Below are 139765 nucleotides of genomic sequence, written 5' to 3'. Positions count from 1 at the left end.
CGGGGGACCTGAGGCATTAAACCTGGTCATGTTCCACTTTGGAGTGGACAGGTTAGTTAGGCAATGGGCGAGAGGCAGTCTGGGTGAGGAGGTGGGGGTCAAGTGTGTGTTGGGGGGGGTACAGGTGGAAAGGGTACATGTTGCATCTCTGGTGCCCTTGGTGGTCTCTAAGGATGGTCCCTGAGACTCTGGCCATATGGGGCTGGCTTCTGGCTCTCCAGTCTCTCTTTCTGCCTCTCACTCCTGCGGGCCCGTGAGGTCCAGCAAAGGGACAGGTTAAGCAGTGTTTGGCCGACCTACAGAAAGGGATACTCAAAGGCCCCTGGGTCATGTATGGCATGTTAGTAGAATTAGGCCGTCTTGTGAGTGGACAGCGTGAGGACAGCCTGTGAAGTGGCTACTCTGAGGTGCCATGACCTGGCCCAGACTGGCAGCTTTCCCTCCCTGCTCCGGGACACTCTCCTGGAGCTGCACATGGCAGCTGTCTTCATGCAGGGAACACCCCCCGCCATCCTCCCCGCCCGACGCATGACCGCACAGGCCTTGTTCGAATCACCGATGTGGGCCAGCCCAAGCCCCCACCACTGCTAGAGAAGACAACCGCCAGCAGTGGGGGAATAACACCTTTGCTGGCACCTCAGACAGCCCAGGACCCTCTTGTGGACACTGAGTCATAGTCAGGGATCAGGGTACATCTCCCAGCCACCAAAGGGCCTGGAGCATTGAGTTTTTCTGGGCGGGGAGCTGGGGCAAAGACCCCAGCTGGGGATTAAGGGTCTCTGGGTGGGATGTGAACAGTGAGGGGCAGAAGAAGGAAGAGCTCCAGACCTGTGCCAGAGGAGCTGGCAGAGGCCCACGTGTCTGGAGGTGGAATGTGAGGGAGAGGGAGGAACCCTTCAGGACTGAACAGGGGGGGCTGAGGAGCAGATCCCAGGGGGAGGGGGAGCACACCCTGAGGGGAGGGCCATTTTTCAGTTGCTTTATCCTCAGACTGACAAGCCTAGAAGGCCCAAGTGAGAAATGGATGAAAGTAAGACAGGCATCATTTCTGAAATGCTCTCTCCATTTAAACTGGAAATGCGGGCCTGCAAAGATAGGACAAAGATTGCCCTCCCGGCTTTGCACACGGCTGACCCCAGCTCCATCCCTGGTGCCCTCAGCATAGCTGGGTGTTGTCCCCTGCTACAAAAAATGGGAAAAGATCACTTGTGTTTTTTTCTCTTGGGTGAGGTTAAAACTCGGGTTGTTTTCCCCAATAAGGACATGATTCAAGAGAGTCTGAAGAGCTGAATGCAGCTGGGTGCCAAGCAGGGGGCCGGACCCTGGACGAGTATGAAAAGGAAGCAGCTTAATGAGAGGTCACACATATCTGCTCATCTCTCCTCTAACTACTTTCTGGAACAATTATCCTAATGTACGGTTTTGAATCACACAAGGAATGATTACCCACCGGGCAGCTCCCAGCTTTGCCTGACCCCACTTCTACCCTTCCCTGGGGGACTCTTACATGCACCCTTTCATCCACACAGCGGCTGGCACTCCAGAGGACACAGCCTGAGATTCCACCGTTCTTTCTCTGCACAACCAGCACCGAGGTTGGCAAAGTGCAAGATTACGTTCATAGGAAGAAAAAAGTGGTTCCTAATTGTATACACTGTCAAGTTAATCCACTGAAATCTGAACCCTGAAATTATAGCTCAGACATCCCATGGTTGGTGGACCCACAGAAAGTCTTCGGGGCTCTGCTGCCTGTCAGAGCCCACGAGGGTCGCAGATAACACCCAGGGGTGAGTGGGGGGTGCCTGCGTGTGCTGTAGGGGAGCTGCATCTCAGCCCTGCTTTCCCAGATAGGAAAGAGCTGTGCAATTTGCTGGCACATTCCTTTGTGGCCTTAAATCAGCAGAACCCTGGCTTTAGCCGTGACTAGAACCAAATGTTGTTTTCTGAGAAGGGAAGCGTCAGGTAATTCATCAGCAGAAGGAGGACAAGATGCCAGACAAGCAGGGGCGGGAGGGCATCATCCCTCTTAACCCTTTCCTGAGCGTTCTTACTGGCCAGCCTCTCTCCCAAGGGAGCTCTGAGCATCCCCGCTATAACCTCACCACAAGAGCCACATCTTTGGGCCTTGTGGTGCAGCACATCTGGACTCACCTTGCATGAGGCCACCCAGGGCAGAGCTGGAAACATGAAGGGTCCAGGCTCCTCCCTGCCGCAGGAGGGATCATCCGGAACCTTCCAACAATCTGCAAGCCTCCAGCCACTGTGGATCTGTGCTCCTCAGGTATGGGCCCCTGAGGAAGACCCTTAGGAATCATGCTCAACATGGTCAAGTCCTGGAACTGAGATATAAACGGAACTCTTAGCTCTGCTGTCCAAACTTCCATCACTTCATCTGCTCTCTAAAATGAGAGCAATTGTTTCATGACTGACCCGTGTTTGTCTTGTGGGCATACAGGGTGGGTGTGGGGTACCAGAGGTGGCTTTTTTTTTTCTAGTAAGCTCCTCTGAAGGCTTAGGTCCCATCTAGAGAGGAGGGAGGCAAAGAGCTGAACATGGAAAGTTCCAAAAGTCTTCACCATCTCACAAGCAGCCAGTCAGCCAAGAGCTCAGTCTAGTGGGGTCAGGAGGGGATGGGGGTACAGTGCCTGGGAAGCAGCTGGCAAGAGCTCGTTCCCTGAAAGTGCACGTCTGCCCCAGCTCCACTTCCCCTCTCTTCTTACTGTGAGCGGACACCAGAGTTGGTGGGAACCTTGGCACCACAGAAACTAGCAAAGGCTTTAAAATCAGGGTCTTGGATAATTGATTGCTAAACTTCCCCACACAGCAGTGAAGAGAAAGCAACATGGAACAGGTTGGAGAGAGAGTACAGTGAGTCAGGAGCTTGTCATGTACATGGCTGAGCAGGTTCAGTCCCCAATACCCCAGGTGGTCCACCTAGCACTGCCAGGAGTGACTCCTGAGCACCATCAGACGTGACCCAGAAAACAAAAGGAAATGAGAGAAGGGAGCATGAGGAGGGTTTGATCGATGTATGGGAGTTGGGTGGAGACCCCTGAGAGAGGCCCACAGGGGAGGAAGAACTTTGGCATTTCCAGCCAACCTCCAACGAGGCAGTTGGAAATAGACGCCAGAACCCCCACCATCACCCCCTTCATACAAACCCCCAAGCTGGGTCTCCCCAATCTCTGGCCCCCTTTGGTGAGGTTGATGAGTGTGTCCAGGCAGAGGGCAAAGTGTGAATGATGACAGGGGCCCGTCCCAAGTCCAGACCCTTCACTGCTCCCTTTGTGGACAGAAGGCAGCCAAGCACGGCCACTCCAGGCTTGGCTCCCCAATACCACCAGGCCCAGGCCCTGTGGAGCTGTGGGTGTGAATGAGTGAGAGGGGCCTGGGCTAGGGGCAGTCTGAGTTCCCGGGGCGCTGTGGCCGGATGCTGGCCAGAGCACCTGCTGTGAGAGCTCAGAGGAGGCTCAGCATTAGTGGCCCCTTCGGGGACCCAGGACCCTGCCGACTCCCGCTGCCTGCGAGGCCCCTCCCTTGTCTTTCTCACTCCCCGAATGTCATGTGACATTAGTCAACACCGGATCCTGCTTTCGCACAAACAGCCCCCCAGGACCCAGGGCTCTAGCACAGGTCCACTCATCTGATGACAGGAAGAGGAGAGAGTTTACGAGCTCTTGTATTTACCTGGGACGTTGTCTGGCCTCCATCTGCCATGTAAAGCTGGGGAGGTGCAGACCACATTCTTCTCTCAGACACACCTTCCTGGATGCTCAGACACTGCCATGCTCAAAGCAGGGCCATCTACCCTGAAGTGGTGGACATGTGTGAATCCCAAAGGCACACGGAATGCATGCATATGTGTGTTTTTGTGTGAACACTGAGATCATGTAGAATGCATATGTGGGATCACGTGTGAATCCTGAGGGCATATGTGCACATACACATGTGACCACACATGAACCCTGAGTGTACACTGAAATCACGTGTGAATGCCAAGAGCATGTGAACGCCTCCATACACACCCCACCCGAGATCATGTAGCTTTCTGGAATCATGGATCTCTGCACACAGCGCTGCTGTCCACTGAAAGCCAGGGGCACAACACTCCAAGTGCATCAGGTAAGTGACCATGGAGCTCCTCTGGCGGTGCTTGGCGGAAACCCCCGGAACACACTGACCTTGATGGAGGCAGGTTCCTGGTCACTGGGGCTGCCAGGGAGACACTAACTGCAAAGCAACCCCAAGTTCTCTGGTTGCAAGTGTTGGTAGAAATCTTTCAAATTAGATTGCGGCTGTGAATACAAGCTTCTGTGAAAATATTTCACATCATTACAATGTGCTTGTAAATGGATTGGTTCCGCAGTAGGAAAATATTCTCAATAGTCATTGTAAGAATTAACAATGCACTGCTATTTCTCAACCTGAAAATAAGTATTTTCTCCTTGTCTTCTTCTAAGAATACACAGCCATGTGGAGGGAGCAAAAAAAAAAAAAAGTTCTGACCACAGTCAGAACTTATTCAGGGGAAATGAATTTGCATCACCTGTTTTCCTTAAAGCCCTGGTAGGCTAGGAGAGGCAAGAGGAAAAACAAAATGAAAAGCAACGTTTCAAAGGAAAAGCAGTTCTCTGTGCTTTTGAAAGTGCTTCCCAGCAGGCCTTGGAAGGTGGAGCTCGTTCGAAGGGTTAATCCCAGGAGCCCACATCTGGCGGGAGTGAGGACCTTGGCAGAGCCCACTGCAGGCGTACCAGGCCGCGCAGGGGAGCTGTCTCGCCTCTGATTTATCATTCCCCCATGTCCTGGGGATGGGATGTTGAAACTGTGGTGAGAATGTGAACTACGAGAAGCACGAAGATTATGATTCCGAGTCTGGGGAAGTTCTGAGGAGGGCTGGTTCCCGTTGGAGACGGTCCTGGCCCTGGCGGCCGTGATCAGGACACCCGCGCAGGGCTCCAGCGAGCTTTGGGGGAATGAGCCCAGAGGCTGGGGTGGAATGAACAAGCACAAAACCACTCCAGGGGCCAGGGAGAGGCACTGGCTCGCCTGCCCGAGGGCCAGAGTCAATCTTAATTAAGCAGAGCCCGGTGTTGAAGGGTAAATAAAGCAGCGTGGGGTGTAAACAGCTTCAATCAGGGGTTCCAAGGACACCTGTGGGTGTCTAGACATGAGTCCCCCCGCCCCCGACCTTTGCAGTCTGTAAGGAGGCAGATGAGTAAGAGACTGTGCCCTGGCTTTGCTCATTAGCTGAAATACCAGCCTGGATTCTTAGCAAGGCACTAATAAGGTGACTGAGCAGGGGTCCAGGTGGGGTTTGGAGGGGGAGCCACCACAGGGGTCAGAGCACGGGTCACCTGGCTCGGGGTGGGGGTGGGGGGTATGGGTATGGGGCGGGAGTTGTCGTGGAGCTGGACCCCAACAGCCTTCCCTCCCCACCACGCATTTGCTTTCACTCTCCCTGTCAGGCGTCCACAGCCAGAATCCCAAAACTGGCTTCAGGGAGGGGACGAGCATGCTGGTCCTTCCTGGGAAGGACCCCGAAACTCGGAAATCCACAGGCACCATCACAGGGGCTGGGCAGGGCCAGGACCATGGTACCAGCAGGCCACTCAAGTCCATGGGCAGGACACCTGCAGCCTCCTCAGCGCCAGGAGCTAGATTGATGTGCAAGAGACCCCAGTCTGCATCCACAAATGTGTTTCCAGCTGATCCAAGCCTCTGGCAAGGCACAACACCGCCTTCACTCACCTTTGCTCGTGCTGTGCCCTCACTTGGGACAACTGCCCCTTCCCTGTGGCCAGGACGGCCTTGGGCGATTGTGCAGGTTGCGCACCGCACAATTCTTTCTCCACTGTCCGCATAGAGGGCAGTGACACGCTTGGAACTGGGCAGCACACGGCTGGGGCTCTGGGTGGGGACACGCAGCTCCTCTCACACTTCTCCTGGGGTCTCCCACATCATCTGGGCCCAGTCATCCTGCTGCCCTTCCTTCCTCCTTCCCACCCTCCCTTCTTCCCTGGCTGAGCTCCTCAACTCGGCCATGTCCTGTGCCGGGAGCAGGGTTTGCATTTAGGCCACCTGGCATGTCCCTGACCACACCCAGCCTGGCGGCTGGCAGAGGGACTCAGGTGTATGGCATCTAGGAGGGCTGCAGAGATGCTCTGGAGGGCACGGAGCCTCCAGCTTCCTGTCCCCGGCTGCCCAGCAATCGGGGAGGCTCATTAGTGAGCAGAGATTAACTCGAGGCCCCACTCGGCCTCCCTGCCAGGGTCCCAGCGAGGAATGAGAGCCTCCCAGTCTGCCCCGGGCTGCCAGCCCAGCCCTAATGAGTGGTCTGGTGGGGTGGGGTCTGGGGGGTACAGTCACCTGGAGAGGCAGGAAGCCCCCAGGGGTTCTCCACAGGCTTTAAATAGCCGGGCCCTGCCACAAACATCTTCCCCACACTTCGGAGGGCGGTGGGTGCCAGGAAACTAATGAATCCCGGCCTGGGTGAATTAATTGTTGATGAAATAATGTGAAGAGCGCGCTTCCTGTTCATCAGTCTCTACAGAAATTAATGAGCCCCATTTGGCAGCAGAGCAGGATCAAGATTCTCGATTTAATTTATGGATCTGGCCCCATGGTCTGTGGGAAGCCTGGCCTGGAGCACTGTGCGTGGCGGCTTCGTGTCTCAACAGGCCAGGCCTGCTTAGAGGCGGCCGAGCCAGCTCGAGAGTCCTGAGGAGAACCGGGGGGTGCAGGGTTGAGGGTGAGGGGGCTGGTCCTGCCCTGCCACCACACCCCTCCACGGGGTTCTCAGGAGTCCTCTTGGCTGAGCAGGGTGGTGGCTGCTCAGGCTCTATAAACCCCAAGTACCCTGCCCACACAATGCCCCTGAGCGTGGTGACAAGAGGACTGCATGGGGGTGGGGGAGGCAGCCGTGGCTACAGGTGGAAGAGTCCCTTCTGCCCAGCCTCCCCCAGCTGACCCTGAGCCCTGGGGTCTGGAGTAATGTTCTCACAGCCCTGGGGCTCAGGCTGAGCCCCGCTGGGGATGCCCCTCTTTTTCGTATAGCAACTGTTGTGAGCCAGTGAGGTCGGGGCTTGGTGAGGGTCTGCTGGGGTCTCAGGGCCTGTGACCTAAGCCAGGGGGCCCCCACTCTCCCCGAAGGTGTCCTGTGGGGGGACAGGCCCTCCATTGGATCATCTGTGGATGCGGCCACCTGTGTCCCTTGTCACTAGAGCATCCTCATTCCTGAGGAAAACCCGCGTTGAGTGCCTGGGCCCGTATGCTGGGCGTCTGGGACCTCTTGCCCGAGAGAGACTCTGGAGGTGGGGTCTGCTCTGTCTGTAGCATGTGGAGGACTTCTGGGGAGGTCTCAGGGCCAGCCCCTGTGTCAAGACTCTGCCATCTTCTCACGCGTCCCTCAGTTGGGGGCTGGGGGTGGTGTGTGAGGTGGTGCTTGTCCCAACACAGGCACGGGGAACATGCGCTGTCTCACACCCCTCTTCCAGAGGCTCCTGAGGAAGAGGTGACACAAGGACTCAGGGGACCTGGCGACTCAGCAGTGCTTTCTGGTCAGTGGCAGGGATGAGCCATCATCCTGTGTGGCTCTCAGGGCTGCCTTCTGCCTGCCGTGACCATGGCACGGTGTCTCTGGAATGTTCTGGAACCCTTGTCATCATTCCCTATGCTCCAGTTCCCTTAGTCAGATGCCACAGGGCCGCCTCTCATCTTCCAGAAACCTGCCCTGGACAGCAATCTGGGGCCTCCCAATGGGAGCTGTCCACAGGCCCAGGGCGCTTCTCGCCCCCGCAGATGGTGTCTTGAGAATACAGAAGCTAGCACAGTGGGAAGAGGGCAGGGGTTAAGGCTCAGTCCTTGTTTGTGGGACCCCAGTTCCATCCTGGCACTGCCTGGAGCCCCCAAACACTGCCTGGTGGCCCTAGTGGGCCTCAGCCCCACAGGACACAGCAGCCAGCCAGCCCCAGGCCTCACATTGAACCACCCACTGACCCGGTGGACTGAAGCCCTTACACGAAGGAACGGATTAGAATGACACATTTGGATATGGAAGCGTTTGATTTCTATCTACTTTCAGCATCAGGAGAAAACTAAGCATTTATCAGGTTGATTTTTAAGGCACAATCTCATTTTATTTCTTCTCTCTGAGGATACAGACACACAAACATCCAGACCTTCTCAGAGGCTCATTGAGCAGTGATGGTCCATCAGAACAGGGGAGGGGGCGGATTTGCCTTTTATTATATATCCGTGGCTGTTCTTATGTTAGCATGTAGGTTTTGTAGCAAAAATGCAAACATCAGTGAGAAACTCCACACAGTCATCTGGGTTCCAGCTCTCTCCACCGTCATTTTGCTCTCCACATCTTTCAGGGGCCAGCCCAGCCACGACTCTTTTGGGGAAGGGGCAGATTCTTCACTCCTCATTTAGAATAAATCTCTCTCCCTGAATTTGGAAAAGGTCACCCATAGGCGAGTGTCTTTCATGGCACAAGAGCATGAGGGATGAGGTGGATATGGCCATCGGGGGTCGGGGGTCACCAAGGAAATTTGGGATTAAAGCATGATGCATCAAGGGTCAGAAGAGATGGAAGGATCCAGGGACAGTGCCAGGACGGAAGCGGGTTTCTGTCTCACAAGCACCTACAACCCAGCTATTTTGAGGATTGGGGTCTAGACTGTGGCTCATCTGGAATATCCCCGAGATGCCAAGTATGGATTAATGTATGTGCGTGTGTGTGTGTTGTGGTGTGTGTTGTGGTGTCTCTGTGTATGTCTGTGTGTTTGTGTGTCTGTGTGTGCGCATGCACTCCAGGAAGGATTCATGGTAGTAGCGTTCAGGGAAATGCAGTGAGCTCAGAGACATTCCCCCATCTTGACACCAGCTCAGAGTTCGTGACTGTAATTGGCAGGACTCAGAGGTCCTGCTCGGGCCACCTGATGGGGTGGGTGTGCAGACACTGGAACTCCCTGGATAGCCCTGAGCCACTGGAGAGCAGGATCTGGGCTGAGGCTTCAGTTCAGTCCTCCTCATAAAGAGTTATTCAGGAGTTCTCATTAACGGGCTGATGAAAATGTTCCTGGCTCTTCGTGCCAATTTAAGCAATAAATATTTATTTGCATAGAGTGCAAATTGCAAAAGGAAGGAAGGGATAGGAATAGTTTTCCCAGAAAGGTTATGGAGAAGGTTTTCTACAATAGTTCCCTACTCAAAATATATATATATATGTATATATACACTTACATACACACATATACATGCATAACATGTTTACACACACACATATATCTCTCAAAGTGTTTCCCATGGAGATGCACAGGGGTTAGTCTGTTTGGTCCCTGGTCCTGCATGGCTGATAATTGCAGGGTGAAGCCCTTATGGCCCCCAGCACAGCACCCCCAGAACTGCAGGCCCCAGCAGCACCACATCCCCGGGTGTTCATACTGAACCATCCAGCACACTTGGCACAGTTTATCAGTAGTGATCCGGATGTCTTAAGCACTTTTTAAAAGGCCCCAGAAAAGCATAAACAAGAACATCTTCCAGTGGTTGAGAACATGCCTACATGCCTGGTGCTTGCAAATCCCAGCACTTAAAAAAAAAGGATAATAAATAAACTACCAACATATGTCAAAGTTTCTAAATGATATAGAATCAGTCCTACAAGCATAAAAAGATTATTCACGCGTTTTTTACCCAAATAAAAATTATTTAAAATCTCCAAAAGTTTGGAAATTAATTCATAAACCTCCAAATAACCCAGGGATCTGAAAAGAAATCCTAACGGAAATCATGACTATCTGGAGTCAAAAGATAATAGATAGCAGTGCATGTGTAGGATGCAACAGCATGACTTCAGAAGGAAATGTAATGGTATATTAGACCTTAAATGTTATAGCAGAAAAACAGACCAATTATATGAGTATTTATCTTGGGAAGTTGGAAGAAGAACTAGATTAAACACAGGTAGGAAGACAAGTGATCAGAGCAGACTTAATAAAATGAAAAGCTCAGGGCAATGAAGAGAATCCACAACACCAAAAGTTGGGTCTGTGCAAAAAACAGTAAAATGAGTAAGTCTTTGGTAATATTAGTCAGGGAAAAAAAAGGTGTAAATAACCAATAACTAGAGATGAAAGATTCATCCCTCCAATTCCCACAGGCATGAAAATCCTCTGCTAGGGACCATGTTTGTCCAAGGTATAAGATTATAAAGCTACATTTCAAAACATTATCATAGCCATAAAAAAAATGGTACAATTACCTGATGATTTCAATCAGGTTTTTTTTCCTGCTTTCAGATGTGACCCCAACCCTATAAACTTTAATTATGTCTCATTAACTGTGGCTTGATAAAATACTCACCCGGTTCTCACAGCGGAGAACGTCTGGCGAACTTGGAATAGCAGCCACAGATGTTAGGACAGATAGAAATCCCCAGAGTCACGTGTTAGAGACTGCTTCTCCCCCGACTGCACCATCGGGACCGGTGATCCCCAAAAACTCGAGAAGAGGCAGGAGAACCCATCCCTTTCCCATGACCCACAACCCTCAGAACAGCCACTTTAGCCGGGTTGTGGACTGTGGCCAATGGCTAGTGTGTGGAGAAGCCTCTTTCCGCCAACTGGTGTTGGCGGAACCACATGCTGTGGAGCTCATTCCAAGGTGGTGCGTTGCATTTGGCTTGGCACAGGGTGGGTTTACGGAAGCTCTGAGTGTCTGGGTGGCGACATCAGGGCCTGAGTCTGCGCCTCTGGGCACAGTCTCTGCCGAGGCTTTGCGCCTGCCAGTCCCTCTGTCTGTGGGACTAACCATGTTTTCTTCACCTCAGGGTCCCTTCAAGGATCAAATCAGGGGATGGGAGGGGATGGTATCAGTGTGGAAGGGGCACATCCAGCACTGGAATCCCCCAGACCACGGTCTAACCTCGGCTTGTCTCTCTTCAATCCTTGAGCCGGCCTGTGGACATGAGCCTTGCGTTTCACTCACAAGAACCTGGAAGTCCCACCTTTTGAAGCCCGCAGGCCATAGGCCTTGTGGAAAGGCTCACATGGCGGTCAGTGTCCTTGTCTCCGACTGCTCCTGCCATGCCCATGGAGGTGTCCTGTGCAGCCTCTCTTCCCTTTGTCCACTCTCAAGGCCTCGTGTGCCCACGACTCAGCTTCCTTCCCTGTTCTGGTAAAATGTGGGCCATCTTCATGCTTGTGTCTGCCCCAGTACTCGGGGTGTTAAAATCAGGAAGCGTAAAAAGACCCCTTAAAGCAGGGTCTCGAGTCAAGAAGGAAGACTCAGACAAACACTGGGCTATTCAGTTTTATCTCTGTCCCTCGTACTCTGTCCAGTGCACACAGTGTGTGGGTCTGCTGTGTGAGGACAGAAACTGAGAAGCCATCATGAATATAGCTCAGCTCCTGGGCTGGACAACCAAGGAGTGCTCCTGGCTCTCTGCTCATGCTAATGTCAGTCTTGGCCCTAACCCTTTTCTGCCAGGCACCAGCAGCCTTTACCACATTCCCCCCATTTCGTCCTCCGTGACTTCTTGGCTACTTTGCAGTTTCTTCCCCTTTTGTTGTGGCCATTGCTGCACCTTGGAAGGATCTTGTTTTCGTGAGTCTATCTATGAAATGCAGGTATGATGTTTCCTCCCTCCAGGACTGTCCATCCCCCTGTAGCTGAGATGCAGGGAGCCGGCCCAGGGATGCCATCGAGGAAGTCAGGCGTGGGGTGAGCCCAGCCAGGTCACCATGATGATATCCAGCTCCAGGCAGCACCTCACTTTGTCTGTGCCCCAAGACCTCCCTCCCCAGAAGGACCCAGCGACTTCTCTGCTGCAGACAGTCTGTTCTCTTCTGGGTTTCCTGTGATGGGTGGTGTCGGGCAGGCAGACTGATGCCCTTTCCTGCAGAAATGGCTCCCTGAGAGGCCTGTATCCCAGCACCTTGTCCCCAGAATGTGAGTGCCTGACTCTCTGCAGGCACATGGACCCATGTCCCCCTGAATGGATGTTTATTCTTCTTTGAAAGGGAACTGCTCGGGGCCAGAGCGATAGTACAGCAGATAGGGCGTTAGCCTTGCACGTGGCCGACCCAGGTTCGATCCCCGGCATCCCATATGGTCCCCCAAGCACTGCCAGAAATAATTCTTGAGTCAGAGCCAGGAGTAACCCCTGAGCATCGCTGGGTGTGACCCAAAAAGCAAAAAGCAAAAAAAAAACAAAAACAAACAAACAAAAAAGGGAACTGCTCGCTTTCAGTCTGGGTAAGGGAGTGACAGCAAGGCCAAGGATCCTATGCACCATGATTGGTAACGTCGCAAGTGGACAATAGGTAGCTTATGGAGGAAATGTGAAAGGATCATAAGTATGATAATTTTAAAAAATGCTATTGAACACACTCATTTCCTTATTGTTAAACAAAATGGAAGGGGCCGTGGACTGCTACTGCTGTCACGGAGAACAGGCAAAGTTGGTGGTTTCCCCTGAGTGGGCCGTGTGCCGCTGACCTCTGCCTTGGGTCAAGTACTGTTTCCAAAGCTATGGAGCCTTCACAAACCCTCTCGGTGGGCCCAGAAGAAAAGAGTATTCTTGACAAGGCCAGCTAGAGCCAAGGCAATAAAGGCACAATCCCACACTCTGGAGACTCGTCGAGAGATGGCCCACAGCACTGAGCTCAGCTCTCGCTCAGGCGGCCTGGGGTCCCTCCCTGGCACAGAACCTCACAGCTGGAGTCCTCCTCAAGTACTACTAAGTGTGGCTCAAACCCACCCCAGAAAGAAAGGGAAAAAAACTTGAGTTTACATGGCCAGCAGGAATGCAGGTGTGAACCTGGGAAGTCTGAGCCTGGGTCCCCACACTGCTCTGCAGAGAAGCTGTGTCCTGAGCTTTCAGCCCTGCTGTGGGCCTTTGCTACCTGCAGCCAACTCTGGACCCCCACTCTGGAGGGCAGGGACAGAGTCCAGCAGGAAACTGACCTGGGCGTGGGGCAGGGGGAGGGGGAGCGGGGCAGGGCTGGGAACGTGCCACGGCAAACCCCAAGGCCGCCTTGCTCTCCCCAACAGGAGCGTGTGGCGGTGGGCGCGGGAGCCGTCAGCACCTCGTGGCCAGCTGCCCGGGCGGGGGTGCTGGCTCGGCCCGAGGCCCAGCTCTGCCGCCCTGGGCAGGAGGGGGGGCGCCCCGTCTTGTTGCAAGCGGACCTCCAGTGCAACTGTGTGTTTTCTTTCATCCAAATGACTGTGCTCATCAGAGGAGCAGCCTTTAATTTTCTTCTTGGAACCGAGGACCATCCTTATAGCAACAAAAGGTCCCCAGGACGGTGAGGTAAGATTTGAATTAAGATACCTTGGCAGATTCCACTGCCCGGCAATTAGCGGGCAACAGGTTTTTAGCAGCGCCTGCTCCTGTCATGGCTGTTTCTCTGTGTCTCGGCAACCCCGTCTAGCACCGCTGCAGCCTGTGGAGTGCATGGTCGGAGTACCCCCTGGCTACCAGCCTGCAAAGCAGAAGCCATGGGGTGGGGTCTTCCTTCCTTCGGGGCTTGTGTGACTCTCAGGCTCCAGCTGCAGTGCTGACGGCTGATGCAACCAACATCCAGACTGCAGGGTCTGCAAGCTCAGCCATCACTGAGTTTTTCTGCCATGCCCTGCGGCCTCGTTCACGGTCCCCTGCCGCTCATTAGCTCTCCAGGGAGAAGGAGGGAACAAAGCCAACCTCTGCCTGTCCGTTGGCTTCCTGTCAGCGATTCGGCAGTGTAATCTGATGGAGCCGTGGTCCAAGCCGGGATTTGGACTCCGTTTCTCCTGCCCCTTCCAGGCATGTGAACTCCTGCACAGACTTCAAGCACCAGCCTCCCCAAGAGCCCCCGGCAAAATCAGAAGTTCATCCCTCCCTCCTTGGCCGGGAGCCTCTCCCAGCCCAGAACACACCTCACATTGTGTGGCAGCCACTGGCCTATCTGTGGCCACTGGATGGGACTCCCAGTGGGGCCACGGGCTTGGGCACAGCATGGACAGTGGGCGAGAAACAGGCGTCCTTAGAGCTTTCTCAGGAAGTCAAAAGCTCCCAGTGTTCTGAGGGGCTTCCTCAGGGTGGAGTATGCTCTGAGTTTTTTGTGTTATTTGAGGGGGCGAGGGGGGCTGCACTAGACAGTACTCAGGGCTTTGTGCCCAGGGATCACTCCTAGCAGGGCTCGGGGAACATATGGTGGGGGTCGAACCCTAGTCAGCCACATGCAAGGCAAGCAGCGCCCTGCCTACCTCACTGTCACTCCAGCCCCTTCTTTGTGTTTTTGTCTTTCTGGTGCTGAGCTCGAATCATGGGGCCTTAAGTGTTCAAGGAACAAGCCCCATGGCCCAGCTCTGCCCAGGCCCTGCCGTGGGTTTGCTTGTTTACTCCCGTTGTTCTTGCTTGTTATTTTTAAGAAAGACATATCCCAGAATTTCTAGAAAATGGGGCAGCCTTTTTACATATTGGTTCAGCAATTCAGTGACAAGAGTGTCCGCGTCATCCCAGGATGGGGACTGTATGCCACGGTGGCCTGTCCACCTGGACCACAGTCAAGAGCTCCAGGGAGGGGGACCCTCTCAGACTATGACCGCAAACCCACAAGAGCTGTGTCCCACCACAGACCCAAGCTTCTGGCTTCTTCACCCTGGAACCAACACGCCCTGCTCCACAGAAGCCTCCAGTGAGGAGGGGAGGGGTCTCTGTCAGATGTCCCAGATAGATCACCCCACCTCATGCTGTGTGAACAGTTGACCTTGTAGCCACAGGTACCACTGGGAGAAAGGTCCCACCCGGTGACTGGGTAGAGGGGGCTGTGCATCTCCCACACACTCAGGACACTCAGCCTGACTCGTACACTTGGAAACAGCCCCGCAGGTTCCCCTGGTGGCCAGGCCAGTGCCTAGGAATGAGTTTTCACTCAGGAAGTCACTTCCCTTGGCCAGTCTCTGCAGGCCCCTGCCAGCCTGGGAAATGCTGAGCAGACACACTGCAGGGAAGGGTCTTGCTCTCCTTCCCCAGACTGGACACCCACAGCAGCCCCTGTGGCCCATGGAGTGGCCATGGCAAAGTGTCGACCTGTTGGGGATGAGCCAAGAGTGCTTTCCAGAGGAGCCCACACCACATCTGTCATTTCATCAACCAGAGGAATTACTAGAAAATTAATAAAAAAAAATTAACGAAGAGTGATAAGGATCCCAGTGATTCTCAGGGGCTCATGTGTGCTGTGAGGATTTCAATTCGCTGGTCAGAATGCATCCTGGAGTTGGCGTTTCTAAATGCTGCTGGGGTCACTGCTGCCGGGGGCCATGCGGAGACCACTCTCCACACACTGTGAGGGAATTGTGAATGCAGCAAGCACAGGTTCACACAGTGAAAACTATAAAAAAGAAACAAACTCTTGATCCACCCACAACACAGATGTGCCTTGGAGACATTCTGTGGCCCTAAAGGCCACATAGCAGTGATTTTGTTAGTGTGGAATCTCCAGAATCAGCAGTGGTGGTTTCAGAGGCTGGGACAGGAGATGGAGGAGGGAGATAATAATGAAAATGGAGATTCTGTGACTGCCACAGAGGTAGGGGGTGGGAGGGAGAGGGGTGGCAGGAGGGACACTGGGAACATTGGTGATGGAAAATGGGCACTGGTGGAGGGATGGGTACCTGAACATTGTTTGATTGAAACATGAAATCATGAAAATTTGTAAGTCTATAACTATCTCATGATGATTCATTAAAATAAAAAATAGGGGGCTGGAGCGATAGCACAGCGGGTAGGGCATTTGCCTTGCACACGGCCGACCCGGGTTCTAATCCCAGCATCCCATATGGTCCCCTGAGCACCGCCAGGGGTAATTCCTGAGTGAAGAGCCAGGAGTAACCCCTGTGCATCTCCGGGTGTGACCCAAAAACCAAAAATAATAATAATAAATAAAATAAAATAAAAAATAAGGAAAAAGAAAATGGGGATTCTTTGGCGGGGGAGGCTGTAATGTTTAGGGATTAGTGGTGGTAACTGCACAGCCCACTACTGAAGCCCACTGGAACCCATGTTTTAAAATGGCGAAAACCTGTCATACCTGCATGAAAATCAATTTTAAGATTTTTAAGATTAAGATTTTAAGATCAATTTTAATATTACCCAGAGAAAAATGTCAGTGGCTCTCTCTCTATTCTTAGTGACAAAATATTTATACTCAAAAGGAGATTATAGTTCTGATTCCAAGTTAAAAAATCTACAGGGGCTGGAGTGATAGCACAGCGGGTAGGGTTGTACTCGGCCAACCCAGGTTTGATTCCCAGCATCCCATATGGTTCCCTGAGCACCGCCAGGAGTAATTCCTGAGTGTAGAGCCAGGAGTAACCCCTGAGCATCTTGGGGTGTGACAAAAGAAAATAAATAAATAAACCTACAAACTTGAAAGGTAATTTGAAAAGTAAAATAAACTTGAAAAATAAAACAAACTTAAAAGGTAAATAGTAAGATGTGAATAGCTTTTGAAATTAATTTGGCAAGTCTGGCTGGGGATGTAGTGGTAGAACACAAAAGTCTGCAGGCTCGAGGCCCTGAGTTCAAGGCACTGCCTGGTCCCCCAACTTTGCTGGGTGTGGCTCCCATTGTTTGCTTTTTTGGGTTGGGGCTACACCTGGTGATGTTTAGGGATCATTTCTGGGGGAACTTATGTGTGCAGAGAATCAAACTCAAGTCACAGCAAGGCAAGTGCCTGAATCCTGTGCCACCTCTCTAGCCCCTAGTTATTTTTTTTTTTTTTGCTTTTTGGGTCACACCCAGCGATGCTCAGGGGTTACTCCTGGCTTTGCTCTCAGGAATTACTCCTGGCAGTGCTTGGGGGGCCATATGGGATGCCGGGGATCGAACCCGGGTCGAACCCGGATCGGCTGCGTGCAAGGCGAACGCCCTACCCGCTGTGCTTTCGCTCCGGCCCCTAGCCCCTAGTTCTTAGTTTTAAAATTCACAAAAGAGGGGCTGGAGCAATAGCACAGTGGGTAGGGCATTTGCCTTGCACGAGGCCGACCGGGGTTCAATTCCCAGCATCCCATATGGTCCCCTGAGCACCGCCAGGGGTAATTCCTGAGTGCAGAGCCAGGAGTAACCCCTGAGAATCGCCGGGTGTGACCCAAAAAGCAAAAAAAAAAAAAAAATTCACAAAAGATTTTTTAAATTAATGATTTGTAAGTGTGATCTCTGATCCATTCCTATAGGAAGCAAAATCTGGCAACCTGACTCCCAAATCTATGGACTCTTCAGAAGGAGGTACAATGGGGAATATGCAAACTTCAAGATCAACCTAAATGGGGGATCAGGAACCCCTCTCTACAGTGTCCCCACAGGACTACTCTCTTCACAGATTCACCACAGAATCCCCCTATCCACCGTGTCCCCACAGGATCCTCCTCTCCACGGTGTCCCCAGAAAATCCTCCTCCCACAGTGTTCCCACAGGACCCCCCCTTTCCACCATGTTCCTACAGGACTCCCCTCTCACAGTGTCCCCACAGGACCCCCCCTTTCCACCATGTTCCTACAGGACTCCCCTCTCACAGTGTCCCCACAGGACCCCCCCTTTCCACCATGTTCCTACAGGACTCCCCTCTCACAGTGTCCCCACAGGACCCCCCCTTTCCACCATGTTCCTACAGGACTCCCCTCTCACAGTGTCCCCACAGGACCCCCCCTTTCCACCATGTTCCTACAGGACTCCCCTCTCACAGTGTCCCCACAGGACCCCCCCTTTCCACCATGTTCCTACAGGACTCCCCTCTCACAATGTCCCCACAGGACCCCCCTTCCACAGGGTCCCCATAGGATTCCTCTCTCCACAGGGTCCCCACAAGACTCCTCTCTCCACAGTGGCTCCACAGGACTTCAGAGTATCCCCACAGGACCCACCTCTTCACAGAGTCCCCACAAGACCCTTTCTCCAGAGTGTCTCCACATTACCCCTCAGTATCACCACAGAACTCCCCTCTCCACAGTGTCGCCACAGGATCTCCCTCTTCACAGTGTCCCCATAGGAATCCCTCTCACAGTGACCCAGGGTCAGACTTGGTCTCACAGAGCCAGGAGTATTCCATGAGCACCTCCAATGTGGCCCCCAAACAAAACAAAACCGTGACATGACCAGGACAGGGCTGTCCCCACCATCACTGTCCTCACCCCCACCCATCAGCAGGCCCCAGAGGGCTGGGTTAAGGCACAGATGTCACCCGGGCCCCATCCTGGCACCATGTGTTCCCCAGGCTGGTCTGGGGCTCTCAGGCCCTGCAGACAACCCCACAGCCAGTGTCCTCAGCCGAGCACTCATTCACTGACCTGAAAGTTTCCAGATCCCCTGAGCTGCGCTCAGGACCCCAACCACGACCCCCACAAGCTCCTCACACTTCAGCTCTCTAGCTTTATCCCCATCTCTGGAGGTTCTCGGTGCCCTTCATGGGGGTCTCTGATGGTGGGAGTGTGGGGAGGCTTCCCTGGGGAAAGAAGTGGGGATCAACACCTGTTCCCGGCTGTGTCACCTCCTCTTCTGCCCCAACAGGGTCTCGGGCGTGCAGAGGTCGCTTTCCCCAAGGGCAGTCCCCATCTCCGGCCTGGCTCCGCCACCAGGCTCCTGCCCGGAACGGGCGTGCCCAGCCCTGCGCTCTGCTTCACTGGAGTTCCCTGTGCCCCACGGCACCTTACTCACTTCCTGCCCCTGCTCCCACAGCACCAGGAACACCCCACAGTCAGCGGTTCCAGACAAGGAGCCTCTTAGGTCACCCCACTCTCAGGGAGCTCCCCAGGGCAGGGACTTGCTTGTTCCTCTTTTCTCCCCAGTTCTGGCATCTAAGGCAGGGACTGACGCACAGCAAATGTTCAGAAATGTTCACCTCACCCCACTCCGTCTGGTCCCCCCCATCTGCTGGGGATCCCCAGGAGCAGAGTGAAGACCCCATTCTTCCTCCCTTATTGGGGGAGGCTCAGGGGTCCACTCTGTCACATCAAGTCACCATACGAGGTGCTTGTTCTGTGGCCCCTGAAGGGCATTTTCCTTCCTAAGGACACACTGAGCGAGGATGGGGACAGAGATGGGTCAGTGTGAGGTCAGAGGAGAATGGGGATGCTGCTCAGTGGCCCCAAGAGCAGGAGGGAATGGAGTCGGGGTCTCTCCCCAGGGCCAGGATGGATAGCACATGGGATGCCAGAAGGCAGGTGCTGGCTGGAACCAGGCGTGTGACAGGGACTCTTCAGCGAAGAGCACACTTACTAATAACGGGTGGGGACAGCAGGGACTCTGCAGCGAAGGAGGGACTTACTAATAACGGGTGGGGACGCGCCCAGAGGAAGATGTGACCCGACTTGCCTGGCCTCTCCTGGCCGCGCCCGGTTTACTCAGCGTCCGGATGCCCAGCACGAGTTGTACCTGCGGCTTAAAATAAAAGTGCCCATATGGTCAGGGGACCCAGGGGGCAGCAGCTGACGCCCATTTGCTCGTGGCCAGGGATCCCAGGCTGCTCCCCATGCTTCACACACCAGAATGTGACAGAGCCGCAGCCGAGCCTGGCAGCGTCATAGCTTGGTGCTGTGTTAGCGACCTGATTATGCCCGAGGGGCACAGAGAGAAACTCTAGCTTGGGACGGGCTGTGCCTGGAAAGAGAGCGGAAGTAGCCGCTCAGGGCGCCCCAGAGGATGGCGTGGGGCACGCAAATTTATCTCTGTGTCAGGATGGGAATCAGGCTGGGGGAGGGGCTCACAGCAGGGAAGGGGGCCAGCAGGGACACTTAGGGGGGTGGGGGGGCGGTCATTGAGTGCTGCTTCCCAGACACACACAGAAACTGCCAAAGCAAACACATTCATCTGTTCTGCCACCTGTCCCTTTGCAAACGGCACCCCAGAGTCCCGGGACGAGCATGTTTTCAGCGGAGAGTCACAAGACATGGCCCCTGCCTGGCCCCGACTGCCTGGTCCCGATTCCCTGTAGTCAGCTGATCACAGACACTTGCTGAAACCCAGTCCCAGACAGAAGGAGCCCAGCTGAAGACTTTGGCTGTTTGTTCGGGGTATCTTGGGATAGTCTTAACCTAAGACTCCCTGGTGCCTTAGCTCTGCCTCAAAGTGCAGACTTGGGCCCGGTGCAACAGCAGCTTCATGGCACACACTGGTCTTGCATGTGGCTGACCTGGTTCAATCCCCAGCACCAAATAGGGTCCTCTGAGCCCCGCCAGGAGTGACCTCTGAATTCAGAGTCGGCGTAAGCCCTGCATACCACAAAGGTGTGACCCCCAAAACTAAAAATAAATAAATAAGAATAAGAGCCAGATAAATAGTACAGTGGGTAAGGTGCTCGTCTTGTATGATCCTGACCCAGATTCAATCCCCAGCATCCCATATAATCCCCTGAGCACTACCAGGAGTGAGTCCTGAGCACAGAGACAGGAGTAACTCCTGAGCATTCAGTAGAATGTGACCCCCCCAAACTAGAAATAAATAAATAAATGTATAAATAAAATAAAATAAAAATGAAATGTATAAAAATGAATGTATGAATAAAATCCAAACTTGGTAGAGGAGAGATGGTTGAGTGAGCTCAGAGCAGGACTTGTACTTAGACCAAGATTCTATGTTCCCCAGGGTCCCCTGAGCCCCGCCAGATGCGATTCAAGCACCTAGACAGGAGTAGCCCCTAAACAGCACCAGGTGTGGACCCCAAATCAAAAAAAGTAGAATCTAAATTCAAGGGCCCTGGAAAGTACTGCCTGGAGAGCAGGGTAGATACTGGACGGCTCCAGATTCACCCCAGCCATGTGCCCCCAGGGCTGAGAGCAGAACCACCAGGCCACACAGCCTGATGTGCACAGCTGGCTGTGCCCCTCAGCCCCTGAGCACTGCGGCTGCCCTCTACCACAAAAAAAGGTTTTCTTCATTTTGTAATTAAATCTATTCTTGGTCCCTTCCTCTGGACCAAATCTTATCATGCAATCCAGGTCAGAAGTTCTGGGTTATTAGTATTCTGGCACTGTGACTGATGTCAAGCAAGGCTTTTAGTCTTCAAATCAAGATGGGTCATCCCTCCCAGAGAGAAGGCATGATTGGAAGTAGCATTGCTCAACATCAGGCAAACTGGGGCTGGTAGGGTGGGAGGTGTGCAGCCTGCAGGGGTCCTCATGTATGAGGGGAGCTCGTGGCAGCACAGTACCTGTTGGTAATCTTCATTATTCTCGAGCTTTCAGCTGTGGGTGCGTGGTTAATTACCCACAGGGCCTCGGCCCCTCATTGCCATTAGTGAGCCACCTCCTCTTCTCAAAGAGGCCTCTAATTGGCCTTCAGCCTTCCAGTAGGGGCTCATCTGAGAGGTTCGCTCTGCACCCCGCCTGGAGGAGTAGGCCCACCGTTCCTGCACCGGGCAGCTCCTGCCCGCCTCTCCCAGAGCCATTGTCTGTCCGCAGAAGCTGCCTCAATTATTCATGATAACAGCCCTTAATCCCCGGCCTGCTGCTGCCCACAGCGGCTCCGTAATGGACCTCTCGGGCCTCGCAGAACTTAGGACCCAACTCTGCCATTAAATCTTCTGGGGGGGCGGGAAGGGGCTGTGCAGGGTTTTCCTGGGAATGTGTGTTCCCAGCATCGTAATCAGCCTTTACTGCTCTGAAGAGACTTTCATCCCAAGGATCTCAAAGCGCTTTACAAGGCTTCATTAGTACCAGGAATGCCCCCGAGGCACTGGGCTTCTGCTCTGTTTTACAGGCCAAGAAGCAGACCAGGGCCGGGAAGTGACTTGCCAAGGTCACAGCACGCGTGGGGGACACCTCAGAGGGCTCAGGCAGGTCCAGGCAGGGACTGGCTTCCCTTAGCCCTTCAAGAAACCGTGTAAGTGCATGTAAGTGCATGAATACACACATGGATGCTTACCTGTGCATGCATATGTGTGCTCACGAGTGCATACATGTGCTTGCCCACACATGACTGTGTTTACACGTGCATGTATATGCTTACATGTGCACATGTGTTTATGTGCACATGCATTGTGCATGTGCCTACAGGTGTGTTTATAGATGCACATGTGTACTTTAATGTGTGTGTTGTGTTCACATACATGCACATGCATGTTCACAATTGCCTGCTGTGAGACTGCATTGTGCTCAGGTTTGCATGCATGTAAGTATACATGTATGCTCACATGTACTCACATATGTGCTTATAGTTGCATGTGTACAACTACATGTGCATGCATGTGTGTGTCTACATGTGCATGTGTGTATGCACATCTTTTTGTGTGTGCCATACGTGAGTTTACATGCATGTTGTGCATGTCTACATGTGTGTGTCGAGCTAGATGGCCATGGCCAGACCTTCCAGTGCTTGTTGTTCAATGCTCGGTACACAGACCAGACAGCAGGCCTGCTAAAGAACACTTTTGATTTCTGCAAGTTGGTGACTCAAACTTTCATTCTTGGCCCTGATTTTTTTGCACATCTAAGGGACTGGGGCCGCAATGCCCACCTTATAGCATCAGGCCTTTGCTATTAGCTCGGCTGTCTGGATGGAGAGTTCTAGGTAATTGTATGGCAGATTCTCCTTGTAAACTGGCCTTTCTTTCTGCACCCTCCAGCATCAAGAAAGCCAGCCAGGCTCTGCGGTTGGGAAGGGGGCCTTAACCCTGGGCTTCACGTCAGATGTGTGGGTTTGGTTCCAGCTCAGATTTATGTGGAAAGCATCTCACATGTATCCATGCTCCCCGAGGTGCAGATGCCAGGAAACGAGCTCATTCCTTGGAGGAGGGAGCTTTCAGCTCTGTCCTTTGTGACAGATTCCAGAGCGCGTCTCCCTGAAGGCAGGCGGGTCACCGGGCTGCTTGGTGACCCCCCCTAACCTGTACCAGGCTGCTGGCGAGCACTCCTGTCAGCTCTGTTTACTCTGCAAGACTGATGGCGTCCAGGTGGAGCTCCGCCGCCTCCCTCCGCTTCGCAATTCCAGGCCCACAGCCGCAGAGGAGCTGGCGTGGGGTGTACCAGGCCGGGAGCACCAGGCAGACAGCCCCCAGTCCCTCTCCCCCGCCCCCCGTGCCTGGAGGTGCCCCACTGCCCAGCAGAGCCCAGAGGGTCATTGTGCAGGGCGGGGCTGCTTGACTCCAGAGTGTCAGGATGATGGAGTGGGGCTGGCCACCGGTGCCTGGCACACAGCTGCTGTCTGCCCAGATGGAGGCCACAGCATGAGCTGCTGGTGAATAGTGGTGCCCGAGGACTTGGTTGGCGGGGGGTGGGGGTCAGCCCCTACATATCCATATGTCAATGAGCTCAGAACAACTTCTATTTGCCAGGGATCAAACCCAGGGCCTCACACACACCGGGCACTTTCTCTGTCACTAAGTGTGTCCCTGGTCCTGGGGCTTCTTCATGGGTGAGATGTGGGAATGTGGGAACTATGAGCATGATCTGGGGTGAAAGAAGAGAGCAGAGAAGTGGGAGCTGCAGGGACCAGAGACAGGGCTTCTCTCTGCCCCTCTCCATGGCAAGCTGGCCTCACATGCAGTTATTTTCACTTCACCCCTGATTTTTCGCTGTTCCCATGGGCAGAGACCAGAGGTTCCTAGGGGTGGGGTGGGGGGAGGCATCACCAGGAAACAGGAGGGAGAGCACCCACACGGCCAAACTCCTTGTCTGTTGTTTTGACTTGGGGGCCATACTTGGCGGTGCTCAGGCTTCTGTACTCAGGAATCACTCCCAGCAGCACTAGGGGGCTCTATGTTGTGGCCATGTGCAAAGCAAGCACCCCACCCACTGTGCTGTCTCTCCAGCCTGCGCGCCGAATGCTTCACAGTGCTGAACTATCTTTACAAGTGAGAAGAGGATCCAACCCTCTTCACATTGACTATCCCAGGCACCTGGTATCCTCTCCCAAAGGGTGAGAACGAGAGTCCAGAGGGATGGAATAGGGGCACAAATCAAGAAAGTCATCAGTGGGGAGCAGACATAGTTGTTGGCTGTGCCCTTTAGCAAAGAGGAAGAGAGGCAGGGCACAACACAGAGAAGGAATTTACTGGGTTGGTGGGTGCAGCCCTGGGGCTCTCTGCTCAGTCCCAGCAGAAGATGGGGAGACAGTGGCATCCTCTAACCCATGTCCCTCCAGTGACCATCTGATAAAGTCTGAAGACAGTAAACCTGTAGCTCTTCCTTCTCTCTCCACTTTCAGAGCCAGGAACATCCTGGGGTCTCATTGGCTACCTGTGCAGGGGCCCTTCATGAGACTCAATAATCCAGACAAGTCCAGCTGGACCCCTTGAAAACTCCACTTCAAAGCAGAGGGGAACGGGGCCTGAACCGGAGATGGGGCCCAGCAGCAGAGCTTGTGCCTCGCATGTGAGTGGCTGGGTAGGAGTCCCACCACCACAAAAAGAAAGTAGAGGCAGAAAGGAACATGAGGCCATGGGAAATATTCAGCATCACCAAAGCACACGTAAGACCCAGATCCTCCTCCGCGAGCAGGAGAGCTTGGAGATAAAGCTCACTTCTCCACCAGGGTTGGGGAATTCTTGACATCAGCCTAGCAACAGATCAGCACAAAAGGGAAAGACGACCAAATCGCCCATGGAATCATTGAAAATTGGGTCTCCACTAACAAATGCAGAATGAAAATGATATCAAAACTACTCATCCCAGAAGGCCGATCATGTCAAGGATGATGTACGAAATGCAGAACAAACCAACGGGAACTCTTGGAGCTGGAGCAGAAGAAGGCAGCCTGACAAACAGCCCGTGTGGTGGCTGGGAGCAGAGATGAGCTCGGCGCTGGTACTGGCACACACGTGTGTCTCCCCGAGCTCTCAGGTCTAGACTTGAGAGAATTGAGTTCACATCCAGCTCAAGAGCCTTCCTGCCTATCTTGTGGACAGAGGATGGCTCTCCCCAAGCCACCCCACCCCCCAGGCTCCCAGAAGACTGTTGTGGAATCCAATGGGCGGGGGTGGGTGGGTGAGGGGGACGCACTCCTTCTCCCCCTGGACCACAATTTCAAAGCTTCGAATGTGTGGTAAATCTAAGCAGAGATAAAGATTTGCAGGTGTTTCTGCATGAATGTGAAAAGGCAGCTGTATCTGAAACGTGCTTCTGACCAAACGGGACATCTGCAACCCATTAGGGGCATCCTGAGTCGGGGGAGAGAGGGATGTGGGGGTTCAGGGGAAAGCCAGCTCTGCAGGAAGGTCAGCCCCATGGTGGGGAACTGAGGGTGCCGAGGTCCTAGAGAAGTCACCTTCCCAGGGGTGCCCAGCATCCCTCTGTGCCCTTTTCCCTCCCTCTGCCCGTGTCTGGACTCTGGCCCCACCTTCTTCACTGGAGCACACCTGCACGTTTCCGATTTCCAGACCCATCTGCCTCTGCACCCCGTTCTTTCCGAGTTCTCATGAGACGTCCATGTCCCAACTCGGCTTCCTCCCCAGCAAGAAGGAACAAAGCAAAACTGTCACCACGGGCATTGCTGGCGGGTTACTCACAGGCCGTCATGCACCTTGTTGCAAACTCCCCAGCAAACCACCAGCTTTTATGAAAGCGTTTGTAGTGAGGTCGATTGCAAAACCCCCCACTGTGAAGGTGATGCCAAAGCATGTGATCACAAACCAGGCCCAGAGTGTCCCTGTGCCCCGGGCTTGCTCTCAGCCTCCCTATGAGAGTCACAGGTAGAACCTAAGGGACCAGTCCTGAAGCCAGCCCCATCACCAGAATCCCAAAGTTCCATTAAGGACTATACAGGTCTGCTTTATCTCCTCCTTGCTGGCTTGCCTCTTGATAAACCATTAATGCTGGAGCATTTTGTTCATTCCTAAACTTCTGGTGACAGACAGAACTAGCCTGTCAAAACCTGTGTTGTAATCTGAGGATTAAAAGCCACACCTCTAGGGAACACTGGTATCAGAACTGATTGGGAGCAGAGACATGGTGTCAGAAACCACAGTTTGACAAAGTGGATTCCCAAGTGCAGTCAGTAGTGGCATGTTTCAAGGGCTTCAATTATGCCACGTATAACAGGGGCCTTTAAGAAGTGACAAGCTGGAGGTTGTGTTAGTTTTTGCTCCTTCCTGTCCCAGGAAAATGCTTTAAAAGTTCTTCATACATACATTTATAGGTATAGTCCCTATCTCTGGAAACCTACTCTGGACAGAATTCGGTTCTGAGTTCCGTAGAAATCAAGACTCTATTTCCCACAACCCCATAAAGTCTTGAAAGTCAGTGAAGAACATTCTTCGCAAAATGAAAGAACGTATTTGGGCATTTCTGGAAAATACTCTAAGGGAACCGTGATGGCCACAGTCCTAAAGCCTCTGAGCTTGGTTCAGAGAGTCTGCTCTCATGGTCAGGACCAGGGCCATCCTCTGTCGCCAGGTCCCCTAGAAGGTGACCGAAAACTTGGTATTTCATTGACCCCTCACCCAGAATAACCTTCCAGTACAACTGCGTGGATGTCTCTATGTCAGTTGAGCTTTCTGTGGAAAATAAGACCATCTAAAACCAGCCTAAGTGGGAAAAGTGATTTAGTTGCTCACTGATCTAGAAAGGCTTCAGGTGTCTGCTTGGTTTGATGAGCACTTCAGGGGAATTTCCCAACAGTTTCTCAACACCACCCTCTCCCTGGCCACTCGGATCTGACCCACTCCCAGACTTCTTGGTTATTTGCGAGAAGGAGATCAGTGCTTCTCAGAGCTAGCCAACAAGTCCTGAGGGTGAGACTCAAACAGCATGGATCCTCCTCCGGAAGGGAAGAGCTGGAGCTGCCACGTGACCCAGGAATTCTGCTCTGGTCATCAGTCGGAAGGACAAGAGAGAGCACTCAGGCACTGCGTCCCCAGTGACCAAGACATGGACTTAAACTGTCGACCGATGGCTGTGTGTGTATGAGGAGATGAGTATGCAGCCACAAAGAGGTGTGAAATGTTGGGAATCTGCCATGACATGGATGACAGGATCATGCTAAGAAATAAATCAGACAGAGACAGATAGTTTCTTATGACCTCACTCACATGCAGAAGCTACAAGAGAACCCAGCACGCTCACAAAGAACCAGTTAGAGGTTGTGTGTGAAGTGAGGGGGAGGGAGAGACAGGGACAGAAGGTATGAGTTCAATCAGGATGCAGCACTCATGGGCTGCAGCCGTCACTGCAAAGGAGGACCGAGTCGGTCTCTCTGCTGCATGTGGGGAAAAGAAAGTCTGTGAATTATATCACAAAAGAAAAATCTGTACTGCGTATGGTAGCAACAGTATTGGCTGGACTATCTGTGGTGTTGATATTGCCGAATATATACAAAGTGAAAGTGATTAAGCACTATATCTGAAACAAATGCACTGACACAATATTTTTTAAAAACCCAAGCTTAGGACTTACTGGACCATCCTGAAAGTGATTGCTGGAGTCAGGAAAACACCTGGTGCTAACTCGTGGCATTGTGTTGGGTAGCCAAGAGGTAGACAGGGCAGTAGATATGAAGGGGAACCTTCAGGGAGTCACAGGAATTCATTTTTACTCCATAGCAGAGATAAGGTCTATGAAAAGGAATCTATTTCCTCTCGATTTAAGTCAGACATTTAAGGATCATTTTACTTTCTCAGAAACATAAAGAATATACTAACACCCCCTAAGAAGTATTTTTAAAGTCTGCTCTCAGCCACTGGAATGGCTTAAAGCCAGCAACATCCCATCTTTCCTATTTCCAACAGCCTCGTGCTCTGAAGAGGAATCCTCATTCAGACCAACCCAAGTATTTTCTACTTCAACAGTTAATCTTGCAGAAGATATTTTGTCCCAAAAACATTTTGGGTTTTTAAAAAATTTTGTCCCAAGGTCTAATGAACCTCCCATTTTTTCTTCTATGGCTTGTCTACCAACTCTACAAACCTATAAAGTGGTTCTTGCCCTGACCTAACACTCCCACTTTGGGATTCATCATCTCCATTCACAGCCTGCCGGCCTAAGGGATTTTCAGGGGCTCAGTCTCCCTGCACTTTAATTAGAGAAAGAACTTGGTTCAGAGATGTAATTGTGGGCCACCTGGGATATCTCCCTGCTGGGGGAGAGAGAATGAGCTGTTTGGAAGGAGGCTGTCTAGTCGTGGCTCAAAGCCATGGCGGACAGAGCCATGAGAGGTGAACGTCACCCCCACGGCACATGCCAGAGAGCAGGATGCAAACAAGCTGCCTTCTCCCACAGCGCTATGGTTCCGTGGCCCTGTAGTTCTGTGGTTCTGTGGTTTCGTGGCTTGTTCTTGTGCATACTCTTTGCCACCTGCAGAGATCCCACCTCTTGGGCTCCTCCCTGTCAGACACCCTCTGGGAGGAAAGTTAAGGGCCAGGTGAGCATGTCTGAAGTGTGGATGCTGCAGTGGTATCTGCCAGCGTCCTCACTGACATGTCCACCTCTACCTCCTCATGCTCCGGACATCCTGGCTAACCGAGTCCCATCTAAGATCCCCAGAGCCTCTCTCTGGGCAGCCCTTCATGGGGTGTTTCAGTTCTCTGACCCCAGAATGGCCTCCTGTCTCTCACTCGGCACAGCCCTGGGGCTTAAGACTAGGCGGCCACACCTGGGCCAGGTCTGTGGAGGGCTGGCCTGGCCCCCAGCAGACAGCCGTGTGGGGGGCCGGCTTGGCCCGAGCGCTGCTGAGTCAGGCACTCCTGCCGCTCGGCTACAGATTTGCCCGGACCTGCCCCCACCAGGTGTCTGTCTGGGCCGGGAGGTGACGCTGCAGATGAGGCTCCACCGCCCGCTCTTTCCCGACACTGTCCTCAGGAATGCGGACGACTTGGGCGAGGCCACCTCAGAAGGCCTGTGATATGCTTTGCAGGGTCCCAGCCTTCACTGTCCAAAGGCCAGGGAGCTCCTCTCACAGCTGCTGCCAGACATAGGGGGCGCTGGGGGACACTGGGGACAGGGGAACACTATCCCAGCTGCTCTCATCTGCCCATCAAAGTCTCCAGAGCTGAAATGCTGCTTTTCTTTCCGAGAAAATAAGCCTGTGGTTTAAAGTGCCCTGTTTTCTCTTTCAAGGAGAAAAGAACTTAAACTCTTCCTCCATCCTTGAGAGAATTCGTTTCACAGGTGCACTAGCATGTCACAGCGGCATGGACAGTTAGTGGAGCGCTGGGCGGGGGTGGGGGGGTTGGCTGTTATGCTCATCATCCCATCCCCAGGGAGGACCACGAGTCCCTGGGATGCAGTTCCTGTCATGGTAGCCTCCAGGCTGCTGGGACAGTGTTTGTGGCAGGTCGGGGCTCTGGGACATGGCACAGCCTCCAGAAGGCACTGCCAGAGCAGAGGGTGCAAACGAATGGCACGCGGGCCGGGCTTGCCTCTGACTCATGCCACATTTATCAAAAATGTGAATTAGCTGCCAACTCCTAAACATCATAATATTTCCAGCTTCTCTTAAAAACTCAGGATATCTGGCAAAACGAAGCCTGCATTCCCAGCTGATGACAAGCACACAACCATCACCCACCTCACACCAGTGCCGGCTGTAGGCTACCAAGCCCCCATCGCCCCTGTCCTTCACCTTGGGGGTGGGGGAGGGAGTCTAGTGGTGGCACAGACCTGTCCATCTGAGACAGAAGCCCAGTGGCACCCCTAGCTCAGCAGAGATTGTCTTCTCTAGTGTCTTTCCAAATGCCCGCCCCCCCCCCAATAAGCACACACGTACTTAAATTTAAGATTCTTTCCCTGCGCACCTGAGTAAAGGTGGAAACACTTTTACTGCATTCAGGATTTAGTGAGTTCAGCACTAAGATGGAGAACTTGAAGAGAAGGGAAATTGCAGGGCTGAAGCCTAGGGGGGAACTTAAAGAATGTGCGAGTTTCGTCCAGGATCCCCTCCCACACCCACACCCCTGCTGACAGCCACCCCCAGCTCCTCCACCCATGCTCAGATAGGGACACCTCATTTTTGCTCTCAAGACTGCGGGAAGCAGCAGCGAGGTACTCTCTGTTCAGGGAATGAACGTCAGGGCTCAATTCAGGAGCCACCGCCATCCCAGGAGGGGACTGGGACCCTACGGTGTCTGCATGTCTTCTGAGCAGGGTGACTTTGCCAGGATCCTCCCTCTGTATATCCCCTGGGAGAGTCAAATAGGTGGGGCTGAAAACTGCAAAACTCCCCAGAAGCAAACGTATCTCAGTCCCACAAACAAGCGTTGGAGGTGTTGCAGAGGGCAGTGGCTGGGATGCAGAGTCTCCATGTATTCAGGTGGCAATGGGGGCACGCCTGGCGATGCTCAGGCTCCTGACTCTGCATTCAGGATTTAGTCCTGGCAGTGCTTGGGGGATCATATGGGATGCCGGGGATCGAACCCAGGTCAACCACATGCCAGGCAGGCGCTCTATCTATCTATCCTGCTAAACTATCTCTCCAGCCTCATATTTTTAAGAAGCAAATATGGCCTTTTGGTAACTCTACTGCTGAGGACTCGGGTTTAAGTCCAGCCCAAATCTGCCTTCGGTGTAGCAGGAGGGGAATCAGTGTGCAGACCAGCTGCCTGACCTAGCAGTCTGCAGGGCCTTAGGTGGGGACAGGAAGGAGAGCACCACTCAGCCCTTTCTGATCACTACGAACAGGCCCCACCTAGGCCTCCTCTGCCCTTGCCATGCTCCTGAGCACAGTGATGGTCAGAGAAGCAAGGATAAGGACCTCCCAGGGGCTGAGTGGTGCTGAGCAGGGACTGAGCAGCCCAGAGCCGCCTAGTGAGGGCCAGGAAGGCTTCTGAGAAGCCTGTGAGGGTGACTCTGGGGAGCCACAAGGGGTTAAGCTACAAGGTGAAGCGTTAAAATCTGGAGTCAGGAGCCAGAACTTCATAATCATTAGCGGAGGGCTTTCCCAGGCCCTGGAGCAAGACCACCTCTCCCTGTGTGGAGACAGGTGGAGTCAGATGTTCACCTGGCCAGAGAGCCACCATGCAGAGGCCTGAGACCCCCACTTCCTACTGCACTGGGCCCACTGTGGGGCAGCAGTCCCCTTTCATCTCACATCTGTTCCCACCCTCCCCTCAGTCAGATTTCTGCCTGCGTTCAGGGGTCTCTGACAACAGACAGGGTGGTGAAACAGGCTGGGGAGGGTGGAGCTGGACCCCTCAAGTGCAGCCCCTAGGGTATCCCCTTGGGGAAGTGAGGAGGGAGGGTAGCCGGGTTTCACTCGGCTCTGTGGCTGCTGCCAGCTGCCCACACGGCAGCTCAGCCACCTTCCCTGGCCCCTTGATCACCCTTCATGCCCAGCACCGGTGGAAGGGCGGCTCTGGAACCCCAGGCACCTCCAAGGTTCGGAGGAACAGGCTCTGATCCTGGGACAGAATCAGGGGCACTGGGGTTGCCACGGGGTTGGGGTTGGGGTTGGGATAGGGGCGCAGAACCGTCCTGAGATGGAGCCAGAGAACATGAGAGCGTTTCGCCATCCCCGGGAGAGGCAGACACGGGCACGCCTGTGTCTCGGCCGACAAGTGCCTTCAAGCCCGGCGGGCCGACACCTCCGCGGCCGCCCGCGAGGTCCAGCTGTCTGCGACCCAGCCTCGTCCCAGCTGCCCCGGAGAGCGCGAGCGGCCGCGGGGCGGGGCGGGGCGTCCAGGTAGGGGGCGTGTTGGGGCGGGGCCTTACCAGGTTGGGCGTGATCGGTGGGTGGAGCCTGCGGGCCCCGCCCCCTGCGCCGCGCTGGGCCCCGACGGCCTCAACGTGGATGCGCCGGCGCCCGCCGAGCCCGGGCCGGGGACGAGCCGGGAGCCCCGGCTGCAGCGGCCGCAGGATGGCAGAGGTAAGCGATGCAGGGTTCCGTGCCTACCAGAGGGCCCCTGCCCCAGGACGCACCCGGAGCGCACGCGGAATGGGCTCCGGCTCCGTCCCGCTTCGGCCGGCCCCGCCGTGCGGATATTCCCGCATCGTCCGAGCTTCCCTCGGGTCGGCGCCGAGCGGCTCCTGGCGCGCTGGGCTGTGCGAGACCCACCTAGGAGCAGGAGCCGCGCGGGAAGCCGGGGACCGGGTTTCTTCCCCGTGCGCCGTGCGCCGCGCTGCCCGCGCGCCCCGAGTGCAGGGACCCGGGGTGTCCCCGCGCGCCCAAGAGAGCCGGGGGGCCCACGCGCGCCCCGAGTGCAGGGACTCTGAATGTCCCCGCGCTCCCGAGAGAGCCGGAGGGTTCCCGCGCGCCCCGAGTGCAGGGACCCGGGTGTCCCCGCGCGCCCGAAAGAGCCGAGGTGTCCCCGCGTGCCCCGAGTGCAGGGACCCAGGGTGTCCCCGCGCGCCCGAGAGAACCGGAGTGTCCCCGCGCGCCCCGAGTGCAGGGACTCGAGGTGTCCCCGCGAGCTCGAGAGAACCAGGGTGTCCCCGCGCGCCGAGTGCAGGGACCCAGGGTGTGCCCGCGCGCCCGAGAGAGCCAGGGTGGCCCCGCGCGCCCCGGGTTCAGAAACCCAGGTTGGCCCCGCTTCCTGAACGCCCAGATGTGGAATGATCCCGCGCCCCGCGCGCCCCAGTGCAGGGACCAGGAGTGTTCCCGCGTCCTGCGCACCCTTGAGTGCAGGGGGCCCAGGATTCCCCCGCGCGCCCGAGAGACCCGGGGTCTGCCCACAAGCAGCAGGCGCACGTATGGCCACTGCTGTGGGGACAGGTGTGGTGCCCGCGTCCATCGCCTCCGGCACCGGGATTTGCTCCTTGAATTTGTCAGGTGGATGTGACAAGACGCGGGCGGAGCCCGTCTGAGAGCCGTCTGCAGTCAGCTCCCGCAAACTTTCTCAGCAGTGCAGAAACGAGCCCTTTTTCCTCCATCTCCTATTTCTTTTCCGCTGCCTCCTTTTCTCTTCCTTCTCCTCCTTTTCTTCTTTTCCTCCTCCTCCTCCCCTTGCCTTCTCGTCTTCCTTCCCCATCTTTTCCTCCTTTTCCTCCTACTCCTCAACTCTTCTGCTTCTCCTCTTCCATCCTCTTCTCCTCCACCTCCCACAGTAACTTTTATTTTTCAAACTATTAAAATTGAGATACTGTGAGTTTCAGTAGTGTTCTGATTTCACCTGTGGTGAAAGCATCAGGACAGCCCTGCTCTGGTCAGCCTCGGCCCTGCTCTGTGAGGTTCAGCAGAGGCCAGGCCTTGCTTCTGCACTCCTGGAGGAAGAGCATTTGCATGGGACCAGGCCTTTGCTGTTAGCACTTAGTGGGGTAGAGAGGGGCCCTGGCAGCTGCAGCCTGTGTGCAGGCAACATGTGTTATCTCTGCGCCAAAGCAGCCAACTTTTTTTTTTTTGCACTGTAATTTGCAATACTGAGGGTACCATGCATATCGCTTTACTTTCTTTCAGCACTCAGTTTGTGTCCAGAGTGGTCATTTCTAAATATCATTGTTATAGTGGTCCCTCCTCTGTCCTAACTGCACTCCCCCTCCCATTTTGTGGCAGGCCTCCTCACCCTTTTCTTTGGATATTATTCACATACTCTGCTTCCTAAAAAAAAAGAAAAAAAAATAGCCGGCAGTCATTCTATGTCTGGCCCTCTCCCTCTGACTCATTTCAGTTAGCATGATACTCTCCATCTCAATCCATGTATAAGCAAATTTTATGACTTCATTTTTCCTAATAGCTGTGTAGTGTTCCATTATGTAGATGTACCATAGTTTCTTTATCCACTCATTTGTTCTTGGGCAGTTGCGTTGTTTCCAGACTCTGGCTATTGTGAATAGTATCACGATGAACACAGGAGTTGAGGTGGATTTTCTGCACTGTGTATTTTTGCCCCCTAGGGGATCTTCTCAGGAGTGGTATTACTGGGTTCTGTGGAAGCTCAGTTTCTAGTTTTTTGAAGAATGTCCATATTGTTTTCCAGAAAGGCTGGACCAATCAGCATTCCCACCAACAATGAAGGAGAGTCCCTTTCTCCGTGCATCCACTCCAGCACTGGTTGTTCTTTTTGATGTGTGCCATGAGATGATATCTCATTGTTGTTTTGATTTGCATGTACCTGATAATTAGTGATGTAGAGCACTTTTTCATGTGCCTTTCGGCCATTTGTATTTGTTCATTGAGGAAGTTTCTGTTCACCTTCTTCTCCCCATTTTTTGATGGGATTGTATGTTTTTTTTCTTGCAAAGTTCTACCAGTGCATTATATATCTTGAATATTAACCCCTTATCAGATGAATATTGAGTAAACAATTATTCCCATCCCATGGGCCATCTTTGTGTTCTGGTCATCATTTCCTTTGAAGTGCAGAAGTTTCTTAGTTTAATGTAGTCCCATTTGTTTACTTTCACTTCCACTTGCTTGGTCAGTGGTGTATCATCCTTGAAGATGCCTTTAACTTCAATATCAAGGAGAGTTCTGCCTATGTTTTCCTCTATTTATCTTATGGATTCAGGTCTAATATCAAGGTCTTTAATCCATTTTTGTTTGATTTTGGGGTGTATTACCATTTTGATATTAACCCTCCCAATCCATGAGCAGGAGATATGTTCCCATTCCTCAGGTCCTCTTATATTTCTTGGAAGTAGTGTTTTGTAATTTTACCCGTGCCAAAAACAGTAAGGATAGGTCTCATTCCCCTCACCCTGAAAGATCCTCCAATCGTTGGGAAAGACGAGTAAGGAGAGGCTGCTAGAATCTCAGGGCTGGGAGGAATACAGATGTTACTTGTGCCTGCTCGAGTAAATTGTTGAAGGATGGGATGACAGTGATACATACAGTGACAGTGATTGGTCTTTCACCTCTTTAGTTAAGCTGATTCCAAGGTACTTGATTTTCTTAGGCTACAATTGTTAATGGGATTGTTAGAGGCAGGCAGGGGTGGGGAGGGGGAGGTGGCAGAAGGGAAACTGGGGAAATTGGTGGTGGGAAATGAACACTGATGGAGGGATGGGTGTTGGAACATTATATGACTGAAATCCAGTCATGAAATTTTTATGACTGTATCACAGTGATTTAATTAAACTTTTAAATAAATAAATATGTTTCCCGTCTTTCACCATTTGTATGTAGGAAAGCCATGAACTTTTGCAGATTAATTTTGTAGACTGTCACTTTACAAATCTATTGTTTCTAAGAGCTTTTTGGTAGTTTTTAGGATTTTCTAAATATAATATCATGTCATCTGCAAATACTGAGAGCTTGACTTCTTCCTTTCCCATCTGGATGCCCTTGATATCTTGTTCTTACTTATTTGCTATGGCAAGTACGTCCAATACTATATTGAATAGAAGTGGTGAGAGTGGGCAACCTTGTCTTTTGCCTTATATTAAGGGAAGACATTTAGGTTTTTCCCCATTGACTATAACATTTCCTCTAAACTTATGGTAAATGGTTTTGACTATATTGAAGAAAGCTCCTTCAAATTACATTTTGTTGAGGGTTTTATCATCCAATAGGTGTTGGATCTTGTCAAATGCTTTCTCTGCATCTATTGATAAAATCATATGGTTTTAATTTGTCTTTTATGGATACAGTATTCTGTAAAAAACAGTATACTATGTTGATTGACTTGCATGTGTAAAACCATCCTTGTATTATCAGGATGAATTCTACTTGGTCATGGTGTATGATCTTTTTGATAAATTGTTAGATTCCATTTGCTAGTATTTTTTTAGAATCGTTGCATCTGTCTTCATCAAGAATATTGGCCTGTAATTATATTTTTTGTGGCGTCTCTGTTTTTGATATCATGTTTAAGATGATCGTTGATATGATTTTTATACTTTTGACTTTGTAGGGGTATGTTTTGTGTCCAAGCATGTGGTCTATCTTGGAGAATGCCCGTGTGCACTGGAGAAAAATGTTTATTCAGCCATTTGAGAATGAAGGGTCATAAGTATACCAAGTCCCTCTCTTCCGTTTCTTCCCCAAATAAAGTGAGGAGCTTTAGTTCAACTTTAGTTCTAGTTGATCTATCAAGAGGTGACAAAGCAGTCTTGAAATCTCCAACTACTATTGTGTTGCTATCAATATCTTTCTTCAAATCTGTTAGCAGGTCTTTTTTTTTTTTTAAGTATTTTGCTGGTCCCTCATTAGGTGCATATACATTTGGGAGTGTGAATTCTTCCTTATGTACAGATCTCTTGATATTAAGAACTTTGCTGTCTTTTAATACCTTTTTCAGCCTGAAGTCTATGTTGTCTGATACTTGTATGGCCACCCCTCCCTTTTTGAGGGGGTTGTTCGCTTGAAGAACTGTCTTATAACCTTTGACTTTGATCTTGTGTTTACTCTATTCATCTGAGTTTCTTGCAGGCAGCAGAGTGTTGAGTTCAATTTTCGAGTGCATCTACCACTGCATGTCTCTCGATTGGTACATTTAACCCATGGACATTGAGAGAGATTATTGTTATGAAGTTTTGTGCCATCTTTCTGCAGGAGTTTGGCATGTTTGTGGAGCTTTGGCATGTTTGTCTTGTCTTAAAGTAGCCTGTTTAATTATCCTTGTAATTGAGTCTATGAAGTTCCTAAGTTGTTTATCTGTGAAGTTGTGTATTGTTCTTTCCACTCTGAATGAGAATCTGACTGGGTAAAGTGTTCTTGGTGAGGCGTTCATTTCATTGAGTTTTACACTGTATCCCACCATTGTCTTCAGGCCGGGAGGTTTCATCTGATAAATCTGTATTTAACTTCCTTCTCTGATCTTGCTGCTTTCAGTATTCTGTCTCTATGGTTTTCATCATTCCGATTAGGATGTGTCTTAGGGTATTTTTATTTGAGTTTCTTTTAGCTGGTTCCTTTCGTGACTCCTAGATCTGGGTGCATACACTCTTCAGCAGTAACCACTTTGACGGTTGCTTCTTCATCAGGGTTTTCTTCCTGACCCTCTGGGCTCCCAATAATTCTTATATTGTCCTCTTGAATTCATCCCAGAGTTCTCTTGTCATCTGCTTGTTTGCTTTGAGGGTCTTTTCCATCTTCTGCTGTTGTCTGAAGGTTCTCTGCTCTTCATCTCGAAGCTCACTGATTCTGTCCTCAGAAGCTGTTACTCTGTTGCTGTGGCCTTCCACTGAGTTTTTCATTTCACCCACCAAGTTTTTCAGGTAGGTCATTTCTGTTTATAGTTTCTTCATTTCTGCTTGTGTTTTATTGGTGGTGCATTCTACTGTTTCTTTGAGCTCCTTAAAAACATCCTTAACAATTCCCTCTAAATCCCTTATCAGAGAGCTCATTATTACTGATTGAGTCTTCTGGACTAGCATCTTAACTCACGAAGCCTGGTGGGGTTCTGTGTTGCTTTACCATTGTGACCTTTGCAGCATGGAGATGTTTCTTGTGTGTTGTGGTGTGGTTGGGTGCCTACAGCGAGGATGTCTTTGTATGTTTATAGTGAGTTATGAAGAGATGAAGAAATGTGAACAGCGGAGGGCATTTAAGACAGTGCTTCCCCTCAGAGTGAAAGGGGTTACGCTACCATTGATAGATCTACTTGAATGTGAAACAAACAGTGTGCTTCACATTGGAAATATTAACCAGCCTGGAGAGATCACTGTGGACACAGAGTTTACATGGCACGGGGAAAGGGTTCTTTTCTTTTCTTTTCTTTTCTTTTCTTTTCTTTTCTTTTCTTTTCTTTTCTTTTCTTTTCTTTTCTTTTCTTTTCCTTTCTTTTCCTTTCCTTTCCTTTTCTTTTCTTTTCTTCTCTTTTCTTTTCCTTTCTTTTCTTTTCTTTTTTAATATGGTAAGGTCCAAGTTCTAACTAGTTACCAGGATTCTGAGAAGAGCCCCTCCAACCCATAGGGTAAGAAAAGCCACGGAGGTCTCCCTGGGGAACCAAAAATCATTGTCCCTGAATTCAGCATTTAGTGTGGGTGGACACTGAGGGTTCCACAGAAATTGGGCTCTCTGGAAAGGCGAGAGGGGCAGCTGGAAGAAATGGCCTGTGTAGATGCGGCAAGAGCCCCAGGCAGGGGCATCACACCCCTGTACCCCAAAGAGCAAGGGTCTGGGAGATACAATTTTTTAGCACCTTTTCCTTAGTTTTTCTATCACTTTTGCTGTTGCTGCTGTTGTTGTTTTTAATGTAGCGCTTTTCTTTTTGATGACTTATCTGAGAAATTCAAAAGATAATTCTTCCTTCGCAGAAGGGCCGTCCCAAAGGTGGGGTATAGGTGGTGTGTGTGTGTGTGTGTGTGTGTGTGTGTGTGTCTGTGTGCGTGTCTGTGTGTGTCTGTTTGTCTGTATGTCTGTGTGTGTGTGTGTGTGTGTGTGTGTCCCCTTTTAGATCAGAGTGTGCCTGGAAACTGGTTCCCTTTTATCTTGCATTTCTTTGAAGCTCTTCCTCCCCGTGGTGGAAATTCCGGGGTTGCTGTATGGCCCTGTCTCTCTGCTTCATGAAACAGTGGCCTGCCTCCCCGTTTCATCCACAAAGTGCCGGGGCTGCCGAGAGCTTAGCTCCCTCACCCCTAGGGGTCTGGTGGGAAGCAGTGAGGTCCTCAGGAGAGTGAGGCCCATGAGGAGAGGCAAGGCAGGCATGCAGGAGGCAAGTGGTGGGCTCAGGTGAGTTCTGATTCTGTGTGCGCGTCTTTCCTCCGTGCCCGACTGTCTTCTCTGTTTGTCTCCTTACTGTCTGTCTGTCTCCTTGGCAGGCTTCATAGCGGGGATCCCTGCAGGCCCACACCTGCCAGCTCCCTGCCTGCTTCCTCTCCTGCCACTGTCCTCACGAAGAGCCACCACCGGCCCTGCCTGGAGTGGGGCTGTATGGTCGAGCAGTCAGCAGGGCGGCAGCCCGATCTGAGTCCGACTTTTGCTTCCTAACAGCACCACTCGGAGCAGGAGTTGATTTGTTTTCCACTCTGAGTGTTTAAATCCAAATTCTCTTGTGATCCTAAAATGAAACATGGGTGGGCTTGCTTCATTTTGTCCACTGGCCCCTGATCCTTTGCACTGGCAGCCGTTGTGAAGCTGCCTTGCTTATTATTGACTGGCCCCTTGGGAAAAATGACACTCAAGTGTAAGTGTTTTAGGTTCGGTTTTGCTTTTGTTTTTGGCGTCCCAGCTCCGCACCCACTGACTCATCTGTGTCCCAAGGTTCCCCACCCGGGCAGTTTTTATCCTGTTTTTTTTTTTTTTAATCAAAGGTTTCTCAAGATTACTTCTGAGGTCTCTGAAACTTGAATTATAAAGGGTCAAGAATATGTTTGTTTATCCTATATTTTTGTATCATTTCACTGTTGTTACTAAAAGGAAGAAGATTTGGCTTGGTTTCTGAGGTGATATTTGCCTGTTTTTCTGCATTCTGCATTTTCAGTTTTCAGAATTAATAATTTTAAGGGTGGGGGAAGGCACAGCTGTCAAAAGATTTTGGCACCAAGTTTATACTTTGATTTTAAAAGATCAAAAGAATGAGTATTTTCCCCCTCACCCGCTTTGAACTGAGCAGGGAGAAAGTCCACGGCGCCTGATCTGCCCTCCTGGGGTGCCGAGCCCCCCACCTGTCCCATCCTGCCTCCCACCTGCCCTGGCTCTGCTGGCCCTTATGACCCTTATCCACGGCCTGACAGGACCGTGCCCCACCCGCTCAGCCTTCATCCCACAAGTCAGGGGGAAAAGCCAGTTTCAGTCTGTCCCGCAGACTGTCTGTCCCACAGATTGTGTGTGCAGCCAGCGCCCCGAGATTCTCCTACAGCCCCTCCTGGGTCCACAAAACCCTTGGAGGCTCCTGGCTGTCCACTCCGTTGGCCCGCATCTCTGCCCAGAACAGAAGTCCGTGCCCCGAGGCCACAGTGCTCCCTGCGCCTAGAGATTTCAGACAGCCTCAGGCCGTTCGGTGAAGCTGGGTGGGGATGTGCTGGGAGGTGGGAGAAGTCAGAGTGACAGTCTTTGGGTCAGTCACATATCCTTCCCCACCCCCTCCATTATCCACCCCAGATTATACAGAAGCCAGGCCTAGGAACCATATATTTTCACCCAGAAATATTTCAGCACATCTCTAACAGAGAAATCTTTATCATTACCCTGAAAACAGTGAACACCTTTGAGCATCTGATGAGGGTCCAGGTTTTCCTGCCTGTGTCATCAGCTTGCTCTGCCATGGATCCCTTCCTGTCAGGGCCCCACTCGTCCACTCTCTCTCTCCAGCACAGATTTCTCTTCTCATGTGTACGTCCCTGGCATAAGAGGGTAGCACGAGTGGCATTCAGCCAGTGAATGATGACATATCCTTTGTGGCAAAACCCGTCCTCCGTTCTTTCATTCCTGACGAATCCAGCTGTATGACTTAGTCCCCATAGCAGGCCCCGGGAGGATTTTGGTTTTGTATCTGCACTCCCGACCTCCACCTCGCCCCTAAGACCACACAGGCTGCCAGTACCTGGCTGATGCTTTCAAACCAGACTAGCCCAGATGGAGCAGGGAGACGGCGCTCAGAGGCTTGGCTAAGCCGACGTGAGTGTGCAGGCTCTAGCCGGGGGCTCCAGCAGCAGACACACTGCCCCGCAGGCCTCCTGGCTCTCTTCTATCCACTCTCCCAAGTTTCCGGAGGCAGAGCAGAGCTGTGGGCCGAGACCCCCAGCCCGAGTGACCCTTGGTGGTGACCGCACAGGCGGGGAGAGGCCCAGCCCTGTCCCCATGAGCTGGGGGTGAGCTGTTTCCTCTAGAAGTTGCTCCACCAGGCTGTTCTCAAATCTGTTCTGCCAGTTTCCAGAACCCGCTATGTACTACTGGGTTCATGTCCAACATCCAAAGGTGCAACTCGGAAAAGCCTGAAGCTCCTTGTCAGGAAGTTTAGTGGTCTTAAAGAAGTGGCTTGTGTTGGACTGCCGAGGTACTGCCGTGATTGAAACTCTTTCTGCGTAGGGGCCAGAGAGAAGGACAGTGGGGAGGGCACTGGCCTTGCACATGACCACCAACCTCTGTTCTATCCTTGGCATACCATATGGTCCCCAGAGCACCACCAGGAGTGATCTCTGAGCATAGAGTCAGGAATAAGCCTTGAGCACTACCCAGAACTCAAACAAAGGACACATGTCACATCAGAACCCTCTGGTAAGGGGAATAGCTTGGGGCCTTACTGACAGGCCCAGCCCCTGACCAGCCCTTGGCCAGCCAGCAGCATGGCTAAGGAGAGTTTCCTGTCCAGCCCTCTCTGGCCCTGGACCGTTTGTTTCTTCTCTCCAACATGAACTCCCTGAGTGCAGTATCTCCTACGTCTTGGTTAGCACCTTAGTCCCCAGAACCTAAGGCAGTGCCAAGCTCATAAACGCCAGGCCACCGTTTGTTCTGAAGAAGAGTTCTTGCCCTGCGGAGCTTAAATGTCCTTACCTGTAGGTGCTGGGTGAGAGTGCCTGATCCTCAGAGCCCGACCTTCTTCTCTCGTTTTTTTTTTTTTGTTCCCCTGTTCTCCTATCCTCCAAGAATCCCCCACCACCCACCCCACCCCCCAGAATTGACTTCTAGCAGCATGAAAGTACTTGTTTGTCCTGGAGATGAAGACAGCTTTGAAGTCGACAATGTTTGTTCTCAAGTTCTACCGCGCACATGAGTCACAAAGAGGCCAGAGCTGAGTTTTGGTGGCTCCACGCCACGGTGCTCCTGGTAGGGGCCCACCAGGTAGGGATGTCTGGGAGAGAAGGGGAGGCCCAAAAACCGCACCCCACCCTACCCCCAAACAAACCGAGCTCCAGCTTCTGATGCCAAGTGTGCGGGGAGTACCAACCCCACGAGCGTCCCTTGATTTCTGGACGAAGCAATGAGTGTGACATGCTCACTACAGAAAAGCAAGCCGAGTGCTGAATGATGACCAGCAGCCTAGCCAAGTGACTAGGAACAATTTGGAAAGGTCTAATTCACGTGAGAGAGGGGTGCCATAGGCACAAGTCCAGTTGTTGGGAACACCTGCATGTTTCCAATGACTGGGGCAGCTGTTGGGGGTTCCCGAGGAAAGGGGGTGCCTGGTAAGGGTTTCCATGCTCTTTCTGCATGGGAAAATTAAAAAATAATCAACTGGGGGGGGGTTGATGCCTGTGGAATCCCCAGATGACTTAAGTAAAGTGAGGAGGAGAGACGGCAGCCTGGAAGAGGGGTCTTCCACTTTCTCCCGATCTACCTTTGCCATCCCGGGACTGACTGGGAAATCTAGGATTGATAAAGTGTGCTGTGAGCCCCTGCGCCACACAGACCTCATGTTCTGCCAGAGCCCCTAGGCAGCCATCAAGCCACACCTCGTGTCCACTCGCTCTGCACTGCCTGGGAGATAATCCCACCAACCAATCTCAGAAAGCTGTGGAGTCCTGCTGGTGCAGGGAACTGCTCTTGGCAGGAAAAGAAAGTCAATCCTAGGCCTTTTGGATCCTTCACCTTTCTCACAGAAAAGAATTTCAGGAGAAGACAAGCAGTGACAAGAAAGAAAGAAAGAAAGAAAGAAAGAAAGAAAGAAAGAAAGAAAGAAAGAAAGAAAGAAAGAAAGAAAGAAAGAAAGAAAGAAAGAAAGAAAGAAAGAAAGAAAGAAAGAAAGAAAGAAAGAAAGAAAGAAAGAAAGAAAGAAAGAAGGAAAGAAGGAAAGAAGGAAAGAAGGAAAGAAGGAAAGAAGGAAAGAAGGAAAGAAAGAAGGAAAGAAGGCCCGGGCGGGGCGGGGGCAGTGTGCGGTCCGCGGGAGGGGGGCGAGGGGCGCGGTCCCCAGCTGCGGAGGGGCGTGAGGCGTGGGGGCGGGGGTCGGGGGAGAGGGGCACGGAGCTGCCGGGGCGGCGGGCGCTGCGGGCTGGGGCCGCTCGGGGGTCGCCGTTAACCCCGCGGGACTGCGCCGCAGCGGGCTGAGCGAGCGTCGGGGGTCTCCCCTGCAGCCCGCAGCCGCACACTCATGCCCCCCTGCCCAGCACCTGCCCCCCCCCAAAAAAAAAAGAAAGAAAGAAACCCACATTTTACTTGCAGGTTTGAAGAAGGGAAGGGAGGGGGAGAAAGAAAGAGTAATGTGCTCAAGAGAGAATGCAGGCTTCCCCAGAATGGAGAGGGAGCCCCAGTATACATCCCAGTGTTAGATAGGAAAGCATGAATGTACACATCTCAAGAGGGGAGATGCGGGCCACACATGTGCTTGGGTACAACACATGGGCACAGGCAGCACATGGGCTCAGGCAGCATATGTATGTTCTCTCTTTCTCCAAGTTGGCTTTTATAGGGTTTCTTCCAAGCTTCCCATCTGGGGCTTTCTACCTAGGTAAGAGTCCTTTGAAAGGTTGGTTGCCAGGGGGAAAAGTTGGGAGCAGTTGGTGGTCTACTTTAAAATTCCTTTCCTGGGGGCTCAGCAAGGAGGGCATTTGCCTTGCACACAGCCAACCCAGGTTCTATCCCAGGTATCCCATATGGTCCCCAGAGCACCACCAGGAGTGATTTCTGAGTGCAGAGCCACGAATAACTCCTGAGCATCACCAGGTGTGACCCAAAAGAAAAATTTTTTTAAAAAGAAATTCCTTTCTTGGCCCTTGTTCCAGACAGAGCTTCTCTCAGAGGGGGTCCAGCCTTCTCAGGGTCTATGCTAGTACCAGGCAAAGGTCTTCTCAGGCCTTAGTTCTTGTGTCCACAAGGTGGGCCCTGACAATATTAGAGCTAGTTGGTTTTATTACTTCCCAAGAACTCATTGCCATGGGGGTTGGGGGTTGCCTGCCTCATTTTTATTTCATCTTGGAAGTTTTGATCTGTCTTCAGGTAATGGTGCTATGATTTTAGTCCATCATGGATTCTGAAATGAGAAAATCCCAAGGGCCTTGCTATGGGAAGTCTTCTTAGATACTATAATTAGGTTGATTGTTTTTTTAGTTTAAAATAGTTTCTCTAGATTTATTTCTATAGCGCTTAATGAGGTTTATTAAGCCTTATTCAAAGAGGTTCATATAGAACCCCACAAATATTTCTTACAGAGAAACATTCATGTACATTGGATAATAGCTCAAACCTGCTTAAAATTGGAATCTACTAAAAATAAATCAGTCAATCAAAATAGCCAGACTGGAGGGCCTGCTGCAGACAGCCTATCCGGTGGGGGCCCCTGCAACAGCTTCAGGAGGCATCGACTTCCATTCTGCCCTTTGTGGGTGAGGCCCAGCCCCCAGCCACTACGTGCTACACACCACTTCCTGCCACGTCCTGCCTTGTCTCTCCCAGCAGGCCCAGGGCTAGCTGGAAAACGCCATGGTTAGGGGGTGGTCAGAAGACACCAGACAATAAGCACGTCAGCCTTGAGCAGTGCCACGGAATTGGAATGGTCACTTTGGTGCAGTGCAAAGCCAAGCCTAGTCTCTGCCTCCCCCAGCTCAGTCCTGAGTACACTGCAGAAGGGCCACCCTCTGGGAATCTCCAGGGCACAGAGACTGATGGACACAGAGCCTGGGCAGAGCAAGGAGGCCTTGTTTCCAGTGAGGAAGCAGCGTGTGCGCCCCCCCCCTCCCTTGGAACAGGAACTTCCTAGTGGCCTTCAGTGCTCGAGTGAGTGTGGCTTGGACGATGCCACTGTGTTCTCGTGCCAAAGGCAAAGCCGGCCAAAGTTGGTTCTCTGTGCATTCCTGTTCCAGAGCTGCAGGGCCCTGGGATACCTTTCTACAGTGGACAACAGAAAGTAAACCAGTTCTCTCCTAAGACTTTTTTTTTTGTCACACCTGGTGATGCACAGGGGTTACTCCTGGCTCATGCACTCAGGAATCACTCCTGGTGGTGCTCAGGGGGCCATATGGGATGCTGGGAATCGAACCCGGGTCGACCGCATACAAGGCAAACACCCTACCCGCTGTGCTATCGCTCCAGCCCCCTCTCCTAAGAGTCAGCTATCACTATGCAGATGAATCTGTGGCTGTTGCGTGTTGGTGCATTTGTGACTGCTGACTTTGTGGATCTCCTAAAAACAGTATAATTAAGCATGTTAAGCAGATCGAGCATCTTTTGAGTGAATTGTAGCTCAGTGTAAAACCATTCGCAAAGACAGAAACAGGCAAAGAACCTCCTTTGCACTCCTGCCTCGTAGCAGTTGCTCATCGTCAACCCCGACTCCCCTGTCCCTGGAGGCATATCAGCCTCTGTGGATTGGTGGTTTGTGATGGTCTGTGGACAAGGAGCTGTTGACCTGTCACTTCTGGCACGTGACTGGTGCCGCCCTTGTGTTTCTGGGCCTGTCCGTGTGACAGCCACTTCAGTACTGCAGCCTCTGACCTGCCAGTCCAGCCCTGCCCTGGTTCACCTGGTTGCTGATGCCAGGATTCCCGCTCTCCAGTTCTTGGAATTTGTGTTGCCATGAATGCCGAGTACAGGCTTTTGTTTGGACACATTCTTACTTCCCTGGAATACCCATGCATGTGAAATTGCCACATGAGTCTGTTTTGTCTTTCCATGAGCTTCCACAATCTTTCCAAAACGGACACTGCAAGTCACCGCAAGTCATGGTCCTCGGAGCAGTGTACCCTCAAGTGAAAACCAGGGCTTGCTTTGGGGCCCCTTCCCAGGAGCCCCACTCATGGTCAGAGTCCTTAACTGGAGCAGGAGTTTAAGCTCCTCATTGCCCCTCATTGCCCCTCATTGCCAGGCTTTTTCATCACACATACACACACACACACACACACACACACACACTCATACACATGCACACACTCACCACTCCATGGATACCCTGAACTTTAGTAAATAATTATTATTACTGTCAAGCTTAGTATTACTTTTGGGATACTTCAATAAATACTTGTCAATACTTGCGCATTACTCTGAGGGACACATTGTTAAATACTTAGTGTTACTTGAGTATCGCTTTAAAATACTTTGTCAATACTCAAATACTTGTGTATTACTGTAGGGATACTTTAATAAGTACTAGGAAATGCATGGCTGGCTGACTGACAGCGCTGCTGTGTTCTCTTGCAGGCTATCGGCTGTACTCTCAACTGCACGTGCCTGAGCTTCAAACCGGCAAAAATAAACCACCGCCAGTGTGAGCAGTGCAGACACGGATGGGTGGCCCATGGTAATGAGTCTCCTCTTGGCTGGTGTGTCCTGCCCGGTAGCTGAGGGACATTCTAGCTAGCATGTAGATGCCACTGCGGCCTACCATCTCAGGCCAAGTTTCCGAGATGTTCTCTCTTAGGCTGGAAACGCCACGGTGGGCAGGCATTCCATCAGCCCATCCGAGGGTGTTGTAAGTGGTGCTTCCGTTCTGTCATCAGTACCAGAAGCTCCGTCTGCTACAGGACACAACAGCCTCCCCACTGGTTCTGTGACAGATTCTCCCTCAGAGGTGAATTTCAGATGAACTGCAGTGTCCCCCTAAGTCAGTTGACCCTGTTTAGCCACCGTGCACCTAAAGTGTCCATTCTGGCACATTGGCCCTCCTGTCCTTCTGCCCTGTGAGCCAGAGAACTTGAGTTGCCAAGTGCTGGCGGCTTTTCTGGTTTCCAAGTTCAGTCTAGACTGAAGGAGCCACGTGGGCAGAGACTGGTGCGCTGGCTAGAGTGGACATGGAAGGCTGCCCGTGCCAAGCCCAATGGAAAGGTGGCAGGCTCGGCTCAGAGCCACACCAGCTGGACTCCAGGGCCAGCTCCAGACTGTGTCCTGACACTCTGCCCTCCTCCCCCAACACTGCCCTCTTCCTATGCATGGGGTGGCATCATTCTCTGGAGGGGTGCCTCAGGATAGGGGAGCGAGGGGAATCTCAGGCTGGCACTCTGTCCCTGGCATCCCCGAGACCGTGTCCCACGCCAGGCAGTGGTGAGGTTCATCTGGCTTGCAGGCGGCGCGGTGTGAACACACTCCCCCCTCCTCCCCCTTTCAGCGCTCAGTAAGCTGAGGCTCCCCGCCAGCCAGGTGGAGATCGTCCAGTCCAATGTGGTGTTTGACATCAGCAGCCTGATGCTGTACGGGACCCAGGCCGTCCCTGTCCGCCTGAAGATCCTGCTGGACCGGCTCTTCAGTGTACTGAAGCAGGACGAAGTCCTTCGCATCCTGCACGCCCTGGACTGGACTCTGCAGGACTACATCCGGGGCTACGTCCTGCAGGTACGGGCCCCACAGATGTGCCTCTTCATCTCTCCACAACCACGTGTTGTTTATCCCCGATTTCACTGAGGGTTTGGGGATGAGGAAGGACCCCCTCCCCAGCCCGCTGGCTCCCCGCCACAGCTCTCCTGCCCAGCCGCCTTCTCCCCAGTGCCCGCCTCTGCCCATTCCCACTCTCCTCCCTTCTCTTCTCTCTGCTTTACAGCTGCCCAGGCTGGAGTCAGGCTGGCCTTTCAGAGCTGGAGGGAGGTGGAGGGTGTTTTCCCAGCAGCAAGAGCGTTCCCCGAAAGGGATCTCTCTCCTCACTGGCACAGACACCAGCTTTGCTCTTTCTTGCCTCTGCAATAGGTCATATTGATTCACTCTGGCTAAAAGGCCAGTGAAGGGGCGGGGGACATAGCTCAGGGATTGAGGCACACAGGTGGAGCCCCATTTAGAGCCTCCGTGCCATATGGCATCCCCCACTAGTGCCAGGTAAGGTCCCAGTGCCCCCACTGTCCACTGCTCTTGGCCCCAGTGGTCCTCAGCGTCCAGGGACCCAAGGTGCTCAGTCTAGAGTTTTGAACCAACCAACCCATTTAGCTGAGTATTGCTGGGTGTGGACCCGAGTCCTTTGAGCACTGCTAGGAGTGATCCCTGAGCACAGAGCCAGGAGTAAACCCTGAACACTGCCAGTTATGGCCCCAAAAACAAAGAAATAGAAGGCGATAAAATAGGGGAACAGACAAGTTCCCTTGAGTCTGTGACCGTCTGGCCTCAGCAGGACCACATCTTTCAGACAGACACTAATAACAACCATTTGTCGGCAGTAACCCTCTCTGAAACCAAGCGTCCAAGAGACCCGGGGGGTTGAGGCTGTGGGTGCATCTGCATCTTGCTGGTGGGACACAAAACTCAAACCCAGAGCTTGACTTCCTTGTTTGCTCAGCTCCTGTGCTGGCCTCTGGCCGGTCAGGCTCTAGCTCTTCTGTGGAGCAGTGTTATGATCTTACATTATGACATAGATCAATATTTAATGATCCTAATCATCTTGCTTTCTAGTGTTAGTATTAAAAATATGGAATCAATTACCTTGAACCTCCAGCGCATGAAAAATTTATGACGTTCCATTCCTCATCGTCTTCAGAACCCTTACATGCACCGTGAAAAATCTCAGTAGGCCATCAAATACATGTTCTGTGATAAAATATTTATTGTAGTTTTGGGAAAAGTTAGGCCTTGCTAGAGTTTGAAAGATTTCCAACACTCCAGTGTAATTACTGCCCCACTCTGTGCACAGGCCATAGATCAATACAGGTTCGTTGTTTTCTGATGCGAATAACTTGGGGAGATGATCATACTCGAAGTGAATAAATATTCTTTCCACCTCACCATTTGCACTCTTTAGCTAGAGAAACTACTATTGTTCATTTGATATTTATTTTCAGTTTGAAGGCCACATGGGTGGTGCTCAGGGATCACTCTTGATGGGGCTCAGGGGACCTCTCTTGGGGTTGATCCCATCCAAGGCAAGTGCCTCAAACCTGGACTGTCTCTCCTGCCCTGTATTTTTACCTTAACAAGGAAAATTACGGTACCTATTGCATCGCAGCTGGTGGAGTGGTAATAAGGTGGGAAATGGCCCCCGGTGTCCCTCTCTCTCTCCTGGACCCCCACCCCCACCTGTGCGATCGGTCCTTTACAGCCTGGCCCGGGACAGGAGGGTGGCCCTTGCTGACAGGTGGTATCTGGCCTCACTGCTCTTTTCCGTGCTGGACTTAGGATGCATCGGGAAAGGTGTTGGAGCACTGGAGCATCATGACAGGTGAGGAGGAGCTGGCCACGCTGCAGCAGTTTCTGCGCTTCGGAGAGACCAAGTCCATCGTGGAGCTCATGGCCATCCAGGAGAAGGAGGAGCAGGCCGTGGTCACACCCCCCTCTCCCGCCAGTGTGGACATCAGGGCCTTCATCGAGAGCGCCGGGCCCCGCAGCGCTGGCCTCCCCGGGCCCCTGGACCACGGCCACCCCAGCAGCATCCACCCTTTTGAGAACCTCCTGAATGGCATCACGTGGATGCTGCCCTTCCAATTCTTTAACCCAGTGCCACCAGCGCTCATCGGCTCCGTGCCTGACCACTTCACACTGCAGCAGCCAAAGGACACTGCCCAGGAGCCCCAGCGGGAGCCGCGCGCCTCCTTCCCCGACGGCAGCCGCCTCCTGTCCTCCCCATCCGCACCATGCCAGGAGAAGAAGCCATGTATCAGCTGTCCGGATGCCACCCCTAAGAAGGAGGACGTCGCCCAGCTAGGTGGCTCAGGCTCCTTCCCCGTCATCATGAAGCTCGAGCGGGTGCCCGCGTCCCCCGAGGCCAAGGTGAGGCCCGAGCAGAACGGGCTGGGCCACAAAAAGGGCCGCGTGTTCTGCTCAGCGTGCGAGAAGACCTTCTATGACAAGGGCACACTCAAGATCCACTACAACGCCGTGCACCTGAAGATCAAGCACCGGTGCACCGTGCAGGGCTGCAACATGGTATTTAGTTCTCTGAGGAGCCGCAACCGCCACAGCGCCAACCCCAACCCCCGCCTGCACATGCCCATGAACAGGAACAACAGGGACAAGGACCTCAAGAACGGCCTGAGCCTGGTCGCCCTAGACAGCCGCCCACGCCCGGGCCTTGCCGATGACCCCAGGGGCCAGCCTGCCTTCCCGGGCCCCCAGCCCAATGGCGACCTCTTCCCGCACCTCAAATCCGTGCGGCCTGTCCTACCATTCTACCATAGCCCCGCAGCCCCGGACGAGCTGGCCAACACCCCCGGTGGGCTGCCCTCACTGCCCCTGCTGTCCTCCGCGGTCCCTGAGCAGCCGGCTGCTAACGAGGTGCTGCCCAAAAAGAAGTCACGCAAGTCCAGTGTGCCCATCAAAATCGAGCCTGAGGCCGCAGACCGTGCCCGGGACAAACGGCTCAGCTCGGACGAGGACGGTGAGTATCAGCCCAAGGGCTGCAGGCCGGACTCACACCGCTCCCCAGAGGAGCAGTGCCCGCCCCCAGGGGGCCTGGGGATGCCCCCCTCCCTAGGAGACCAGCCCTACCCTGCTGACTCGGGGCCTGGGCCCAGTGCAACTCCTGGCCACTCAGAGAGTGATGCAGAACCGCAGCCGGCGCTGACAGTCGCAGCAGGGGAGGTGGAGGCAGGAGGCCGAGAGCTGCACCTGCCCCCTGCTCTGGAGACCTGCACCCCCTTCCCCAGCTACGTGCAGCTACAGCAGCACCTGCTGCCTGGCAGGCTCCTGGGCACTCTGGCCCACGGCGCCATGGCTTTTCCGTGCTTCCAGGGCTCTGCAGAGCCCGAGCCACCGAACCCGCAGGCTCTGGGGAGGCGGGAGGAGCCTCGCTTCCAGTGTGGCGTCTGCAAGAAGAGCTTCAAGAACGCCTGCGGTGTGAAGATACACCAGAAGCACATGCATGCACGGGAGCCTCACACCTGCACAGAGGCCAGCTGTGGGGCCACCTTCCCATCCCCCAGGAGCAGACACAGGTGAGGCGGCCACATTTGAGTGACACTGGGGACTGTCCCAGGAGACATACTGCAGTGCATGTGTGAGGACCTAGAGGAGGCAGGGGACCACCGAGGCACAGCCGTGGGTGTCAAAAGGGCCACAAATGTGGCCCGGGAGGTGACTCACAAACCCCGAGTCTGATCCCTGACACCTCATAGCCCCTGAACCCCATCAGGTCGACCCTCTCAGCCACAGGTTTATAAGATTATATGATTAATGAATTCAAACGTCATGAGAAACAAGTTTTAATAGTACATTTTATTTCACTCAGCCTGTCCAAAATACCGTTTGCAAATGTCACAGCACCTTTGAACAGTTCCAAAACCAGTGTGTTTCACATGTCCCCGCATTCAACGGAATCAAGTCCCCGCCTGGTCCCCCATGCTTGTGACCGCTCTCCTGGGAGCACTCGCTTCTTGGGGATGGGGTCTGGCCATCCTGCTGGTGGAACGCAGGGACCCCTCCATACCATGGTGTGCTGGCACGGGAGCAATGGCCCAGACTGACCAACCCCCACTATCATGCTTCCCTGGGCTGGTGCCCATCCCCCAGCAGGACACTGAGGGCCAGCACCCACAAAATGCACTGGGTCCGGGCTGCACTGCCCTCCCTGAGTCTCACGCTGAATCCCATCTTCCTCAAGCAGCAACCCGTCGCTGACACTCTTTTTGCTCTTGTAGACATAATTCGAACATAAACCTGCACCAGAAGGCATGGACATGCGAAGCCCTGGACAGCAGTGCTGACCCCTTCCACGGGGACTGCCTTCTGAGAGGCTCAGCGCCAGAGGCCCACCAGAACGCGGTGGCCCCGAAGCCAGGTTCACAGCCCTCTGCCATCTTCCAGGGGGCCAGTAGAACGGGCAGCCTGGTGCACCCCCTGGAGGGACTGAGCTCGGGGGCACCCAGCGAGGCCACCGCCCTGGACCTAAGTACCACCTGGAGCACCAAATCGGGTAGCAGCCACTCATCCTGGGACTCGGACGGAGTGAGCGAGGAAGGGACAGTGCTCATGGAGGACAGCGATGGAGACGGCGAGGACACCCCGAGCCTGGTCCCTTCGGAGGATAGCTCCCTGCTCTGCGTGCCCCTGCCCAAGGCTGACTCGAGCCTGGGCATCACGTGCCACCTGTGCCAGAAAACCTATAGCAGCCAGGGCACCTTCCGGGCCCACCACAAGACTGTCCACCTCCGCCAGCTGCACCGTTGCAAGGTCCCAGGCTGCGGCACCATGTTCTCATCTGTTCGCAGCCGGAACCGGCACAGCCAGAACCCCAACCTGCACAGGGGCCTGGCCGCCTCCCCGGTGATGGGCCTCCCTCAATGATGAGCGGGGATTCCCCAACTGCCCATCTCGCCAGGGGCTCCTGCCAGACCCTTCAATGGCTAGCTTGTGGAGTCTCTGAGGGAGCCCATCTTTGTTCTGCCCACATCTGCAGTAACCAGAGGGCACAGTCCAGGCGATGCAGGACAGACAAGTGACTCTACTTAATTTAAAATGCTTTTCTGGGTTTTTTTGGGAGTCACACCCAGCAGTGCTCAGGACTTGCAGTTAGGCACTGCAGTTAGGAATTATGCGTGGTGACATGGGATGCTGGGGGTCAAACTCGGGTCTGCCATGTGCAAGGCAAAGGCCTGCCCCGCTGTGCTATGTCTCTGGCCCTAATTTAAAACTATTTGGATGGTATTTAGTTTGTGTTTATGTTTGAATGTGGGGTGACCCCTGGGTGTCTGTAGCAGGATGGGGGTTGGCTTCACCTCCAGACCACAGCCAGTGGGTGTGGGCAATGTGGAGGAGCTCAGACACACAGGGAGAGGAGTCTGTGTGCTCAGTATTCACCCTTTCACAAGCGTCCACCTCTGGATGGACTTTCAGACTCACATGGTAGAAGAGAAGGGAGGACATCGTGCCCTCACCCTGTGTCTTAATACTTAATTTGTTGGAAGGCTGTTCCAGCAACTGCATGCTCCTCAGGGCTGAAAGCCGCAAGACTTTTGTCCTCCACACATTTGGTTGATTTAAGTAACGAAGAACATCATCAAAAGCACAGGATTCTGAGAGAGCTGGTTGCTGGTGCCTACAGGCAGAGGAAATCCTGCCTGTGAATGTTTCTGTATTCTAGAGAAGGTTGTCAGGCCCTGCGAAATTGGTCCTGCCTGAAATGAGAGCTTTTTTTCCACTGCTCTGTGACGAGGCAGCTGGGGAATATGGTTTTCCCAAAGTCCAAAGATTTGTATGCAAATGAATTTTCTATGATTTAATAAAAGCACGACACACATTTCATTGAAAGAGATAGTTGTCGCAAAGCTGGTTTTGACTACACACCTCTAACACATGCATCCTGCAGAGCACTCATACATGCACACACAGGCACATATGTGATGTGTGTATATGCTCATGCACAACCATTCATACACAGATATGCACACATGCAAACACACACATGCACGTGTCTGCATACATGTGTGTGCACACAACTGTACATGTGTGTGCACGCTAGCGATCGTGCAGGACTGGAAAGCCAGAGGTGTGCAGGTGGGGAGAGGAGCTGAGCCCTGTGGCTCTGCAGCAGCCTGAAGAATGAGGTGGTGGCTGCTCCCTGGAAGATGATTCACAGATGTTGGCTAAACCAGGTACTGAGCACTTGCCTTGCATGTGGCCAACCCCAGTGTGAGTCTGGTACAAAACTGAAGCCCCACCAGGACACCTCCTGAACACCACATGATGTGACCCAAAAACAAAAAGGAGGAAGTAAAACAGCTGAACTGTCAAAGCTGTGCCTGGGGCTGCAGCTTGCTGGGATGCGGGTGAGGCCCCGCCTCTTGCTGGAGTTTGAAGTGAGTTTTCCTAGCTTTAAGCTGCTTCATTTTGAGACCTTCCATGCTGCCTGGCCTCCCTTCCAGCCCTTTTTCTTCTTATGGGGAACCCCCTGGAGGGCTAAAGGGTCACTGGCCAATCTCAGCCTGGCACAATGGGCCTGATGGGTCTTTCTGGGATGTGGTGATGCAGTATGGGGCCACACTCAGCAGGTCCAGGGCAGACACAAGGCCCCTTTGGAAGCTCTTGCTCTGGCTGGCCTGTGTCTGTTCTGGCTGGGCAGTCCTGAGCCATGAGCCAGCCCATGCGCCCAATGCCAGGGACTGTCCATCTCCTGCAGCCATGTGTTGCCTGACTGGTTCCCTCCCTCTGTCCTTACTGCTTTGTCAGCCCCTTCCCCTATGGGAGCCTACCTGTACCCCCCTCTTCACAGAGGGGAGCCCGGATCCTTTCCCAGAAAACAGGGGATAACCTTCCCATTCACCCTTGTCCTGATACCCTCCTGTGGTATCATATGGGCCACTGTCCTGCACACACCTCTGCAGCACACCCATCGCTTGGCTGCCGTGTCTGGCCATGATGGGCTGGTAGCCCCAGCTGCATGAGGCTGCAAAGAGACACTCTGAGAGCTAATTGGAAGGCTGAGAGCCCACAGTGTGAGGGTAGAGGAAACACTTCTAATCTGCCCCCAACTATGGTTCCCCACTCCTCTCCCCCTCCCCAGACCTGCAGCCTGGGTTGTTCATCAGAACCAGGGGGCCTAAAGAAATTTGCAAAGCAGAGGACAGAGCAATAGTTTAGCAGGTAGGGTGTTTGCCCTGAACGTGGCTAACCCAGGTTCAGTCCCTGGAACCCCATATGAGCCCCCGAGCCCCACCGGGAGTGATCCCTGATCACATAAGTAGGAATAAGTCCTGAGCACTGCTGAGTGTGCCCCCTTCTCAAAAGAAAAAGGAACTAAGAAACTTGCAAAGTGGCTGCAGAGCTCGTCATCAGATGCTTTCCAAGCAACACCCTCTAAATCTGTGTCTTTGATGCTTTCCTGTCTCTCAACTGCTCTCCAGGAAGCTGTCAATAGGCGGTTCCTGGACCCTGACTGGTGGCTCAAATGTGCATGGTGCCCTCTGCAGGAATTTTATGGGTATTGCAATCCATCTTGTTCTTTGGGCTCCAGTTCCTTCAAACCTAAAAAATGGGTTTAGAAATAGCCCTCCTGAAGGATGTTTCCTACATGTTATTTTCTTTTTTATGATCTTTGTGTCATACCTAGAGTCCTGGGTCTGTGCTCAGGTTTCTCTTCCCTCCTTGCCCAGGGGGCCACACAACGCCAGGGATCATCTCCAGGTCTTGAATGTACCGAACCCTGCCACCCCAGTCCTGCACCTGCGTTCCCTTCCAGCCCCGCTATAGCAGTCCTGCGTGATCTCAGACACTCTCCAAATCAAGGAAGTATCACACCTGCTGCAGAATTCATCACATTCTTTTTTTTTCTTTTTGGCCCGGAAATGGTCAGGGGTTACTCCTGGTTCTGCACTCAGGAATTATTCCTGGAGGTGCTCAGGAGACCATATGGGATTCCGGGGATTGAACCCAGGCCAGCCGTATGCAAGGCAAACACCCTGCCCACTGGACTGTCACTCTGGCTCCTCATCACATTCTTTCTTATTGTTTTTGGAGAGTTTGGAGAAGCAGAGTAGAAGGAGGGAAAATACCTTTATTTTGCCAATTTTAAAAATAATTCTCCAACCTTGCTTGCTGAAATGTTTTCTTTCTTTCTCGATCAATCTGACCAGAAATGTTATTTTTTTTCTTCAATTTGCTTGTGTCTCACCCAGTTCTTTTCCTATTTACCAATATGCTGTTCCTAGTCCCTTACACCTGCTTTTCTAGTACTTGTTTTGTTTTCATGAGTTGAATTGTTCCATTCATTTTTTTTTCACAAGAATGAGGAGTTGGTGCTGAGAATGACTTTTATTATAAAAAGCTTCAGATTGTAATTTCATTGTTTTTGCTCTCTGTAGACTAACATTTTAACTTTTATTTCCTCTTTGACTCAAGTTAATGAAAGCATTTGGAGATTTTGTTTATTTGACCTTGGTTTTAGTTTGGGTGGGGAGGTATGTTTGGGTTTTTTTGGGTTTTTTTTGTTTGTTTGTTTGTTTGGCTTTTAGTGCAATGATGTTTGGATTTGTTGGGTTTTTTTCCAAAAAAATTTACCAATTTGGTTGTTTAATCTTGGGGTTTTTACTTTTTGTTTTTAATGCATCGTGATAAGATAGTATCAAGTTGGAATTAGTTGCAATTTTTTGTTCGCCTCATATACCAAATTAGTTATAATAGATGTTTCCTAAAATTAGGGAAAGTAGGTCTCATGGAAGCTTCTTTAAGCTCTAACTGGAATGACCTTTTAAAATGTTTTGTAGATCATTTCTAGTTTCATTCCTTGTGGTCAGAGGGTGGTATCAGTAACATTCTTTCTGAAAAGCCATGTTTTTTTCCTGAACTATATGAGATCAGTTTTGGGTTTTGATCTTTATGGGCTCGAGACCCTCCTGAGCACAATTGCCTCCTCCTTTGTCACTGATGGGCATGCGAAGGTCCCTCAGCAGAGGCGGTAAGTAGGGACATGTATGTGAAAGACACAAAGGAGCTCTCCCCACTATTCCTGCACTCACAGAGACACACCCATGGAGCTGTGAGGCCTCACAACTCCTCCCACCACTCGCTCTAGTTCTGGCAGAAACAGAACCCTGATATCATGTGAATACATCCCATTGTCATGGAGGAAACACCCCAGATCTGCAGGACAGGGGTCCTTAAACTTCTCTTATTCATGACCCCTCTTCACCGGAGACATTTTTACATGACCCCAGGTACACAGTATTGTTAACCAATCATAAAAAGTTCATTTTAAAACCAATGTTTAGATGATTTTTCTTGACCCCATATTCACTTATATGGCCCCAAATGGCATATGGCCCCAATTTTGGAAGTGATGATGTCAGCTCTACCCCTAGTCACAGAGTGTTTGCCAGAGGGGTGGGGTGCAGTTGGGAAACTCTTCCTACTTGTTTCCTTAAATAATACAGATTTCCTGGTGGTTTCAAGTGACTTTTCAATCTGAGAAAGGAGGTGGTAGGCCAGGAAAGTCTGGGACTTTCTTTAGGGAGGTTTCCTCTAACCCAGCTGTCTTCAGCAGGCTATGCCCTGCCCTCTCAGATCCATAACTGGTGTCCGGATGTGGACACTTCCTTCTAGCCCCACTATCTGATGTCTCAGCATTGGTGTTGGCCCCAGACTCCCTTGACTCCCCGTTTGCTCATAGAGTGTGTCTCCATGAAAGCCTCATGTAGCTGTGGCTGCTAGCCTGTGATGGTAATTAGTGTCCATTTTTTAAAAAGTGATCATGAGGGCTGGAGAGATAGCACAGCGGGTAGGGCGTTTGCCTTGCACGCGGCCGACCCGGGTTCGATTCCCAGCATCCCATATGGTCCCCTGAGCACGGCCAGGGGTGATTCCTGAGTGCAGAGCCAGGAGTAACCCCTGTGCATCGCCAGGTGTGACCCAAAAAGAAAAAAAAAAAGTGATCATGATATGTAGTTATTTTTAAAGATTTTTTTATTTCCCTGAGACACAATGAAATGTTTTCAAGTAAAAACTTTGCGGGGGCCGGCGGGGTGGGGGCTGGGGCTGGAGTGATAGCACAGTGGGTAGGGCATTTGCCCAGGTTCATTTCCCAGCATCCCATATGGTCCCCGGAGCACTGCCAGGAGTAATTCCTGAGAGCAAAGCCAGGAGTAACCCCTGTGCATCAATGAGTGTGACCCAAAAAGCAAAAAAAAAAAAAAGTGGAGGGGAGAGGCTGGGGGGATTGGTTTTTAGGTCACACCCAGTGCTGCTCAGGGCATACTCCTGACTATGCTCAGGGATCAATCCTGGTGGAGCTCAAGGTACTGTATGTGGTGCCAGGGATCAAACCTGTGTTGGCTGTGTGCAAGGCAAGTGCCCTACCAGCTGTTCTGTCTTGCTCCAGCCCCAATTGGTGAAAATCTTTCATACTGAGGGTTTACTTCAAATAGGGAGTATTCCAAGCACAGACAAGATGGACTCTACATTGATCATAGATGAACTGGATAATATAGAATAGATTCTTACATTGTTCCCTCTTACTTTTACCTATGTTTACAAATTTCCATAATCACAGAAAGATAGTAGAGGATAATTAAGGCACTTGTCAACCCTGGTTCAAATCTCTCAGACTACACTTGGTGCCCCAAGCACCACCAGGGATAGCCCTGAGCTATACCAGTGCGTTCCCAAAACAACAATAAATCTTCATAATAATATTGAAAGACTTAGTAAAAAATATTTCAGATCAAGTTAGATTAAATTCAATGAAAAAGTATTTTACAAAACAGAGACTTTATAATGCTAAAAGAAACAATCCACATTACAGTTATAGCAGTCATGACTCTTTTTTGCAATAAATTTCATAAGACAAAACTGCAGAAAATAATAAGAAATTGGCAGAAACATAATAACAATAAGAGACTGTAATTCATTTCTCTGAACACATGACAACTACAATAGACAAAAAACAAGGTCTATAAAAGCTCTGAATCATATAATCAATAAGGTTGAATTCTATATCCTGAGAACAGCAAACAGTTTCTTCTCAAGTACCAATACATTTTTATAAAAATTCATCTTTTAGGGCTGGAGCGATAGCACAGCGGGTAGGGCATTTGCCTTGCATGCGGCCGACCCGGGTTCGAATCCCAGCATCCCATATGGTCCCCTGAGCACGGCCAGGGGAAATTCCTGAGTGCAGAGCCAGGAGTAACCCCTGTGCATCGCCAGGTGTGACCCAAAAAGAAAAAAAAAATCATCTTTTATAAGGCCATAAAGAAAATCTACGTAAATTCCAAATAGGAGGGGAAAAAAATTAAACCTGGTGCTGGAGAGGCAATACTGTGGGTAGGGCATTTGACTTGCATGCAGCCAACCCAGGTGCGATCCCCAGCATCCCATATGGTGCCCTGAGCACCGCCAAGAGAAATTTCTGAGTGTAATGCCAGGAATAACCCCGGAGCACTGCCCGTATGACCCAAAAAAAGAAAAAATAACAATAAAATCAGACCCCATTCTGGTTATAATAATGCAATAAAGCTAGAAACTAATTAACAAAAATGGTCTCTAAAACATTTATCCTTGTTGTTATTGGGAATTTCAAATGGTAGGTATCTTGTGGTATAGTAAGATTTGTTTTGTATTTTGGATCACACCCGGCAGTGCTCAGGGCTTACTCTTGGCTCTGCACTCAGGGGTCACTCCTGGTGGTCTCGGGGAACCATATGGAATGCCAGGCATCAAACCTGGATGGGCCATGTACAAGACAAATATCCTACCCTCTATACTCTTTAGCCCAGGATCAGTGTGTATGTGTGCATATATGTGTGTGTTGGAGTGCAGGAGTGTTCTGTAGGGTGGTCTAGGCCTTAGAAGCACATCTCCTCTGTGCCCACAGAAGTCAGTAGACTTAGCCCCATTTATGGCATAAAAAATGTCTCCATATATTTTCAAATGGCCATTGAGAGTCAAAGTTGCCCCTGACTGAGAGGTCTTATCTATCAGCCTTGCTATAAACTCTGACAACTTACTTACTTCTGACTCCCTCCCCATAATCTGTCTGCACAGAGACCCATACTACCAAGTCTCATTTAATGAGAGCTGCTATGGCCAGGCACATGTTCCATGCCTCTATATTGTATCATAAAGATGGGCCAGAGACATATAGTACATCATGTTAGGCATTTGCTTTGCATGTGGCCAACCCTGTTTCAATCTCTGGCATCCCATATGGTCCCCTGAGCACCACCAGGAGTGATCCCTGAGTGCAGAGCCAGGAGTAATTCCTGAGAATTCCTTGCTGTGCTCACCCCCCAAAAAAAATAATAAATTTTTCAGAGGAGGGCTAATTCTCAGATAACTGAAGCATTGTGGAAATGGTTGAGTCAAGGGAGATTGATTGACTTATATTTTCTAGGAAGCTGTAAAGAAGCTATGAAAGGAGAAGGTGAAAATAGGACAGGACAACAAAATGTGTGTGAGGAGGAGCTGTAAAAACAGATCAAAGAGCAGAGAGAAGTCATGGTGACCATGAAGTCATCAAAGGCAGTCAGGCTCACCATTCGTGGATGGAGTTCTTTCACAACTTTGGAATCCAAATAAATATGATCTATTTTGACACAGCAGATAGTCCAGCTCTTGGGGCCACAGTGGCTAAAATAAATCAGACTCTTTTAATAGTCTAGTGGTACCTTATTATCTGTTAAGTATTTCAATAGTGCATTTTTCTGAGCAAGTCACAGTGATAGAGCTAACCTAAAAGTGGAGGAACAAGTCAAAAGCTCTGCAGTGAAAGCCACAGGGGCAATACTTAATCCCTGGCAAAATTGTATTAACAAGGTGGTATTTATCCAACCTGGCTGCGGAGACTGGTGGGCACATGGCCAGATCGTATGGTATTCCTAATGCCCAGTCAAGGGGCACCTCTCAGGGGATCCTGTGTGGGTATGCCAGTCTGACATGGTAGCCAACACATGGACTGAGCTGGGACAGGTCAACCAGGCTCAGCTAAAAATCTGACACCAAAGCATAGACTTGAAGAAATCTCCATATTCTCAAAGTCCCAACACTTTGGTCTGTGACTGCTGATTCCTTCTCTCCCCAACTCAGATTTCTCCCAGGTGGAAAAAGCAGCCAAACAACAACAGAAGAACCCTCCACAATTTCTGCTGCCCTTTCTCCACCATTGGTATGTGACTGTCTAGATCATGGCTTCTTAACCCTTTCCACTCATGACCCCTTTTTTCACCAGAAATTCTTCTGCAATGTTGGCATTACCCTGATGTGTTGGTCATCTTCTGCTCATTCCACAGTCTCCTGGTTTGGGCCACCACTGGCATACCAGTATCACTCAGGTCTCTTCTCTCTGCCTTGACCTCTGTGTCTAAGCTGTATATGACATCAGTCCACTTACCATTCTTCTGGAAGGCCCTGGACACCTCAATATACAAAGCCACTCATGATCTCATCCCCAAGTGGCCCATTCTTCCTAAATTTTCTCACCGCAGTGAGTGTCAAAATAAATCATCTGCTGCTTATACCAGAAACCAACTTGTCACCCACTGAGTCACTCAGTTCTGTCTCGACCCTTGTCTTCTCTCTCCCTCTTTGAGCATCTGACTCTCACCTTTAGCTCTTCCAGTCATTGGTCTCAACCCAAAGCATGACTATATCCCTCCATGGCTTCCATCTCTACTTCCAGCCTTTGGACATCAGACCACAGTGAGCAAGTAGCTAGCAGCTAGTGCTAAGTGAGGCTACACTCAGTGAGAGGAATTAGTTTTTGATTGGATGAGGTTATACGAACAGGTTCATGAGCAGGGCAGATGATGACAGGAACATGACAGGCCCTACCAGTGGGAGAGATGGTTTTTGTCCTCTCCAAATTGGCATCAAACATGTCAGCACATGCTGAATCCTGACGTCCAATGTATCTAGTAGCCTTTGAAGGTGATTATGTCACAAGCATGGTCATGAATGGGAGACCCCTCAGGGCCCTCAGCATTCACCTCCCCAATAAGGACACAGAAAAAAGCCTGTCTGCTGTGGTACAGGAAGTGGTTCCCAACAGACCAAAGAATCACTCCTTTGATCGCCTAATCCTGGAATTTGCAACTTCTAGAGCAGCAGAAACATATGAAAGTATGTGTGAAAATCCCTGCGCTATGTGGTCACACAGCCCAAAGAGACACGGACTTTACAATAAAAGCCAAAGGACTAGACAAGTATCCCAAAGTGAAAAAAGCAAGGGAGGCCAGGAGAAGCGGTGAGGAAGGGTAAATCTATGAAGGAGGAATCAGGGAATAGGTGGTAGGGAAGTGCCTCAGTAGGAGACATTCAGCACTGGACAAAGGGAATAAATGAGTCTGGGAGACAAACTCAAAGGCCCTATTACTAGAGGCCCAGGAACCCAGGGTCAAAGCAGGGACACTGGCAGGTGTGTGCATAAACACACACACTACTACCACCACTACTACCACACCAGACACCCCCTCTACGCACCACATACCTCAACACACAGCCACAACCCACAAGACATACCACAACCCCACACAACATACCCCACACTAAGCACCCCCACTATGTACCACAAATATACCCCAACACACACAGAAATACCACACACCCCATAGGAGACATCCTTACTACATCCACATCTCACAGACTTATCATACCCACACCAGGCACTCCACACTATACATAAGACATACCTCGGCACACACATACTCTACACCAGATACCCTAACACATACACTCTACGGTATACCACCCCCACACCAGACACCCTAAAGTTGCACACACCCATCACAGAGACACAGGGCAGTTGGGAAGTGGTTTGGGAGAGCTGCAAGCAGGAAGGAGCAGGCAGAGAGGTCGTCTGGGATGGGGTCCCACTGTGTCAAGAGGCTTCTGGGATTGGGATGGGAACAATTGCCCTGGACTGCCTCTGTTCCTTGGGCAAAAGTTGCACGTGGAACAAGGTACAAGCCCAAGGGCAGCAGGAGTGGTGTAGGCACCCTGGACTGAGGTGCTGAGGTAGGGGGTGGAACTGAGGTGAGGGACGTGGTTGTGACCAGCAGTGGGCGAGGGGCTGGTGGGACAGAGGAGGCTGAGGTGCCTGGTCTGGGTTCATGGGGTGTGAGACATGGGGGGATCAGGGGTGGGACGAGGGGTCTGAGGCCGGTCATAGCAGAATCTGAGGCACCATGGGGTGGGGTTGGAGGGCCGAGGGGCGTGGGTCTGACAGGAACGTGGGGATCTGACAGGGTCGTGGGAATCTGAAAGGGACGTGGGGAGCTGACGGAACCCAGGCTCCGGGAGCTGACAGGGACGCGCGGAGCCACGGGGGCCGAGGCGCGGGGAGCTAACAGGGACGCGGGGAGCCGAAGGGACTCGCGCGGAGCCGCGGGGGCCGGGGCGCGTGGGACTGACAGGGACCCGCGGAGCCGCCGGGGCCGAGGCGCGAGGAGCTGACAGGGACGCGGGGAGCCACAGAGACCGGCGCGGAGCCGCCAAGGCCGGCGCGCGGGGAGCTGACAGGGACGCGCGGGGCTCGGGGCTCGGGGCCGGGCGCGTGGCTGACAGGGACGCGCGAGGCCGGGCGCGGGGCTGACAGGGACGCGCGGGGCGCGGGGCAGGGCGCGGGGCTGACGGGCGCGCGAGGCTGGCAGAGGCGCGGGGCCGGGCGCGGGGCTGACAGGGACGCGCGGGGCCGGAGCCGAGGCCGGGGCGGCGGCTGAGGCGCGTGCGAGCGGGGCCGGGACCCTCCCCCGCGCCGGCCGCTGATTTGCCGCCGCGCCCCCCGCCCCGCCCGCCGCCCGCGCTCCGCCGCCGCCGCGTCCCTCGTCGGAGCGGCCGCCCGCCCGGCCGGCTCGAGGCCCGGGAGCGGCTGGTGCGCGGCGGCGACGACGAGCGGGCAGGGCGGCGGCCGGGATGGCGCGGCCGCGGCCCCGCGAGTACAAGGCGGGCGACCTGGTGTTCGCCAAGATGAAGGGCTACCCGCACTGGCCGGCCCGGGTGAGTACGCGGCGCCGCCGCTCCGCCATGATGGCGCCGCGCCCGCCGCAGGCCCGTTTCCCTCCATGTTGGGCCCGGCCGGGCCCCGCCGCCCGCGCCCCCGCCGGGGGGACCCCCGACCCGGGCCCGCCGCCGCGGGGCTCTGTGCGGGCACAGCCGTGGCCGTGCGCGTTCCCGGGCGGGCGGAGCAGGCCGGGGGGCCGGCGGCTCGGACCCGGGGCCGGGAGGGGCCTGCATCCGGAGGTGGGCCCGGCACCGGGGCCCGCGTCCCCGGCGCCCCCGCTCGCGCCCGCACCCCCCGTTTCCAGGAGGAACCCCGCATTTCAGGGCCCATTTCCCCGGCGGTGCGGAGAAGTTTCTGCACCTCTGAACCGCGGTGGCCGTTAAGTTAAGGCGAAGTTTCGGTGCTGGAATAACTGGGTATTTTCAGACCATCGACCCCCGGGGTTCAGAAAGGCCCGGGCTGGGACTCCGGGGAACCCTCGGTTGTGGTTGTCCATTCAGAAGTGACCAGCTGGACCGGAACACATGGTCCAGGGATGAAGGCGCTGTCCTCGCGCGCAGCCAACCCCTGTTCCATCCCGCCCCCCCAGGAGCGATCCCTGAGCACTGCCGGGCGTGGCCCAAACACAGGACTGTGGGGTTGGGGTGTCCCCCCCCCCCCGTGGCATAGCACATGCCTCTGGTGTGTGAAGCCCGGGATCCACCCACTGCACCCCAAAACCCTGCACCGAGCCAGCAGTGAGTTAAAGATGATGATGACCTTACGGTCATACCCTTGTGACACTGTGACATCAAACCTTGGGGCGGGTGGGGGGGTGGGAATATACCTTCCTAGAGTCAAAAAAAAAAAAGAGAGAGTCTAAAAATGTCACTGATATGTTGTTTACATGGATGAACCGTCTGAGGTCATTCTAGCAAAACCAGCTGTGCCTCTCAATAGACGTAAAATTCCTCCAAAGTCAAAATTCCACACGGAGGCAAAATAGAAAATCAAATGAGAACATAAACTCTATTAGGTTGTTCTTTAGATAAGGGTAGATAGAGGAAAGGAAATCTGTCTTCCTACTTCGCTTGATTCAGGAAATGACATGTCTCTTGTTTTTCTAAGTGTTATCTTATAGTGAGTGGCCTGGAGCAGCTTCTGAGGGGAGAAGGTAGGGAAAGACTGCAGTCCCTCTTCTGGTGATGCCGTTTGCTTCATGCTTTTATTTCCCTCCAGTTCTTAGACATTGCCCCCATTTTACGCCTAAAGGTAAAGGGTGATGTGAGAAAATACTAGGAAAGAAATCCAGTTTGTTCACATTTCAAAAACACCATTTGCTGTGACTGTCAGAGGGTTCAGGTTGTGTGGAGGAGCTTCCCGACAGTGCTGGGCCCTCCAGAATGAAGATGCCAGTGGGGCCCAGAGCACTCTCTGGGAGCACCAAGCCCTGCTCCCAGGTATGTTCTTGCCACTTGAAGTTTTCAGTTTACTAACCTAAAACAGGGCCACTTTTCAGCCCACAGATTTCCACATCACATGTACTCTGCTATTGGAAAATGTTCCTCTTTGAATTTCTAATTTTTCCCCTTTATCAGGGACTCATCTTGGTTTTCAACCCTTGAGTAGGCTTCAGTATTTTTCCCAATATTTTATTACAAAAAAATCTCAATCTGAGAGAAACTTAACAGCAAACACCCTTCTAGCACCCACTTCCTACAAGTAGCATTTTACTGTGTTTATTCCAGCACATGTTTGCTCATGGTCCCCCCACCATTCTGCTTCTCAGGCATTTTGAAGTAATTTAGCAAACAAGAAAAATACAATGTAATCCCAGACAACATCTTCACATGCATGTCATTACATTAGGGTCAGGTTTTTGTTTTGTTTGGGGGGGGGGTGGCGAACAGCCACACCCAGTGGTACTCAGGGCTTACTCCTGGTCTGCACTCAGGAATCACTCCTGGTAGTTCTTAGGGATTATATGAAATGCCAGATATCAAACCAAGGTCAACCGCTTGCAAGACAAGCGCCCTATCCGCTATATTATCTCTCTAGGCCCAGGGTCAGTACTTTTTATTGATCCCTTTTTCCCCCTTCTGAGAGAAAATGCAGACTCAAATACAGATTCACCTGTTGGAAATAGGCATAGTGAATGGACAGTATGCATATGGAAATAGAAAGTTTAAATTGCTTGTTTGCTTCCAAGACTAAGTATAAGAAAATGGACCGGCCATCTGCCAGTTTCTTTGCAAAATAAAAGGGTGGGTGGGAGAAAACCCGTGCCACATTGCCTGGAGACTGGAGCCGTGACAGACCTTTAGATGGCCAAAGTCTTAAAGATTATAAACATCCTACTTTACATTCCAAATGGTCCTTGAAAATTATAGCCTGGTCTTTAGAAATATTCTGAGCCTCGAGGAGTTTATTGTTAAAGGCAGAATAGAGAAGAAGTGTTGTGGATTAGAATTTGAAGATTGCTTCCCAGTGTTTCCATTAACAAAGGGTGTAGAGACCCTTGCATTATTGTCATGTCTTTAAATTGCTGCACTTATGTTGAATAGGAAACTTAAGAGCTGCACCTCGTAGCTCTAGTGCCTCCTCTACTGAATGTGCTCAGTTATCATATTTTATCAGATTAAAGAACTAGATCAAAAGAACTAGATTAAAAAAATGTTTAGTTTAAAATTGTATATAATTTTGAATGTCTCTTCGATCTAGAAAAACACAGTATCAGAAGGCTAGTAAGTAAACATAACAGGAAAGATCTCTAATATTTTTATTTATTGAAGAAATTTATCTTCTTTTATAGAAAACTCCAGATGTCAGATTAGAATCTAGTCTACTTGAGGCAGTTATTTAGTCCACTGCTAAAAGCCTTCCTAGTCATTCCCAGGAGCTGCTGAAGGCAGGTTCAGTGGCCAGCCTGTCACTGATAGAGTGGTACAGAAATTAAGAGTTCAGGAACTATTTTCAGCAACTTAATAGAGTAACTTTATATTCCTGGTGTCATAAGAAAAAGCAGGACTTGCATTTTGTATGTCTGTTTGTTTTATTTCCTCTTTAGTGAATTTTGTAAAAGTGTCAGACTCCAACAAGTTGGAAGTCCCAACAAACTGGTTCTTAGCCACAGATAAAGTAGAAGGGCAAATTATACAGAACCTTAATGGAACGATATGCTAACAATGTAAACTAACCTTAAAATTATTTCCAATTGTTTGAAAGGGAAAACAATTTTACCTTTGTGTTATAAATATTAATTTCGCCTGTGTAAATTTTTATTATGCAAATAATGTTTATTTAACAGTAGGTAACATAATAACATAAGTAGTAATTAAGTCATTATTTCATAGTTTCGGAGTCCTAAATCAAGCCCCTCTCATTGTAGAAAGATTAATGTCCTTTTACCTAGCAGTAAGCATTGTGAATATGTACCTACACATGTGGCTTCGTGATTTTTATAATTATAGTTTTTCAGCTTTTCCTCATCCTCCCAGCTGTGCAAAGTATTACAATGTACATACTGCCAAATGCTTCTTCATACCTTTCACCTTAGCTGATAGTACCTTTCTTATGTGCTTGTGGCTGGGAGGATGGCAATCTTTTTTTTTGTTAAGTTATTTTAATTATTTATTGGGGAAAGTGGGGGACCACACCTAGCAGTATTGAGGGCTTATTCATGGCTCTGCACAAGGGATCCCTCCTGGCAAGGCTTGGGACCATCAAGGGTGACAGAAATAGAACTGGGTTGACTGTGTATAAAACAAGTGTCCTCCTTGCTCTCCTATCACCCAATTTAAGGCTGGCAATTTTAAATTGTAGAGTATCTGTGACAGCTGTCCTTGCCCTGCGTGTTTCCTTCAAAAGCCCTGTGAGAGGCTGTATAAAAATGAGACATTTGTTTTGCATGTGGAGAAAGCAGAGGTCCACTCAAATCAATTCTGAGTGTAGAGCATGATGTTGGCTTTGGTACAGATTCCAAAACCTTGTAGTGTGGGAGTGCCCATAGACTTGAGCATTAAGGAGGCAAGTAGGAGTTTCTGGTTCCGTAGCACTTAGAAGCTAAATCATGGGTACTACTGGCCTGTGCAGCTTTTTGCCCACTGTTGCATTCCCAGCCCCTAGAATTGTGTTTTCCTATGTTATGTCACCTCCATTCATGTGTGTAATCTCCTTTTAGCTGAATTAAACAGTGGTAAGGAAGCTAGGGATGTGGCTCAATGACAGAGCTCATGACTTGAATGTGTGAGCCCTGTGTTCTGTCCTTGACACCACCAATAAAAATTTTTTTTAATTTAAAAAATCAAGGTATTAATTGAATGGGGTTTTTTTTAACCATAATCAAATGATATCCTACCTAATAAGAATTTGCTGGAGTTAGGTTAAATAATCTCTATGGACACAGAGAGCCATGTAAAGGTAAAAGAGAAGCAGTCTAGTTATTGGTACACTCAAGCCTTCAGAATGACATTCTCCAGATTTCCAAGCAGCATTTCGTACAGCAGATGGAAAGAAAGCTGGACCTGTAGTTCAAAGACAAGCTGCCTCTTTATACCCCTCTCCTGGTTTGTAAGGGATTGTGTGTGTGTGTGTGTGTGTGTGTGTGTGTGTGTGTGTGTGTGTGTGTGTGTGTGTGTTTTGGGCTGCACTCATGGTGCTCAGGGATTACTCCTGGCTCTGTGCTTAGGGATCACAACTGTTGGGCTCAAGGAACCATATATGATGTTGGGGATAGAACCTGGGTCCATTGAATGCAAAGCAAGTACACCACCTGCTATACTTTTTCTCTATTCCCAAAAACATTAAAAAGTACAGCCCCTCTATAAAATAGTGATGATGATCAGTCTTAGCATTCTTCTTTCCCAACAAATGAATGTAAACCTGCATGTGAAAAGTGTGTTTGCTAATGAAGTACCTAGAAACCCTTTCCCAAGAACAGCCAGCTCTTCACTGTCCACTGCTCCAGAACTGGGGCAGCCACAGTTGTAGCCAAGACTCTTCCAGTGGTGAGCTTCCTTCGAGTTGACTCCAGGCTCTGGAACATACCGGACTTCCCATTGTTTCTCTAAATCTCCTGAGTGATATGGTCTATAGCTACAGGGTCCACGGGACTTGGGATTTGGAGGCAAATGAAGCTGCACCGTGTTGCACACCCAAAGTGGCTGTGAATAAAGTCCTTGTCCTACTTGATCCTGAGACTTACCCTCGAAGTGGGTTGATTTTTCGAGTATGATGGTCATCTCTAAGGCTACCCAGAAGTGGAGGTATCCATTCAGCTTTCAAAGTTTGGTGGGGGCAAGCAGTGTCACTGGTAATAGCAAGATTTTCCAAGAGAAGAAGGAGACCCTGGGAATGTACCGTGGCTTCTCCATCCGCTACAGAACATTTAAAATGAGCATTGTTAGGGGCTGGAGAGATAGCACAGCGGGTAGGGCGTTTGCCTTGCACGTGGCCGACCCGGGTTCAAATCCCAGCATCCCAGCATCCCATATGGTCCCCTGAGCACGGCCAGGGGTAATTCCTGAGTGCAGAGCCAGGAGTAACCCCTGTGCATCGCCGGGTGTGACCCAAAAAGCAAATAAATAAATAAATAAATAAATAGAATAAAATGAGCATTGTTAAACCTACAGTAACAGTCCAACTGTGGCCTGTCATGGTTAGTAAATATAGACATGAGGTGCAGACAATGCACAGAGATAGCGGGCAGGGTGCTTGCTTTGCATGTAGCCAACCCGAGTTTGGATCCCTGGCACCAGAAATGGTCCCCCTGCACATCACCAGGAGTAATTTCTGAGCACAGAGCCAGGAGTGATCGCTGGGCATTGCTGAGTATGACCTAAAAACAAGAACAAAAATGAGTTGTGGAACAGAGAAACAGTGCAGGAGATAAGGCTCTTGTCTTACATACAGATGACCTGGGTTTGATCCACAGTACTGCAGATGGTTTCCCTGAACCCTGCCCAGGAGTTACCCCTGAGCTCAGAAGTTAGAAGTCTAGAGTACTGCATAAGCCTGAAACAACCTAAAATATGAGTTGCATAGATTTTCAAGCATTTACAGAGAGAGGAACATCCAAAAAGATAACTCCTGAGATTGCTTCTCCTTCCTTGTCCCCACAGTAGGCGCTTTATGCTAATGGTATCTTTAGCTTTAGAGAAAGTGAATCATATCCAGTGGAGACGTGTCACAATTTCTCAGGTCATGTTATTTCAGCATAATTGGATGGGCATGCTAGTGCAAAGCTGCTGATGGGTGAGGAGACAGAGGACCTCCATGGCTCATTGTTACTCAGTTCTTGGGCCAGGGTAGAAACCTCACTGCAAGGGCTTGGGGGTGCCCTTTTCACCCAGGCTGGAGTGGCTGCTAGGCGTGTGCTGAGAATGGGTGCCACAGACTCCTCCTCTCTGCCCCTGAATTTGCTTTTCAGCCATTCTTCTCAAAAGCTCAGCCAGTCCTTGACCGCTCCTTTCTCCTGGGATCCCAACCACTCGCTTCCTCTCTGGTTGGCCCCACCACCACCCCCCATGGCCACTTGCACTGCTTTCCTTCCTCCACGTTCCCCCCCACCCCCACCCCCACTCACACACCACCCGGTTCCTTTTTACTGGGCTGCATCACACTCACAGCCCCGTCCTAGGCCTGCCTATCTCCCTGCCCCCATCCTACCAATCTCAACAAAATGACAAAATGTTTGATATTCAGATAGTACTCATGTTCCCGTATTCCTTTGCTTGGGTGAATTACCTGAGTGGATTTCCTGGCTGATCCCCTCCAGTTCCAATTTTGCTTTCTGTTTTTGTTTTTGTTTTTTGCTTTTTGGGTCACACCCAGCAATGCACAGGGGTTACTCCTGGCTCATGCACTCAGGAATCACCCCTGGTGGTGCTCAGGGGACCATATGGGATGCTGGGATTTGAACTCGGGTCGGCCGCGTGCAAGGCAAACGCCCTACCCGCTGTGCTATCACTCCAGCCCTGAAGGTCAGTTCTCAGCAACACTGGGGAGCTGTTGTCCTGAAAGGTGGAGCCGGCTTACCCAGCCCTTCCTCAACTGTTCACCTCAGAGACCTCAGGGACCTGGTTGTGCTTTACTCCGAAGTAGCTCCAGATCACTTAAAGTTGTGAATCAAATGTCACTTTCTTAATGAGAATGTTTAAGTCATCCTGTTTGAAGTTATGACCCATTTTATTCTTAGCTATTTTCATATCCTTTACCCCATAATCTTGCATGCTGGAGGATTTACATTTTTTTATGATGGTGGTTATTTACGGTTTTATTTTTCTTCCTCCTCGGAGCAAGGATGTTTGCCCCTGTTTTTTGGTGGCACCTCAGCATCTACACTAGTTCCGGGGACACAGAGAACATCCTATCTATGAATACTGGTTGACTCAAAATTCATCTGTCATATTTTCAACCTGGTCTTGGTGACACATTCCAGAGATTTTCATCTTACTCTGTCATCCTGCTCTACTTTGACATTGCTTTTCCTAAATTTGTATGCATCTAATTTCTTTTGTCGCTGGAGCATGTATATTTGTTGGAAATGATTGAGAATTCTTTCACTAGAACCCTGAAGAACACATGTTAAATGTGATCTTCTCTGCCCTGATTTTTAAGACAATATTTCACTTCCTTAGTGTATTTGGTATAGTTTTCACATCAGTATTCTTTATCTTGTTTTCCTAAGAATTATCTCAAGAATGAAAGTTGAAATTTGCAAATACTCTTTTACTATCCATTTTTATATATGTTTCCTCTTTTGGCCTTTGTATTATATAAATTATTTAAAGTATTAAATTCCACTTACCTACCCAAAAAAATGACTTGTCTTGGGGTATGTGTATATTAAGATAGAATTAAAATACCATAAAATTCATCCTTTCATACAACTCATGTTTACTATAAACAAGGTTGTGCAGCCATCAGTGCAAATCAGCCAAAATCTGTTTTCATCACCCTGATAGGAAATCCCATATCCATTAAACAGACCTTTTCTATCCACCCCTGCCTTCTAGCCCCGGCAGTCACTAATCTACTCATCTCTGTTGATGCACATATTCTGGAAATTTTCCTTCAGTGGGCTAAAACGTGGCCTTTTGTGTCTCGCTTCTTTCCCATGGCATAATGGGCATCCTTGGTTCATCCATGTTGTAGCAGGTATCAATATTCCCTTCCTTTCCATGAATATCTGTGTCTGGTTTTGATGTCAATAATGCTGGACTCAAAACTAGTTTTAATTTTTAGAAGTTTGTATAGTATTTGTAATCTGACTACTCATGAGAGAAAAAAAACTGCATCCAGCGTGGAGCTTCCTTGAAGTTTGGTTCTCTTGCTTCTTCCCTGCTGCAGACAATACTGAAGACTTTAATGAGAAGTGACATGATGTAACATCTAAGGTGATGTATAGTGTTGCTTCTCAGAGGTGAGGAGACATGGAGATGACACTATAGCACTCAAGTGCTTTGCTCTTTTTGATGCAGTGACAGTGACAGAGAAAGTCAGTGAGAGTTGCACTAAAATTCGTTGTCCTTGGGCTGGAGCAATAGCACAGCGGGTAGGGCGTTTGCCTTGCACGCGGCCGACCCGGGTTCGATTCCCAGCATCCCATATGGTCCCCTGAGCACCGCCAGGGGTGATTCCTGAGTGCAGAGCCAGGAGTGACCCCTGTGCATTGCTGGGTGTGACCCAAAAAGCAAAATAATGAAAATTTTAAAAAAATAAAATTTGTTGTCCTCTTTACTTACCTATATGGGATGAGAAGTCAAACATACACACATAACATTTGTACCAGAATCATTTTTAAAGTAGACGATTCAGAAATTAGGTTTGGTTTGAGGGCCACACCTGGCAGTACTCAGAAGCCACTCCTGGCTCAGTGCTTAGAGGTCATTTCTAGTAGTGTTTGGGGAACCATTTGGTACCTAGGACAAAACCGAGTCTCCTGCATGCAAAGCATGTCTCCAGCTCTATAGTTTTGTTTATTTTTTTTTTGAGGGGGGGCTACATGGTGTTGCTTGGAGTCTGTTCCTGGCATGGTGCTGGGAGCAGGTGTGGAGGTGGACAGTGGGGTGTGCATGGTCACTGATTAAACCTGAGACTCCGGGATGCAAGTCTTCATACTCCACCCCTTGGATCCCTCTCCTCAGCCCTTTTGTTGTTGCTGTTCTTCATCATTCTTTCATTGGTGCTTTTTGAAGGAAGGTAAAATCATCTTCAGATATTTGTCCTTAAAAGAGATGAGTTCTAATCATATGCACTAGACAGGTTTCATTCCTGCTGCTCTGGTGAGGTTCCTGAGGTGTTTCCCACCTGCTGTGTGCCTCACTGTCTCGGGCACCATCTCCATGTGCACACTGCTCTGGGCACTGCCTGCCATCTAGATGCCAGAGAAGCCACCAGCACATTCTTCTTTCTGCCCTTGCTTCCCTCTCCCACAGGTTGTGGAAAGTTCTCGGGGGCTGTGCCCTGGGAAATGTACAAGCCCTTCACTCCCTGGGCTCATCCCCACCGGTGTTCCTCAAATATTTTTTGCCCATTGAAGGAAAAAAAAAAGTGAATATGGTTTACTAGATACAGGAGGGAGTGTATGAATACCCAGGTCTCAAGTGGAATTAGGGGAATTAACATAAATTAGCCACATAAAAAACTTTCAGGAACAGTTAAAGTGGTTTAAAAAAATTTTAAAGATGTAATGAAAAAGATGATTAAATAGCAAGTTAATTTTAGAGAGTCAACTGCTAATAACATGAATTCTAAAGAAGAGGTAGTTCAAAATTGATTATCAAAAATATAATAAAAATTTCTAGACATTAATAAAAGATCTAACTGTGGGAATAGATAATAAGATTTATCACATCTGGGTTCCAAGACATAGTTTGATTAAAGCCTTTTTGAATCTCTGAGTGGGGTATGGGTAGCTGGTATCTCTCAGCTTGAGGAAAGTCACGGTAAACCACATTGGGATTTGATTAGACTTGAATTCCATGTGGATTAGCATTGGAATAACTGGCGTCAAAATATTGAAATGTCAGGGGCTCGGAGCAATTTCACATGACTGACCGAGTTCAATCCCTGGCATCCCATAGTGTCCCCCAAGCACCATTAGGAGTGATTCCTGAGTGTAGAGCCAGAATAAGCTCTGAGGACAGCCAGGTATGGCCCAAAAAACAAAAAACTATATGGAAGGACTCTGGAGAGATGGCCCAGTGGGCTGGATCACATACTCTACATCCAGCGGTTTCTGGTTTTTATTCCCAGCACCTCCTGGCGGGGCCCCCAAGAGCTGAGTTCAGAGTAACCCCTGAGCTACATCAAGCATGGCCGTCACACCCCAGTTAATAAATATATATGGATAGCAGATAGCCAAGAATATTTATGAATATGGATAATGTAGGACTTAACCCTACCATATATAAAATTATAGAATTATTCCAATGGTAATAGCAAAGTAAGCTAAACCTAATTTGGTTCAGATTTACTCTCCGTAGAACTGAAAGAAGATACTCCTAACCTGGTCCACAGATAGGTGAGGCCAAGACCTGTGAAGGGTGTCAATGTAATAGAAAGACTATATTTAACCCTAGCTAGCATGATTAGTTACCCATCTGAGTACAGAATCCATATGGGTTCACTACATAAAATCCATATGAAATCAGCCTGTTTCACACTATATGAAAAAACGCATATCTGCATAAATGAAAGTGTGAAAAGCTCTGAGGAGGGAATATATCATGTCCTGGAGTCAGAAAGACTTTCCATCAAAACAGCTAGACAAGGCTTGCTGTGATGGGAAGAGACTTAAATTTGACAACATTAAAACCAAGTCCTCTTGTCAATAAAGAAAAAGCTTGGGGCCAGAGCAGGTAAGATGTTGGCCTTGCACACGGCTGACCCATGTTTGATCCTTGGCATCCCACTGATGGTGGGTAGGCCAGCAGTGAGAGCCAGAGAAGTGACGGATGGCACAGTAGCCCCTTGAGGCACAGGCGATGGATGGAGATGCAGCAGGGCCAGAGGGGAGCATGCAATTGTGTGTGTGTTCAAAAGAGTAGACATTTGAGTAGGGTTGAACTTTCTGTGGGAGAAAATCATGTACAGCTTTTGTACATGGATGGACACCGGCCATCCCTGTAACCATGAGGGCTCCCTGGCGGAAACATGCTGTGTGTGAGATAGAGAAGTGGATGGGCTTTGCCCTTCTGGCCTCCAGTTGGAACAGCCCTCTGAGCATGAGGCCAGCTCCCCAGTGTGGAGCACAGGCTGAGCCATTGCACACTGGACCAGCGTGTCATTAGGACGCTTACACTGACCTCTGTGGCTCTGAGCAGAATGGTAGACTCATAAGCATGCTAGAAATCCTGGACTGTGGGGAGATTAGCAGGAAGGAAAGAAGGGGAGCTTTGGAGAATTCAGGCAAGAGCCTGGGAACCTCAGAGAAGGAAATGTTTTAGTGGATGGACCGGGTGGCAGAGAGATTTGCCAGGTTTATACACCCAAATGAGTAGGAAAGGACAGAGCCCTTGAGAGATGCAGAAATAATTTGAAAAAGCAGTTCACTGAAGGGCAAGTCCTGAAGTAAATTAGTAAATTAGTAAATTAGTGAGAGGATGTTGAACCTCGAGCAGAAAAATGCAGGTTTAAAAAGTAATAATACCTACTGCCGCCAGAGATAGGTGTCACTTCATTCTGAGGTGGAAGTGTGAATTACTGTAGCCCGTTTTTGGAAGTAGCCTAGTCATTCCCATTAAAATGAAAAAATACCTTCATCTATGATCTTAAAATATTATTCCCAGAAATCTCTCTCTGGCTATAGAAGCACCAGAGAGTGCATAAAAATTTCGTTTGCCGTTAAGTCCTTTTTTTTTTTTTTCTGAAAACGCTGTAGCACTGTCCTCCCGTTGTTCATCGATGCTCAAGCAGGCACCAGTAATGTCTCCATTGTGAGACTTGTTACTATTTTTGGCATATCGAATACATCACGGGGAGCTTGCCAGGCTCTGCCATGTGGACAGGATACTCTCAGTAGCTTGCTGGGCTCTCTGAGAGGGACAGAGGAATCGAACCCAGGTCTGCCGTGTGCAAGGCAAACACCCTACCCACTGTGCTATTGCTCCAGCCTATTCACATATACATATATGTAAATTCAGTCAGCACCTACCCTTCAGGGTGAAGCTGAAGAAATTATGGAAGATCCAGTCACTGTTCACTATGCTGCTATTCAGAATACACAAGTTACATCTATCCCAACTGAATTCAAGGATTTCCATAATGCAGATAATTTCATAGCATATTCTCAAAGCGTGTGTGAAGCATTGTAGTCTCCCTCCCTCCTAAAAACTCATGCTGTGTACACAGTTGTATCTATGAATGTGGAGGAAAAAAACGCAACCTGCTGTAAATGACTGGGCACAGTCAGGAGGGGAAGCCTCTGCTCACCTGCTTGCTCCGCCTAAAGGGCCAGGCTCTCCAGCCTCTGTCTCCCCACCCCCTCTCACTGTCTATGTTAGAGCTAGACTCAGTGTGTGTTCTCAGCGCACACTCCATCAGTGTGCCAGCATGCTGGGAACCCCTCCATTTGGGATATGTTCTTGGTGGTTCTGGATCTTCGCCTCAACCCACACTGGGGAAGTCCCGGGTTGAGCTCCTGTTCCATCTGCGGCTGCCACCTTCTTCCTCTTTCTTTTAACTGCTTATGCAGATTATTTTTGATCTGACTAGTCACCTTTAGTCACCATAACAGAAGTGGTCACCATACACCAAACAGTAGAACAAAATAGAAGTGAAACCAGAGAGATAGTACAGTGGGTGGGGGCACTTGCCTTGTACACAGCTTACCCGGATTCAATCTTCAGAGCCTATATGGTCTCCTCCTTCCTGAGCACAGTGCAAGGAGTAAGCCTTGAGCACAGCTGGATGTGGCCCAAAAATCAAAAAAATAATAGAAGGTGGGAGGAAAGTTGAATACAAAATGGAGAAAGGCAAGGAGAAGGCACTTAATTTTGTTTCTATACTAAAGACTGTTTTGTTTGTCTTAAATAATATCATAATATTATTGTATAAGTCTACTTTCATAGTGTTCTTGACGTATATGAAGTAATTACAGAGTTTAAAATGAGATGTTTGAGTTACAATTCATAGAATAAAGGGTGAACAATGAAAAAAGTATAGACACTGTAAGTACAGACATTGGATTGCTCCCCATTTTGGTCAGTAAGCAAAATTCAACTATATAATGTTTGTGAGAGTGACGAAATGTAAAGAGGTCGAAGACAAAAAAATTATTGGAAGAGCCATTTTTCAGACTTGAGTAAACTTAATGGAAAGATGGTAGTAATTCTATCAGATAAAACAGAAATTAAGGGATTGGAGAGGCAGTACAGCAAGTAGGCACTTTCCTTGCGCACAGCCAAACTGGGTTTGATCCCTAGCACCCTATATGGCCCCTGAACCCCGCCAGAAGTGATCCCTGAGCACAGACCCAGGAATAAGCCCTGAGCATCACCGGGGGTGGGGGGTCCCCAAAATATAAATACATAAATAAATAGTAGAACATTTTGACATCTCATACTGTTGTAAGCATTAGGAAAGCAAATGTGCACTGATGCTTTTTTTTTTCTGTCCCAGTGCAAAAATTCCCCATATTTTCTCCTGTGGAGGGCCACACCCAGCAGTGCTCAGGGCTTACTCATGGTTCTGAACTTAGGAATTACTCCTGGCAGTACTTGGAGGACTATATGGGATGCCGGAGATTGAACCTAGGTCAGCTGTAGTAAGACAAATGCCCTCTCTGCTGTATTATCTCTCTAGCACCTCCCTCCAAATACCCCAGATTTCTAAGGGAGCTTTGCACATTTCCTAACAGGAGGGTGTAGAGCTGCTGCAGGGGCACCTCAGGGGCAGCTGGAGGGAGGCTGCTGTGAATGTGGGCTCAGGGGCAAAGCTTTGAGGGCTGTAAGCCAAGAAATAATAGGAAGATTTGAAGCGAGCAATGGCATACAAAATCATATACTCATCCACGGAAGGTAGCTTAAATGAGTGGGAAAAAGGCTTGAAAGAGGAGTCTAGAAAAGAGATGACATTTCTTAGTAATTGACTATTTCATGTGTATGTGTGTGTGTGTTTGACAGTTCACTGTTAATAAAATACATATGAGAAGCTTGTTGTTCTTTTGAATCATTTCACAGGACAGACTCCTAGGAGTAATCCAATTGATAGCTTAGCTCCTGATTATATATTGTTGTAATAGTTGTAACCAATTTAGAGCACTATTTTACGTGTGGTAGTTTTTTTAAGTAGTAATACTTTTTTTAAATTTTTTATTTTATTTTTAATTAAAGTGAGATACTTACAAATTTGTTCATTATTGGGTTTCAGTCAGATAATGTTCCAACACCTGTCCCTTCACCAGTGTATATTTCCCACCACCAATGTCCCCAGTTTCCCACCTGCCCCCCTCCCGCCTAAGTAATACTTTTAGAATCATTTTGTCAGACCCGAGAATATAAAAATCTTTGGGGTTCTGATTAATGTTTTAGGGAGCAGGCTACACCCAGCAGTGCTCCTGCTTACTCCTGCCTCTGTCTGTGCTCAGGGATCACTCTTGATGGTGTTAGGGATGGAACCAGTCAGTCGCTTCCAAGGCAAGAGGTGCCTTTACTTTCGTATCTTTCCTGGAGTGATTGCATTTTGAAATTACCAAGAAATTCCCAGGAAATGTTCGAAGAATATACCCAGTAACTTCCCCACGAGCTCACTGAACATTTCCCAGCTGCATTTTCTCTTCTGCAGATCGATGAACTCCCAGAGGGCGCCGTGAAACCTCCAGCCAACAAGTACCCCATCTTCTTTTTTGGCACCCATGAAACGTAAGTCAGCAGCTCTGACCTGACCTCCAGGCAGCTCTACATCTGTAACATTGGGGGATTTTGGGGGGAGAAGGGGTAGGGAGGGTGGTTGGGACCACTCCTAGCAGGACTCAGGGCTCCCTGGTTCTGTGTTCAGGAATCACTCCTGGTTCTGTGCTCAGGGCTCACTCCTGATGGGGCACATGCTAGGCAAGAGCCTTCCCCGCTGTACTATCTCATTTGAAATGTTCAGATCCTTGCAACCACTTACCTAAAGTGACCCACCCAAATATTGCATTTCCCCTGCTGGAAAGACTCTGCTTCCTTTTGTTCTTGAATGCCATGTCTGTTTCCAGTTCAGTGTTAATGTCACCCAGCAGTCTTCTTTAGGGTACTTTTGAGACTGAGGGTGGTCTGCTCTGGGGGCCCAGATCCAATTACTGAGTGCAGAGCCAGGAGTTATCCTTGATGATCGCTTGTGTGGCCCAAAACCATCACCACCACCACCAACAAAAACCCACCATTTCGTTTGTTCTTAGGTAGCCCTTGTATGTTTCCCTTCCAGGACAATTTCTTCGGTTCACTTCTCTTTTTGGGGGGTGTGGGGGTGGGCTTTGGGCCACACCCAGTAGTACTTAGGGGCTACTCTCTTAGGCTCTTTACTGGAAACAGTGGAGTTGCTCCCAGTGGCGCTCAGGGAAGGTGCCAAGGACCGCACTAGGGTTGGCACATAAAAGGCAAGCACCTTACCTCTATACTGTCTGCCAGGCCCTTTTGACTTATTGGACCCTAGAGCAAAGATGCCACTTCTCTAATTATATTGGGAGGGTCCAGGCAGAACTGCTGAAATCCAGTGTCTCAGATAATGAATCAGATTCATTTCTTGAGACTGTCCAGAGAAAGGCAGATAGGACAGGCAGGCGAACTGCTCTGTTCTTGCGCCCAAACTTGCCACTCTCTATCATCCTGCAGTTCTTGTCTGCTTACTGGGGAGGGAGGGTGAGGCAGTACCTGTACCTCTTCCTGGGAGAGGGAAGAGAAGAGTAAGTAGCTTCCTAGTAAGGAAGTGGCAAGGACATTGTCCATATCCCTTATGCGAGTTTTCGTTCCAACGTGTGGCACCTCTTGCTCTAAGGCGATCTAGGGAGTTTCTAGCTAGGCAACTCAGCTGAGGGGGTGGGGATTTGGCAAGACCAATCCATCAACAAAATGGCAGTCTGGAGGCTTCCAGCAAGAACACATGTGTTTACTCACAAGGGCACCAGTGGAATCGGAGTGTCAGATGTGGGGGAAAGCAGGCCCACCGAAGGGTTGCAGTCTTCCAGCTCCTCGTCATCCTTTAGCTTCACTCATCAGCAGAGAGAGCCAGCCTTTCTTGTCTCGAAAGTGCTAGCCAGGAGAGGACTCTCAGAACATTTTCCTTCTTGTTTTTGTGTGAGAGTTCTGTTGCAGGAAATTTGTTTTGTTTTTATTTAATAAGCACTGTTGGTCATGCAGCTGATCATATTTCCCTCCTAAGATGGCTCAGAGCTTCAAAATAAATCTCTGAAGTCGGGTCATAGGATTTTGTGAGGTATCTTTTTTGCATTTGCCGCATTCCTGTTTCCATTTTATGTCTACATCCCCCACCCATGATGATTTGGTTGTAGTTCTGGGATGAGGCAGGATTAATAGATAATAAGATGATTATGTTTCTTTCTTCTGGACACCAGAATTTACCATTCACTGGCATCATAACCAGTGCTCTGACTCACTTGGTGACCATTCTCTAGGCACTCTCTGGGAATCCAAAGGTCCCCGAGAGAGCTTGTGACCTAACATGCTGCTGGGGGCCAGAGAATCATTCAGTGGGGAACACGTGGGGTCCCCCACAGCTGCTGCCAGCACACCTTCACTCGAGTATATGCTTTAAATTTGTCAAAAATATGCTCTGGTGCCTTATTCGATGCTGATAATAAAAATATCTTACATCTAAGGACACAGTGTCACTTGTGTTTCTGATCTATTTCTACAGTGCATTCCTAGGTCCCAAAGACCTTTTTCCTTATAAGGAATACAAAGACAAATTTGGAAAGTCCAATAAGCGGAAAGGCTTCAATGAAGGATTGTGGGAAATAGAAAATAACCCCGGAGTGAAGTTCACTGGATACCAGGTAATGGTTTCCTTCCTTCTCACCTGCCAATACTGTTTCTTTGATTTTAACTCTCTTTTAGATCTTTTGTATATGTCCTTCCTACTAATAGTTACTTCCCATCCATTCTAAATCAGTTGTGGGGTTTTTTTGCTGTCTGTTTTGTTTTGAGGAGGGAAGTGTTTTTGGCCCTAGTGCTCAGTGGCTGTTTCTGGTTCTGCGATGCAGCATTACTGTGGGTGGTGCTCTGGGGACCTGTGTGGTGCTGGGAACCAGGGCCAGGGCCCACCGTATGCAAGGGCAGCAAGGACTTTGCCTCCTGTACTATCTCCCTGACTCTGAAATCCAAGTTCTTTTCCATTCTGGGACCATTTTGGAATAAATGCAATTCTTTTCTTCTAATTTTTTTTTTATATAAATGTAATTCTGTTAGTCAAAGTGTTGAGGCCAAGTGTTCACTGGGAACTTTTCATGGACAGTACTTTATTTGGAAAATCAAAAGAGTAAGCTGAACACTTTTAAATTAAAATAGAATGATTTTTTTTTCACATTCTGCATTCTTTGCTATTTTTTCAGGAGTATAATTAGCTGGTATCTTATTTCTCAGGCAATTCAGCAGCAGAGCTCTTCAGAGACCGAGGGGGAAGGTGGAAACACGGCAGATGCAAGCAGTGAGGAAGAAGGCGACAGGGTGGAGGAGGACGGCAAAGGCAAGAGAAAGAACGAGAAGGCAGGCTCGAAGCGGAAAAAGTCATATGCGTCCAAGGTGACTGAGCTCACCTGTCCTTCGCTGTGTTTTGTGCTGGTGCGGGAATAGCTGCCTTGCGCATGTGGACCCCTGCCCTCCCTGGACGCTGCTGCTGTCCTGAACTTCTTGAAGCTGAGATTATTCCTTCGCTCATTGGGTGCATAGGGTTCTGCTCCACCTGTGAGGCCTTTTCCTTCATAGGCCCTAGTGTCTGTCACCCAACCTGGCACAGGCGGCCAGGATGACTGCGGACTCTTTAGAACGGATGTGGCCCTAAAATGCCCCCTTCTCAGTTGGGGCACTCTTCTTCACTCAGGGATCGATGGCGGGAGTATTTCCTACCATAACCCCCAGATGAGCTCTTAGGAGTCGAGAAATGAAGGGCCAGAGAGAGAGTTCGGGGGTTAAGGGTAAGGCGCCTGCTCGCCTCGGAAGCCACTGACCCTGCTTCCAGTTCATGTATAAAAAGCTATACTGACCTTCACTTTCAGGGGAGCCTGGTTGGCAGCTTTGTTAGCAAAATTGAAGCGAGTATAATTTATGTGATTATAAGTCCTATCACATAGCTGGAAGCTCTCTTTTCTTTTCAAGTTGCTTTTTTAAATATTGATTGAGGAAGTGCAAATTTACTGGTTCATTTCTGCAAGACTAAAAGGGACTTGCCTTAGCTCTCCTTTGCTAAAAACTGAAAGATTTCTAAAACTCCTCAGAGGAAATCTTAGCAAAACATAGCAGTTTGCTTTGTTGAAGACATACAGTGGGGCCGCCCGCTTGCGGATAATCTCACAGCTGTCAGCCAAGCAGCTCTGACTGTGAGCCATAGCTGCATTTTCAGCTTTAGACCTTCAGAGTTCATTTTTATTTCACTGCAAGATGATAAGGGAGGGACTGGAGTGATAGTACAGCGGGTAGGACATTTGCCTTGCAAGCACGGTCGACCTGGGTTCGATTCCCAGCATCTCATATGGTCCCCTGAGCACCGCCAGGAGTGATTCCTGAGTGCATGAGCCAGGAGTGACCCCTGTGCATTACCGGGTGTGAGAAAGAAAGAGAGAGAGAGAAGGGGGGAGGGAGGGAGGAAGAGAGAGAGAGAAATTTAAGAAAAAAAACAGATGATAATGGAATTAGACTGGTTTACCAGTATGCTCTTATATTTCTTAAGTAACTTTATCATTTAGATGATTAGTTTCCATCCCCTGGTGATAAAAACTTGTCCAAGGCTCACCATGTGTGCTCCTTGTCTTACTACCTGGGGTCATTCATCCCAATTCTCTAGACCTCAGTTTCTCTTACTGAAAAGTTATGGGGAGGAATGTGGCTGCCCCTGTTTTGATCTCAGGCACCTATATAGTCCCCCAAGCACCGCCATGGATCACTTCTGAACACTTTTGAACACAGAGTGTTCAAAACCCAAAATTATAAAAACTTCATTTTTTTGTTTGGTTTTTGAGCCACAACTGGCAGTGCTCACAGTTTGCTCCTGCAAGCCTCAGGGGGACTGTATGTGGTACAGGGAATCAAACCTGTGTCAACCGTGTGCAAAGAAGTGCCCTGTCCTATGTACTGTCACTCCGGCCCTTATAAAAACATTTTTTAAAAGATGGCAGCTATGGGGCACTTGAGACCATACTTCAGCATTCAGCTAGTGCTGCGGGTGCATGAGGCTTTACCTCTGCTTCTCACGTCACAGTGCTTGAAAGTGCTGGAAGCTCACGGAGCCCACCCCTCCTTTCTTTGCAACTGGTGAGTCTAAGGTATCTCAGGCCTGTCTTGGGTCACCTCCTGTGCTAGGAGCACGTGTCCAGAGACAGGAGGAGGGTGTGTTCATTGGCGTTCTTAATCATCTGCGTGCCTTTGAATCTCGGCTTTTGACACTCACTCTGAATTTGTCCCAACATTTAGAAATCCTCTAAACAATCCCGGAAGTCTCCGGGAGATGAAGATGACAAGGACTGCAAAGAGGAGGGCAACAAAAGCAGCTCTGAGGGCGGCGACGCAGGCAACGACATGCGAAACACTGCTTCAGACTTGCAGAAAAGCAGCGAAGGGGTAAGGGCTGCACAGGCACCTCCGCCTCAGTGTGAGGTCCCCAGTTCAGCACCGTCAGCCTTGTCCTCAGGGCCCCCAGGTCCTGACTGTGTGTCTCCAGACCCTATACATTTTTAACACCACTTTCAGTCAGAAAAATCATCGAAGGGAAATGGTCCATGGTGGAGGGTTTAATTTTCCCAACCTCCTGGAGATCACAGAAAACGTAGCTTTAGTCACTGACAACTAACACACTGTTCATTGTTGCTCTGAAAATGATGAGACTTGCTTGTTTCACCACATTCCAGATGCTCGACCGGGTCTGAGAGTGACTTATCCATCATGAGTTTTCAAGAACAAGTGTTACCCTGTGGAAGGAGCCTGGACGCCCACTGCTCTAGGCTGTTCAGGGTTTGGGAGAGAATCTACTGGACTCTCCATCCGGTGCCAAGCAGCCAGTGGCACAGCATGGCCATGAGAGTTTAAGAAACCCCTGAGTCCCTGGCACAGCAGAGAAGTCATTAGGGATTAGAGAGAGTTTCTGACACACAGACACAAGCAAGAATGTTTATGGCATGAGAAGGGAAAAAATTAGATGTAGCATATGCTTTATATAAGGGCACATTTTCTTTTTTTTTTTAATTTATGGCTTTTGGCCACACCCAGCAGTGCCCAGGGCTTATTCCTGGCTCTGCACTCAGGAATCACTCAAGGGACCATATGGTATGCCGGGGATCGAACCCAGGTCTGGTGTTTGTAAGGCAAGTGCCCTCTCTGCTGTACTGTCTCTCCAACCCCAATAGTCAGAGATTTTAAGTGTGATTTTATTTATTTATTTATTTATTTAAAGATTGATTCGTTTTGTTGGGAAGAGAAAAGGCTATGAATTGTATTTCTGGGCAGGAGCGGTGCTTTGCTTGCTGACCCCTGGGTTCAGTCTCAAGCACCACCTGGAGAGACCCCGAGCTTAACTAAACCAGGAATTAAGAGTATCCAAGTGCTGCTCAGTATTAACCTCTCAGCCCCCACCAAGAAAGGAAATAGAAATCTTGGCTTCCTTTCAGTACTTCCTGAGTTTGTCAACTTTCACTGCCCTTTGAGTGATTGCCACAAGTATCTAGATAGTAGAGAATGTGCAGATCAAATCACCTCCACTTCAGATGCTTCTGAAATGTTGAGCAGTTGCCCTTACCCCAAATACTCTGGCCATCTCTCCTGGTCAGCTGCATCCCAGGGCTGCCCTCTGCACCCTGCCCAACAGCACCACCCTGTGGCTGGTTCTTTCAGGGGGAAGAGGGGAGACCAGGAGAGGCTGTTCTGGCTGCCGTGCAGAACCCACAGAAGGGCCTGTCACAGACCCATCTAGGGGTGGGCAGCACTGATGATTAGCACCCTAAAAAGCCTTGTTGACTTTTTTTTTTAACAGACCTAACTACTGTAATGACTGCTGCGTGTTCAGAGAAACCACGGGAAAGTTCTTCGCTGGTTGTCTGACATTCTTGGATTTGATATGAACCGACACCTAGTCTTGTTATCACCGACTGAACCCCAGTGTGTGTACGTTCTTCACATTCCTTTCTGTTGTGTTTGGGAGAAAAAGACTTCTCCGACTTTTCGAAGGTTCTCGATTTAATTCCATGTTGTTTGGTTGCATGAAGTTGCCCTTAACCACTAAGGATTGTCAAGATTTTTGCACAAACTCATCCTCATCTAGGATCCCTTTGATCAAGGCAGTTATTATGGCTCATCATTCTCCTGCCTTTCCTCCAGGGCCACCAAACACTAAGTTCAGTATAAATTCTCATTTGTTTAATGACCACTCAACGTAATGCTGAAGAGATTTCCTCTCTGTGGCAGAGCCCAGGAACCAATTCCTAGATACATAATGCCGGCATATTGAAGATGGGAGTAAAATTGCTCTTCAGTTTTGAGGCCATGTGTAAAAGTTTAATCATGTTGTAAAATATCTATTCCATATTAGAACTAGCTAGTTGACAGCTGATACTTCTCCAGGTCCACGTTGTTATGTATGCAAACTCAGTTTCTGTATGTGAGGTTAGTGAGTCTCTGTGTTACGTAAAAATAAAGGCGATGATTTATTTTTTCCCAATGCCAATTTGAGCTCGTCTCTCAAGGTAGATACTTTACACGTGACAGTGGGGGCAGCAGCAGCCCTGTGAGGAGCCGAGAGCACACTGATTTCAAACCTAGACTGAAAATGAACTCTTGTTTTCCTTTGGAACTAGAATTAGCATAGTTACTATCCATCCACAAGCCATGATTATGTGTACATTATTGTTGCTCTTGTGATAATAGAGACTTTTATTTATTTTTATGCCGGCTTCAATTGTGAAACACACGTAGTCGGTTTGGGTTTTATTGATCCTGTTATGCTTGTCCTTAGAGCCTCTTTCGCGTACTCGAGGTTTGTAGTTGAAAAGTTTACTGTAAAAAAAAAAAAAAATCAAAAAAACAAAACAAAAAAAAAGTATTGTTTTTACAAAATAAATTTATTGGAATGTGTACTTGGGAGTAAGATTTGAGGTTGTAAAGTCGGTGTAACTTGGCTTCATATATGTAATGTGAGGTATTCATGTAATTCGTATATTAAAGCAGAAGTGGTAAACAGCAAGTTAACATTAGAATCTAGTGCAGGTGAGGGTTTCTTGTTCTTTTTCCCCAATACTCCGGGATCCAGGTTTTGTGAAGCATTGGTGGGAGGGAAGGGAATAGAAGGGAGAGGAATCACTTCCTGGTTGTCTGAGCTAGTATTTCCCAGGGACAGGACCCAACACTCAGACCCTGGCATTCCCCACACATCCATACGGCTCTGTGTCCTCCTCTCAGTGACAAGATAATAAAGCTATAAAACCTAGGACCATCTGCAGTGATGAGAGTAGAGTGAAGGCGTGTGGGATGAGGCAGCCCCAGTGTGCTCCCCCACCCTGGGGTGCAGGCACTGGCCTTGCGCCTGGTCCCTCCCATTCGGCAGAGACTGATTTTCCTCATGATATGAACTCTCTATTCCAGGAGAACTGGTCACATAGGAACTGGTCACTGAGCTGAAAAAGGGTGCCATGCCAGTTCTTTTTTTCCAAAAAAAAAAAAGGCACTTTAAAATTTTTAAGTATATTGGTTTGAATTAAAACTTGTGGGAAAAAAAAAATGAAGGGGGAGTGGTATACTTTCTGAGCAGTGCTCAGAGGGCCTGGGACCTCCCAGTGACACTCAGCCAACGAGGTCAGCTAGGGCAGTGCTAGGGCCTGAGGACGAGGTGCTTATCTGGCCCTGCCCTGTTCAGGGCTGGACCTAGGTCACCCCTGACCCTACCCTATCTCCCCAGCTCCTAAAAATGGTGAAATGTAATTAACTCATCAAAATATCTCTTGAATTCTCACACTAAAGTGAATGTATATGACATTTTGAATTGGAACATATAACTGACAGATTTTTTAAATAAAAAAGCCTAAAGACTACGAAACTTTCTGAAAGTATTTATCTTCCTCAAAAGCAAAAAAGAATTTTATTAAAAATGTATACAGAAATATTTTCAGTTATCAATAAAACAAGAATTTGTATCAGCCACAAAAATATTTTGTAGTAAAAGCAGTTTTTAAAACAACAGTAAATAGTATGCTTTCCTCGGAACATTTTCAAACAAGATTTTTAAATAATTCTGGTGATTTGCCTTGTAAGTTGAGGTTGGTAATGAAGCATACATCTATCTTTGCAAACACTATTGCTCCAATCTGTATTTGCAGTTTTGAATTTGTTCCTAGGTATACGCCATGTTTACTTTGGACAGTTTTGGTTTGGGGTTGTAGGAACTAAATTGTAACTTTTCGTGTGTATTATACTGTGTGGAAATAGAATATTGATATGATCATCAGGTCCGTTCACAAGTAATTTTGAATTCGTTTCTTGAAACAGTCAACAGTTTTCCTACAGAAAAAGAGGCTTTGCCCTCCCAGTCCCACCTGCGGGTCCACACAGGTAGTGCAGAGCAGGAATCAGCTGTTCCCAAGCCCCTGGACCTGAGGAGGGAGGGCTCAGCATCACAGAGTCAGCGGAAGAACAGGAAGACATGTTTTCATTCTACTTTTTCATCCGCCTTTGTTGTTACGAAGAACTCTGGCTTGTGGATACAGCGGTAGGCCAGGAGCTGAGGAAGAAGTCCATGGGCTATGTTTAATGCTAGAAAAAGGATTTTTGAGTCCTCCGGGACTCTGTAGACATAAGCAGTTCTAGCATGTAGAGAAGCACCGATGTGAGAGAACTGTGCCTGTTGGATTTAAAAAGTAAGAGGGGTGGAGGAGTGTGACTTTTCTGTTCACTTGGATGCAAAGGGAGTTCTGAATGATTCCTTCACTCCTGCCCCTCAGAACCAGAACATCCAACCCCCTCCAGCGTCTGCGATATCCCACAGCCTGAGAACCTTCTTGAAGTGCTCAAGATCACCCCTCCTTAGCATGGCTTTGTTCTGCCAGTCGTTTTCAACCCGACATGCCCCAGACAAAACATCAGTGCCTCTGTTTAACAGGAAAACATGAATAAAATCTCAGTTCTGATCTTTGCATTATGGACACTCTGTAGGGGACTTAGCTGTAGCTTAACAAACGTGTTCCACTAAAAATGAACTGAGTGCAGAGTAGAGGGGCTGAGATACTTGCAGCTGATCTACAGCGGAGAAGCTCTGGGAAACTCCGCTTCACTGACCAAGGACTGGAAGCCTTTTCTAACATGCTTCTGTTCATTCATTCCCTTGACCTGTACATAACTCTGAAACTGCCAAGAGTTGGGGCAGGAGCGATAGTATAACAGGTAGGGCATTTGCCTTGCCCCTGGAAACCTGGGTTTGATCCTCAGCACCCCATATGGTCCCCTGGACCACTGGAAGTTGAGTCCTGAGCACAGAGCCAAGAGAAAGCCCTGAGTGCTGCCAGGTGTGGCCCCAAAACAAAAATAAGACTATCACGTGTTGTTTTATAAAACACGAATGTTGCTACCTGGGTGGGTGGAGGTTAGGGTATGGCTGCTTGTTATAAAGTGGTTTTTCGAATCAGGATCATTTGTTGAAAGGTCTGGCTCAAAGTTTGCCAAACACAGAGGCTAGAGCCTCCCATTTCTGCTATTATTTGCCCAGAACAAATATTCAAATGTGTCTGGTGGGTTGTTTGTTTTGGGGTTTTGGTTTTTTATGGTTTGGGGGGCCACACTGGGCAGTGCTCAGGGCTTACCCCTGGCTCTGCACTCAGGAATCGCTCCTGGCAGTGCTCAAGTGACCGTAGAGGTTGCTGAGGATTGAATCTGGGTTGACTGCGTCAGGGCAGGCTCCCTACGTGCTGAACTACCTTTCTGGCCCCTGGTGGTCTTTTCTTGATCCCCCTTTTTTTTCTTGAACTCTTGATCTTTTTTTTTGCATTGAATCACAGATTAGCTTTTTCTTTTACTTTTTTTTTTCTCTTGATCTTTCTTTTAAGCACAGAGAATCTCTCTTTTTAAAGGCTTCTGGTAGGGTTTTCTCAGGACCCTGTATCACTGCAACAAATCCTCACCTCTCTGTCTTAGTGAAATTCAAGATCTACGTGAGTAAGGGATTGGAAAACTCAATATAAGTGGCAAATTATTGATGAGGACCAAAGAGAAGAGACATAAACTAGAGACACAGAAGTAACAGGAAAAGCTCAATTTGCTCTCAATATATGTAAGTTCCTTCCATTTCCTTCTATCTAAAGTGAAGAAGAAAAAGAAAAGAAAAGCTTTCACAAGCTTCCCTGGATAGATCTAGATGACTGTCACAGACAACAAGTTTTGGGGGCCTCTGATATGGTTTTGCTACTCTTCAGACATAGAAATTAAATTGGGCTGGTGAGGTAGAACAGACAGTGGAAGGCACTTGCCTTGCATGAAGCAGCCTGGGTACCCTTTGCATGTAGTCCCTAGCATCATCAGGAGTTACTTTTGAGCACCACAGAAAGAAAGGAAGTTGGTGTGACATGCCGCTACGCCCAGTCCCTGCGACTCCAGCATTATGAGTTGAAAGACCCTGGCTGCCTAGTGTGTCTCCCACCAGCCTGCAGTAGTCTGAGTGCGCTTTGCAAAAAAACCCTTATTCGGCCCGTTTCCTCATGTGTACCAATGGATGGCATGTCTCCAAGATGGAGGCTGTGAGGTATTCTCTGTGCCATCCACACAGGGAGCTCATGGCCATGCACTGCCCTCACACAGGAGCATTTCCTGGCTCAGAGGCAGGCCCCAAGAGCGCCAACCCCACCCCACCCCCGACGCCACACCGTGCTTCCCTTCTGCTGCTGCTACCCAGTACCTGAGCTAGCCCTCCTGCGTGGACCAGCGTCATGTCGGGCATCCAGGAGCACCCAGGAACCACCAAGCCATAAAGTGCGAGCACATAGTAAGGGACAGAGTAAAACAGATATGCCAGCATCTGTAGTAAACAGAGAGATCAGCAAATGTGCCTCACAGAAGCACCAAAACAACCCCCAGAAAGTTCCTGCTTCCTATGCGGAACTACATTTCCCCATTAAAAAAAAAAAAACCTCCAGAAAATTCGGAACTCACTGACCTGGATCTTAGGGTACGCTGCGGGGTCCTTCAGGTAAGGCTCTTGAAACTGTGTGTAGAGCCGGCAGAGCTCAGCTGGGCAGTCCAGAGCAATCTGAGGACAAAGATGAATCCATGATGAAGAGACAGTTTCATTTGGCACTTAGCTTTGCCATAAGGCTCAGCTTCCAGGGTTCATCGCAACTGCCTCGCTGTTTAAGGAGGATATGTTCAGGGATGAAGGAACCTGCCTCCCACCAACCCCAGATGGATCCCCAGCACCACATCACCAGAAGTGACCCTGAGCACCACCAGTTGTGGTCCAAATATTTTATTTAAATTAAAAAGAAAAAAAGGAGTATGTGTTGTTGACTCTCAGGAGTAAAAGGGCAAGAACCCAAAGGTTTCCTCCGGAGAGCAGGGAATGGAAGCCAAGCAGGCATTTCAGGGACCTTCTGGGATTCGGCCAAGCATCTAGGTCGGGCTGGGTACAACTGTTCTGCTTGCCCTGGGAATGACGGACTCATCATCTTGTGCTTTGCAAGATTCAAAGCATCTTTCTCCCCAGGCACCCGGAGGTATCAGTCGGTACAATGGGCTCCAATCTTGTGACACACCTGGACTAGCCCCACGTCCCCACCTGCATCTCCTTGTATCTGTGGCTGGACCCAGCTGGGTGGGACATGGCAAGAAGGGGGGGGTAGGCCTGGCTATGTTCTAGGGAGGGGCCATGTCGGAGCTACACGCTTGCTTACCAGGCCTCGGAACAGGCAGAAGGCGGCCGCCAGCAGGAGACCCATCACCAGCAGAAGGTCCGGGGGTCTGCGCAGCAACGCCTGGGCTTGCACCTCCTGTACCACCTAGGCAAAACTTCGTGATGATGGAGCAGGCCCTGTCCGGGGCTCACCCAATATTAGAGCATCATCTGCCCGCCCATGTCACCTCACCCCTGAAGGGAGATAAAGCCAGGACAGCTCCACAGCTCCTTGAAACCACATTTTCGTAATTAAAATATGCAACCAGTTTTTCAAAAGGCCTAGCCCATCACATGTCCCTCAGTGACGCTGTTTTCCCAGTCATAACACACACGAGCACAGTCTGCACAGAATACAGTGAAGGCAGCATGTGGCCCACAGTCTGCTGGGGTTCCTTTGCTGGCCACATCACCCACCTACTTCTGGCCAGCCTGTGGCAGCTCTGCTCCTGCCCCAGGTGGACATGGAGGATGTCCACAGCTTTTTGCACTGCCCTTTCATGATGGGGAGCAACTGTCCATGTGTCTGGCAGCATCTAGACTCCCAGAGGAGCATGGAGCCAGGCCGCATGCAGCTCTACTGCCCTCAACTCTGAGATGGCCAGCTGCCCTGGGCACGTGCCATCTCAGCATGAAAACAAGGAAGTCTTTGTCACTTGTTAGTGACAGGAGTGCTGCTGGCAGGATGGAAATGACAGGCTGAAGTCCAGTTTACTCTTGCCTTTCCTTGTTCTCTTTTTCCTTTTTGGGTCACACCCAGCCCTACTCAGAGGCTACTCGCAGCTCAGTGCTCAGGAGTGACTCCTGGCAAGGCTCGGAGAACCATATGTGGTGCCTATGGCACTCAGCCTGTTCTGCCCTCCCTCTCTCTCTGGCCCTTTTCTTTTCCAACAGCCACCTTGTTACTTAAAGGATGGTGAAGGGACACCCTGGCTGGATCTACCTGTAGGGAGCTCTAGGCCATAGTCACGGATTCTATTGCAAATTTCTTTGTGAGATGAATAGTCAGGTCCACATGGTCTTACCTAGTAACTCATGTTTTCAAGTCAGTTCTACCAAAAGGTTCTTACTTAAAGCTCTGAACCCTATAAACCAGCAATGCTCCGAGTGGGCTGTATTGTGCCCCCAGAAGTAGGGGGGCAGGGCATGTTCTGTTCTCTTAAAGAAGGCAGAGTTTCAGAGAGTGCTGAGAAAGTCTCTTTCCGCCGGGGGAGGTCAGCCAAATCTGCTGTGAACTGAGGACCTGAATGAAGTGCCTCCCAGGGCCCCCTGTGCCAGGTTGTGTGCTCAAGACGCTCAGATGCCTTGACTCAGGCCCCACCACTCTGAGTTCTGTGAAGAACTCAGTGGGTGGAGCTCGGGAGTCATTGGCATGGGCACCTTGAAAGGGATGTCCTGAGGCCGCCATGTTTGACAAACAGGTTCCTGAGCCCCTTACCAGGGCGTGGCCAGCACTTCAGGTCAGTCCAGTCGTGCTGAGCACTGGACCTGTGAGTGTGAGGACAGGTTCTGTAGAACCGAGCAGAATCACCTTGGAGGAGTAACTGCAGTTTTCAGGGGGCTGGTGATAGATTCTGAAAGCGGCCCAGACAGAAAGGCAGGTATACGGCACACTCAAGAAAACCGCTGGGCAGAAGCGGGCCCCATACTTCCCTGGAGAGAGAGAGAGAGAGAGAGATTTCCAGGCACATCCATGCGCCATGAGACAGGCACCCTACCAACCCAGGGACTCTCCTAGTGATGCTCGGCCCAGCTGTGCCTGCCCGGGGCTCAGTGCTCAGGCCCAACGGTGCTGAAGGCCTCCAAGGCCACACCTGGCAGTAAGCACAGGGGTGACATGGTGGTGCCAGGGATCAAAATCGGCCTCCAGCGTGCAATTCACATGGTCTGCACTTCCCTCCCTGGCCCGAGACAGGAAGTTTTGATTTTGAGGTATTAATTTTTCAGGGAAGGGAGTTGGGGGGCATCTTGCATGGTGGGGTGGGGGAGAGAAGGGGAATGCTCAGGCCAATCCTGGTGACACTGGCCCAGCCAGACCAGCTGACTGATGTGGTATCTTCACCCATGGTTCTGTGAGGGCCTGTAACACCAGCGACCACTACGGCGACCTTGCCAGTGTTTGGGGTCTCCAGGGCCACACTTGCTACCTGGTCACGTGCATGTGCTCAGAACCAAACCTGAACCTTCCACATGCAAAGCCCACTCTCTGACTTCAATAAAGTATTTTTAATAAGATGAAGTAAAAGCCAGTGTAGTGTATTAAATGTTTATTAATAAGCATGTCCTGCCTACTGTTTTCAAAAGTATATTTAATAATACTACAGCTCCTTGTGGGCTGGAGCAATAGCACAGCAGGTAGGGTGTTTGCCTTGCACGCAGCCAACCCGGGTTCGCTTCCTCCACCCCTCTCGGAGAGCCCGGCAAGATACCGAGAGTATCCCGCCCGCACAGCAAAGCCTGGCAAGCTACCCATGGTGTATTTGATATGCCAAAAACAGTAACAAGTCTCACAATGGAGACGTTACTGGTGCCCGCTCCAGCAAATCAATGAACAACAGGATGACAGTGCTACAGTGCTATGGCTCCTTGTATGCACCAGTCCCTCCTGCACATTAACTTTCCAAACTAAATTTTCAGGTCCCTTAATGGGGTTCCCATAGGGTGTCAGGAGCTATATGTATTATCTGTTTTGGGTTTTTATTTGTTTGTTTTGTCTTTTGGGGTCACACCTGGCGTGTTCAGAGTTACTCCTGGCTCTGTACTCAGGAATCTCCTGGCGGTGCTCAGGAGACCATCTGGGATGCCAGGGATCGAACCCGGGTCAGTTGCATGCAAGGCAAACGCCCTACCCACTGGATTACCGATCCAGCCCTTTCATGAAGTATAAATATATGATAAGTATAAATATACCACTAAATATACACAAAGTTCATAGACTTCCCCCTGCTACTTCCTCCTAAAAGGTGAGGAGTCTCCCTGCTACACTGTGTCGTGTGCTTTCAAAAACTCAAGATGTTTTTTCAGGACAGAGAGACCATGAAGGGGAAAGGAAGAATTCTACCAAGCAGCTTTCTGGTAGAGTTGAGAATTTCTTGTTTCTGTTACAACCAAAATACCTACTCTCTTTCAGAACAATCCCCATTGTTTCAGAAAAGAAAAGAAATCTTAAGAGAAAGGTTTCTTACCTACAATGTTTCCTGGCACGAAAACAATAATGCTCATTAAAACAGACCCGACCCAGTAGAGGCCGATGTTTCTGTAACTCTCCCTGGAACAGAGAAACCAGCCTGGATTTAGTGCTTGTGTCCAGGCGTCACTAGTGGACGTCCCGCCATCCCAGTCACCCGTGTCTGGCCAAGTCCATATTTCCCCAACAGACGGGCAGAGGAGTGCTGCTGCTGCAGAACCCATTCTACCTCTCTGCACAGGACCCTGGGGTTCCCCCTGCCATCTATAGATGCATCTCGTGGCCCCACGGGGGCCACAGGGCATGGCATTGGAGAACATGTTCACCAAGTTAGGTGTGAGTGGGACTCCACGTTCTCATCGGGCAGCGTGATCCAGGGACAGTGAGTGTCTCAGGCCCTCGGGCGGCTCTACCTCTAAGAGGCTCAGAAAGCCCCACAGGAGATTCCCAAAGGGGACCCCGTGTGGGGCAGCCTGTCCTGTTCTTGCCACGCTGCACCCTACTCCACCCATGGCAGATCCCAGAGCCTCCACATGGGTCCCCAACATTCCTGGAAATGTGGGGTGAGTCTCAGAGCTGGGGCATATCCACGGGCAGAAGCTGGTGCCTAGAGGCCCCCGGAGCTGCTAGTCAGGGAAGCTGGCAGAGTGATGGGCATGGACCTCACCAGCTACGCTGCGGCTCCAGGGTGGCCCAGGACCCCAGTGGACATCAGTGACAACACCCACCCCAGGACTCAGGAATGAAGCTCCTGGAGCCAGACACATGGTGCCAGGCTCTCCAGGTGTCCCTCGTGTCCTTGGAGGGGGAACCACAGCCAGTCCCCAGCCCCATGCACCCCAGCACATACACATGCTTCAGAGGCATGCCCCCCCACCCCGTGCCATGCCCACAGTTTCCCCAGCTAAAGCAAGACCCGAGGCTGACAGTGCTGGAACAGGACTGGGTGTGGGGTTCCCTCACTCACTCCCAGGCGATGGCGGCCACCATGACCAGGTACATGAGGTAGTGCGCCGAGCCGTCCCAGTAGCACAGCATGTGCCCATGCGCAGTGTTCAGGTGCGGCTCCCCCTGCGGAAGCAGGAAGCACAGCCAGGACAGTCCAGGGACAGGCGGGAGCAGGCTCTCGGTGCCCACACGCCCCGATGCCCACACAGGACAGGGTGGGCAGAGAAGCTGCGTTGCCCCAGCTGCACTGGGCAAGTGGCCTTAGGGACACTAAGTGACACTGGCATGTCAGCTAGACTCAAAGGTGCACAGAGGTGCTGTTCTCAGTGACTCACACCATGGGGCAGTGGGGGGCCAGCTGTGAGGGAGAGGCCAGAGACGGTTCTGTGCTCGCTCCCACCCTGACCTCTGCCTGTTCCAGTGACCCACAGGCCAGGCCACATCAGGGCCCTCCTGTTGGGCCGAGGCTGCGGCCAGCCCATACCTCTCTTAGGAAGTGGGTCATGAAGCCGTCCACCACCCCGTCCTGCTCCAGTCCCACGATGAGGTTCCCCACGCTGGTGAAGCCGAACACAGCATACACTGGAGCAGAGAGTGCAGCTCAGCAGATGGGGACGTGGTGAGCCAGGCCTCGACTGTCCCAGAGGGATCCCCAGGTCATACCCCTGTCCTGTACCCCACCCAGGCGTCTGAAAGTAGGGAGGCAAGTGCTGGACTCAAGAGTGGCTCCAAGGGGGCTGGAGCGATAGCACAGCGGGTAGGGCGTTTGCCTTGCACGCAGCCGACCCGGGTTCGAATCCCAGCATCCCATATGGTCCCCTGAGCACCGCCAGGAGTAATTCCTGAGTGCAAAGCCAGGAGTAACCCCTGTGCATCGCCAGGTGTGACCCAAAAAAAAAAAAAAAAAAAGAGTGGCTCCAAAAAGAGGAAATGACTCATGACAGCAATGCCACAGGGCCTGCGAAGCATGCCCAGGGGCCTGGCCACGCCTCCCTGGAGCTGGACAGCGGCTTCAGGAAGAGAGGCCAGTGACCTGACATGCGGGTACAGACTCCAGGCTCCCAGCAAGGAGGTGGTTGGGAAGGGGTCAGAGGTCAGGGGCCAGGGCAGCTAGGGTAGGGTGAGAGATCTGTGCGGTTTCTGGCCAGATGCCACCCTGGAAGAGGCGGCAGCTTGGACCCGAGCACACAGTAGCCCCGAAACTGTTTACACTTGCGGCCACTTTTATCAGTGGCTTCGGCACATGCTCAGAAGCCACAAACACCCGTGGACGTACCGTAGAAGAGAGGATCCCGCGGCGGCTTTCTCTTCACCAGGATCCGGGCCAGCAGGGCAACCAGGAGCAGGATGAGGCCAGCAACACCCACCACGATCCAGGAACTGCAGCGGCCCAGAACAGGGAGGCGGTGGCCCCGGCTGCTTATCGCCATGCACAGGCCGGGGCTGGAATTTCCTGTCTCTGCCCGCAGTGCCTGCCACGGTGCCAGGAGCACCCCTCAACCCTCCCGCCCTCCTCCTCCTGCTCACCCCTCTTTCAGACCAGACATGTTTCCCAGCTGAAAGAAGGGTCACAGGTCATGAGTAGACTCATAGGGCAGAGGGCCAGAGGACAAGACCATGGCATGAGGGATGGATGGATGGGTGGATGGGTGGATGGATGGATGGAGAGTGGGAAGTGGGTAGGTGACATACTTATGAGGGATGGTGGATAGTGGCTGTAGGCTGTAGACAGAGATGGTGGGGTGACAGGGGAGTGGACAGTTCTGTAAGCACGGGGCTAATGGATTCATTCCCTGCAGTGGGCATCAGTAGGGGCTCAGAGTGCTCCCACTGAATGAGCTGGAGGAAGGGCGGCAGGAGAGAACACTTGTGTGCTGGGCCCTCATGAGGGACAGAGGGAGCAAGTTGAGGCTGCCGTCAAGCAGTGAACTCAGCCGGGGGCATCTGAGGCCCACCGTAGGGGAGGCGCAAAGAAGGCCACGAAACTGGGGCAGCATCAGCAGGTCCCCTGGCACCAGCAAGTGCAGGAGGAGCTGCTGCAAACAGGGCAGGGGGCTGGGAAGAGCGACTAGCTAGAGAGAGGCCACCAGAGAGGGAGCAGCATGTGCGCGTGCGTGCGTGTGTGTGTGTGTGTGTGTGTGTGTGTGTGTGTGTGTTACTGAGTATGTGAGCATGTGTGATTGTGTGTGTGAATGTGTGACTAGTGTGAATGTATGAATGTGTGGGGGGGGTGAATGTGATGGGTGTGTGATTATGTGAGTGTGTGCATGAGTGTGTGACTGAGAGTGTGTTGGAGGGAGGGAGGAAGGGAGGGAGAGAGGGAGGGCAATCAGAATCTCAACGTTTTCCTAACCCTTCAACCTAAGGGTTGCTTTTTTAAACCTTTTTTAGTTTGGGGACCACAGTCGGCGGTGCTCAGGGTACACTGGGTCTGTGCTCAGAAATCACTCCTGGTAGAGCTCGGGGTGCTGGAGATGGAACTACCTACAAGCGCTACCTGCTATCCTGTCGCTCCGGCCCCTGCTTTCGCTTCCGTTCAGACTTTCCTGAGAGGTCTTATGGAAAGAAAGATTCAGCACCTCTCCCGCCTTCCCCCAGCCCCAACAACCCCATGCTGGTGGGAGCACCCCAGAGGGTGCTGTGGCCTGAGGCAAGTCTGATCCCCAGAGAGACAGTCCTGGGTTCAGCATCGTGCTGGGCCCCCCTCAGGAACAGCCACGTGCTGACGGTCCCAGTCTGGAGCAAGCACAGGTGGGTCTGGCCTAGGGCTGGGGGACCAGGAGCCCCCGAGGGGGCTCTGTGGAGGACAGCAGAGGGAGGGGTGAGCGACCACTGCTGTGCAGAGGGACACAGAGGTGACCCAACTGTCCTCTCTGGAGCTCCGTGCCACCGGCGCCCCCACCTGCAGCCGCTCTGCTGCCACCCTGACAGAGACCCGCATCTGTCTCTCCACGTCCCTCCAGCTCTGCACCCTGGAGACCCCTCAGGGCCACTTCATCCAAGAGGCCCTCCCTGACCACCAGCCTCCTCCTCCTTGGCATCACCCCACTCCCCCTGTGGGCACCTGTCTTCACATGTCCTCCCACCCCTCTCCTGGCGATGCCCACTGCAAGTAGTGCTGGGCAGGAATGGGGAGGAGAAGCAGGGACAGGCCCTTGTCTCCAGCCCCAGGCCACTGCTGGCCAAAGTGGTCCAGAGTAAAGAGTATGCAGGGGGCAGGCCAGGTCCCTGGGCAAGGCACAGTGCTGGTGGCCACCGCAGGGGGCAGGAGGAAGTCCCCTCCCCAGGGCAGCCGCTTTTCTGGCCTGGAGGGTGCTGATGCAATTTCCTTAGCACCAAGTGCTGAGAGAATCAGGTTCCTTCCCCCTCGCCAGGGCCACAGCCAAAGGCCTGGAAGCTCTCCCACCCTGCCAGCCAGCAACTGGCATGGGCCACCCAGCCCATTGTGGACCCCACTGCCGCCCTGGGTCCTTCCACCGGGTCTCAGGCCCACTGGGGACAGAACAAGGGCCACCGGCTGGGTCAGGAAACTGAGGCCCGCCACACCCTTTTGCGCCTGGCCAGCCCCGGGTTCAGAGCTCGTCCTGCTGGCCCCGCTGCAGTTTCTAAAATGAATACGAAATTCGAAGTATGTGTGTGTCAGTGGAGCAGGTCCTGGAAGGCCAGAGCAACAGGGCGGCCCCGGCCCCAGGTCACCTCGCAGCCACACCGCCCCGGCATCCCGCACCCTCCCCCAACCGAGGCCGCCCGCACCCGCGTCGCCCCGCGCCCCACTCACTCGTGCTGGGCCACCAGGTGGTTGAAGACGTAGGTGACCGGGATGGCTGAAAGGGACAGCACGAAGACCCCGGTGGCCGCAGAGGCGCTCATCGTTGCGCCCGCGCCCGCCGCGCGCCCTTCACCGCATCCTGCCCGTGCCCAGCTCGGCGCCCCGCCCCGCCTTCCCAAGCGCCGCGCCCCCCGGCCGGCCGGCCCCGCCCCGCGCCCGCACCCCGCGCCCCGGCTGTCCTGCCCTGCCCCGCGCCCCGGCTGTCCTGCCCCGCGCCCCAACTGCCCTGCACCCAGCTGCCCTGCACCCGCACTCTAGCTGCCCTACTCCGCATGGCCCCGCACCCTCACCCCGCGCTGAGCCCAGCGCCCTGTGCCCTGTGCACGCCTGCCCACAGCGCCCTAGAGACAGCTGAGCAGTTAGGGGGCAGTCCGGGACCCGGGCAGGGGCACGCTCAGAGGAAGGCACCTGACCCTGCACACACAAAGGCACCGCGCCCTCCAGCCCTCCCACCCCCCCCCCACCATCCATGAGAAGGACAGATGCCACCTGGGTACCTCACCGCAGCCCAGGTGCTAGCAAGTTCCTGCAAAGAGCTGGCAACTCCACTGCTGTTGACCTTGAGCAAGGCACTTAACCTCTCTGTGCCTTTCCTGGTCTTGCCCCCAACACACAGAGACCCTGGGACCAGGTAGTAACTGTTAAAGTATCAGCCTGAAAGCTGAATCCCTTATGGGAAATATTTGGGTTGAAGGTGCCTTGGGACAAGCCTGGCTGGCAATTCAGCCCTAGACCACCCCCCTCCCCCGCCTGCCTTTCTCCCCAGGGTCTTCATCACTGGAAGTGGCTGGAATCTCTGGGCTATATTCCTGCTGGGGACAAGGGAAGGGACAGTAGAGAAGTGGTCAGGGACTTTCCCGAGAACATGGTGACCAGGAATCGTGGGGTGTGGGGAGGCCACACCCCCAGAAAGGGAACCTTGTCCACAGCTGTGCAGGACATTGCTGAAGCATGCTAAGCGACTCTCTGGGCAGCATCCCCTCGGTGCCCCCCAAGACTTCCTGCAGAATCTAAAGCCACTTCTGGATGAAGAACTGGGGTTCAGGGAGGCTGGGGCCTTGTCTGAGCTCAGAGGGGGAGGAGTTCAGTTAAGAATCTGCACTGTGGGGCTGGAGAGATAGCACAGCGGGTAGGGCGCTTGCCTTGCACGTGGCCGACCCAGGTTCAAATCCCAGCATCCCATATGGTCCCCTGAGCACGGCCAGGGGTAATTCCTGAGTGCAGAGCCAGGAGTAACCCCTGTGCATTGCCAGGTGTGACCCAAAAAGCAAAAAAAAAAATAAAAATAAAAAAAGAATCTGCACTGTGACACTCCTGAACTCAGTGCCTTAGAAATGAGACCCCAGAGGACCAGTGACTCAGTGCCAGAGGCCAAAGCCTGGGGCCCTATAGTCCCCAGCTGCCCATGCACGCCCAAGGGCTTGACGTGGTAGGGACTTGTGTTTGTCTCCGCAGTAATGGTCTCAGAAGTCGTGCACGCTGAGAGCATAGCTGGGAAATCTGACTCCACTGCGTGGAAGCAAAAATAGAAATGTGGAAGGCTCCATGCACCCCAGGACTAGAGCAAGGCAGTGCCCGGTGGCTGTGTGCTCAGTCACTGCATGGACCCCGGGACTGGAATGTGTGCTCAGTCACTGCCAGCATCCACCTGCTTCTGGCAGAAGTGGGGACGAGGTGGTCCATGGAGCAAGAACACCGCAGATGGGTGGGCCCCACCTGACAGTTCTCTCTTCCCACCGGCTGCATGCTCAGATGCGAAGTTGGCTTGTGTCTGACAAAGGCAGAACTGCCATAGCGGTGCTCTTGGGCTACTGGTCCAGGCACGGGCTGGAAACTGCCAGTCTGCTGTCGGCATGTGGGACATAGGTTCTAGTGGAGCACGCCAAGAGGATCTAACTGACCCACAGTTTCCACGCATAGGCCTGTGGGGGCCCAGGGGAAGCATGGTGCTTCATGAGGATCACAGTCTCCAGATCTGAGCTAGAGAAGGGACCAGAGAGTGGCCAGGCCAATCTAAGAATCACTAAGGTTCCCCCGACACCAGACTCCTCCGTGACATCAGCACCTCAACTGGGCCACAGTGACTAAGGTGGAAGTGGTTAGTAGTGGTGTCTGTGTTCTAACACCCCAGACAGAGCCAGGCCCCCCGCAGATGACTGATTTTTTTTTAAATATGGAAACCGGGGGCTGGAGAGGCAGTCAACAGTCCATGTGCTCACTTTGCACATGGCCCATCTGGGTTTGATCCCCAGCACCCCATATGGTATCCTGAGCACCACCAGGAGTGATTCCTGAGTGCAGAGGAGTAAACGCTGAGCATCACTGGATGTAGCCCAAAAATCCAAGGAGGAAGGGGCCTGAGGTGGGGGTGGCAGGGCAGGACAGGAAGAGTATACAGGATAAAGGAAGATAAGAATATACACAGGAGGAGTGGGGGAGCAGACAGGGCCAGTGTGGAGACAAGTTGGCCCGACTGCCTGAGTTTCCAAGCAACCAAGGCAAGGAGGGCAACAGAAGCAGCAGGGACAGCCCCAGTGTCCATACGACACAGCAGACCAGTTGTTCAGAGGAACTCTGCCCGATCGTGTAAAGGGACTCGGTGTCACTCGCTGTCACCGAGTAGGTATGTCCTCAGCAAGATTCCAGATCAAATATAGAAGCTCCCAACACTGTCCCAGCATCCTCAAGGCAGGTGCCTGGCTGCTTGCCAAGCTCAGGACCCAGGAAGAGACACTCCCCAGGGCTGGGCTGGGCTCCGGGAGAAATAACTCTCCCAGTACTGGGGAGAGAGTAGGGGTGGAAATCCCCAGCAAATGCTCTGGCTGGGAGGAAGCCTGGCCCTCCACCCTCCATTCAGCCATGACAGCTGACTGGGGGGCCCCCCTTCTCGCTACATCACAGTTTACAAAAAGAAAAGACCAACTTTGGTCAGTTTTGACCTGGTTGGTCCCACAGGATTGGCGGGCTAAAACAATGTGGGTGGCTGGACCCTCCCCGTGAGCAGCCCCCGAGAGAATGCTGCTGTTCCTCTCCTGGGACCTTTGGATTCACTCTATCAAGGGGATTTTCTTCTTTCTCTCCCGTCCCATGGACGTTCCCCGAAGCCTCCACTCTCCAACACTGAGGGATGATCCCATGGGCCTTTGTTATGGACAAGGCCACCACACACTCCCCTGTATGCTGTGGTATTTCTGTATTTGGTTTTTGGGCCCCACCCAGCAGTGCCCAGGGCTTACTCCTGGCTCTGCACTCAGAGTCACTTCTGGCGGACTTGGGGGACCCTGTGGGTAGGGGATGAAACCTGGGTAAATGCCTTAAACCCTGCAAAGTCCCTCCGTCCCCCAGTCTCATCTTCCTTTAACTACTCCCCACAACTGTAAAACCCTGGGCTGTGGGGCGGTGTGCAGTGGCAGGTGGTGACCTCGGGATGCCTTTTACCTAGGGCTGGGTGAGGTTTGCTCAGCGCAGAAGAGAGCACGGAGAGGGGGTTCAGAACAGGCCAGGAGAACTCTGTGAGCCCCCAGGACACAGTGAGGTCCCTAGAGTTCCTTGCTTGGCTCTGGGGACTTGGCTCTTGCCACCAGGAGTGGTGACCTGCTCATTACCTAGTGGGGGCTGGGAGGAAAGCTGTCCGGACATCCCCATCCAGGGGGTCCTGCACTCCTTCCACTTCTATAGTGAACCTGGGGTCTGGCCTGGTATCCGCCCAGAGAACTGGGGACTGTGGTACGTGAGACACAGGGTCATAGGTGGCAGCGCCTTGCCCCCAGGCCAGAAGCAGGAAGGCGCGCGCGCACGGCAGGGCAGGGGCGCGCACAGGCCGGGAGGCGGGGGCGCGCACGGGGCGGGGGCGCGACCGGGAAGGCAGAGGCGTGCCTGGGGCGGGGGCGGCCGCGCGGCCGCGGCGGCGGGGGCGCGCGGGCGGGGCGGGGCCGGGCGGGGCCGGGCGGGGCGCGCGGCCCCCGGAAGCGGCCTCCCGGAAGCGCGGCGCGGGCCGGGCCGTGATGGCGGCGGGGCGGCGGGGGCGGCGCTGTCGCTAGTCCGGCAGCCGCGGCGAACCATGGCCGCGCTGGGTCCGGCGGGCGCGGCGGAGCCGGGCTCGGGCGGCGAGGCGGAGGCGGGCGCGCTGCTGCCGCGGGAGCCGCTGTACAACTGGCAGGCGACCAAGGCGTCGCTCAAGGAGCGCTTCGCCTTCCTCTTCAACTCGGAGCTGCTGAGCGACGTGCGCTTCGTGCTGGGCAAGGGCCGGGGCGCGGCGGCGGCGGGGGCGCCCCCGCGCGTGCCCGCGCACCGCTTCGTGCTGGCGGCCGGCAGCGCCGTCTTCGACGCCATGTTCAACGGCGGGATGGCCACCACGTCCGCCGAGATCGAGCTGCCCGACGTGGAGCCCGCCGCCTTCCTGGCGCTGCTGCGGTGAGCGCGCGGCGCGGGTCTTCCGTGCGCCCCCCGGCCTTCCCCCGCGGCGGCCCCGCAGTTCCCGCGTCCCCAACGTCCGCCCGAACCCAGACTCCGCCTCCGCATCCCCCTGGCCGGGCGCGTGGGCGAGGACGGCCCGCGTCCCGGCCCTTAGCGTGGCCCGAGCTCTAGGTGGACCCCGGAGGCCTGGGTCACCCCTGTGTCCCGTTTGCTTTCTTTGAGGCAGGAACAGCGGGGCCAGGGAGGTCTCCCTCCGTTTACTCGGGGGCCCGGGGCCACCCTGACCTCTGGGCCTCATGGTGGGGTTCGGATGATTCCCCAGAAATAGGCGTCCAGGGGGGTCCCCTGTGATCGTGGTGCCGGGGCCTCAGCGCGCCCCCTGCCTCCTCCCTGTTCTCACTGATTAGTGAACTCTCCGTTCGGCCATAGAAACTGGCAGCGGTGGACACTGTTGCTTCCGAGGTGACGGTGTTTGTTCTGGGGGTCCATTCCACTCGCGGGTCAGTCGGGAGTGGCGCGAGGTGGTGGAGGCGTGAGAGCGCCCGTCGGGCGTTCGCTGGCTGGTGTTTGAGCGGACCCAGTCCGAGGCAGAGGAGGGGCTGTGCGCTGCCAAGGGAGGCCAAGAGGGAGCCGGGACCCGGATTCAGCCCTGGGATCCTGTGCCCCCGCGTTGCTGGGTCTGCTGGGCTCTGGGCACTGCCCGGTGTGGCCCAAAGAAATAAAGAGCGGGTGGGTGGCCAGGACCCCACAGGGTTTACACCCTATGGAGAACTTGGACTCCCCTCTGGCGTGTGACAGGCATCCTAAAGAGATTTAAAGACTAGCTGGGCGGTGGTTGGACCCCAGCACCAAACCCAAACACGGCCAAAATTCAATCCAAAGCCCCAAAAATGAAACTGTTGGCCACGATCCTCTGTATTTTAAAGCATCTGTCTCAGCTCTCGTGGACTGCTCCCGAGGACAGGAAAATAAATATGTCATCACAGTATTTCCACATTCCTTTGTCATTCTCACAAAGAAAGCTCAGGTTGCAGCCAGGCTAACTGAAAATGTAAATGACAAGGCCATGGCTTGGTTTTAAGTTTGAGAAACTGCAAACCCACATGTGAGTGAACTCATTCACTCCCAGGTGCTGATACTGGGTGCCACAGAGCCCAGAAATGCAAACATGGGGGCCGTGAAGGATTATAGCTTGGAAATGACATGACTGAAAATCAGTGTCATCATATGTTCAGGAAGCCATAGGTGGCCACAATAAATAAACTAGACCTGTTAATAATCCATGGAGTCAAGCGGATTCATCCCGAGATGATACCTGGGATGGTTGGACGTGGCACCCCGGAACCAGTAGAATGGACGGAAGCCTCGAGTCTGGGCCCGAACCTCAGGCCTCCTGGCAGCTCCTGCTGTGCTCTTGAAGCTGTATTGCTTCTCTGGGCCCAGTGCTCTGCTTGGGACCCTGCAGTGCTGAGGCTGACCCTGACCTGTGATGCCACCTGTGTTCCAGCCCATCATTTAGTTTACTTTTCATCCCCCCTCACCCCTGGCAGTGCTCAAGGACGAGCTGAGAGGTTACCTGGATGTGGCAGGGATCACCATGATCAGGAAGTGATGACTGACCCTGGGAGTGTGGACCCTTGTGAATGACCGCCCTGGGCACTGAGAAGCCTCTTGCCTGTGGCTCAGGCCACAGTGTCCGCCCCTATAAGTGGAATGGGCTTCCTGCCTCGGGACCAAATGAGGACGAGGCAAGGAGGCACAGGTGGGAGGGAGGTCTGGTCCCGGAGGGTCTAGTGCGGATTTCGGGGGGTGGGGGGTTGCATGGAGATTCCTCCGGTACGGATCGCAACCCTAACGCCATCCTGCCTGTGGCCTCCCGGTTGCTTTTCAGGTTTCTGTATTCAGATGAGGTTCAGATTGGCCCAGAGACGGTCATGACCACCCTCTACACTGCCAAGAAGTACGCAGTCCCTGCCCTGGAGGCACACTGTGTGGAATTTCTCACCAAACACCTCCGGGCGGACAACGCCTTCATGCTCCTGACCCAGGTGAGGAAGCATGCCAAGGCCCTTCTAGGGGCATGTGCAGGACACATCCTATCATGGAACTTGACACCTCAAGAGGGGACTCTGGGTCTTTGTTCTCTCCTCCGTGGAGTTGGATTTGACCAGCCAGCCTCAGTGGTTGGGTGACCCTTTGTATGCAGAACCAGTGGGAAGGGGTCCCCGCGGGTCAGACCTGTGCCATCCAGGCATCTCGGCCATCTCTTGTAGGGAAATGCATCAGGTCATGTGACCTTAGAATCCAGGCACCAAGAGGGCTGTGCAGTGCCAGCAAGGAAGGAGCTAAGGACTTAGAGGGCCTCGCCTCCCCGCATCTGCCATGAGGCTCTTCTTAGGGCTGGAGCGGAGCGTGTGGTTCCTGCTGTTCCCAGAGCCTGAAAGGGCCAAGTTCAGTTCCCAGCAGGGCAAATTTAACAAATAGGAAGTTGACGTTTGGGAGAATACTGGCCAAGGGGCTCTGATGAAAAGCTTGGGAGAGTCTGGGCTGCGTTAGGAGCCGGATGAGGGGTGGCTGGAGCGGGAACCTGGGATGCCCACACTCAGGGCCTGGAGTGGCAAGTTCAGGTCCCAGTAGAAAGGTCAATAGAGACCTCAGTACCAGTCCAAAGTTACTCTTGGTGAGTCATGTGAATCAGCCCTGGATGGACTCGTAAAACCTCTGCTCGCCCAGGGACTGGTTCCTGGAGAGGCCTCCCATCACCTCCTCTCAGACACCGGCCGTGTGTGGGGACAGACTGCTGGGAATCATCTCCAGAAGACAGACTCAACAGCCCTCACTTTACTGCCCATGTGGTATGCGCGTGACTGAGAAGTGGCTGCTCTGGATCAGGACTCTTGGAAGTGAATCATTTTTCCTAGTTTCAGTGGGAAATGGACTTCCGTATGGACACACAGATGAAATTGAGTTGGCTAGTGAAGAATGCTCTCACTGTTCTTATTTATAAAAAGCTCCCAGGGCTCGACATGGGCCCTCGCCCTGCCCTTGCATGCAGCCTCCCAACCCCCACCCAGTTCCCTGCCATTTAGGCCCAGGACAAACCTGAATGCTGGAGGGGAAAGTGTCCAGATGCTGGAGGGAGATGGAGCCAGTGGCTGCTGTGATGCCCAAGCTTCCGGAAGGCAAAGGCACTGCTGTCCCTTCCTCGGCTCAGACAGCTCCTCTGAAGCACTCGCGTGGGTGCTTGCACAGTCGACACTGGCTGTCTGTGCCTGTGACTTCACTGCATCCTCAGCGAACCCTCTGTGAGCTAAGACAGACACTGTTCCCCACTTCTGTAACTGTATGGAGAGTGTGTAAGTGAAGAGAAAAGGGTAGAACGAAAGAGACAATGGGTGAGAAGCTGGCAAATATTTGTTCTTTTCTGCAGATTTGAAATTCTTTATTTTTAATCCCCCGGTGTTTTTAGTTTTGTTTTAAGTTTTGGGGCTATACTTGGAGGTGCTCAGGGCTCACTCCTGGCCGTGTTCTCAGGGGTCACTCCTGGTGGATGCTCAGGGACCATATGAGATGCCGGGAAGGAATCCAGGTCAGCCATGTGCAAGACAAACACACCCTCCCCGCTGTACTGTCATTCCGGCCCCCTAGCCTGAAATCTAAGAAAATACTGAGGGCAAAGTAGATAAAGTTGAGCTTATATTTATTGTGTTGATGTGATTTTCTCCTTATGGCTAACATTTCTTTTTGAACTTGACCACATTCATTACTGTAAGCAAGCTCGGTGTATCATCTGGGCGTGTTCTCAGAGACATCAGAGTACCCTCTTATGTCGGGAAGGTCAGCTCCTGGCCAGGTGGGCAGCATAGCAGCCGGAGCACAGACTTTGCTGCAGAGCCAGCACCCAGTACCTCCTGGTTCCCTGAGCTCTTCGGGATGTTTCACATGGCCTAGACAGGCACCTGCAGCCTGTGGCTGTCTAAAGCCCCTGTGTCTGCTGCTCCCTCCCCTCTCCTCCCCACCACTGGTACCTATTCAGGGATGTTGGCCAGTTGTTGGCAGTATCTGAGCCACGGACCCTTAAGAGAGTTGGTCTTCAGAATGGAAGGGAGTGTCCAGCCATGGCAGTGGCTCGTGTCGGTTGGGCCGCTTACCCCTGTGTCAACCTCTACCTCATTGTCTGGGAGCAGCAGTGACCCCACCAGCAGGATGGTGCTTGGGGCATGCCCACCCTTTTCCCCTCGGGTGAGGGCTTCAAACATCAGGTTTGAGGGGCTGGAGCGATAGCACAGAGGGTAGGGCGTTTGCCTTGCACGCGGCCGACACGGGTTTGATTCCCAGCATCCCATATGGTCCCCCAGTACTGCCAGGAGTAATTCCTGAGTGTAGAGCCAGGAGTAAGCCCTGTGCATCGCTGGGTGTGACCCGAAAAGAAAAAAAAACACATCAGGTTTGAGCTTGGACCCCACCCTCTGCCTTTTTAACTTGGTTGTTTCTGTAAAATGCGCAGCCTGACTAAGCATGTAATACAAACTTCATTTCTGGCTCTTGGGAACCTGATCTGCCACTGGAATCCAACAATATGTGCTCTGGCTTCTTTGGCTCGTGGTCAAGTTTACAGAATCCCTGTTGTGTGTGGTCACAGACGATGTGTCCTCAAGTGTTATACACCATCACATGAACTTTCTATATTGTCCTCATTGTTAGATTTTTGCTTAGATATTTCAAAATGGAAAATGGGCCTGGGGTGATAGCATGGCGGGTAGGGCACTTGCTGGCCTTGCACATGACTGAGCAGGGTTCGTTCTCCAGCACCACATGATTCCTCTGACTACTGCTAGGTGTAGTCCCAAAAACAAACAAAAAGAAGGAAACAGGAAAAACATTTGCTGTTTGTGCTCGTATGCTCCTGAGATGTGGATGGTCTCAGGCAAGTCAGAGCATCTCTCCTCTGGAAACTGGGGTGTGGACCTTACCCAGCTGAGGGCCTGACCAGGGATGATTGTAAGGAAGGAGACCGTGGGTATGGGGGCCGTGAGGTAAGAATGACAGGTTGTTAGCGGTCGGTGGCTCCATTATCTCTGAGTATCTATGCTGGTAGCTTTCCACTTCTGCTGGTGGAATGGAATGTGGAGAAAGCAGAGCCTCAGTAATTGTTCTAAGTTGGCATCTTCCCGTAATTAGCCCTTATAACTGTTTACAGTCATTTGGATTTGTGCAGCCTAAAGGCAGCCTGGCTGGGACAGTAAAGGAGCGTCTGTGTGTATGTTTAGGCTCGGTTGTTTGATGAGCCTCAGTTGGCCAGTCTGTGTCTGGACACCATAGACAAGAGCACCGTGGACGCCATCAGTGCCGAGGGCTTCACGGACATCGACAGAGGTGAGTCCTGCATGGGGTTTGTGTCCTTAAAAGAGAAAGGGGTTCCTCCTGGGGGCTTGGGGCTGGCTCCTGGCTCTGCTCAGAGTCCCTCCTGGGGGCTCAGGGCTGGCTCCTGGCTCTGTGCTCAGAGTCCTCCCTGGGAGGCTCCAGGCTTGCTCCTCGCTCTGTGCAGAGTCTCGAGCTGGGTTTGGCCGCCTGTTAGTTCAGCACCTCAGCCCTTGTCCTAGCTCTCCAGCCCCTAGAACAATCTTAACTATGAATCAGGGCGTTGGGTGGGGCTGTGGCTCTGGGGGAGGGAACTCCCTAGGGTGCAAGGCCCTGGGCTTAATGCCCACCTAAAAAAAAACCATTTAAAGGGTTGGATTGTTGGGGCTGGAGCACAGTGGGTAGGTTGTTTGCCTTGCATGCGGCCAACCTGGGTTTGATTCCAAGCATCCCATATGGTCCCCTGAGCACCACCAGGAGTAATTCCTGAGTGCAGAGCCAGAAGTAACTCCTGTGCATTGCCAGGTGTGCCCAAAAAGAAAAAAAAAGGTTGGAATTTCAATCAAGGCATTTATCATGACTGTTTGCAAAAGACAAGTCACGTCTCGCTGCGCCCTGGGAGTGTGTTTGTCAGTGCTATGCTGTCACGCATCTGTTCCCCACAGACACGCTCTGTGCGGTTCTCGAGAGAGACACACTCAGCATCCGAGAAAGTCGCCTGTTTGGAGCCGTTGTGCGGTGGGCAGAGGCAGAATGCCAGCGACAACAGCTGCCAGTGACGTTCGGGAACAAGCAGAAGGTTCTGGGGAAGGCTCTTTCCTTGATCCGCTTCCCGTTGATGACCATCGAAGAGTTTGCGGCAGGTAAGCACTATTACCAGCCTGTGCCTGTCCTAAACACTTGCTGCACATTGATTTGATGTTCTTTTGTTTCGGTGTCATGTTTGGTGATCGTGGGTACAAGAGCGGGAATTCCACCCCAGCCAGTGGCAGTTGTGGCCCAAAGATTGATTGTGGCCTAATAACAATAATAATTTTTAAAGAGCATTTTTGTACAGACCCACCCCCACCGCTCACACCCCCAAACACACACCTGAGAGCCTGCCTGGTTAGTCCCAGACCACATAATAAAGCAAATACCACAGTAAAGTGAATTTCCCTGGGGCCAGAGCACAGCGGGTAGGGCCACTTGCCTTGATGCACCCAACTTGAGTTCGATCCCAGGCACCCCCTATGATCACCCCAAGTCCCACCAGGAGTGATCCCTGAGCACAGGGCCAAGGGTAAGCCCTGAGCACCAGCAGGTGTGGCTCAAAAAACAGAGTTAAGACTGCTCTCTGCTTTTCCTTCCTTGTAATGCAATGAGCAGATTTTGATAGCCATGATTTAGAGTGAGTAAAGAATTCCCAGTTGTGTGTTCAGGACTAGAGGGTTGGCTGTTTCCTCCCTCAGATGTTCTAGGGGGTTCACTGGTGACACTCTCCGAATCTCAAGCTTACTTTTCTTGTTTTATGTCCTCTTAAATTTAGGGTTATATCTGTGGTGCTGCTGGCAGGGTGGAGGACCTAGTGAGTGCCGGGATCAGCCTTGCCCCCAGCCCACTGTGCTGGGCTCTGAATAGAGAGTGTTCTTTGTTGTGGGGGGCGGGGGTTCAGTAGACAGCCAGAGTTTTTTAGTTTTTGTGAGGTTTTTTGCTTTTTTCGGGGGGGGGTCACACCCGGCGATATACAAGTGCTTTGCTTTCAAGAATTACTCCTGGCAGTGCTCGGGGGACCATATGGGATATTGGGAATTGAACCCAGGTTGGCCACATGCAAGGTAAATGTCCTATCCGCTGTACTGTTGCTCCAGCCCCAAGAGCCAGAGTTTCGTCTCAGTTAGATTTACTATGGCTTTTAGGCTTCAGTTACATCCTGCAGTTGTTTTTCTTTCTGCCTCGTTGGTGTGTGTTCCGGCCGGGCCCCTCACAGCGTACCGGAGTCAGGGATTGAGGTGGGCACTTGAACTGAACCACAGGCCTTCATTTTCCAGGCCCTGCGCAGTCGGGAATCTTGTCGGACCGAGAGGTGGTCAGCCTCTTCCTGCACTTCACTGTCAACCCCAAGCCACGCGTGGACTACATCGACCGGCCACGCTGCTGCCTTCGGGGCAAGGAATGCTGCATCAACCGCTTCCAGCAGGTGGAGAGCCGCTGGGGCTACAGTGGGACCAGTGACCGCATCAGGTATGGCCATGTGGGCCATCACACCTTTCACGGTCTCAGGACCAGGCTTTTGCATTTCATCTTGCTGTGCTCAGTCGGAGGGTTGTCTTAGTGTTGACACTGCCTGGGAAGCATCTCTGTCAATTCATAAAAACGTGGGAGACCAGCAGTAGTACAGTAGTGAGAGCATTTGCCTTGCATGTGGCCAACCCAGGGTCCATCCCTTGCACAAACATGTCCCCTGAGCACCATCAGGTGTGGCCCCAAAACAAATGAACAAAAACATTTATAAAATCTTTGGGGAAAAAGAGAGCCTTGAAAGATGCATGTTCCGTGTAGTGTAGTGATAGAAGAACTTCTCTTTGTTCCATTGTGTTTTCTTAGGTTCATTGTTAATATAGAAGAACGATGGGTTTTTGTAAATTATGCTTTTGGATTTTCACTATTTTAATTGCGCTTTTGTATGAAACTAGAAAAGTAAGTTTACTCAGGGCTGGAGAGATAGCACAGCGGGTAGGGCGTTTGCCTTGCACGCGGCCGACCCGGGTTCAAATCCCAGCATCCCATATGGTCCCCAGAGCACGGCCAGGGGTAATTCCTGAGTGCAGAGCCAGGAGTAACCCCTGTGCATCGCCAGGTGTGACCCAAAAAGAAAAAAAAAAAAAAAGAAAAGTAAGTTTACTCAGAAATGAAACACTTGAAGGACTGGGGGAAAGAGAACCCAAAGAAATACTGGATTCAAATGGAAATTTAAAATGCAGTTGTGAGCTCCTTCGTCATTTTTGCAGAGAGAATTCTAGATATGGAAATTGTCAGGATGAGGCCAAAACGCTGTAAGAGCAATATGCATGAGTCATTCACTCAACAAGTTAGAGTAGAAAGAATTGATTTAAGCATTCAGTCCCAACGGCTAGAAAATGAGTAGCAACGGAAAAAGAAATGAGAGAGGAAATAGATAAATAAAATAGTAGGACTAATAACATCCATAAGCTAGTTCATTAAAAAGACAACAAGGGGCTGGAGCAACAGCACAGCGGGTAGGGCATGTGCCTTGCATGCGGCCGACCTGGGTTCGATTCTCAGCATCCCATATGGTCCCCTGAGCAGCACCAGGGATAATTCCTGAGTGCAGAGCCAGGAATGACCCCTATACATTGCCGGGAGTGACCTAAAAGCAAAAAAACAAAGACGAACAAAATATATAAATATCTGGCAAGGTAATAAAAGAAGAACAGGAATATATAATATGTGAGGAAATTTTCATTTTCTTTCCGAATTTGCTCTGTGCTAATAAATTGAATCTGTTGATGGAATGGATCATTTTATAGGCAAAAGTAAATTATCAAAATTGACTGAAGAGGAAAACCTGAGTAGATCAGTCCCCATGGACGGAATTAAAAGGTATCAGAAATATCCACAAGGTGGTTTTCAACAGGTGAGTTTTACCAGAGTTCAAGGAATGGGCCATTTCCCCAAGCAGGGGCCAGAGTGATAGAACAGTGAGGAGGGCACTTGTCTTACAAGCGGCCCACCCGGCTTCAATCCCTGGCATCCCATGTTGTCCCCCAAGCACCACCAGAGTAATTTCTATGGATTAATTAACAATTCCTAACCCCTATGCACAGAACCAGGAGTAAGCCCTCCCTAAGCATCACCAGGTGTAGCCCCCAAAATAAAAGTCACCAAAATGCTGTAAGAAGTGAATATTGTGAGGGTGAGAAATGGCTTTCCCAACTTGTGCTGGAATAATCTGAGTACGGAAAATCCAACATCTCAGATAGTGAGAAAGCAAGGAGGAAGCTCAAATTTAAATTTGTTTTTGTTCTGGTGAGTATTATTGACAAAACGTGCCCATGCCATCACCTTGAAAATCCACATGAGCAAGACATCAGAAAAATAGTGAGGAGAGAGTCATTCATAAAAGAAAAGATGCAAGACAGTAAGTTTATAAACAAATGCTTCACTTCATTAATAATCAAGGAAAATAGACAGTCAATATCTAACAAGAAAATTGGGGCCAGAGCGATAGCACAGCGGGTAGGGCGTTTGCCTTGCACGCGGCCAACCCGGGTTCGATCCCTGGCATCCCATATGGTCCCCCGAGCACTGCCAGGAGTAATTCCTGAGTGCAAAGCCAGGAGTAGCCCCTGAGCATCGCTGGGTGTGACCCAAAAAGCAAAAAAAAGAAAGAAAGAAAATGAAGGAGAAATATTTATGGTTAATAAGAGTAAGAGAAATAGATCTTTATTTCTTGCTGGCATAAAATGTCTTCCCCAAAAACAACATGATCATTGACTATACCTCTCATTATCCCCATGACTTTTCTACTTCTGCAGATTTATTTTATGAAAATGCTGTGGTACTGCTAAATAGTTTAGCTGTAAGAATGTTCCTTGTGGCATTGTGACACAGCAGCTATAAATAGCCTTGATTAACCAACAACTAGGGCTTAGTAAAATATGGCAAATAGTAAAATATGGCAAATCACTATTAGTCTTTTACTTTTTAATTGTATTTGTGTTTATGTTCTGGTTTTGCTTTTTAGGGCCACGTGTGGCGATGCTCAGGGATTAGTCCTGGCTTTGCACTCAGGGTTCACTCCTGGTGGTGCTCAGGGGACCATTTGGGATATCAGGGATCGAACCTGGGTCAGCCATGTGCAAGGCAAATACCCTCCCCACTGTACTATCACTCTGGCCCCTCTTTTACCGTTTTCTATGGGGAAGTTACATTTATCTATATGTTCCTGTCAGATTTCTGTGATTTTATGTTAGTAGGAACCCTTCGCTCCTGACTAGAGAACACTCCCCTGGACAGGTCTCTGGTGACAGTCAGAAATGCCCAGCTTCCTTCCTGTTGGTTTTAGCTGCACTTTCTAATGCTTTCTTTTACAGAGAAGTCATGTTTCAGGGGCAGGGCTTGTGGGCCGTGCTGGAGGCCCACTGTTGACTCAGTGTGAGGGGCAGCTTCCAGATGCTCCAAATGCTTTGGAGTCAGTGTCAGGCCCAGTGGTGCGCTTCTCCCTAAAGGGGGCTGTAAGCAAAGCTACACCCACTCATCTTTTTCTGTGTGGGGGTCCTATCCCATCTTTACCACTACACCCCTCCACACTGCCTCTTTTCTCATTGGCACTGCCTCAGGCTGCACCTCAGCGCCAAGCTGGCCTCTGAGCTCCTCTCCTCCCCACGCCCACGGGCTGCCTGCCGGGTGCTGCCTCTTGAAGTCTCCAGGCAGCCTGGCTGTTTGTGGGGTCCCACAGGCATTTGGACTAGACTCACCAAGAAAATGATCATTACGGCCAAGTGAATATTGAGGTAAATAAACTTGTATTCTCAGTGAGTTAAGATGTAGAGGTTTTATATTTAAATAGACACTTCCAAAGATACCAGAAAGGGGTGCTTTTCCTTTTTCCAAGCCAGCTAGGTGTTCCAGGTAACATTTTCAAATAATTTGTTTGCCAGATGCGTTCTGCCTAGTCCATGAACCTCTAACAAGGCGAGCCAGAATGTTTGAGAAAGAGTGCTTAACTGCATTCTCCCCTTGATTTATATCTGCCTTCCACCTCCAGGTTCACAGTTAATAGAAGAATCTCTATAGTCGGATTTGGCTTATATGGATCTATTCACGGTCCCACGGATTATCAAGTGAATATCCAGGTACACCTTCCCCCACATGGTACACACGTCCTTCCACAGTGAGATACTGCTTCAAGGGAACCTGTGTTTTGTGTCATTATCAAAGGAGGCAGAAGACCTGTTGGTAATAATTTAAGTCTAGAGAGTTCTGTTCTGCAGTCAGTCTGGAAAGTAGTTTCAGGAAATTAGGGTCCTCACAGAATTGATATCCCACCTGGGCTGTCTTTGCTGTGGAAACCCAGCAGGGCCTCTGCGCCTTGTTCCGGGACTGGAGCTTGGGCCCAATGTCTGGTTCTCGCCAGCTACTCTGGTGTCCGCCCCCTGCCGTGTGTGGGCCCCAGCAGGCCTGATCCAGAGGTGGAATCGGGGCCTCCTTTTGCCTGGGATTGCTTTCTGCTCTAATAGTAAGGAGCAAAGGCTCAGTTCTCCTAGGGTCCCAGGAACCCCTCTCTGGCCACATCCCCACTTGGTCCTGTGGGGAAAGATCCTGAAAGACAGATGAGTGTTCTGCTCTGCTGTCCCTTGACCTTTCAGTATTGGCAGTGGGACTTGGTTTCAGTTGGTCTGACTTTACCTTCTGCCTTGAAACTCACAGATCATTGAGTATGAAAAAAAGCAGACCCTCGGGCAGAATGATACAGGATTCAGCTGTGATGGAACCGCAAACACTTTCCGGGTCATGTTCAAAGAGCCCATAGAGATCCTGCCCAATGCCTGCTACACCGCCTGCGCCACACTCAAGGTAAAAGACACCTAGAATATTCCATGGGTACTTGTGGGATCCATCCAGAGATGAAAGATAATCAGGCCTTTTAAGAACAGGTATTGCAGGGAGCTGGGGGCTGGGTACTTGGCCACGAAGAGGTGATTCTTCACTTGAAGAGACCTCTGCTTGAGATGGAATGCTTTTTTGTTTGCTTTGTTTTTGTGTTGTTTTGTTTGGTCAGTTTTTGGGCCACACCCAACTGTGTTCAGCGCTTACTATTGGCTCTGTGCTCAGGGATCACTCTGGTGTCTTGGAGTGATAAGGGGTGCCGGGGATTGAGACCCGTTCAACTACCTATTAAGCAAACACGTAACCTATTGTACTGTCTCTCTGACCTTATTTTTGTTCTTTTTATTTATTTATTTTTTTTTTGCTTTTTGGGTCACACCCGGCGATGCATAGGGGTCACTCCTTGCTCATGCACTCAGGAATCACCCTTGGCGGTGCTTAGGGGACCATATGGGATGCTGGGATTTGAACCTGGGTTGGCCGCGTGCAAGGCAAACGCCCTACCTGCTGTGCTATCGCTCCAGCCCCCTATTTTTGTTCTTTTTTGGTCCACTCCTGCCTGTGTGATTGGGGCACCCCATTCGGTGCAGAGGACTAAATCAGGGACATGGACGCCTTCATCTTGTTCTCTCTCCCAGCCCCTCTAAGTTCAGTAGTTTAGTCATTAATAGCTTTGAGCCAGAGGCTTTATTTTATTTATTTATTTATTTATTTTTTGTTAAGTTACAGTGTATGCAGCTTAGTAAGGAAATGTAACCATTAGGTGCTCCAATACCTCAGAATATACAAAGCACTAGTGAGCTCTGTTCTCCCTCAGGGTCCGGATTCCCACTATGGCACCAAAGGGCTGAAGAAAGTGGCGCACGAGACCCCGACTGCCGGCAAGACCATGTTTTTCTTTTTCAGCTCCCCTGGCAACAACAATGGCACTTCCATAGAAGATGGACAGATCCCAGAGATAATCTTTTATACCTAAGTTAGCATTAAAGTCCATCCTGGCTATATAGTATCTAGAGTCTGATCTCAAAGGCATAAAAATCCAGCCACAAAAAAAATAGTCCGAGTGTTGTGAATGTTTTTAATTGTAAGCTAAGAAACATTTTAGTTTCTTAGAGGAGATAGAATGCTAATTCAAAAATCTGCGTGATTTGCAGGCAGATTTTTCATTGTCTGGTAACCTTGTTGGGGGGAGGAGAGCAGGTTTGTTTGCCTGAGAGGGGCAGCACAGCTGTTTCCTACTGTCATCTGGCATCATTTCCTACAGCAGTTGGCTTACCATCCTGCAATGGTTTTGTCATGAAAAGAGTCTTCAGAGACATAGTTGGGTTTTTTTGCTTTTGTTTGGAAAGTTGGATGGCCTGGGCATAAACGCTTAATTTCAAAGTTTGTGAGAGGAGATGGGGAAGTATTCCTAAAGAATTCCCTGTCACTCAACATTTCAAAAGATAAGAAAAGTGACTTTCTATTCAGTCTTAGTGGAGTTTGTACACACTTTCACCATAATGTGATCTGTATAGACATGGGATCTAAAGGTGGAGCCTAAGATTGGATTCTTCCTTCTGGAATGGGATTCTTTATTCCTGCCCCTGTGCATGGGGAGGGATGTTGCTGGGACTTCCCAGACTCAGACTGGGATGGGGACGGGCCAGTCACAATCTGCCCAGTGCAGTGTGACGTTTCTGAAAAATCTACTTTGTCACCGAAAGAGGTCTAAGAAACATTGTGACCTCACTAAGGTAACAAGTATATTGGGACAGAGAAAAAGGGTATACTGCAGAATGGCATTTATATACTTTCTTACAAAGCGAATTTTTTATATAAGTGAAACAACATTCTTTTTTCCTCCCTTTAAAGCAGTTATATTAAAAACAAAAAGGTGATTAAGTGTAAGGTATAGCAACTAGCTGTGAAAAATTGTTTAAAATCACTGTTCCTTTCAGTATCAAAATAATTTTCCCTAATAATTAAGATGTAAGTCATCTAAAGTAAGTAAATCTCATTTTATATTTTCAAGAGGGTAGTGTGAAGTGTATTGGTGGCAGAAAGCTCCTGAAATCTCTGAAGAAAGGGGAAATTTTTCTCTCTGGTGCCACGACCTTAAGAATACAAATCTCAACTAACTGGAACAGCCATGGATATATGGGGTTCTGGTTAAGGAGACGCACCAGCACCCCGTGGGTAGTGACGATGGAAAGAATTTCTGCTGGACAGCATGGTGAGCCCAAGAGGGTTGTGACCATCGCGGCGTTTGGAGCAATGATTTGAAGTGAAGGTGGTTCTAGAGCATAGAAGGAGCATGGCTGCTGACTGACTTGAAGCGTCCCCTGGAGTGGAAAAGAAAATAAAATGCTATTATCCTTTTATGAGTTTGTCATTTGTCTTTTTCCTCCAACAGTTGCAAGTGAGCTATGACTGTTGTCACTACATGTTGACCAGTCCCACTTGAAGCCTCCTTGGTACAAAGAAGTGGAGTGAGTGTGTATTCATGCAGTCACAGGAATGTGTGTATGTTTCGCTTGTGTCTGGGCTTCCAGTTCTGCAGAGGGCGGAGAGAGTGTGTTCTTGCAGTCTCAGGAATGTGTGTGTTTCGCTTGTGTCTGGGCTTCCAGTTCTGCAGAAACCAGGAGCTCTTCTCTCATCGGACAGAAGAGGTCGCGCTCGTACGGGGATCGCGGAATACGCTCCGCGCAGGCGCAGAGGTACGCCCGACACACTGGTTTCCTGGAGGCCGGCGGTTCCTCTTGCGCAGGCGCAGAGTGAGTTTCCGGCGCCTGCCGCTCTCCTGGCGGTAATGTGGCGGCTTGGCCGCCGGTGGAGGCAACTCGGAGGAGGAACGGACGCTCGGGCCTTCGCCCGCCACATTCCAGGTTCCGAGATGCCTAAGAAAGCCGGTGCCACGGGGAAGGTCAGTGTCGGTGGGTGCGGGAATGCGAACTGATAGGACGTGTCCCCCATTCTCCGCCCCCATTCACCGTCAGTCCCCATGGCGCGTCTCCACGTGCCTCCGAAGCACCGGCAGCCAGGCTGAAGCCCAACACCCCGGAGCAGATGCTCCGTGGCCCAGGGTTGAGTGGCCGTGGACGCGGGGCTTGGGAAAGGGCGGGGCTTGGCGCCGTGGGGCGGGGCTTCAGGGCGTGGGGCGGGGCTTCTTACGGGGCTGGCAGAGTTTCTGGCAGCCTGGAATCGGGTTCTGGGGGCGCGCCCGTGACTGTGCTGTGGTTTTAGGGTAAGAGCCAGGACCCCGCCCCTCCGCCGCCCCGCGGGCCAGTGACTGTCGACCCCAAAGGCTGTGTCACTATCGCCATCCACGCCAAGCCCGGCGCCAGGCTGAACGCTGTCGCAGGTACCGGGAGCTCGTTCTTAGCAGAGACGTGGGGAGCCCAGGGGTGCATGGAGAGGCCTGGGGCCTCGCGTGTGCAAGTCAAGCCCGCTGCCCCATGCGTCTCTCATTCTCTCGTAGAGCTGCAAACCCAGTGCTTAAAAATGGATTGGGTGGGGTCGGATGGGGTCGGGAAAGCACAGGGTTCCAGCCGGGCCTTGCAGGCACCTTGCGTGCAACCCATCTCTCGAGCCCCAACGTTTAAGTTTCCTACACCAGTTTATTACCTTAATGGTTATTTGTATTTTGCAAGTGACACCAGTATTTTCCACGTGGTTTCTGAGACTCCTACCAGCCCGAGAAGTTCGTGAACCAGAAGGGCCGAACCTCTAAGACAAATTCGTGGTTTTTATTCCAGACCTGACAGCAGAGGCGGTGAGCATGAGTATTGCAGCTCCTCCCACCGAGGGCGAGGCTAACGCTGAGCTCTGCCGCTATCTCTCCAAGGTCCTGGACCTCAGGAAGAGCGACGTGGTTTTGGAAAAGGTAGGTGTGTGTCCCCTTGCTGTCCCCCACCCCCTCCCGTATTCATTCAATCACAAAAGGGTGTGAATTCATCCTATTAGTTTCCATAATTCCTGCAGCTGTGCCCTATCCGGGAGCAGCTGGCCCATTCCCAGCACTTCCTCCTTTGCAAACCTGTCCCTGCACCTGGGCTGTTGGCTTCATCCCATACCAAGACATGGAAGATGGCTCCCCTCACTTGGCATGTCTGTTCGTGAACCCGCCAAGCCTTGTGACCCTCCAGTTGTCTTCGCTCCCTGACAGCAGCACGTGGCCTCATTGTTATCTTGCCTGTCACAATCCCCCAGGAAGGATTTTACCAGGTTCCAGAAGTCACCCTGACTCACTAATGTACAATCTGCAGGAGTGAGACAGGGCATGTTTCTTTCTTTTTACTTTTTTGGCTTTTTGGGTCACATCCGGCGATGTTCAGGGGTTACTCCTGGTGGTGTTCAGGGGACTAGGTGGGATGCCAGGGATGAATCCAGGTCAGCTGCGCACAAGGCCAATGACTTCCCTGCTGTACTATGGCTCCGCCACCAGTTTCTTAACACTTTGTTCTCCGGTGTTCTGGGTGGAGTCGGGCATTCAAGGTCACTGAAAAATCAGCTGCACCAGAAGTCTGTCAGATTGGGTGACTTCCCCGCCATCCAATCCCCTCTGACCGGATATTTCTGGTTTTCTGTGAGAAATACTTGAATTCGTATGTGAACATTTGACTGACTGATCCGATCTTTGCCTCCTTATGATAAGTCCCTGTTTGCTCCTTACTATCTTTAAAGGATGTTTCCAAGCAACTTCTTTTTATAGTGGACTTAAAGGATTGTTTAACCACCACTGGTTTTGGTAGTTTGGAGTTTTCAGAAACATGTAATATATGTAGAGAATAGCAGTTTGTTTTGTATTTGGAATAGTTCCCTACCAAGTTTACATAAAATTATCATACTTCTTTTGACAATTTAAAAGCTAATTTTCAGGGCCAGAGATGTAGCCCGAACAGAGTGCCTGCTTTTGCTTCGCTTGCCTGACTGAGCCTAGGTTTGTTCCCCGGCACAAATAGTCCCCACCCTGTGCACACAGCCCCTGGGCACCGCTGGGCGTGGCCCAAAAACAAATAAACAAAAGTTTTCCACTTCTATGGAAAAACAAATTACATAAGAACTGGGAGTAGGGTGTTTGCCTTGCAGGAAGCCAACATAGGTTCACTCCAGCATAGAGCCAGGAGTAAGCCCTGCGCACTGCCAGTGTGCCCCCCCTCTACCAAACATAAAGAAATTACTTAACAACAGGTTATTATGTGCATTCCGTAATGCACACAATGGATTCCATACTCATTTTGGAACTTGAGTGGTTGGTTTAGGAAGGCAAAAACCTTGAATACTTGTGAACATCTGTAGTGAAGAGGGATGGTTCTGAGTCTGATTAGGACAGAGGAGGCCACCGCCCACAGGAGCTATGCTAGTGGGGAGGCCTTCACCCACCACTGTGACAGGAACTACCGAGGCTGCATCTGGGGCATCTAGTGTATGCGTTGACGCCATTTGTTCCTTTTGTCCAGGGCGGTAAATCTCGTGAAAAAGTGATCAAGCTTTTGGCCTCCACAACTCCAGAAGAGGTCTTGGAGAAGTTAAAAAAGCAAGTTGAAAAAGAATAAAAGCAAGACATGGAAAATCCATCCCCAGCAGTGATTTTGTTGTTAATGCTGAAGAAGCTATTAGGTAGGAAATGCAAAAAAGTAGAACTTTCAAAAGCATTCTACCCAGGATACTGTTACCAGGATATTGGTACCAGCTTGGAACATATTTGTCTGGTTCTGTGACTTCACAAAGCTGCTAAGTGGAGAGGATGTTAGGAGTGGCTGTGACTAAGCATCCAGACTTCTCTTGGATCACAGCCTACAGGAAAGCATTGCTGAGAGCTCCACATCTCCGTCATAAATGAAACCATTGCCAAGCACTTCGAGAATTTGGAGAGTTGCCTTCTTACCGGTACAGTTTCCAAGTGACAGAGGAAGACAGAAATGTTTTCTGTGCCTTTTAAATGCCACTGAACATTTTATATGAAAAACCAAGAATAATCAAGACTTGCAGTTTTATGTTCTCTCTCCATTCGGAGACATCACTCCAGGCAGTCGCCTTCTTGCATGGCAGCTACAGATGGCAGATTTGTAATTCTGATGCTTCTCTAGACCCCCAGAACGGACAAAGCAGCCCTTCGAGGGACTTGGGTAGAGCCCAGGTCAAGTGTCTCAGGCCCTGGGCTCCATCACCTGCACCAAAAAACGAGAACTAGAGGCAATTTCCATTGTGTGTAAAAGGCAGTCAGAAATTTTTATCTGTGTAGAAGCTATTATTCAAAAATGAATAATAGCGCCCAGAGATGAACCGGGAGCCGCGCCACGAGAAGCAAACCCTCCGCGCCTATTGACTGTGATCCTGAGGTCTCCTAACCCATTTTGGCACCAGAGCGGATGCTTGAGCCATGCATTTTGACTGTGAACTGAGCTAAAATATTAGAAACCCAAAACCGCGCGGCCGCTATCGCGGCCGCACGGACTCAAAGTCTTCACTCTTAGCAATGAAGAGAAATTATTAGATGATGCCTATTCAGCAGGCCTGATTGTTGGGGAAAATTTCCAATCAATAATAGTGAGTTCTGTATGGAAATATGGAATGTACTCAATATATAGAGAGAATAATGGGAATATCATTAGCTACTTAGATGGGGGGTGGGGTGGGAGGGGGGTGTATTGGGGTTCTTGGTGGTGGAACGGGTGCACTGGTGAAGGGATGGTGGTTTAATCAGTATTTGACTGTGACTTAAACCTGAAAGCTTTGTATTTTTTTTCTTGTTTTCACGGTGGTTCAATAAAATATTTCTTTAAAAAAAAATAAAAAAAATAAAACACCAAAAAAAAGAATATCAAAAAAATGAATAATATCTTGATTGTAAATATTCTATGCAGATTCAATTAAGTTGACAAGATTAATAACCTGATTACTTTTGTTCATAAAAAAAACAACCTGATTTACAGTTTGCTTTGTGTCAGTGAGTGAGGAAAATGTATTGAAAGACAAATTCTTTAAAAATGTGTAATGGTGGGCAGAGAGTTAGTACAGCAGGTAGGACATTTGCCTTGAATGCAGCCAACCTGAGTTCTAATCCCTGGCATCCCATCTGGTCCCTGAAGCACCATCAGGAGTAATTCTTTAGTGCAGAGCCAGGAGTAACCCCTGAGCATTGCTGGTTGTGACACAAAAAAGCCAAAAAATAAATAAATAAAACTGTGTAATGGGCCCAGTGGGCTAAGCAACTTGCCCAAGACCTGGGCTTGGACCTGGCACTGTCTGCACCCTGGAGTACTGCCAGAAGAGGCCCAAAATAACAACCAAAAAAAAAAAGCCAGATTCAGGGTCAGGAATGTAACTCTGAAGTGCTTCCCTTGTATGTGTAAGGCTCCAGCACAGCAAAAACCAACAATACTAAATGCATAAGAAGGCCCAAGGGCGATGAGTTGGTTATGGGAAGAAGTGAAAAGGATTCGGCTAATCCCGCTTTTGTTCTGTTGATGGGGACCCAGGACCAGAAAGGCAGGCACCTGTCCAGGAGCACACTGACAGTTGCCTCTTAGATGGCTTGAGATCTTTTCCTACTCTCTCAAACCCACTTCAGTGGTTTTTGGCTGCTGGTCGGTCTGGGGGCGCAGGCTTGATCCTGGCATGGTTTACCGGGAGTGGCCCTACAGCAGCCAGAGCCACACAAAGCAGCATCTGAAACAGGTCTGTGTTGTCTGTGCATGAAACAGGCATGACTGTGTGGTCACGGCTGAGAAGAGCTTAACATTTGTACAGTCTCCCTTCTGCGTTGCCGGGCATGTGCACACACAACACACAGGAAAGAAAAATCGGAAATGAGTAAAACACACAAAAGTGAAAAAAGCTCTGGTGAGGAGCCAAGAAAGCAGTGTGATGCTCCTGATCAGAGGGAGCCTGGAGACGCTCTGGGGAATTAAACAGTATTGGCAGTGGAAAAACATCATGAGATTAGCCTCACTCAAGTCACTGAAATGCAGAGGAAACCCAGCAGGTAGTTAACAGGTGTGTCTCCCCATGCCTGGGGACAGCAGCATGGCCCTGGGCCTGTGAACCGTCTTGCACTGCAGCTCGTGTCTGCACTTAGCGGTCACTGGGAAGGCTTGTCCTTCCCCTGCCACTCTGCCCATTTGAAAACCTGGTCAGCTGCAGTGCTGGTGCTGGCATCAAACCCAGGCCACCCCCACACAGCACGCACTCACTGCCCCCATCCCAGGCCAACCCCTGACTGTGAAGGCTCTCGGACACCACTGTCTGCCCACTTTCCCATGCTGATAGCACCTGTTTCTCTGCACGTCAAGGCCTCCACAAGGCCACCCACCTAGAGTCCTGCCACTGCTATTACAGGGTCACAGGTAACCACTTTGCCCAAGCTGTTCTCCCAGACTCCCAGAAGGCCCCCATGTCATGGGTGTTTGCTTTATCCCCAGTTGGTTCCAGTGAGTAAACTCAGCTTCTAGAAATACTGGCACTCCAGGCTACTTGCCAGTTGAATGGTTAGAAACCTACTACTTGAATCTGGTTTATTTGGCCCCAGGAACCATGAGCAATCTAGTTTAGATTCTGTAGAAAGTTGATTTGATCTGAATCTGAAGTACTGATCTAAATAAGTCAGTAACTTCAACCAATACTAGTTTACTATTTCCATAGATTTATTATTATTATTTGCTTTTTGGGTCACACCTGGCGATGCACAGGGGTCACTTCTGGCTCTGCACTTGGGAATTACTCCTGGCAGTGCTCAAGGGACCATATGGGATGCTGGGAATCAACCCGGGTCGGCCATGTGCAAGGCAAACACCCTACCTGCTATACTATTGCTCCAGCCCCAGATTTTTTATATTTTTGTCCTGGGCCACACCTGCAGAGCTCAGGGCTCATTCCTGATCATTTCAAAGGACCTTATGAGATGCCAGGGATCTAACTCAGGTCAGCCATGTGCAAGGCAAGCTGCTATACAACACTCTGGCCCCTTTTCGATTGTTTAACTCTATACCAAAAACAGTTTTAAAAACATACCTCTGAATTTTTAAGTAGGGCTTGAGTGGCCTATATAACTTAGGATTTCAAAAACAAATAACCAGTCTATTTACTATTTAAAAGTATGCATATATGTGTTGTGTGTATGTAGCACTGTAGCACTGTCATCCCATTGTTCATCGATTTGATCGAGCAGGCACCAGTAACGTCTCCATTGTGAGACTTGTTACTGTTTTTGGCATATCAAATATGCCACGGGTAGCTTACTAGGCTCTGCCGTGCGGGTGGGATACTCAGTAGCTTGCCAGGCTCTCCGAGAGGGATGGAGGAATCCAGCCTGGGTCAGCCACATGCAAGGCAAATGCCCTACCCGCTGCTATCGCTCCAGCCTATTGTTTAAAATAGGAACCTTTTCAGTTAATAGCTTCTCTGCAGTACATCATTTGTACAAGCAAAGCTGAGTGCTCCACAAGCACTGTTTCCTCAAAGGGAGGAAGTGGGCAACCCAGGCTGCCTCATACAGGGGGTATTGGTTACTGACACAGCCTTCACAAAGGCAAAAGTGCTGCGTGTTGAGTCAGACTATGGATTGCTACAGCTACAGAGTTTGGGTTTAAAGAATCAAGTGCAAAGAATCAACTAGAAAATGTCTGAGGTATTCAGAATCAGAGTGTAATTATTTTTATTAGACTCCAACATCAGTGTCGTAGATGGTTCTGGCACAGGATTTGTTCCCTTTTGTTTTGGGGTTTTGTGGTCATTTTGGGTCACTATCTGACAATGCTCAGGGGTCACTCATGGCTCTGGAGACCTTATGGGATGCCAGGGATTGAATCCAGTGGGCCCAAGTGCAGTGCAAGTGCCTAGCTACCTATTGTATGATCACTCTCAACGGCTCTATTCCTCCAGTCTTCTAAAAAGACACTAAATGATTGTGGTGACTCACCCTAGAGCGAAAATGATCACATAGTAGTAGTCACGGCAGAACTCAAGACAAAGAGACTCCAGCTCTTTTATTTTTTTAGGGCCTTACACATGTCACCTCCAGAGGCAGTTCTGCCCCTGACCCTACAATTTCCCTATAACTGCTGATGTATGTTACAAGTCATGAATCAATCATAGCAATTTCACCGCATTTGGGAAGTGAGCAAATCCAGGCATATGTATAATCCCTTATCTAACAAAGTAAATGCATTTTCTAGTTGACAATTTTAATTTCTGTATGAAATGAGAACTTCTAGAGGTCAAAGAGGTAAAACTAAACCAAGTTCAATGCATATGAAGTCATCCATAACTTCATCGGGGGAATACTTCCCTGGGACCCTCACATCCCTAGTAAGATCTAATTTTTTTTTTTTTTACTTCAGGTTTCAAAAAAATAACAATTCACTCTCCAAAATCAGATTTTGTGGAACTGACCAACAGAAGACACTTACGATCCATGTTCCCAGAGAAAATGGCTTTGCTGACTGCTGGTGTCCTGTCAGTAGTACCCGTAGGGAGGCTGCTGCTTGTAGCCACAGTGTCCATACTGTGGGAGGTAGTAGGGGTCTTGTCTCTGCTGCTGGTAACTGTTCCCCCAGGATCGTCCGTGCCACTGGCTTGATCGACTGTCATTGGACCACCCCCGTCTGCCATCCCCTCTAAAATGTCTGTTGTCTTGTAACCTGCAAGGATAGAAAAGATTGGGATGCTTTTTATTTACTTTTAAGTGTTTTGGGATCATACCTTGTGGTGCTCAGGGGCTTTTACCAGCTAACTAGTGGATGGAGAAAGTGTTACTCGCCGTGGGACCATGAAGTGCTGTGAATCAAAGCATTTGTTCCAGCCCTTTGTATCATCTCCCTGGCCCTTAATGATATCTCCCACCCCTGCCAAAAAAATAGCAACTCTTTCCTGGGAGACCTGATTTATCATCTAATATTCAGGAAATGAGAAAACATTCTCTACCGTAATTCAGTACCAGTTACTCAAAACCTTCCTAAGATTTAAATCATTCTTCCATTATTGCATGATGATCTTTGCAGAGAACAAATCCATAATAGAGTTATTCTGAATCTAACTGAAAGGGAACCAACTGTTCAGAAGCAGCACAGGAATTTATTCCTCTGTCTGTTCTGAAACATCAAACAGGTATTTCATAGCTTATAAGCTTCTTTTCTTAAGTGACATCAAAACAACACCTTCATAGGATTTAACAGACATTTCATAGGAGATAGCTTTTCTTGGGGGGATTGGGGATAGGAGGGTGGAAGGGGGAGAAGGGGTGCAAACCTGGCAATGCTCAGGTTACTCCTGGCTCTACACTCAGGGATCATGCCTGCATGATCCTATATGGGGACTATATGGGATGCTGGGGATCAAACTTAGGTCAATCGTGCAAGACAAGTGTCCTCCCCACTTCTCTATCCCACTCCAGCCTGGAGACCTAGTGGGTATGGGGACTCTCACACAGTCTCATATAGTCAATATCACTGCCCCAAGATTCAGGGCTCTGAAAGCGTATTTGCAAAGACAGTTCACAGAAAACATTTTTTAAAACCAGGAGCAAACAAACACACACTTGCACATGCACACACACACACACAAGCACACACAAACATCCCAAAGAAAAATACATGGTGTCAACCATAAGCCATATGCTTCCCCCACCTCAGGCACCATTATCAGATACAAGTAGATGCCTTACTAAGCAAACACTGCTCCCTCTGCCCTCATCTGGGCAGCAGATCAGAGCTGTCCCCTGCGGGCCCAGCCATTTGCATTGACTGTCCTGGTGTAACACCTACCAATTGCCTCGATTTCTTTGGTTTCCACCAGCTCTGCTATTCCACTCTTCGACAATTGGAGGGGCCTCGGGAGGGCGTTTTAGGTATTCCTGGAATTCCTGGTCTTCTTCTGTGAATCTCTTGGCAAACATCTCTTCGAAATTCCGCACTGCTTCAGAAGTGTCCGTCATTTTGATATCTGTAGTTTCAAATGTTTTATATTACAATTTTTTAAAAGTCTTACCAGATAATGAAAACCAAGAGAATAATTTTAGGTCGATTTGGAACAATTTTTACACAAAAACCCTGGTGTATCCTTTTTGTGGGACTGGGGAGAACCTGGGATGCTCAAGGATCACTCCTGGTGAGCTGGGGGCAAGGGAATATGGGATGCGGGAGATCAAATCTGTGCAAGGGAAAAGCCCTCCCACACTACGGCTCCGGCCCCAGGACTTGCGTGCCTGCTTTTACATTTCCAATGTCTTTGTCATTGTCTGTACCTTCGCCTATGTCTGTATCTGTCTATGCGTGTGTCTATGTTCGTGGGTGTCTGTATCTGCGTCTGTCCCTCTATGCTGGTGCCGGTATTTTTGTCTGTGTCCGTTAATGTCTGTCTGTGTCGCGGGGTGATGGGGGTGCGGTTAAGTCGTTCGCGCTCTCCAGCCCCTCCAGGGCTCGCGAGCGAGGACCCAACCGAACCCAAACTCTTCTTCCTGTGCGGCCTCCTGCTCACGCCCGAACCCCGCGCCCCTCGTCTTCCACGGTCCTTCGCTCTATGACCGAGTCTCCGCCGCAGAGACGGCGCCCCGGAATCCCCCCGACCCCCCGGCCCATCCCGGTTTGCAGGCAAGGGCAGCCCTGCACGGTACCCATCCGGGGCCTCGCAACATCGGACCCGATCTCAGATGTGACCACGTCCTGTCCGCTCTCCGAGGCCGACGCGCTGCAGGAATGCAACCCGCTCCGCCGCGCCGGCAGGAACCAGATGCACTTCCGCTTCCGGTGGGAGGTCTCGCGAGGTCCGGGCGGATGTCCCGGCCCCGCCTGGTGGTATACGTCACTTCCGCTCGCCGGCGCTTGCCGAGTCTGTCCGTGAGGAGGACGAGTGCGTTTGCCGGTGTCTCCCGTAGAGGCGTGGCGTGAGCCCGATGGTGCCTCCCTGCACGGCCCCGCGACCTTGTCAACCCCGGCACGGCGCTGGAGTGGCCCTGCCGGTCTCCCTCAAACGTCCCTGGGGAGGGGGCTGGAGCGATAGCACAGCGGGTAGGGCGTTTGCCTTGCACGCGGCCGACCCGGGTTCGGATCCCAGCATCCCATATGGTCCCCTGAGCACCGCCAGGAGTGATTCCTGAGTGCAGAGCCAGAGTAACCCCTGTGCATCGCCGGGTGTGACCCAAAAACAAAAAACAACCCCCCCCCAAAAAAAAAGTCCCTGGGGAGATGGTTCTAGAGTGTGTCCTGTGGCCGACTTGAGCCTCTGCTCGTGACCCGAGCTGAGATGAGACTCCCCAGTGTCCTTTCATCTCAGTGTTGATGGTTATCCCCTTTGCACCCCACCTTCACGCCGCCCAGTGTGCGACTGCTGACGTCAACTTCCGTCAGGCAAACTGGCGGTCCGGTCCCGAGCACTGCTGGGTGTGCACCCCCCCCAACCCCCCGGAAAACATCCTTCCAGTCACCTTTCTGATCTGGGCAAATCTCATGGTGTTTCTCCACCCTGATTTTATCTTTAAAAGGGAAGTAGAATAATCCTTGCTCTCCTCTGCTTTATAAGGTTATTGTAAGAATTAATTATTGCCTATATAAAGTATTTTGGGCTGTTGGGGGTTGAGCGAAGATGCTATAGAAGTGTAAGTGATAATTAGGGTTGTTATAAGTGACATAAATCTATAAGGTAATGGTTAATCTCTGAGAAAACATTTTGATCTATGCGAAGCACTGGTTTAGATCCGTATCTGTATCCTGTGACTTTAATTACAAGGAATTGTTTCGATCAGAGATCACAAAGGCCTAATCCAGTTCTGGGTCCTCCCACATAAGAATTCCTTTGTGTTGACAACGGGTGTCGCTACTGCAGGAAGCCAGCCAAATGCTAATTAGAAGGGGTTTGGCTACCTGAGTCTGTTTACCATAGAAACAAGTTGATCACATCAAAGAAATCACAAGGAGAAAAATGAGCAATCTTAGGGACTAAATGGCTGTGAATTGGACCTAATGGATTGAAATTTAAAATATTTCCATTTGTAATAGGGCTGCAGCAATAGTACAGCGAAGGTTTGTCATGCTTACAGCTGACCCAGGTTCAATCCCCAGCATCCCATATGGTCTGCCACGAGTGATCCCCGAGTACACAACCACAGAGCCAGGAGTAAGTCCTGAACACTACTGTGTCTGGCCCAAAAATATTTTTTTTGTCTTTCAATTTTTAGCTGGTGATTGGGATCTGTAGGTATTTCAACTCTTTTTTCCCTAATGTTTGTTGTAAAAAAAATAATGCAATTATAGTCTCTAAGTAGAAAAGATTTGAGCTCTGATTGCACAAAATCTTCCCATTTCTACATTTGACAGAGAGCATCCCAGGCCAAACAATGGCTGCCATTCATTATCCTTCGGAATTCTCCATTGACTTGCTCTAGTCATCCACAAGTGAGCATCTTGCTTCTGGCTACCGCATCACCAGATATGCGTGTTGTCTCTAGATGATGCCTTGGAAATGTGCAGAGAGGCTGCAGAGTGTAGTCTTTCATAGCCTCTTCTTCACTCACATGAGGGTCTCTCCAGGTAAGATTTTAGAGTCTTTCAGTCAAGGGGTCTTTGAAGAAGGCTGAGTGTCAGAATGGTTTTTGAAGCCCCAGAGAGTGGCACGTGTGAGAAAGGACCTGCCTCCAAGGGTGAACTTCTGCAGCTTGCCCAATTTTCAGAGGCAAGTCTTCTGGGTTTCTAGTAGAAAGTCCTGTCTAGACAGATATCTCCAGCATATGTCTAAAGGTGAGTTCAGGAGCACATGTCTAAAGGTGAGTGGGGCAATAGGAAAGCACGGAGGGCATTTTCCTTGCCTGTGGCCTACCTAGGTTTCATCCATTCTTCCCATATGGTCCCCTGAGCACTGCCAGAATTCCTGAGTGCAAAGCCAAGAGTGACCCCTGAGCACTGTCAGGTGTGACCTAAAAGTAAAAACAAACAAAAACCATGAAATAAATAATAAATAAAGGCAAATTCACCTTTCTTCCTAGACCAGTTCATCTAGCTCCACTTCCACTTCCAGAGCTGCTTCCTCTGGTTGCCCTGCCTAGAAACCCAGCTGCCATCCTGGACTCCTCCCTCCCTCTGAGCCCACGTGCCTCATCTTTTACCATTTCCTGTGGACTCAGCTCTCTCCTGTCTGTTCACACTCTTCTGATCTCATCCTTAGTTTGTTTGTTACTGCTTTTTGGGTCACACCCGGCAATGCACAGGAGTTACTCCTGGCTGTACACTCAGGAATTACTCCTGGCAGTGCTCAGGGGACCATATGGGATGCTGGGGATTGAACCCGGGTTGGCTGTGTGCAAGGCAAATACCCCACCTGCTGTGCTATTGCTCCAGCCCTCATCCTTAGTTTTATAGATAGTCACTAACTGGTATTTGCCACTAACTGGTCCCTGTATCCAGTACTCCCCCCTGCAGAGCTATCTCCATCCTGAAAGCAGAGTTTTCTTCCTATATTACTGGAAACATACAGGAAAGAATGAATAATAATCACAGTGATTCAATTAAAAATAAATAAAAATTTTTTAAATGGATAATAATATTACCAGTAGCGGAGGATCTTTCTCAAACACAAACCTGATCACAACCAGCCTCTTATCTACCTGCCTTTCAGGCTTTCCAGCTATGTCTGGAGTACGGTGTAAGCTCCTTGGTGTGGAATTACAGCCTGTTGGGGTTTCAGTCACTACTATCTGTTCAGCTTTGGCTCATGTGACTCTCCCTTAGGGAGCCAGACTCACAGCTGTATCCGTCTGTTGGGAGTTCCAGGGGACTCTATTCCATGTGGCATGCATACATGTGTTTTCCCTGCCCTCCCGTTTCTGCTCTACTCAGAAAACCTGACCTGTTCCTTCACCTGTAGACAGCCCCCATAAAACACCGCCTCGTTGGCCCCACCTCACAGCACAACTGTGATGAATTCTCCCACAGAATCAGTCACACATTTATTGACACGCAGTATAACTTGTTTGTATCCACCTAAGCGATAGAATAGACTCTTGGAGGGTGAGACTCTCATCTCATTTCACCTCCTTAGCAATTAGCATAGAGGCGTGGCCTGATACAAAGCAGGTGCTCATAAATGTCTATTGATTTGGTTCTTACCTTCCTTTTGGTTTTATAATTGACTGGCCTTTCCCCCACTTAACTTCCCTGTCCTCCATTCCATGAATCACTCATGTATGAAAATTCTGCTCAGCTCCTAACTCATAGCGTAGTTGTTTTCCCCACACCCCTTTATCATAGGTCCTGACCACCTTTCTTTTTTCCCCCCACTTTATTTAAACACCAGGGTTTACAAAGTTGTTCATGATACATTGTTGTAGGCATTCAATATCCTACCACAGCTGTCACCTTACCTCCACCATTGTCTCCATTTTCCCAGCCACTCTACAAACCTGCCCCCATAATATGCCCCAAATAATGTCACTGTCACTGTCACTGTCATCCCGTTGCTCATAGATTTGTTCAAGTAGGCACCAATAACGTCTCTCATTGTGACACTTATTGTTACTGTTTTTGGCATATCCAATACACCATGGGTAGCTTGTCAGGCTCTGCCGTGCGGGCTCAATACTCTTGGTAGCTTGCCAGGCTCTCTGAGAGGGACGGAGGAATCGAACCCGGGTCGGCTGCGTGAAAGGCGAATGCCCTACTGCTGTGCTTACTGCTCCAACCCCAAATAACGTAATTTTTATTATTTATTACCACTAAAGGAAAATTTTCAAAAACTTCAAAAAATAGGAACATTAAATCTTTATCTGAGGGTTTTCTAAGCTGTTATTGCTAGTTGAGCCTTCTGTGTTGATGTTTTTGTTAGTTGAGCTTAGTTGGCTTTTATGTTCTATCCTATCTAGTGTGCTCCTATTGGGCTGTTAGTATTGTAGGGTTTGGAGGTGTCACTCCAGAAGATCCAGAGTATTTAACTTGACAATGAGTTTACATGCCATTGGTGGTGGAATGTGGGTGTAGTTGCTGGGGCTTCCTGAAGTATAGGAGATGGGGGGAGGTTGCTCACTCTGATTCCAAAAAGGCCCGAAATTTTCAGCCAGAAAACCCTAGCATACCTGAAATTTTCAGCAGTCTGGCATCTCTGTGGAGCTCAGTCGTGAGATATTAGGGTCTAGTGGTAGGCCCGGTGGCTGCTTTTGGGATGTGAGTGTGGCTGCCCTGACTTTGGCCCACCCTCTCCGAGATCGCCCTGATCCTTCCTTGAATCCACCTGCTTTCATGTCTGTCATCCCTGCTTGAATGTGAATACCACGAGTCCAGGCACCACGTATAATGTCTCTCCCTCCAGCCGCGTCCTGGGGTTCAGCCCCATACCCTGGTACTTGTGAGCATGGGAATGAAGGAGTTAGAATCTCTGACTTCCGAATTATCATCTGGCTCTAAACCTATGTGATTTGAGGTTTCTAAAATCTTATGATATAATCTAGACGTTTTCTCCCAGCAGATGGTCAAAACAGTTGATACACCAATTCAAATAGTTGGCAAATATAAAGGTAAACATTGAAGAAACTGAGTCAGATGAGGTTGAGTCTTCGGAAGGACTTGGAAACATTGGCCAAGGGGAAGTGCCCAGGCTGATGCACATGAGCCCCTGCACCCTTGTGAGCCCCATGTGCTCCCCAGAATGACACATTTCACTTTGATTTGCTCATATTTTTCTGTATTAACTTTTCTAAATGTGTTCATTTTTGGTAGGCCAAACACCAAGTTTAGTCATTCAATTTATGAATGTTCAGCTAGAGTTCTGGGGTGGGGAACAGTATGTGGCTCAGCAGTAGAAGCATGTGCTTTTTTTTTTTTTTTTTTTTTTTTTTTTTTGCTTTTTGGGTCACACCCAGCAATGCACAGGGGTTACTCCTGGCTCGTGCACTCAGGAATCACCCCTGGCGGTGCTCAGGGGACCATATGGGATGCTGGGATCCGAACCCGGGTCGGCCGCGTGCAAGGCAAACGCCCTACCGGCTGTGCTATCACTCCAGCCCCATCTGTGCTTTTCTTGAATGAGGCCCTGAGCTATATTCCCAGAACATAAGAGAAGAGAACTTCTTGGGGGCCTTGTGACCTTTCACTCCTCAGCATTTGTACAGTCCATTTCCAGGCCTTCTGCTGGGACAGTTGAGAGAATGTTTAAGATGTTTATGTGACAACAATGTAGAGATGTAATTGAAGACAGACCCTAGGAAGCATCTGCATTGCCTAACCTGGCATCATGCTGGGAAGGGCATAACAATGGAAAAAAATGCAGCAAAGGACTTCCCCAGGAGGTGCCAAAGGAGGTGGGTCTCCACTGTGCATCCCACTGCTGCTTCCTGCCCACCCCTCATGCCCTCCCCCCACCCAGGATGAGTTGCTGGAGGAAGAGCCCCCTGAGGAACCTGGATTAGAGGCCATGGAGGATAGAAACTGGTTGTTCTCTATTGAATATTCTTCTTACAGGATTCCCAAGGCTCCTCTATTTCCTCTCAGGCCAGTGGTATACTGCAGGCTCTCCACTGACCCTCCCTATCAGCCCCCCCAGCCCCGTAGTCTCACTCTTCCCTGCCTTTTTTCGGGGGAGGGAGTGTTTTGTGCCATTTTGTGCAGTACTTGTGGCAGTACTCAGAGCTTACTCGTAGCTCTGCGCTCAGAGATTGGTCCTGGTGGGGCTCTGAGGACCATAGGGGGGCTGGGGATTGAACCTAGCTTGGCTGTATTCAAGGCAAATGTCCTTGCTGCCGGACACATTCTCCTGCCCCTTATCCCTGGCCTTTGTGGCATGAGTTATGATCCTGCTACTTGGGGACCATGCATGTCTGTCTCTAGACCTCTGTAGATTCCAGTCAGACATTGTGGAGAGTTGCTGTTTCCCTGTGGCAGGTAGGCAGGTAGGCTTCTACCTCTTCTGCAGTGATGGGGAGCCTCTCTTTGACAGATTTTCCAAAGGCGTCAAGAGGAAAGGGCCCCGGCTTTCAGTGTGAACCAACCTAATTACTCTAGCCTCTGTGTCTCCCTGACTCTATTTCCTCACTTCTGAAATGACACTATAGTGATTGTAGTTTTCCGCAGCCCAGATTAGTATGTTTATTAACATTAGCAAGTGCTCACTCTCCCCCTCATGTTTTCCAAACTGAATGGAAAAACATTCTGACGTGGGGCTGGAGCGATAGCACAGTGGGTAGGGCGTTTGCCTTGCACGCGGCCGACCTGGGTTCGAATCCCAGCATCCCATATGGTCCCCTGAGCACCGCCAGGAGTAATTCCTGAGTGTAGAACCAGGAGTAACCCCTGTGCATCGCCGGGTGTGACCCAAAAAGAAAAAAAAAAAAAACATTCTGACGTGGCTGTTTTGCATGGAAGAAGTCCTGATGCAAGCATTTTGCAATAGTGCTGTGGAAATAGCCGGGTCCAAATGCGAACACTGCCACCGCTGCTATCAGTGGAGCATGTAGTACATGCCAGGCACAGGGCAGCGCTCCTATTATCCCTGTTATCTCGTCCTATCCTCACAGTAACCCACTCACGTAGGTATTATCCTTCCTACAAGCATGTCTCAAGGATTATAGGTGACTTGTCCAAGCTTACACTGCAAGCAGCAGACATGATATTTGAACTTGGATCCCCTTCCTGTGGAAGAGGCGGTGAAGAGGCTTGAGAAATGGCCAAGCAGTGTGCCAGGCAAGGTGGCCCTCAGTTTGGAGACTTGATGCAGATGTTCTGAGGCTCTGACTGGAGCAAGGTCCATCTGTGTTCCCATCAGACATTGCTCCTGCCAGCACTGTCAGGGCTCAGGGGATGACCGTGACTGGGTTACGGTCACCTTCACTTTGGTTTAGTCCTGAAGCAGAGTAGTGCAAAAGAGATCAAGGTGGCAGGGAAGTGTCTTAAGTTGGGTATCTCTAGAGATCCCGCACAGCAAGATGTCCCTGCAGGCAAAGCGTGGAGGAAAGGAAAAGGGAAGCAGGGCAACAGCTCCGACTCAACCTCATCTACTCCCCAAATTTTATTTACCTGCTTCTGGAACAATTCAGGACTCAGGCTTCAGCCGCAAAAGCACCCAGAAATCACATTTATTATTTATTTGGTTTGGGGCCACACCCAGAAGTGCTCAGGGCTTACTCCTAGCTCTGTGCTCACTCTTGGCAGGTCTTGAGGGACTGTGTGGTCCCTCACAGTATACCTCCCAGGTATAGAAGTCAAGTGCCCTACCTCCTGTCCTATCACTCTGGTCCAGATTTCTTAGAACGGAGGACTGGCTTGTGCTAACTTTGTGTTTACTATGGGTTTCTCATGGTCATCATTATTGATGACCATGAGTACTCTACCCTCCTTCAGCCTTGCTTTCTCCCCATCATTGAGCCGGGTGACCAGTCCCGGTGTACCCCCTCTGCAACCCTGGACCACCCTTAGTGTCTGCTAAATAATTTTGCCTGAGAGAGACTTAGCTTTAGCCGTGTCTTGTTAGCAGTTACCTGGAGCTGTTCTTACCCCACTGGTTCTTAGTCAGTTGCTGTTCCTCAGCCACAAGGATGCAGCAAACCCTGAATGGAGGAGTCAGGTGCGGGAGGGGGAACATTTGTTTGATCCCCCTGCCCCCCACTAGCTTCATTGTAAAGAGAATTCATGAGTATTGCACTATTTCTCTTTGCTTTCAGATTTGAAATAAATGCTACAAAGGATCCGACTGTCCACGGGTAATAATAGCACACGCAACTGGAGACTGCCCACTGCCCAGTCCCAAAATAGATTCTCAGGGGCGAGAACAATAGCGCTGCCATTTACCGTGGTGTATGGGAAGGAGGGCTCGGAACTGAAGACATCATGTCTTGGTGAATGAGTCAGTGGAGTCCAATTTAGTGCTGGTGGCAGAGTGAGGTGGTTTGTTAAGGGCCATTTTCAGGGAGAATGATCGTGTTAGGGACATCTGTGATCTGTCTGCTTGTCAGAGCCCTATTCATAAGAACCTCTTCCCAGCCTCCCTAACGCTCCTGTTCACCCGGCCCCTCTAAGACCCCTTTCTCGACCCCCAGACAGGAGGAGTTTCCAGTGTCAGCTTTTTAGGTCCGAGTGTTCAGTACGGGCTCATAGCCATCCACACTTCTGTCCATCTGGGAGGCGCCAGTGCATCCTCACTTAGGGTGGGTGGCACTGAAAGCTGAGGCTGTGGTCCATTCTGTGCAGAACTGCCGGATCATCTCTGTCCTGCTGCCCCATTCTCACCACCACTCAGCCCCAGAAGTGACTCTCACGGTCACTGTGGTTGAGCAGGGCAGTGGCAGCTGACTTCGCCAGCCACCTTGGCACCGGGTGACAGCCCTTTAATTTCAGCCCTTTATTTCCACCTCCTGCCGTGAAGTGCGTCCTCTGGTAAAGCACTCAGGCTCTCTTGTGGATCACGCCATAGAATTTGGAAACTAAAGTACACCATAGTTTGTCCTTACAGTGCACTCACATCTTGGGGTGACTCCTAAACTAACATTGACATTACAGGTTCTTAACAATATTTTATAAAGGCCAGTCTGTTTTTTGTTTTTGTTTTTTTTGGTCACACCCAGTGATGCTCAGGGGTTACTCATGGCTCTGCACTCAGAAATTACTCCTGACGATACTTGGACAACCATATGGGATGCTGGGGATTGAACCCGGGTTGGCCGTGTGCAAGGCAAACGCCCTACCTGCTGTACTATCACTCTGGCCTTATAAAGGCCAGTCTGGAGACCTTGTTCCGTTTGTTCAGCCCAGGATTTCTGAAGGCCGTGGTGCAGGGTCTCTCATGCTGCCAGCACTAGTGGCCTTTCCATGCAGTCTGCTCTGGGTGCTTTCTGGATCAGGGTGAACAGGGGCTGGTTCTGAATTCACACTGTGTTTAAGCAAAGCCACACTGGCTCTGTGAGAAGGGAGAGGCATCTCCATGTTGCTGACCATTAGTACCCCATGGTGGCCCTGGTTCAGGAGTGCCCAAAAAAGTAAAGGTGCCCTGTGGGCCACAATGCCAGCGGTGGCAGGGCTCCAGGTGAAATTCCACCTGCCATAGCAGAGGTAGTGTCTGGTGTCCTTCCCTCCCCCCCACACACACTCCTCTGATTGGGTTCCACAGTTGGTGACCCAGCTGGAACTTGAAGAAAGCATGAGGCCATCCCACTCTGCATTCATCCCTGAATTGGTGCCTGGTGCCTCTGTGGAACACTGGGCTGCATCTCACTGTCATTGCACCAAGCCAAGGCACAGGGTGACCAGAACATGGGCTCATCCAGGGCACCAAGCAGGAGAAGCAGGAGAGTCCTGAGCTGAGCCCTGCCCCAAGGGAGGATGCTGAGGAGGAAAGGCCCAGGGTGCCTAGGAAGCCCATGGAGTCTGGGGTCCCTGGAGTCTGTGACTCACTGAGACTGGGGTCCATGGAGTCTGGGACGGACAGGGGCACTGATGGGAGCAGGGGTGCATCCACCCCCGTTGGGCTGCAGGACTGGCGTCGGTCCCCCAAACTGAGGTCCTTCTCTCCCCTTTTGCCTTTCCTAAGACCCCTCCAGACTCAACCTGTGGACTCAGTGCCCTGAGCAAGCATCCTGAGGGCACAGTTAGGGATGTGCTTGTGGGGAGATGCCCCCTCTGTGTCATGGGCTCACACCTTGGCCTGAGGGACCTTTCTGACCTCTCAGTTCTTAGAGGGCTCTGACTTGGAGACCCTGCAGGAGGGTGTCCTCTTCATATTCCTCGACCCTGGATCCCATATTAAGCACTGCCAAAGTGAGCAACAACAGACTGAGACCTGCTGTCCCTCAGGGTCACCCCTCACCTGTCTCCTTTGAGTCATAGTGATCTGAGAAGAAGCGTGTCCACTTGAAATCTGGCTTATGGGGACAAGGGGGTTCCAAAGCGGTGTTCTGGGGCCCTGGTAATACTTGCCTCATAAGTGCAGGCAGTTCAATCAGTTCAATTCTCAGGCCACTGTGATGGTTCTTGGTGTGCCAGGGATTGAACTCGGGGCCTTGTTCATGCAGAGAAATGGCCCTGACTGCTGACCTCTCCCCTGTAGCCCCCTGTGTGAAATTGCTTCACTGCTCTAATAGCTGAGAATGTTCACAGAGCCCCGCTGTGAGCAGAACTGCTGATGGAAGCACTTGGAATGTGCCCCCACACTCTCAGCCTGTAAAGTTGCGGGGCCTGGGAGAGGGGCACATGGAGGCAGAGGGTGGGTACAACGTGGAAATACCCAGTTCACCTCAAAGGCATGCTTAGAAAGGATCAAAAGTAGCACATTTTATGTTCCGTGTATTTTGCCATAATTAGGAAAGAACATTTGTGTTCAGGAAAGCAGCCCACCCTGAGGAAAAGACAATGGCCCGGTGAGGAGGTGCAGAGGAGAAGGCACACATGACTCTGGATGACACGGAGCAGAGCGTGGCTGAACCGAGGCCATGTGCGCCCGTTTGGAGGAGGTAAGGAATGGCAGTGGGGACAAGAAGTAAAGGCATGAATGAAGAGGCCATGTGTCACAGAAAGACAGTTCTTGGAGGGAAGGGTCTGTCTCTCCTCACGCACTGCGGATGAGGGGAGGGTGACGGGGCCATTGAGGAGTGAGTTGGCATGTGGGGCGTGCATGAGGAGCTCGGGTCTGCTTCCACTGGGAGCCCATGTCTGTCGACCAGCTGGTCCCACACCAGGCGGGGACATCCCCTCAGGCCTCTTAGGAGATGCCTGAGTGTAGGCGAGCTTTAGAGACAGCCAGAAAACCTCATTTCTAGACCAAACTGCCGGAGCATCTGCCAAGGCTGGGACAGTGCTGGCTCTGGGCCTCAGAACAGACGCCAACTCATCCCAGGAAGCTGGGCACGGGCGAGGGGCGGCCTCTGGGAGCCAGGTGGGAGCCAGGAGCATGTACCTGACCTTGAGGATTTGCAGAGATGCCTCACACAGCGCAGCTGGTGGAGCTGAGCTTCCTGCAGGCAGAGAGGCGAGGAGCAGAGCCACTTGGGGGGATGGTGGGCAGGCGCCTGTGGCCCTTTGCTCACCAGACCTGCCCAGCCGTCTGTGATGAGTCTGACTCCTGGGGTGTAGTCAGTTTTGGCTCCAGGGAAATGAGTGGCAGCCCAGTTGTTTGGGTTCCTTGCTTTGCTTCCCTTAGTTGTCGTCACAGTGGCTGGGGTTCACACCCCAGGTGGTGAGGGGCTTGAGATCCCACACTTCCTTGGGGCTCCGGCTCCCACGTAGCAGTGCTGCTGGGAGCCACGCTTGGCCTCGGAGTAGCACTGGGGCTCGAACTCACTGCCTCATGTCTGCACAAAGGGTGCTGTCCCTCCGAGGTAGCCCAAGCCCCAGTACAATCTGTTTATTTTTTGTGTTGCTCTTAGTTTTCTTTCTTTTTTTTTTTTGCTTTTTGGGTCACACCTGGCGATGCACAGGGGCCACCCCTGGCTCTGCACTCAGGAACTGCCCCTGGCCGTGCTCAGGGGACCATATGGGATGCTGGGATTTGAACCCGGGTCGGCCGCGTGCAAGGCAAACGCCCTACCCGCTGTGCTATCTCTCCAGCCCCTGCTCTTAGTTTTCTGGTAAAAGTTAATTCACTTTATAAAAATGTTTCTTAAATATTGGGGTGGGAGAGTGGAGAGAAAATAGTACAGGGGTTTAGGCACTTGCTGTGCATGTGGGTCTTTGCTCACTCGAGCCCTGTCACTACATATAGCACTTCTGAAGTGACCACAGAGCACAGAGCTGGGAGCAGTAGCCCGTGAACACCACTGGGTGGGGCTCAATACCCCTCCCACCCAAACAAAAGATACTTGATCTAGCTAAATTAGACTTTAGCGAGGTTGATTGGTCGGTGCTGGAGGTCAGTGCTCTCAGACCTGGGGGCTCCCTTCCCCCTAATTACCCTGTCACATTTTCAGCCCCTCCTCTGCACATTGTTCTATGGGGTCACATATGGTCCATGTGGACCCCAGCATCCGAGTCTCTCCCTTCCGAGTATGAACTTGCTGCCCTCTACTGTCTCTGGCACCTCTTTCGTTCTGGTACTCCCAGCACCCCAGCAGGGCCAGCTCTTGGTCAGCGGTGGGCCTTTCCCCACGGGAGTCCACATGCCCCAGGTGGGAGGCATTGCCTCCTGTTCCAGGTTTCAGGCGGGATCCCGCTCCCAGTGCGTGCCACATGTGACCCCAAAACACCATCCTTTCTTCTGGCTGAGCAGACCCACAGGGTCTGGAATCTGGCCTTGCCTGTCTGAACTGGCCTGGCCTTGCAGTGCAGGCAGATGAGCAGGCCACCAGTCAGGCCACTAATCCGGGAGCTCTTGTGGAACACTAATCCGCTTCTGTCCGCTCCTCCGCCCTGTGCCCAGAGCATGGGCGGTGCCCCCCTTGCCCACAGGAGCCTGAGCCTCACCAGCTGGGCATGTTGCCACCAGTTTCTACACTCTTACACTCTGGACTCCTCTGCTGTGGCCCCAAGGGGCCTAGGGGCCCGGCTGGCAGTGGTTCAGGCTTGA

The 139765-nt window shown here is 50.8% G+C and overlaps 6 protein-coding genes across 10 annotated transcripts; 4 read left to right on the top strand and 2 right to left on the bottom strand.

Annotated features, from left to right (window-relative positions):
• Positions 1 to 31696: 31696 nt before the first annotated feature.
• On the top strand, positions 31697 to 51802 carry BNC1 (basonuclin 1). Its single transcript, XM_012934738.2, has 5 exons — positions 31697 to 31771; positions 45773 to 45893; positions 46698 to 46921; positions 48683 to 50436; positions 51139 to 51802. The coding sequence occupies exons 1-5, from the start codon at positions 31697 to 31699 to the stop codon at positions 51782 to 51784; spliced, it is 2820 nt and encodes a 939-aa protein (XP_012790192.1). The 3' UTR covers positions 51785 to 51802.
• A 10930-nt stretch (positions 51803 to 62732) lies between these two features.
• On the top strand, positions 62733 to 84775 carry HDGFL3 (HDGF like 3). Its single transcript, XM_055141059.1, has 6 exons — positions 62733 to 62920; positions 77691 to 77767; positions 79761 to 79899; positions 80486 to 80644; positions 82529 to 82675; positions 84081 to 84775. Exons 1-6 carry the CDS (start codon positions 62837 to 62839, stop codon positions 84084 to 84086), a joined length of 612 nt encoding a protein of 203 aa, XP_054997034.1. The 5' UTR covers positions 62733 to 62836; the 3' UTR covers positions 84087 to 84775.
• Positions 84776 to 86146: 1371 nt separating this feature from the next.
• On the bottom strand, positions 86147 to 98037 carry TM6SF1 (transmembrane 6 superfamily member 1). Of its 2 annotated transcripts, XM_004617606.2 has the most exons (10): positions 97883 to 98037; positions 95381 to 95484; positions 94589 to 94686; positions 94124 to 94227; positions 93155 to 93237; positions 91501 to 91622; positions 89971 to 90075; positions 89238 to 89330; positions 88980 to 89099; positions 86147 to 86936 (listed from the first exon to the last, which is right to left on the bottom strand). In XM_004617606.2, exons 1-10 carry the CDS (start codon positions 97972 to 97974, stop codon positions 86745 to 86747), a joined length of 1113 nt encoding a protein of 370 aa, XP_004617663.1. In that variant the 5' UTR covers positions 97975 to 98037; the 3' UTR covers positions 86147 to 86744. The 2 variants fall into 2 exon arrangements, with proteins under 2 accessions (XP_004617663.1, XP_054997033.1); XM_055141058.1 differs by lacking the exon at positions 97883 to 98037 and having other exon boundaries at positions 94589 to 94739; positions 95381 to 95450.
• Positions 98038 to 101901: 3864 nt separating this feature from the next.
• On the top strand, positions 101902 to 116685 carry BTBD1 (BTB domain containing 1). Of its 2 annotated transcripts, XM_004617536.2 has the most exons (8): positions 101904 to 102346; positions 104241 to 104397; positions 107620 to 107725; positions 108376 to 108573; positions 109741 to 109933; positions 113481 to 113568; positions 114143 to 114289; positions 115140 to 116685. In XM_004617536.2, the coding sequence occupies exons 1-8, from the start codon at positions 101994 to 101996 to the stop codon at positions 115296 to 115298; spliced, it is 1401 nt and encodes a 466-aa protein (XP_004617593.2). In that variant the 5' UTR covers positions 101904 to 101993; the 3' UTR covers positions 115299 to 116685. The 2 variants fall into 2 exon arrangements, with proteins under 2 accessions (XP_054997493.1, XP_004617593.2); XM_055141518.1 differs by lacking the exons at positions 113481 to 113568; positions 115140 to 116685 and having other exon boundaries at positions 101902 to 102346; positions 114143 to 114245.
• Positions 116686 to 116807: 122 nt separating this feature from the next.
• Positions 116808 to 120769, top strand: C6H15orf40 (chromosome 6 C15orf40 homolog). Its single transcript, XM_004617535.2, has 4 exons — positions 116808 to 117227; positions 117548 to 117665; positions 118060 to 118187; positions 119764 to 120769. The coding sequence occupies exons 1-4, from the start codon at positions 116808 to 116810 to the stop codon at positions 119857 to 119859; spliced, it is 762 nt and encodes a 253-aa protein (XP_004617592.2). The 3' UTR covers positions 119860 to 120769.
• RAMAC (RNA guanine-7 methyltransferase activating subunit) lies at positions 119942 to 127055 on the bottom strand. Of its 3 annotated transcripts, XM_004617605.2 has the most exons (4): positions 126915 to 127040; positions 126067 to 126244; positions 124714 to 124944; positions 119942 to 120474 (listed from the first exon to the last, which is right to left on the bottom strand). In XM_004617605.2, the coding sequence occupies exons 1-3, from the start codon at positions 126916 to 126918 to the stop codon at positions 124761 to 124763; spliced, it is 366 nt and encodes a 121-aa protein (XP_004617662.2). In that variant the 5' UTR covers positions 126919 to 127040; the 3' UTR covers positions 119942 to 120474; positions 124714 to 124760. The 3 variants fall into 3 exon arrangements, with proteins under 3 accessions (XP_004617662.2, XP_054997495.1, XP_054997494.1); XM_055141520.1 differs by lacking the exon at positions 119942 to 120474 and having other exon boundaries at positions 124266 to 124944; positions 126941 to 127055; XM_055141519.1 differs by lacking the exon at positions 119942 to 120474 and having other exon boundaries at positions 124266 to 124944.
• Between the last annotated feature and the right edge of the window lie 12710 nt (positions 127056 to 139765).

This window comes from Sorex araneus, chromosome 6 (genome assembly GCF_027595985.1).
Source record: "Sorex araneus isolate mSorAra2 chromosome 6, mSorAra2.pri, whole genome shotgun sequence".
Lineage (NCBI taxonomy): Eukaryota > Metazoa > Chordata > Mammalia > Eulipotyphla > Soricidae > Sorex > Sorex araneus.
Note: the sequence above shows the minus strand (reverse complement) of the source record. Positions and strands in the feature narration are given on the sequence as shown.

Bases quoted from the DNA above. Each gene is read 5' to 3' on its own strand.
- BNC1 (XM_012934738.2), top strand. From the start codon at position 31,697: ATGCGCCGGCGCCCGCCGAGCCCGGGCCGGGGACGAGCCGGGAGCCCC. The intron at 45,894-46,697 runs GTAATGAGTCTC...TCCCCCTTTCAG, and splicing joins ACACGGATGGGTGGCCCATG to CGCTCAGTAAGCTGAGGCTC. The intron at 46,922-48,682 runs GTACGGGCCCCA...TGCTGGACTTAG, and splicing joins TCCGGGGCTACGTCCTGCAG to GATGCATCGGGAAAGGTGTT.
- HDGFL3 (XM_055141059.1), top strand. From the start codon at position 62,837: ATGGCGCGGCCGCGGCCCCGCGAGTACAAGGCGGGCGACCTGGTGTTC. The intron at 79,900-80,485 runs GTAATGGTTTCC...CTTATTTCTCAG, and splicing joins TGAAGTTCACTGGATACCAG to GCAATTCAGCAGCAGAGCTC. The intron at 80,645-82,528 runs GTGACTGAGCTC...CCCAACATTTAG, and splicing joins AAAAGTCATATGCGTCCAAG to AAATCCTCTAAACAATCCCG.
- TM6SF1 (XM_004617606.2), bottom strand. From the start codon at position 97,974: ATGAGCGCCTCTGCGGCCACCGGGGTCTTCGTGCTGTCCCTTTCAGCC. The intron at 94,687-95,380 runs GTACGTCCACGG...TCTCTGCTCCAG, and splicing joins GCGGGATCCTCTCTTCTACG to TGTATGCTGTGTTCGGCTTC. The intron at 94,228-94,588 runs GTATGGGCTGGC...CTGCTTCCGCAG, and splicing joins TGACCCACTTCCTAAGAGAG to GGGGAGCCGCACCTGAACAC.
- BTBD1 (XM_004617536.2), top strand. From the start codon at position 101,994: ATGGCCGCGCTGGGTCCGGCGGGCGCGGCGGAGCCGGGCTCGGGCGGC. The intron at 107,726-108,375 runs GTGAGTCCTGCA...TGTTCCCCACAG, and splicing joins CTTCACGGACATCGACAGAG to ACACGCTCTGTGCGGTTCTC. The intron at 113,569-114,142 runs GTACACCTTCCC...TGAAACTCACAG, and splicing joins ATTATCAAGTGAATATCCAG to ATCATTGAGTATGAAAAAAA.
- C6H15orf40 (XM_004617535.2), top strand. From the start codon at position 116,808: ATGCAGTCACAGGAATGTGTGTATGTTTCGCTTGTGTCTGGGCTTCCA. The intron at 117,666-118,059 runs GTACCGGGAGCT...TTTTTATTCCAG, and splicing joins CAGGCTGAACGCTGTCGCAG to ACCTGACAGCAGAGGCGGTG. The intron at 118,188-119,763 runs GTAGGTGTGTGT...CCTTTTGTCCAG, and splicing joins GCGACGTGGTTTTGGAAAAG to GGCGGTAAATCTCGTGAAAA.
- RAMAC (XM_004617605.2), bottom strand. The intron at 124,945-126,066 runs GTAGGTGTTACA...CTATCCTTGCAG, and splicing joins CAAAGAAATCGAGGCAATTG to GTTACAAGACAACAGACATT.